This window comes from Cannabis sativa, chromosome 1 (genome assembly GCF_029168945.1).
Source record: "Cannabis sativa cultivar Pink pepper isolate KNU-18-1 chromosome 1, ASM2916894v1, whole genome shotgun sequence".
NCBI lineage: Eukaryota > Viridiplantae > Streptophyta > Magnoliopsida > Rosales > Cannabaceae > Cannabis > Cannabis sativa.
Window position 1 is genome coordinate 40955164 of NC_083601.1, and position 111394 is coordinate 41066557.

Here is a 111394-nt window from a genome sequence, read left to right on the forward strand (position 1 = left end):
AATGACATTGCTCAGAAGCTTTCCTGAAGGAGTTCGAAACTGTTACAGACTAAGCATACAAAAGGGTACCAAGTATTTGTTCAGGACAATATTTCTGTACGGAAATTATGATGGCCTAAACAAGACTGCTAAATTTGATATCCACATAGGGCCTAATTATTGGGACACTGTGAAGATCGAATCAGCTTCACAAGCTTTGATTAAGGAGATGATATATACTCCTCCACAGGACTATGTTCATGTATGTCTTGTCAACACTGGATCTGGGACACCCTTCATTCAAGCTATAGAGTTGAGGCCTTTGAAAAACACCACTTATATGATTCATGATTCTGGAGCTTTGGCATACTATGCTCGCTTGGATTTGGGTTCATCCACCAACAGTACATACAGGTGTGATATAATTACCCCATTTCTCTCTTTCTAAAGATATATATAAGACTTTGAATATTATTAATTGTATATATATATATTATATATTCATGTTTCCTCGATATATATTCTGGCTAATTATATAAACCCATGTGTTCTTTAAACAGTAACATACATTAAGGGAATATCATTGGTCTAATTAGATTTTTTATATATGAATCCATTGCTTTCTATACATACACTTGTAGATATATTAAAGAATTTCAATTTGTAATTTTATTTTCACATACTCATCAGCACCATTTTGACATTTCATAATTGAGTACCTATATATATAGGGAGAAATAATTAAATATGATAATCTGGTTAAAAGTTCGTAGAAAATAACTAGTTGATCAAGTGAGATGACATGTAACTTACCACCTAGGATTAGTTAATAATATTTCCTAAGAATTATTATATTAAATTATATACCACCCAATTACTTACTGATATGACAAAATCTTTTATTATTTCACCTTAAATAAATAAGAATGAATTGATAAAGTGTTAAAAAACACTACTAATATTCATCTTTTATTATTTCACCTTAATTGATGAGAATTGTTATTTGATATTTTAAGGCTCCAATAAAGTTTTACATTTTATTTATTAAATCAAAATTTACGGGATAAATGCGCCAATAATGCATCTTAGTGCTTAAGGTGCCTCCTAGTATTTTCCAATAATAATATACATACGGTACCTATACGTACGTACATACATTATTTATTTATTTTTGTTGATATATATGTAAATGTACGTGTTAATTAGGTATCCATTCGATGTGTTTGATCGCATCTGGGTTCCATTTAACGACCTTTCATGGAAACAAATGACGACATCGACATCGCTTAACGTTGACAACACCACTCATATTGACTATTTTCCACCGTCTGTCATAATGAACAACGCCGCCACACCTATAGACGAGGACGGTCCGATCGATTTCTATCTGGAATCGCTGGATGCAACTACCAGCTATTATCTCTATGCACACTTTGCGGAACTCCAAGAGCTCAAATCCAATGAGACCAGAGCATTTGACATCAATGTCAATGGTGATCTCTTGTATGGACCAGTTGTCCCTAATTACTTGTCCACAAAGACCGTCTACAGCACCAAACCCATAACTGGAAAACTCAACTATAGTTTTTCAATAACCAAACGTAAAAATTCAACTTTGCCACCCATTCTTAACGCTATTGAGTTCTATTCCTTGCTTGACTTTTCCCAATCAGAAACACACCAAGATGATGGTAATATTTATTAATTATATTTTTCTTTGCGTACTAGCTCTATTTTAATATATGTAGTCGATCTTCCCTATTTTATTTTTATTTTTAAAATATATGCTAGTAGTGATTATTATATATTTTGTGTATCTATAGTTCTTATATCATCAAATATTGATTATTTATAACTTTTATTATTAGTGGATGCAATCACTGGCATAAAGTCAACATATGATATGAAGAAAAACTGGAATGGAGATCCTTGTGTTCCCATAAAATACTTATGGGCTGGTCTAAATTGCACCAATGATATTGTTATTTCTCCTAGAATTATATCCTTGTAAGTCAATCTCAATCTGATTCTTTAATATATAGCGTACCTTAAATTTTAGAATTTGTATTTTTTTTTTTATATATGTACTACCCTGTAATAATTTGGTGGTTTATATTTTAATTATTTGCACAATAATCAGGGACTTGTCTTCGAGTGGATTAAGTGGCAATATAAGTCTATACTTCTCTGAACTCGCTATGCTAGAATCTCTGTAAGTATAAAATACGTACAGCTCTCAAGAAAAGTTCAAACTAATTGGTTACTTTATATTAATATGAAAATTTCATATATATATATTACTTATTTCAGGGACTTGTCAGACAACAATTTAACTGGGCCGGTGCCAGATTTTTTGTCTTCATTACCGAACTTGAGAGTGTTGTAAGTTATTATAATAAGAAAACACATACATTACTATAATATTTAATTTATTAATTAATTAATACTACATTGATTAGATTTTAATCTTGACTTTATTACAGGAACTTGGAAAGAAACCAACTCACAGGCTCAGTTCCAACTTCACTTCTTGAGAGATCAAAGAATGGTTTACTATCAGCTAAGTATGTTGCTTTTGAGTCTTTATGAAAGAACATATATATTATTATTCAATCTTAATTTTCAGAAGAAGCCCTTATTAACTTTATAATTTTTCACCAAACTCTACCAACGTGGATATAATAATATGATAGTTTCGGAGAAAATCAAGATTTATTATGTGACTCATCTACTCCATGCGTAACGAATAATAAGAAGAACAAGAAGAAGAACAGTATACTCATTCCAATAGTAGCATCAGTTGGTGGAGTGGTATTGTTGTTAATAATAGCCGCAATTATTTTCTACACCCTCAAGAATAGAAAGAAACAAAATAATAATGGTAACTTCTTTAGCGATCAATTTTAGTTATTATTACGATTGAGTTCCTTGAATTGATAGTTAAGTACGTAATTTATCATTAGGTTATGCCGTCGCAACAGGGATTGTGGCACCATCCAATTTGCAGACTGATTCATTATTAATTGACGAATCTAAAAAAAGACAGTTCACATATTCTGAGGTGATCAAAATGACAAACAACTTTGAAAAAATTCTTGGTAAAGGTGGATTTGGAACTGTATTTCATGGCTTGATAGATGATGGTACTCAAGTAGCTGTTAAGATGCTTTCTCATTCATCGGTTCAAGGATATCAACAATTTCAAGCAGAGGTATTATTCATTTTTTCTATATAATTTTTTTTTTTGAAGTTGTACTGCATATATATATATATTTGTACATGTATTAATAAGCTATAATTAATGTATATATACCACTTTGAAAGTACAGGTTAAACTTCTTATGAGAGTTCATCATAGAAACTTGACTAGCCTTGTTGGGTATTGCAACGAAGGTTCCAATATGGCTCTTATTTATGAGTATATGGCCAATGGAAGTTTAGATTCTCATCTTTCAGGTTAAGTGTACTGTATTAATTAGTTTCATTATGTTAGTATCACTTTTTATTTTTCTTTTAAGAAAATAAATTATTATTATTATCGTTAATAAAAAAGTGGGTAATATCTTGTTTGCAAAAATAAATAGAGAAACATGCAAATTTATTAATTAACAATAAACATATATACTTTTTGCATTTGCAGATGGTGTTAGCAATGTATTGAGTTGGGAAGGAAGACTTCAAATAGCAATTGATGCAGCACAAGGTTAGACAAATATTGATCGATCCATTGATCACTATATGTTAACATTTTTAGTTTTTATTAGCTATTTTAATAACCAAAGTGTGTGAACCTTTCAGGGTTGGAGTATTTACACAATGGTTGTAAACCACCTATAGTGCATAGAGATGTCAAGACTCCCAATATATTAATAAGTGAGAATTTTCATGCAAAAATGGCTGATTTTGGCTTGTCAAGAATTTTTCCCACCGATGATGGTACTCATGTGTCAACTGTTGTTGCTGGCACACCAGGTTACCTTGATCCGGAGTAAGTAAATATTTTTCTACAAAAACTCTTATTATGATATAATAATAAGGACAAATAGTTTTCTTTTCGATCTTAAACTTCCACGTACATACCTTTGAAAAGTTTTGCTCTTCCAACTTTTTTGTATGGCAAAAATCTCTTCCAAATTATCTAGCAAAAGTTATAATTAATATTGAAGAGTTTTTCATATTGTTCATTTTTTGTCATGCAAAATAGTTTCAACGAAAAAACTTTACAAGGAGAATAATTGAGGGCGAAATTTTTTGTCCTATAATTAATACGAGAGCAACTAATTGTTTTTATTATAAATACTTATGTTAATGTTCTTATTTATACATTTTTTTTTTGAAAAAGAACCTACGTACAGTCTCTCAAATATAGTTTTAAAATATGATTAATTTTCAGGTATTACGTTACAAATAGGCTGAACGAGAAAAGTGATGTTTATAGTTTTGGAGTTGTTCTATTAGAGATGATTACAAGTCGTCCTGTCATAAGTAGAACCCATGAGACCAGAACTCACCTAAAGGAATGGGTTAGTGTTATGGTGGCAAATGGAGATATTAATAATATAGTTGATCCAAGATTAAGGGGACATTTTGAAATAAACTCAGTGTGGAAAGCGGTTGAAATATCAATGGCATGTTTAGCACCTTCATCCAATAAAAGGCCAAACATGACTCAGGTTCTGAGTGAACTAAATGAGTGTTTGACAACAGAATTAGCTGGAAAGAACAATAGCCGTCAAACTGATTCCACAAGCTCAATAAATGAGGTGTACTCTATGAATGTGACTAGTCCTATGGCAAGGTAGAAGGTGTAACTAATTAAATTTATTTGCAAATATTATTCTCTCTAGCTATTGTATAACATTTTCATTTTTTATTCTCTCATGTGTCAGTTAAATAATAATATAATATGCATGCTGTAAGCATATATTTCAACATCTTTAATTTCTGTATTTTTTTTTAGTACAAAATATATATTTATATATCTTGGCTACGATTATTAAGGTTATAAGTAATAATTTCGTTTTGTAGCTTCAACAATAATCTTGAATTTTAATATTGTTAAAATTGTATAGCCACTTGTAACCAAGCATAACTATAATTAATGCATCAGTACTTATTTAGCCAAAATATTCATATATATATATATGCATAAGATTTCTGGAGTGTTCAACATATCAAAATATATTTGCTTTATTTTCTCTATCAATAAATTATAGCCTGTTTATCCTCCCAAAAATAAAAAATAAAATGTCATTTTAAGAATTTCATTAATGGAATATTGGCAAATAATAATGATAATATAAAAACTTTAATTTTTGTGAGTTTGGACTCCTTTGGGTTTGGGCATCGGCATTAGTGTGCAAAGAACTCAACTCTCTGATTTGGTCTTTGGTTTAATTTCCGCAAACAAACAATTGGAAGTTGTTAAGAGAATAGTTGACTTAATTAACACATATATAATACGCGTAAATATGAAATTTGTCCATAATTCTAGACAAAGATGTGCACTAGTTTTGAAAATTGAGTTGCAAAGATGTGCAATAGTTATTATTTTGCCAATAATAGCTTTTTAATCATCTACCTTAAAAAAAAAAAGAAAATATTTACCTGTCCCACGATCTTTTATTTTTTGGAGTAGTGCACACCGGTATTAATTAATGTTTAATATTGTTATAAGATGACTCTAAATAATTATTGAATTATTAAATTAAAATATATATTAAATATCTAATACTTAATTAATTACATTACTTAAAGTGGTAGTATGATAATTAGTGGTTTTTTTTTTTTTTGAAGAGAGGGATGCCCTTAGAGGGAAAGAAAGGAAACTAAATTGCAGGGGTCATCGCCAATCCAAATTGCTGCTTCATCTAACCCCACTGCCCACTTAGCGAAATGATGAGCCATGGCATTTGCTGAACGACTAATGTGAGAGACTCGAGCGTTGGGGAAAAGAGATAAAGCTTCCTTAATTTGACGAATGATGTCACCAAAAAGAGAGAGATCTTCCTTAGTACTTGTGAGCGCGTCAGTAATCGTCTTGCAATCTGTCTCCACCTGGTGAATAGGAAAGCATTCTTCGATACACCAATTAATCGATGTGAGGAGTGCTTTTGCTTCAAGGGTTGCCACATCACCTCCGCCGAGATGAGAATTGGCTACAGCTGCTACCACCTGACCTTCACTATTGCGAATTACTCCTCCGAAACCTGCTTTTGCGCTATTCTTCGGGATAGCTGCATCAGTGTTCAATTTGAGGCAACCGTTTGGAGGAGGCTCCCAGACAGAGACTGGGGGGGGCCTAGTCACTGGACCCAGAGACTGAGAAGCTTGGGAGGAGGTTTTGTACTCGCCGAAAGCCGCTAGCCGTAGGCCGGGAATTGCATGATTTTGATCCTGCGCTTGGTTCCTGAGAGCTCTATTCCTGTTATGCCAAATAAGCCAAGAAATACAGAGGAAAGAGTCTACTTCCTCTTTGGTCAGTTTAGTATATATCAAGTGTGCTATGTCATGAAAAGAAACAGTGAAAGGCAAAGAGTAAATGTAACTATGAAAAACTGTACCTTTCCAGACACTTCGAACCTTCCTGCAGAAAAACAGAGCATGGGAAACAGTTTCTTCTTGGTGACCACAGCGATCACACAAGGAATTAGGGAGGATTGTTCTAAGAGCTAGATTCTTTTTGGTTGGGAGGGTATTGGTGGACGCACGGTAGACAAAATGCTTGACCTTGGGTGGAACATGCAAAAGCCATAAGTTTTTCCACCAGGGAGATGGGGAGGAAGGGGAGGGGATATCAGGAGGCGAGGTCGAGGAAAAACTAAGATGATAACCTGACTTGACAGAATAGGTTCCAGACTTAGTGAGCTTCCAGATCAGGTCGTCATTCATGGGCGATAAGGGTAGAGGAATGGATAGGATTTCTTGGACAATATAAGACGGAAAACAGCTCTGAAGACTAGGAAGGTCCCAGGTCATATTGGGTGAAATAAAGGAGGACACTCGATCTGGGATTGGACCTATAGGGGTGACTCTGTTATGCCCAGGAATCCAGTTGTCAAGAGTAGTAGAGGTGTTCTGCCCATTGCCTATTTTGGAAATTAGACCCTTATGTAATAACTCTTTTCCCCAAAAAATGCTACGCCAAACAAAAGAGGGGGAGTGCCCGAGAGAGCAGGTCATAAAACTGGAGTTCGGGTGGTATCTTGCCGCGAGGATTTGGGCCACCATTGAGTTTGGGTGCTTGAGGATGCGCCAGGCTTGTTTAGCAAGCAGAGCCTGATTGAAGTGAACGAGGGAGCGAAAGCCGAGCCCACCATGCTTCTTAGACTTGCAGAGCTTAGGCCAGCTTTGCCAGTGAATTTTGGGTCGGTTGTTCTCATTGAACCCCCACCAGAAGTTAGCCATGATGGATTCAAGGGAACGACAAGTGGAGACAGGAAGGCGAAAGCAGGCCATTGTGTAGGTGGGGATTGCTTGAATTACAGACTTAAGAAGGATTTCCTTGCCTCCTTTTGAGAAAACTTTATGCTTCCAGTTGTTGAGGTGAGCCCAAACTTTGTCGTGGAGATAATGAAAGACTTGTTTTTTCGTTCGGCCAATATGTTGTGGGAGTCCCAAGTATTTCTCAAAAGATGATTTCACGGGAATATGCATGTAATCCGAAATTAAAGTCTGGTCCGTGAGGGTAACATTTGGGGAGAAATACAAGGAAGATTTATCAAAATTCACTTTTTGTCCCGTGGCCCGATCATACAAGCTTAGGACCTCCTTAATCGCGTTGCAGGATGTTATAGAGGCTCGACAAAAGAGAAAACTGTCATCAGCAAAAAGAAGGTGCGAGATTGGAGGAGCTCTGCGGGCAACTTTAAATCCAGATAAATCCCCAGTTCGTTCAAATTGCCTAATGATAGAAGATAAACCCTCAGCACAGAGCAAGAATAGATAGGGGGAGAGAGGGTCCCCTTGTCGAATACCACGGGTGGGAGTGATATGGCCAAAGACTTTACCGTTAACATTCATCTTGAAAGTGGCGGTCGTAATGCAATCAACGATAAGCCTAGAGAAACGCGGGGGAAAGTCCATTTTCTTTAAGATGGCACTAAGAAAGGCCCATTCGACCCTGTCAAAGGCTTTAGCCATATCAAGCTTAAGAGCCATCCAACCTTTTCTCCCTTGGGATTTGAGCTTGATGGTGTGAGCTACTTCCTGGGCAATAATGATATTGTCCGAGATGAGCCTACCAGGAAGGAAAGCACTCTGATTAGAAGAAATCAGCTTATTTAAGACTAGCTTAAGCCTATTTGCAATGGTCTTGGAGATAATTTTGTAAATGATAGTACAAAGGCTTATGGGTCTAAAATCCTTCACCGAAAGGGGCTGCTTCACTTTCGGAATAAGGGTGATGAGGGTAGTGTTGAGAGGGCTGATGTCACCATTCTCATTCAGGAAACTGAGAGCAGCTGAGATGACATCATTTTTCACGAGAGACCAATTGGCTTTGTAGAAATTAGAATTGAAGCCATCAATACCAGGAGCTTTGTCAGCCGGAAGCTGGAAGAAAGCTTTTTCAATTTCATCCACCGTAAAAATTTCATCAAGCAGAGATTTGTCATTATCAGTCAAGCGCGAGTCAATACCCTCAAGGGCCAGATGCATGTCGGAATTAGAAGGATTGGTGGATGTGAAGAGCGCTTGGAAAAAGGATTCAATTTCGTGATTGATGTCCTCTTCCTTGGAAAGGAGAGTGCCACTGGAATTATGAAGCTTAAGAATCCTATTTATTCGCCTTCTGTGGGATGCATGACGGTGAAAGAATTTTGTGTTTTTGTCCCCCTGGGCTAACCACTGGGTTCTCGATCTTTGTTTCCAATAGGTTTCCTCCTTGTAAAGAAGAGCATCCAAATGAGAGTGGAGACTTTTAATTTTGTTCACCGTATCGAGATCCCAATTCGAGCTATTCTTGGCTTGCTCCAGATCTTTTTCGAGGCTAGAAATGCGATTTTTGAAGTGGAAATTTTTCTTGTGATTCCAGTCGTTTAGATGGGCAGCGCAATTTGATTGAGTAGCAACCAAACGAGGAATGATCTCAAGATTATGGGTTGGGCACTTCCAAGCCAAAAGCGCAACATCATCCCATTTGGGCTCTGAAAGCCAGACATTTTCAAAAAGGAAACGTTTCTGACCGTGGTCCTGAGGAGGCTTGGATGTTCCTTCCGTGTTAAGTTCAAGAGCGCGATGGTCAGAACCAAAGAAACCTAAATGGGAAAGAAGAGCGTCCGGAAAAAGGTTAGTCCACACGGGGTTAACAACGCACCAATCTATTCGTTGTTGGATGTTTTTGGGGGCAGCAACATGATTGTTCCATGTGAGAAGGGGTCCCTTGGGGTCAATAGGGGCTAAATTGAAGGAATCAAGAAGGCGTCGAAAGTCCATGGAAGGACCTCGGTCAGGATTTCCGCCTTGCTTGTCATCCAAACTGAGGAACGCATTAAAGTCCCCAATTATAAGCCAAGGATCAGTAGGATTATTATCCCCGATCCTATTTAAAATTCGCCAAGTATGAGGCCTTTGGGCTACGAACGGGGAACCATAAAAACACGTAAGATGAAAAAACTTATTATCAACAGGAAACGAGACATAACAATCAAAATGACTGATGGATTGAGACAGCAAAGTTAAAGTTACATCATTGTTCCATAACAAAAGAAGGCCACCGCCTCTACCTATTCTAGGGACTTCCAAACCAGAGTCAAATTTTAATTTAATTCGAAGATTGTCAACAGCATTTTTAACTAGTCTTGACTCCATAACAAACAAAATGTCCGGTTTACAAGAAGAAACTAAACGGGAGAGGTTTCGGAATGCTCGTTCACTCCCAATACCGCGAGCATTCCAGCTGAGAAGCTTCATGGCTATACGTTTAACGTATTTTTTTTTTGACACAGTTTACTATCCATTAATTAATATTGACAGCTCATTCGTGAAGACTTGACTTGCATGAATATGAACTTTAGAATTAAAATAAAAACTAAGCTGTGTTAATTAAGCTTTTATTTATATATGTTAGGTTAATATTATTTGTAATGTAGTTATACTTAATTATATTTTTAATTTTTCTTTTAATTATTTATATTTTTAGTTATATAATTAATTCTTTTTATATTATTCAATAAATAATATTTTTTTATAAAAAAAAATATATAATTTAAGCACTATTCATAAAAAAAATATAATAATATTTAAAATTTGTTATTAATTATAATTTTAATTTAATTATAATAACTTTAATTTTATAATATTATTTTTTAAAATATCAATTTTTAAATATATATATATGAATTGGATAACAAAAAAAAATGATGAAAGATCACTTAGGTCCGTCAGAACGAAAATTACAAATGGAGAGAATAGCTGGATGTACTTAATTAATTCCAAGATTATTCCCTTCGGTTTTTATATATGATTGGTGGATAGTTTATAGTGATAGTCCAGAGAACGTGCTCAAGTCAATCTTTTTCTTTTTTGTTGATATAAACAGCCAAATTCTTTTAATATATATGTCCAACTTTTTTGTTTCTTTCTGTGGTGGGTCTAATTCTATATATTACTATATATATATGAGTCCTTTTTACGATATAATTCAGTTAATATTTAATTAGTATATAAGTTTGATATACATAATAATAATTAAAAAAAATTCGGCACTTAATTATCGATCAATTCCTTTGTTATATGTTGGTTTAATATATTAATACGTACAATATTATATTCTGGTAACTGAATTTAATAATTAATAAAATGCTGATTTTTGGATTAAAAATTATACATATTGATACTTTGTGTTGAAAAAATTATTACACATTAATTTCTACAAATCTCTAATAATGTTGAAGTTTCCAGTAGTAGTTTGATGTAAAACTATACATCAACTAATTGAGTTTATTTAATAAACGCCCAGGGCCAACTATTTCTTTGATATTTAACTAAAAAGAGAATTTAACCGGTTAATCAGCTAATTCTAGGAAGCAAGTACACACGTTGACCCAGACAGTTTTGTTTAGCCACTCCAAAGGTCCATAATCCTATATTTTATTCCATCACCACTTTGGTGTTTGCATTTATATGTCAAGCAAAATAAGCGTGGTACTTCAGTAGCATATTAGGTTAATGGAGATTATTTTCTATCATTACCTTCCATCTCTCTTTGCTTATTTGCTTCTCGTTTTTGCTCTTGTTCACGCGCAGGATGATCAATCAGGTATATATTAAGTTATAACTGCTTTGTATATATACGACAACATATACATCCAATTATCCAATTAAGTATGTAATCTCGTTATTTTGTTCTCTATAAGGCGTGCTTGATATCTATATATATATATATACACTTGTTTCTCAGGATTCATTAGCATTGATTGTGGATTACCCAAAAGGTTAAGCGGCTATTCTGAGCCAGATACAGGCATAAAATACATATCCGATGAGGCCTTCGTTTCAGCCGGTGTCAGTGCTAGTCTTCCGCCTGATTTCGTAACTCGATATCAAAAAGAGTTAGAACATGTGAGAGCCTTCCCTGAAGGAATCCGGAACTGTTACACCATAAACGTCACCAGTGGCACTAGATACTTGATTCGAGCAACATTTTATTATGGAAATTATGATGGCAAAAATTATCTGCCTGAATTTTTTATACACATTGGTGCTAATGTTTGGGACAGTATCACTTTTTTTATAGATATACCTCTTACTAAAGAGATCATACATGTTGCTTCAAATGAACATTTACGTGTTTGTCTTGCCAGTAATGGCACTGGGACACCATTTATTTCAGCATTGGAATTAAGGCCTTTGGCTAATAACACATATGTTACCCAATCTGGGTCGTTGGAACTCTTAACGCGCATGGATCTTGGTTCAATTACCAATGTAACATATAGGTTTGTCTTGTACTCTCCTCCATTATTTTATTTTCTGAGAATTGCGCCTAATTAGGATTACTTAGCGATATTCCATAAAAGTAATTATATTAAATTATGTGAAGACTCTCTTCGGACAGAGTTTTGATGAAGAAAGCTTTGAGAGAGAGAGAGAAATGAAAGAATTGATCAATCATAACAGATTGGCATTAGTATTTATTTATAGTGTGGAAACACAAGAAGGATACAACTGAAAGTTGTTATAGTATAGCAAAATATAAACCAATTTACAACGAATTTACTAACTATTGTCTAATGATTACACTGACTAGGATGGTAATTGTCTTGAGCTTCTTGTATTCCAACAAATTATAGAGAATTCTTAAAAGGTATTACGGGTGCTTAGCACTCTAGGTGTCATACTATTGTTGTTGGTGTAATTAAGTATCAAATTCTCCATAGGGAATAATGCAAATCAATCGTAGGGCGCCACCTATAGAAAGTGTTAGACACTGTATATGTCTAATAGCAATGTTTTAAATTATATGAGATAGAATAATTAATTGCACCAATAGCGATATGATTTATTTATTTTTAGTCCAAATAACTCTAATTATGATTATTGTTTTCAGGTATCCAGATGATATTAAGGATCGCAACTGGAGATATTATGATGTGAATAATTTTGGAGCAAACTGGACTACATTAAGCACAAGTCTCGCTGTCAACCCTAGCTTAAACTACAAGTTATCACCTGTGGTCATGAGTACTGCCATCACACCAACAAAACCCGATGAACCACTAATTTATGAGTGGTCAACTTACAGTAATAAAAAGGCCGTTTATTCATTTTTGCACTTTGCTGAAGTTGAGAAGCTCAAAGCTAACGAATATAGAGCTTTTGATATCTACATGAATGGAGAACACTACTTTGGGCCTTATGCCCCTAAATACCTTGTCATGGATACTTTATACGGTGATAAAGCTCTCCCTATACCTTCAAATATTTTTGGTAGTTACAATTTCACCTTGGTCAAAACTGCAAATTCAACTTTGCCACCGATCCTAAATGCTATTGAGTTGTACACTTCGATTGATTTTTCACAGTTAGAAACAAACGAAGAAGATGGTACGTACTTATAATATTTTAAGATACATATATGGATGCCTTTTATTTTATTTAATTATCTTATTTTTATGTTTGTGTTTGTTTGTTTGGTCATATGAATGATTGTTTTGACTACTTTATTATTGTTAATATGTGTGTGTATTAGTGGAAGCCATTACTATGATAAAGTCAACCTATGGAGTAAAGAAAAACTGGGGTGGTGATCCCTGTGGTCCCCAAAAATACGTGTGGACAGGTGTAAATTGTAGTTATGGTTCTGATCCTCCAAGAATCATATCTTTGTAAGCTTTACTAAATTAATATATACCTTAAATTAATATATTCCATTAATTTTATTAGCAGTTTCATTAATAATTGTAACTATCATATGTAATTTCAGGAATTTGTCATCTAGTTGGTTGAGTGGTGAGATAACCTCGAATATATCAAAGCTCACTATGTTGCAAACTTTGTAAGTAATAAATGAACTCACAATATATGAATTTTGTAAATAAATATTACCAACTCCAATTAAATTCGATTTTATCATATACACTAACGCAACTGCACATGCACGTGTGTATGTGCAGGGACTTATTCAACAACGACTTAGTTGGACCAGTGCCTGAATTTCTATCACAAATGCCTAACTTGAGGGTCTTGTAAGCTACTAACAACTCATGTTGATCATGACTTTTTGTTAATTAATTAATAAAAAGCTGTAGGAAAGTATTTTTATTTACAATTAGTTTTTTTTTTTAAACTATGTATATATTAATTTATTTATTTTTTCTTCAAGAAACTTGGCAAAGAACAAGTTTACAGGTCCCATTCCAGCAGGGCTTATAGCAAAATCAAAAAGTGGCTCCCTATCACTAAGGTAAATGTCTTGTAAAATTTATTATTATTATTATTATTTTTAATAAAGATGAGAAAATTATATATATATATATAATGTATATTTAATTAGTACTTTGGCATTGTTTGTAGATTAATTTTTAATTCAAGCAAAGATATATTCTTTTTTACAACTTAAAATAACTGACTAGGACTTCATATATAAATTTTGTAGCATCGATAGTACTGATAGTGCTGGTAACACTGACGATTGTACCTCATCTACATGCAAACGAAAGAATAGTAGCAATATTATAATTCCAGTTGTAGCATCCATTAGTGGGTTGGTCTTGTTGCTTTCAGTAGCAGCTGCTATTCTATTTTTCAAATGGAGAAGGATGCAAGGTAATAATAATTGTAATAACTTAAGTGAGAATTAATTTGCTTTCAAGAATTATATATTAAAAGCCAATACAATTGTTTTTTTTACTATTTAATATTGTCTCCATAATTATGACAGTGGCATCAGCAAAACCCCAAGCAACATCAGAGCCAGAGATCCAATTTGGTTTAATTGAGTCCAAAAAACGACAATTTACATACTCTGAGGTCCTGAATTTTACAAACAATTTTGAAAGAATTATTGGAAAAGGTGGATTTGGAACAGTTTATCATGGCTTCATTGATAACACTGAAGTTGCAATCAAAATGCTTTCTTCTTCATCTGTTCAGGGCTATCAACAGTTTCAAGCAGAGGTATATATGTATATCTCTTTTTTACATGCAATTAGCAAACTCTGTATTTGTTTTAAGCACTATCTAATGCATGATGAGCTTGAATTTGAATTTCAGGTTAACCTTTTGATGACAGTTCACCACAGAAACTTGACTAGTCTTACTGGGTATTGTATTGAAGGAACCAAAATGGCATTGATCTATGAGTACATGTCCAATGGAGATTTAGACTTGCTTCTTATAGGTTCAGTTTATTATTAACATGTCAAAACAAAAAAAAGAAATTTCTCATTTCCTAGTTTTATTGACAATTTGCATGCATGACACAAGTGACTTTATCTATGTGCAGACCAGAAAAATGAAAATGTATTGAGTTGGGAAACAAGACTTCAAATAGCAATTGATTCAGCACAAGGTCTGTAATGAAAATTTACACCTATTATTTTAAGTTTTTTCCCTTATTATCTGCTCAAAAACTCAGTACAATCTCTAACATTCATTAAAATTATAATGGATTGATATATGTAGGATTGGAATATCTCCATAGTGGTTGCAAGCCACCAATAGTTCACAGAGATATTAAGACCACAAATATCTTATTAACTAACAATTTCCAAGCAAAACTAGCTGATTTTGGCCTCTCCAAAAGCTTTCCTACGGATGGTGGTACTTATGTGTCTACTGCTATTGCCGGTACTCCAGGATACCTTGATCCTGAGTAAGTTTTTGCATTATTTATTTTTATACACTAGTCTTCATTAAAGTCGACCCACTTGTCAAAATAATGAAAAAACATTGATTTACTGAATTTTGCAGATACTCTATAACAAACCGGCTAACCGAAAAGAGTGATGTGTATAGTTTTGGAGTTGTTCTACTCCAAATAATCACAAGCCGAACTGCCATTCTATGTAGAGGCAATGAAAGGACTCACATAAGCACATGGGTTAGTTCGATGCTTGGTAATGGAGATGTTAGAAGTATTATTGATCCGCGGTTGGAACAAGATTTTGAAACTAATTCTGTATGGAAAGTTGTTGAAATAGCTTTAGCTTGTGTGTCCCCGAAATGCAGTCATAGGCCAAATATGAGCCAGGTAGTGGCTGAGCTAAAAGAGTGTTTGGCAGCAGAGTTTGCTCGAAAAAACCACAGTCGTATGACTGACTCCACTAATTCAACAGAAGTGTTCTCCAGTACTACCAGCCTTACCTCTGCATTTGGTCCCTTAGCAAGGTAGTAGTATATAATACTATATATTTTTGGCAAAACCATGTATTTGTATCTTACTATAAATAAGTTTCCTTATGATTTTTTTGTCGCATGAGTTGGATTAGTTAATGTGTTATTTATTTTTATGAAATGGAATTTATGTATTATTGTGTTTCATGAATTTATTTGTTCTCTATTAATAAATTGTCTCGCGCGCTTTGTTAAAAATAATCACGGGCCATCATTTCACAAGAATTTTTAATCAAATAGAGATGCTTTAATTTAGAGTAATTTGTGGCATAAATATTTAAGTTTAACTCTCATGATTGTAGATAAATATATAAGTTTAATTTTTGACAGTAATAATACTTAAATTATATATATTTTCAGAACTTTCATAACTACCTAACCGTTAAGTGTTAAATTATTATTCACATGTCGTTTTTTTAATTAGTATATTTTAATTAATTTTTAAATAAAAAACAAAAATATAATGAACTGAATCATAATTAAGGACTGTTTCATGACCATTGACTTGGTACTTTACGGTCAGATACCTATAGAAGTTTGAAAATATAACTTACGTATTATTATCGTAAAAAATTAAACTTAGATATTTATATATTTGCAACTGGGAGTAAAACTTAGATATTTATGCCACAGATTACTCTTTAATTTAACTGTTTGTGTTTTTTGTTAAGGTAAATAAAAATTTTCATTAATAGGTAAATCGAACATAATCCATTACACAAGAGAGAGAGAGAGAGAGAGACAGAGAGAGGGGGGGGGGGGTGGCTCCATTAGTGCTATGATGGAGAGACGACGATATGAAGCCAAAGAGAGGAGAGAGAGAGAGGTCAAAGAGAGAGAGGAGAGAAAGAGAGCAGACGGAAATAGGGAAGAAAGGGGGCTCGCATAGGTTTGTATTTGCTAAAACTTTTACTGGCCCAATTAATACCGCCAGTAAAACTTAAAAAGTAACCATAAAATGAAACGATAATTAAGTAAAACTTTTACCATCGCAATTCATAGCGCCGATAAAAAAATTCCCCCTAAAAATGCTTGCGCACCTTTTCAGAGCGTGGGAATTATTCCGCCAAAAACTTTGACAGTTTTGCCGGTGCAAAAGGTCGCCGATAAAAGGTGAAAACCCCTGCGAACAAACTTCCGCCTTTTGGCGGTTCTCATCAATACTTTCACTGTCTAGCTCATTAGGAACTTGCACCGGTAAAACAGACTATTACTGGTGATTGCCAGCAAAAATATTTCATAGTGCCAAATGAAATAGGCATAGATTTCGATATTGGACAAAAATACCTATATATAGTTTATGTAGCAAATAGGATTTTTTTTGGTTTAATGCGAATTATATGTATAATTTACCATAAAAGTGTAGGACTTTGCCATATAATTTAGATTCTATATGAATATAGATGCAATTAATAATCTGCTATCACATGAAATTTAATATAACTAAATTGTATTTTACTATAAGAAGTTGATACAATTGAAATTAAATACCCTATTTTTCTAATCATTGTCAATTGTCTTTTTATTTGTTTGTTATCGTAGCTATCAATTACAATCACCATTCAATTTTGGTAGCTAAATAGAATTAAAAAATCAATTAATTAGTAATTAACTATAATTCTTGTGAGATCGACTTCACTATTGTGAGCGATACATATTGTACGTGCATGTTAAGATTTTTTACAACAGTACGTAACCGTCAGTTGGAATCCCAACATTCCAAAATGATTTTTTAGAGCATGTCCAATGAAGATACTTTTAGAATGTTTGACAATATAGATATATTTTTGAAATCTTTTAATGGATACATATTACACTGAAAAACAAAATGTCATTGTATGACTTTCTTTATATCTTCTCTTTTTTATTTTTTATTATTATTATTTTGTTATAAAGTAAAAAAATTTAATTATTTAACATATATTAAATAGTAATATAATATTATTTTACTAAAATTTATATGTATTTATTATAAGAATATTTTAAAATAAAATGTGTCAAAAATGATATAAAAGAAAGACAAAATAATATATTTTATTTTTAGGTGATGAATACTTTTAAAAATAATATCATTTAAGACAGACGGAGGGAGAATTTATAAATTATAAGATGGGGGGCAAATTTGTAGAACAATTAACTTGGAGGGACTGATTATTGATGCTCTTACTGACTATTATTTCTTTAGCAGTGGCTATTTATGATTGTCATTAATATGTTTTAAATACTTGCAACTACAAATATTAAATATTATATTTATTATTTATCGGTTGCTACTTTGACTACATTAAAAATTGTCGAGTAACTATGGCCTTATCCAAACTTTCTATTCAAAAAGAAAAAGAAAAGAAAAGTAATGATATCCACCCATTAGACGTGTCCAATTGGAAAAAATCCTATCTCTTTTTATAGTGCGCGCACATCTCCAATCCAACTGGAAGCAAGTGGCGTGGCGGTATTGATGACCAACTGGGCATATGGCGTTATATATCAATTGTATAAGTACTGGTTAAGGCCCTTGTTTGCAATTGCAAAAGTTGAAATTTAATACCATCTCAATCATAAGGTCAGTCAACTTTAATTCTCACACCAAAACTCAGAAGAATTTTCCGCGCTTCCACTTTTTCCAATTCTTTTGCTTTTTTATATTTCGGTATTTTGATTTTAGAATGAAAAATATTTTTTTAGAAAAAAAAATATCTATTTTGCAATTTCAATCGAACCCCAACAAGAGTTTCGAAAAATATAGTTAAAAAAAAAAAAAGAGTTTCATAAAATATTCCTTATAGAAAATATAGAAATTTCTATTTTTGGAACTTATTATAATATAGAACTTTAATATAATATAGCTTTATACATTCTTAATAATAATTATAAATATATATTCAAAGTAAGAATTATTCTATTCTTTTTTACTGAGTTCATGATATATATAAATTAGTGATTTACAGACTAGTTAGTTGTACCTACTGTTTTTTATTTTTGGTTTTTTAATAATATACCTAAAATTAATTTTATTTATAAAAATACTTTTAAAAAAATTATTTGGACAAATACCGATGTGCCACGTTAGCATACATACCGAAATTCAAAATAATTACCGAAAATAAAAAAAAAAACTGGAAAAATCTTGTTTCAAAAAATTTTCGTTTTTTGAGAGTTTTTTAAAAAGTAATCATTTAGTTGCTTTTGATATCGATAAGATATCAATTAGTTACTTTTTCATTAAAATATTTATTTCAGAATTTTACACATACATAAATAATAAAATAACTATTTTAATATATGAGAAACATTTATTTTTCTATCTTTGAAAAAAGACTACTAATATCAAAAATAACTTGTTTGTTTCTTTATTATATTTTGTTAATAAAAAGCAATAAAATTTTAAACTTAATAATATTCAACATATTAAGTAATATCATAAATTATTGTAAATTTATTTATTATATTGTATTTAAAGTTACCATATATTATACTAATAAAATGCTATGTAGTAACATTTTTAAATAAAATGAAAAAAAATATTTTAGTAACCTATAAAATTGGCTACTTATTTAAGATATATTTATGTTATTTTTTAATAACTTTTCATTTAACTTTAACTATATTTAATAAATTAATAAATTGCAATCAAATATAAAAAGTTACCATGTGGCATATATATAAAAAGTCACCACTAAAGTTATTAGTATAATAATATATAGGTATTTATTATTTTGAAACATAATTTATTTATGGGTTAAGCAAACAAAAAAAAAATATTTTATAGTGTTTAAATTACTATTTTGTCCCTTTTAAAAAAAATTACTATTTCGTATTCATATAAATAATTTAAAAAATATATTGAAATTTATAACGTATAAGCTTAAAAGGAATATAAAAATTTATATAGTTTAATTAGAAAATTAATAATAAAAAATATATAAAAAAGTGAGATATATCTTTATATATTAAAAGTGTCTATCTAACGGCAATTTTTGGTTTAACGATTCTTTTTTTATTTAGCCTTACACGATTAACTTAACAGACGGTTAACGTTAAACGTTAACAAATAAATAAACCTAATAATTAAATCCAAAAAATTAAACAATCTTTTTTTTTTAAATTAAAAAAAATATCTTACCCACATATCTTTCTAACAAATCTTACCATTTTTGAAATTATTTTACACGGCTAAATTCAAATTTCAAAAAATAAACCCAAAAAATTAAATAATATTTACGATTAACTTACATATCTCTCTAACAAACTACAATTTTTTGAAATTTTTTTACACTGCTTCATTCAAATTTCAAAAAATAAACTCAATAATTAAACCAAAAAATTAAACAATCTTTATGATTAACCCATTCATCACCGATACAGGCAAACACAACAAAAGCCTCTCTCTCAATTTCACCTACTGAAACAGAATGCAATCATCAGTTGTTAATTCTCATTGCTTTTGGTAAAATTTACACCTTTAATACTTCTTTGTTACTTTTGTTGTGCTATTTTAAGTGAATGTGGCTTTATAATGAGCAGATGAAAATTTAATACTTCTTTGTTACTTTATAATCGAGACTTTGAGAATTGAGGGTTCCTTCTTTGTCTAATTTACACATGCTTTGCTTATTCTTAATTTTGTAATATTTGTTTTTCCAGGTCAAATATGTTCTTGCTGCTATTATTTTAAGAACTGGAACAAATGCAACATATATTATAACCTTATTATTATTGTTTCCAATATGTTTTTACTGGTCATAAAACTTTAATTTAAATTTATTATTCAAATCTCTCTAAATTAAATATTATTTATTTTTTATTCATTTATTTCCTTCCGAACTCATAATATAATACTTAATATAAAACATAGCATACGTGCATCGCACGTAACAATATACTAGTATATATATATATAATCTACATACAACACACCAAAATAAATACACTACAAAAAAAAAAAAATACCCTAAGTGCTAAATAAATAACTACATATGTATCATTATACATATGTGATGATATAAATCTCTAAAATAATATTCAACATATCAAAAAATAACATAAATTACTATAAATTCTTTTATTATCTTGTATTTTTTAGTAACTTATAAAGTTATCTGATAATATTAAATTTTGTTTAAGCTTCACTACCGTTTGCTTAAAGATTAAAGGCGACTAAAATAGTACCATATTAATTTTGGTTATGTTTTTCGGGAACAACAAATAAATATATACTTCTTACATATTAAATCGGTCCCTTTTAGAAATAGATTACAATAGTGTAATTTTTGAGACCAAAATTATTAGTATATTAAAAAAAAATACCTACACATAAAAAAAAAATATGAGAGAGAATTGTAAAAATAATAAATAAATTAAAAGTAATAATAAAAAATATTTTAATTTACTTGATGAAAGGTTTTTTTTTTTTTTTAAAAAAAAAAAAAATGTCTGTACGTACTAACAAAAATTAAGTAAGGAAAAAAAGTTGGAAACTAAGAAAAAAGGAATGTTGATTACATTAATGGCAATAAATAAAAGATTTGGACATCCACATAATTAATACTATTTATAACACTCCCCCTTGGATGTCCATAATAACTGCCTCATTAAAAACCTCGCCGAGAAAACCCAGTGGGACAAAACTCGATCAAGGAAAAAAGAGTGCAGTATGAAATTACTCCCCCTCATTTTGGCATTCGTGGAGATCCTTTAATCGACGCATTCCAATCTTGTGAACCATCTTCTCAAAAGTTGATGTTGGTAATGACTTCGTGAATAAGTCTGCAAGATTATCGCTTGATCGAATTTGTTGAACATCGATATCACCATTTTCTTGAAGATTGTGTGTAAAGAAGAATTTTGGTGAAATATGTTTAGTTCTGTCTCCTTTAATGTACCCTCCTTTAAGTTGAGCGATGCAAGCAGCATTATCTTCATAGAGAATTGTTGGTACTTCTTTATTAGATGTTAATCCACATGTTCCTCGAATATGTTGTGTCATTGATCTTAACCAAACACATTCTCGACTTGCCTCGTGAATTGCAAGTATCTCAGCATGATTTGAGGAAGTAGCCACCAGAGTTTGCTTTGTTGATCGCCAGGATATAGCAGTGTCACCGCAAGTGAACAAATAGCCAATTTGAGATCTGGCTTTATGTGGATCAGATAAATATCCTGCATCTGCGTAGCCAATAAGTTGTGACCCACAATTATTAGAATAGAATAATCCTTTATCAATAGTACCCTGGAGATAGCGGAGTATGTGCTTAATCCCTTTCCAATGTCTATATGTTGGAGCAGAACTAAATCTTGCTAATAAATTGACAGAGAAAGCTATATCAGGTCTTGTACAATTAGCAAGATACATCAATGCTCCTATTGCACTAAGATATGGTACTTCTGGACCAAGGAGCTCTTCATGTTCTTCTCTAGGTCGAAAAGGATCTTTTTCTACATCAAGTGACCTAACTACCATTGGGCTACTCAATGGGTGTGATTTATCCATATAAAACCGTCTCAAAATCTTTTCAGTATAAGTTGAGTGGTGAATGAAAATTCCACATTTTAAATGCTCAATTTGTAGACCAAGACAAAATTTTGTTTTTCCTAAATCTTTCATTTCGAACTCTTTCTTTAGATATTCCACAGCTTCTGAAAGTTTTTCAGGAGTTCCAATAATATTCAAATCATCAACATATACAGCAATGATAACAAACTCAGGACTTGAACTTTTTATAAAAACACATGGGCAAATAGGATCATTTTTATATCCTTCTTTTAATAAATATTCACTAAGTCGATTGTACCACATGCGTCCTGATTGTTTTAATCCATACAATGATCTTTGTAATTTAATTGAGCACATTTCTCGATTGCTTGAATTATATGCATCAGGCATCTTAAATCCTTCAGGGATCTTCATGTAAATATCACTATCTAGTGATCCATATAAATAAGCTGTGACTACATCCATTAATCGCATATCGAGTTTTTCACTCACAGCCAGGCTAACCAAATATCTTAATGTTATTGCATCCACCACAGGAGAATATGTCTCCTCATAATCAATACCTGGCCTTTGAGAAAAACCTTGAGCTACAAGTCTTGCTTTGTATCTCACAACTTCATTTTTCTCATTTCTTTTACGTAAACATACCCATTTGTATCCAACGGGTTTCACACCTTCAGGTGTTTGGACTATAGGTCCAAATACTTTGCGTTTAGCAAGTGAATTCAATTCTGCTTGAATTGCTTCTTTCCATTTTGGCCAATCTTTTCTATTTTGACATTCTTTGATAGATTTAGGTTCAAGATCCTCGTTTTCATTCATAATTTCTAGCGCTACATTATAAGCAAAAATATTGTCGACAATTACTTCGAGTCGGTTCCATTCTTTTCTTGTATTGACATAATTTATTGAGATCTCATTATTGCTAATATTTTCAGGTACCTGAATCTCTTCAAGAGATTTGTTTATGTCAACATCTTCCTCGAAATTTTCAGCCTCTTCATTAGGGCCATCTTGATTATTTGCTCCCTTTCTTTTTCGAGGATTTTTATCTTTGGAACCGACTGGTCTACCACGTTTCAAACGTGCTTTAGAATCATTAATTAATTGTCCTTTCTGGGACTTCAATTCGAATTGGAGCATTTTCAGCTGGAATATGTGATTTTGTAATTTTCTTTGGGTCAGTGAATGCATTTGGTAATTGATTTGCAATATTTTGCAAATGAATTATTCTTTGAACTTCAAGTTCACATTGATTTGTACGAGGATCAAATTGAGATAATGATTGTGCATTCCATATAATTTCTTTTTCCAGCTGTTTCTTTTCCCCTCCCCCTAAAGCTGGGAAACTTGTCTCATCAAAATGACAATCAGCAAAACGTCTTTGTAAATACATCTCCAGTTGTGGGTTCGAGATATTTAATGATAGATGGAGATTCATACCCAACATATATTCCCAGCCTCCTTTGAGGACCCATCTTTGTTCGTTGTGGTGGAGCAATCGGAACATATACTGTACAACCAAAGATTCTTAGATGGGAAATATTTGGCTCCTGACCAAAAGCCAATTGTAGTGGGGAGGATTTGTGATATGATGTTGGCCTAATGCGTACAAGTGCCGCAGCATGTAAAATAGCATGTCCCCAAGCTATAATTGGGAGTTTTGTTCTCATAAGTAATGGTCTTGCAATTAATTGGAGGCGCTTAATAAATGATTCTGCTAGACCATTTTGTGTATGTACATGAGCAACAGGATGTTCAACATTTATCCCTATTGACATACAATAATCATTAAAAGCTGTGATGTAAATTCACCGGCATTATCAAGGCGGATTGTCTTGATTGCATAGTACGGGAATTGTGCTCGTAATCGGATTATTTGAGCAAGCAATCTTGCAAATGCTACATTACGAGTAGATAATAAGCAAACATGTGACCATCTAGTTGATGCAGCTATCAATACCATAAAATATACGAATGGTCCACATGGTGGGCAAATAGGCCCACATATGTCGCCCTGAATTCGTTCAAGAAATCCAGGGGATTCAATTCCAACCTTTACCGGTGAGGGCTTAATGATTAACTTTCCTTGAGAACAAGCAGCACATGAGAACTCACTCGATAAAAGAATCTTTTGGTTCTTCAATGGATGACCATGTGAGTTCTCTATTATTCTACGCATCATAATTGAACCGGGATGGCCTAACCGGTCATGCCAAATAACAAATAAATTTTTCTGGTTTGTGAACCTCTCGTTCACAATAACATGAGTTTCTATTGTACTTATACGTGTAACGTACAAACCTGAAGACAAACCAGGTAATTTTTCTAATATGCATTTTTTTCTTGAAACAATAGATGTAATGCAAAGATATTCAAAATTATTTTCATCTATTGTCTCAATATGATATCCATTACGACGTATATCTTTGAAACTCAACAGATTCCTTTTTGATTTGGTGGATAATAAGGCATCATCTATAATAATTTTTGTTCCTCTAGGCATCAATATAATTGCTCTTCCGGAGCCTTCAATTAAATTTGCAGTGCCTGATATTGTATTAACATTTGCCTTCATTCTTGATAAATTTGAAAAATATTTATCACTTCTGAGTATTGTATGAGTGGTTGCGCTATCCACCAAACACATATCATCACCATTATTTGTAGAATCATGTATAGAATGACAAATGTCCATTACTTCATTAACAAAAAAAAACATAATAAGTTCAAAATATAAATGCTTAAATATTAAAAGTTCATAACATAAACATGCCAAATAAAATAAACACCTTAAAGTAAATAAATGATAATAAAAAAAACATAACAAAGAAAAGTGACTAATTGTGGACATTCCCATCTCCATTATCGATATTCATGTTGTTATTAATGAGATCTTCATTAAAAAAATCTGCAACATCTAAGTGCGTAATATCCAAAGGCTCTTTGAGAAAACCATCATCTTGATAGGCAAAATTTGCTTCTATTTTCTCCTTTCCTTTCACAGATGCTTGATAAAGATCAGCAAGGTGTTTTGCGAGTACGACGGGCGCGTGCCCGGTGTCCTTTTATTCCACATTCGGAACGTAAATTTTCAGAATTTCTATGATTATTATTTTGAGGACCTTTTCCCTTGTTCTCAGTAGTTGTGCTTTTCATTGGAGTATATGAATTTTTATTTTGACCATTACGATGCCAAACATTGCTTCGACCGCGATCGCGACCACGACCGCGACTTTGATTATGGTCACGACCACGTCTATTACTTCGATTATGATCACGACTACGACTATGATTATGATTGTCAGCAATTGTAGCATTCACTTCAGGGAATGGAGCGAGACCCGATTGGGCGAGATTCATGATTTTTCATCAAAAGTTCATTATTACGCTCGGCTACTAGAAGACATGAAATCAATTCGAATATTTTTTAAAATTTCGCTCTCTATATTCTTCTTTGCGGGAGCACTTTAGAGGCATGAAAAGTAGTATATGTTTTTTTCTAACATTTCATAGTCAGTAACTTTTTCTCCACACAACATTAATTTAGAAGTGATATTAAACATTGCGAGTTATAATCACTTGCGATTTAAAATCTTGCAACCTCAGGTGCAACCAATCATTCTTAGCCTTTGGCAATATGACAGTTTTTTGATGGTCATATCTTTCTTTCAAATTTTGCCAAAGCACAAGAGGATCTTTTACGGTTAAATATTCATATTTTAACCCCTCATGGAGATGATGGCGAAGGAAAATCATAGCCTTGGCCTTATTTTGTTTTGTTTCAGTATTTTGATCTTTGATGGTGTCTCCAAGACCCATAGCATCTAAATGGATTTCAGCATCAAGAATCCATGACAAATAGTTTTTTCCAGAAATATCAAGTGCCACAAAATCAAGTTTTGCAAGGTTTGCCATGGATAAAACTATATCAATATAAAGTGTAAATTATTAGACATATACATAAACTTTGAAAAAAAATACAACAAAATATAGTACAATATAGAATAAGATAATAAGATTAAACAATATAATATGATAAACAAATCAACACACATATATAATATATAAGCATCTATATAGATATATATAAGCATAGACATATATTGTATAAATATTAATTCATTAAAAAAAATGGCTAACTCGAATGTGTTTCAGTCAGATGAGTATATATATATACATATATATATTTAGTGTATCATGACTTTGAAGCAATTCGAGATCACATAACAAAAACATTGTCATACCTTGGTTAGAGGCTCGTGCTGATAACGTGTTATGAAATATTAGTATTATGTAATATTATAATTTAGAGAAAGAAAATAGAGAAGAGATGAGAATTTTCTGAGTGATTTATTCCAATAGGTGATCTCCTATTTATACACATACAAGAGTCAAATATTAAGAAACTAAGGGAAAGGGAAACTAAGAAAAAAGGAATGTTGATTACATTAATGGCAATAAATAAAAGATTTGGACATCCACATAATTAATACTATTTATAACAATTCTTATTTAAAAGGAGAATCTGCCTCTTTCAAACAAAACAAATGGGTGCATGTATTTAATGAAAAAAATTCTGTATTAATTTACTAGAGTGTATTTATGCAATTGTTTTCAAATACACGTATTCTTATGCAATTATTATTTTCTTTTTTTTTTGTGTCAATATGCAATTCATTCAACGATAAATTAATCCAAATCATAAAACTAATACACAATCAAACCCGATTGTAATATTTAGAAAAACAAATATTATAATTATTACCTCACTTAAACTATACCCCGCCATAAACGTATTCTTTATGCACTTTTTTTATCGAAGAGATTTTTTCTACTTTAAAAGTACTTAGAAATATTATTAGGGAATAATTCTATATAGAAATTCTTAGTGAAACTAGCCTTGCAACTTAAATGGTAACAAAAAAATCGTATATAATCTCCTATTGCAACTACTTTAAACACTGTAAATTTTAAAAAAATATTAAAAAAACAGTATATAGGATAATTCCCGTAAATATTTCAGTTAGCACTATAGTACTAGTCGTGTATATAAAAGGCTAAAATCAAGAATATAATATTCTAGACTAGCTAGTATCAGGAAAAGAGTATATATTACTTACTAATGCTCTTCCACAAGCAATTTCTTGTTGCAATACTGCAACATGCTTTGGTATTTTATCAAGTTCTGGTTCAAGCTCACGATCAACATGGTTAGATAATTATATATCTCACTTACTTAGTTTCCAATACCAGAAGTTCGATCTAAGTACTACAGCTTTTTCTTTTGGAAATAATTAATGATATACATACGTACGTTGCTATTTTTCAGGCTTCATCAGTGTAGATTGTGGGATAGCAGACGTGTCAAACTACGTAGATACACAAAATGGCTTCGTTTACCATTCAGACGCAGAGTTCACAGAAACGGGTGAAAACAGGGAAATATTAGCATCTTACAAAGCTCCAAACGTTGACAGACAGTTTTATAGTGTCCGAAGCTTCCCTCAAGGGAGAAGATGTTAGAGATATTATTACAATGGAAGAAAATCAAGACATTACAACACTATTGCAATATAATACAAGGATCAACAAAGAGATTAAATAAATGTTACAACAACATAATATACAACATATATACACTATATATATTATATATAAGAAATATAGAAGAAGATAAGAACACATGTAATATAAAATATGTATATATATAACAACAGAATAATATATATACACTCACTCACAACCTTGAGTGTAGATTAGTAGGGATCACCATGACTTGAACAAGGTATTACACCTTTGTCCAAAAGCTTATTTCCCCCTATCTCTAAGCACTAAGGGAACTCTCTAGGAAATAGCTTTGGGAATTATCAAGCCTTTAGGGTTTTCTAGCAAAGTGCTTTCTTGATAGAAAACTTGACATCTCTTACAAATGAGCACCAAAGACCTCCTTTTATAATGTATAGGTGATCACTTAGAATTCAAAATACACAACACTCATTTCTCTCATATAAATGAGTATTAATATAGTTTGTAACAACTATATTTCATACCATTTGAATCCTATCATCAAATTGTGTAACAACCCTTTTATTACACTAATAATGTGTGATCAACACATGAGTTACAAGTGACAACAAATTGTAACTCCTCTCCAAGTTACAACATGTAGGTTACAAAAGTGTAGGTTATAAAATCATAGGTTACACATTTATTTACCATACACTTAATATATTATTCACATATATTTATCACATTTTAATCTACTTTATTATTATATTATAAAATAATATAACAATCCCCCACTAGATTAAAATGTGTGACACACTTGTAACATTTATTTAATCAATCAAAATATTATATCAAAATATAACATTCCCCCACTTTGATTGAATAAATATACACTTTTAAAGAAGTCTTGCTTAGGTGCATTAGGTAAAATGTCTTTCGACTTGAATTTTACCTTAGTGTAGTTACCACAAAGTTTGATGAAATTTTGGTTGCCGTAGCATTGAACCACTATCCCTTTAATACAAACCGGTGATAACACACACACCCTCGCTAATGCTCACTTGAGACCGCATGTCTTGCTCTTGCACCGTTAATGGCCATGTGCAAAATTCCAATTCATGGACTCTCTAGAGAATACTCCCAATTCTCATAAGAGGCGGCACCACCTCTAGTCCATATAGGTGGAGTTTTAGTGTCTCACCACTCTTTAGACACTTCTTAAGCTTAAGTGAGTTTTCTTAAGCTTAAGCTCCATTAAAAAACATTTTGGTTTTAACCCTCAATTTTCACAACATGTACTCATCCATAGATGGGACAATTGAGTACCATATTCACTCTATTGACTTGTTAGTACCTATTGAACTTAAGACTAGATGTTTACTAGTGTTAAGATAGGTTACCATCAATGAGCAAAACACTAAGGGAGTTTAGGTCCCATCCCTCGAAAATTCATGCTTTAATCTTGTACGGAGATTAAGCGATTTGTTATAACCTCTCAATATTGATTCCATGTGAATCATGCATGCCAAAATATAGTGTTCACTTTGTGACCACTTTTCTCCTTAAGTACTTAAGCTTTGAAAATTCAATCATAAAAGATTAATTTTCACACAACTCAAATTCTCAATAATTTTGATACCAAACATATCAAAAATACACCAATTTAGACACCAAACATGTCTAAATTCTCATATTTTATTTTTAGACACCAAGTATGTCTAAACTTTCTCATATTAGAGTATACACCCCCACACTTTCACATTTGAATTATCAAGATAATATCTTGATTTTAAAATATAGAAGACCACTTTGTCTCTATAACTCTTTTAATTAATTTCCTTCTTGAAATTATTTTCACTAAATTTTGACACCAAAATATGTCAAAATTTTACATATGCACATAGCCAAATTTGATTTAGAATTTGAATTCAAAATCAAATAAATTAATCAATAATGTCTCAACACATTTTGATTAAATTTGTGGCTCACCCCCACATTTTTACCATAAAGTGTATATAAAATATCACTTTTGTTTATTTTCCTCTTCAAATGACTCTTTAAGGCCACTTTAAAAATACCATTTGACATTTTTAGTTTTCTCAACAAAATTAAAATATCAAACTCACATTACTACTCATAAAATAATGTGATTATTTTTACTCATAATTTTAAGGTTATCTCCTTATTGAGATTAGCCCAAAATTATACCAAAGTTAACAAAATTCTCATCAATTTTGTTCACAACTTTGATCATTTAAGATTCAAAATTGCTTCTCCAATTTTGTTATCTTTTCACTATTTTTGAATCCACATTGATTCACTTTATTTTGAGTCCAAAATTGCTCTTCCAATTTATAGCTCATTTCACAAGTTTGGATCCACTATGATCTTAATTGTTCTTGCTTATGATCACAATGCAAGTCCAATAAAAGTGTAACTCTCATAGTCCACTTTTCCTTATCTCATAATATGAGATGATTATCTCTTATAATCCAATAAAAGATGTAACTTCTCAAAATCCATCTTTTATTATCTCATAAAGTGAGATGTTCACCACCAAATTGAATAAGAATTCAAATCTATTCTTTATTCACAAAATAGATGATAATAATTTTCACATCAATAGTAATAAACACTATTATATTACTATCAACATTATTATCATACTATATAACTCATACATTAATATAATATGCATGTTACTAATCAACATCTTATATGTAACATACACATAATGTCAATATTAAATTCACAAATATATATGTTACATATCTCATATACATGTAACATATATACATATATATCATATACACATAATATATATATACATTAATTACACAATTATATATATATGTATTACATACCTCACATATATATAACATATATATATATACATTAATATGCATGATATATATTATATACACATATCTCATAATATAAATACATAAAAAATAAGTATTTCTACATATTTAATCTCACAATATATAGATATATATATTATGTCATATCTCATCATATATGTGATACACATAACTCATATACATGTTATATATTATATATCTAATATATATACACATACAAACATGTAATAAATTCAAATATCATATTATATATCACTATATATTATATGATATAAACTCATAATCACATATATGTCACATATATATAACTCATATATATATTATATATATTACTATCATATAAAATAGTAAATCACATAATATTCACCATCATGCTCACCCATGAACACTACTAAAAAACCCCGAATTCCCGTCGGTTTTACACTGTCGGCCAAAGAATTCCCGACAGTCCATAAAACTGTCGCCTATACGAGCGTCGCGAATACTGGGTAGAATAGACGACGGTTTTAAACTGTCAAGAAAATAGTATAGGCCACAGTTTAAAACCGTCACCTATAGTGAACACGATAGGCGGCGGTTTTAAATTGTGGCCTATAGTATAGGCTACAGTTTAAAACCGTAGCCTAAAGTATAAGCCACAGTTTAAAACTGTCGCCTATAGTGTTTTAGGCACAGGGTTAAACCGTAGCCTATACTATAGGCCACAGTTTAAAACCGTAGCCTATAGTATTTTAGGCACAATTTTAAACCGTCACCTATAGTAAAGTTTTCAATTTAATTATAAATTTTGTATTTTTCAACGGCAATTTTTACCAGTCATTTGGTTGCAAATAAAAAAGAAAAAAAAATCTACTTTTGTATTAGTATGAAGTATAAACATAAACTAAAAATGAACAAAAACTGAAATACATACAAACTACGTACTCAACTTACTTAATCATTAGTTATATGAAAGTATAACCGGTTTTAGTGTAAAGTATAAACAAAAACAAAAATTGATCATCGTAATACCCTTGTCGCAATGCCTGTGCTCGGACATATTCAATCCACTAATCACGCCAAAGATTCATCTCGTCATTTAAGTATGGATTAATTGTTCTTACCCTGCAAAAATAAAAAATAGAAAAAATTATATATTAATTAGTAAAAGATCTTCTACACTACACTACATTCTCTTTTGATAAAAAATTCCAAATTGTATTCTTCAATGTGCTCACCAAACCAACTTATCTCAAGGGGTCATTACTCATTACTGTTTAAAACAAATTATGTTAAGAAATCATCCATTCTACAATCATTATAGAAAAAAAGACAATTCTCAGTAAAAAAAAAAAAACAATTATCTTAAGAAAAATATTTAGACTTTTCTAATTTTCACAAGTAGAGTACAAGACTCACTCAAATCTGATCCATGCCAGGAAATGCTATCTAAATCAAGATCATCATCTTCCTCGTTACCAGTGAGAGCTTCAATGACATCAAGGACATTCCTTTGAAGCTTTACTTCTATGCCATTAGTGAGAACCTGCAAAGTTAAATATTATAGGGGACCCCAATGTCAATCTTTAAACAGTAAAAGTATAATATACATAAGTCAGGAAGTGGCCTGATCCAACCCAAAAGAAATTTGCTAGAATTAAAGTGGATAAAGTGAAAGTAATTCAGAAATATGTAGACAATACAAGAATTAGCTATGCAGAATTTTGTGCATTTAGGAATTTTGTGCTACATTAGTTATACATAATAATTTCTTTTTCTATTATTTCTTGAATCATCTGGGTGCTTTCACTTTCATATAACAAGAGTAAAATCATTCCCTTTTCTATTCTTTTTTTTCTCAATTTCTTTTTTTTTTTTAAGGATGGACAACCATCTTAAACTAACTTACATTGATTATGAGAATTACAAAGTTAAATACAAGTCTAGTATTGGGAACTCTATCCTTCAAAAAGAATAAAACACTATAGGAAAGAGAAGAATGCATGAAAAATGAACATTGTCAAGTTTGAAAAGTCTCTGTAAAACTATTTTTGCAGCCAAAGAAGCAACACATTACCATATTTAGTAATGAAAGCCAATCGACAATAAATGGTGAAAAGACAATCTTATAATTTTCAAGAACACATTTGATCCTGTATCACAAACCCAATTCAGTAAATCAAATTTCTTCAAAGAACCTAAGTAAAGTAAAAGAAAGAATCTGTAATAGAATACTCTATAAAATATAATAGAATTAGCCTTCTCACCATTGGACAATGATTGTTATATACACTTGATCCTGTCCAACTATAATTATCTTTCCATGATGAACATCCGCATATCCTCTGAACCCAAGTCCTTTGCAAATTGCATTATCTTCTTCTACAACTCTACCATCTGCCTCAAATGAAATTTCATGTATTATTTCAAAAAAGACATTAATTTGGCTATTTGTGATCAGCTTTAATAGGTATGTAACACAAAAATAAAGTATAAAATGATAATAATAATTCATATTTACTATTGTGCTATACAAGACCACATAACCAAAAACCATGTATAACATATGCAATCATGTACAGGAACAAAAAACATTAAGAAATATACCGATCTACGAAAATTAAAACCATTATTACAATTGCATAGCACATTAATATGTATTATATAAATATACATCTATAAATATATATATATGATACAAATTTAGTAATACTCACAAGGCACTCAGTTAAAATAAATACAAGTCTTAAAAGAATGCATGCCTCATTTAAGTAGACATCTTGCCCAATTCACACTAGCAGTTCAAGGAACTTTACCAAAATAGAGCATATTATATCACCAGTAAACTAATCTGAAACATATATTTATCCTCTAAACATAATGCTAGAAGCTTGTTAATTGTTAGTTTAGAGAAACTAAAACTAAGAATCAAATTATCACCACCACCACATGATCCAATTTTAACAAAAATGTTAAAATAAAAAAACCATCTTTGATCGTTAAAGCTGCAGAGAGAGAGAACGAGATCGACAGAGTGAGGCGCCACTACCGCCACCATAACTACTACCATCACACCACTATCACCACCATCATAACATCAAAGAGAAAATCATAGTAAGAATAAGAAAATTTCCACACCACAACATCACACGACAATCCCTATTTTTCCTAAGTCAAATAAAAATCCTTTAAAATTTTGAAAAATTAGGGCAAAATACAGAAAAATAAATATAAAATTTTGAAAAATTACCAACTATCCAAGTGGATCGAGAAGAAATAAGGGAGTGAGAATCGGGGGAGGGGTTCTGAGGTCGATGGTGGGACGACCCACACTGTCGGTGGTGACTAAAAACGGCAACGACAATAGCAGTGGCGGCCTGGGTTCAAGATCGGCGTTGAAGTGGGTTAGAGGAAAAACCAACAGCAATCGTGCCTGGGTTCGAAGAAGAGCAAGCCCGTTTAGGTTAAAAAAAAAAGAGAAAGAAGTTGAGAAGAAGAAAAATGAAAAAGAGAACTATTTGTTGGTGAGTAATGATGGTGGGAGGAGGAGTGGGTGCTATTAAGAAAATGAGAAAAGAAGAAAGTTGAGCGTGTCTGAATATCTTAATGAGAGTGAAGAGGGTTTTATTTTATTAGCCCCATTCCCGACGGTTTTAAGCCGTCGGGCAAAGTATGGGCCACAGTTTAAAATCGTGGCTAATATTTTGCCTGACGTTTTTAAACTGTCGGGAATAGTGCATTATTTTTTTTTAAAAAAAAATTCTCCACACTTATAAACTGTCGCCTAATTTATACGAGTGTTAAAAACTGTCGCCTATAGTATATTATAGGCGACGGTTTTCAACACTCAGATAACTTTTTTAGCGACGGTTCCAAAAAAAAACTGTTTTTGGGACCGTCGCGAATTTTACCTTTTCTAGTAGTGGAATGACTTTCACATAAAATCTCTTATCCTTGTATTCTCACAATCTTGATTTATCACCTCTTCCATTGAAAAGGTATAAGCTTTTGATTGTTAGAGATATTATTACAATGGAAGAAAATCAAGACATTACAACACTATTGCAATATAATACAAGGATCAACAAAGAGATTAAATAAATGTTACAACAACATAATATACAACATATATACACTATATATATTATATATAAGAAATATAGAAGAAGATAAGAACACATGTAATATAAAATATGTATATATATAACAACAGAATAATATATATACACTCACTCACAACCTTGAGTGTAGATTAGTAGGGATCACCATGACTTGAACAAGGTATTACACCTTTGTCCAAAAGCTTATTTCCCCCTATCTCTAAGCACTAAGGGAACTCTCTAGGAAATAGCTTTGGGAATTATCAAGCCTTTAGGGTTTTCTAGCAAAGTGCTTTCTTGATAGAAAACTTGACATCTCTTACAAATGAGCACCAAAGACCTCCTTTTATAATGTATAGGTGATCACTTAGAATTCAAAATACACAACACTCATTTCTCTCATATAAATGAGTATTAATATAGTTTGTAACAACTATATTTCATACCATTTGAATCCTATCATCAAATTGTGTAACAACCCTTTTATTACACTAATAATGTGTGATCAACACATGAGTTACAAGTGACAACAAATTGTAACTCCTCTCCAAGTTACAACATGTAGGTTACAAAAGTGTAGGTTATAAAATCATAGGTTACACATTTATTTACCATACACTTAATATATTATTCACATATATTTATCACATTTTAATCTACTTTATTATTATATTATAAAATAATATAACAGAAGAAACTGTTATACTCTGAATCCTACAAAAGAAGAAAGTACCAGATATTTGATCCGAGCAAGGTTCATGTATGGAAACTATGATAACCAAGGCGTAATCCCTGTTTTTGATTTGCATCTTGGAGTTGACCAATGGGGCACAGTCATTATTGATAACGATTCGACTATAACAACCATGGAAATCATACATATCCCTTCCCAAGATTATGTTCATGTTTGTCTTGTAAACATAGGCAAAGGAACTCCCTTCATATCGGTCTTGGAGTTAAGGCCTATTGATAGTCATATTTATCCAGGTGATGACACTATGAGATCGTCATCACTACTACTATATGATCATTTAGATTTTTCTTCAGAAACCAATCAAATAATGAGGTGACTCACTCCCCTGTCAGCTAGTCATATTTCCTTTTTGATTGGGTGGTTCATGGTTGGATAAAGTTTCATTCTTTTTCTGATCCAATTACATGTATAGGTACAAGGATGATGAATATGATCGCTTGTGGTCACCACAGTTTGCAGATGAATGGAGCCCAAATTTAAATATATCTACTAGCAATGAAGATTCCATTAAAAACGACGATTACCTACTACCATTCACTGTCATGAGCAATGCATATACCCAAAGTGAAGGTAACAATATTAATTTAATTTGGACCAACTTAACAAAATCCAGCAATTATTTATTCTACATGTACATCGCGGAGCTACAAAACCTCGGAGCCAACCAATCTAGAGAGTTCAATATTTACATCAATGGAGATTTTTGGTCCGGCCCAGTTTCTCCCGAGTATTTGAAAACTACCACACTGAACATCCCAAAAGCCAGTAAACCAGATGATCAAGGAAATCTTAATATATGGCTTAACAGTACGGACACTTCGACTCTACCGCCCCTTATAAATGCTTTGGACATTTATGTGCCCATTAAGCTCATAGGACAAGAGACAAATCAAAATGATGGTATTCATGACTTAACTTCCTCCTTTTCTCTTGTTTTATTTTTTCTCTCTTTCATTCTTTGATTGTCTCCTATTATATAAATATTTATATATCTACGCATAGTGAAAGCCATCAGGAGTGTGAAATCGGTGTACAAATTAGAAAAAATTAGTTGGCAGGGAGATCCTTGTGCCCCTGAAGCTTACATGTGGGAAGGTTTGAATTGCAGTTTCAGTGACAATGAACAGCCTAGAATCATTTCTTTGTACGTACCCACCTCTTTCAATTTATATTACATATATAACTGAATTGTTTTAATTTGGTGGATATGATATACTAATAATTTAGACATATTGCAATCTAGAAAATTGTCATCGAGTGGATTAAGTGGGACAGTTTCTCCTTCCATTGCAAGTCTGACAATGTTAAAGCATTTGTAAGTGGTTAAATGTCATCTTTCCAGATCCCATTTATTCAAGATCATAGAATTATTTACTTCATTATGTATTATACCAAGAGTAGACATGTTTAATTATTAAAAGTTCTTTGACAGAATAATTATTAAACTATTAACCATTCAATAATTTCAGGGATTTATCAAATAACAACTTAAGTGGGACAGTTCCGGAATTTTTAGCCCAACTTTCATTTCTAAAGGAACTGTGAGTTATTTTAGGTTTGAAAATTGGTGTCATTCATTCATATATATTTATATAACTAATTATTGCCTCATATTGCTCTGTATCGTACTTATTGCTCTGTTTTTATAAAGATACCTACAGGGAAACGAATTCACAGGTCCAATTCCGGATGCACTTTCTGTAAGATCCAACAATGGTTTAATATTAAGGTTAATTTGCTTCATTATTTCTTTGTTTACTGGTTAAAATTATCTCTTGCCTTTAATGATTTACCTCAATAAGATCCAAGAATATTGAGACATTTCCTTGAAACAGGGTTGATCCAACTAGGAATACTACTGAATGCAGTGATTTAGAATCATGTGGAAAAAAGACAAAGTTTGTTATTCCACTGGTTGCAGCACTCGCTGGATTAGTTTTCATCATCTCAACTGCAGTACTGGTCTTTTGGATAGTAAAAAGGAGAAGACTGCAGCAAAAGAAATTGGAAACAAAAGGTGAGAATTCTAGTTGTAGAAGACAGAATATTTTATGTATCTTTTACGCTAATTTTCTAATCAGGTCATATATGATTATATATCTGTAGAAGTTGATGACGTAAAGGACGAATTCAATGATGTGGATGGAACATTTACAAGCAAAAAACAGCAATTTACATTGTCTGAGATTGAAGGAATAACCAACAACTTTGAGAGGGTAATAGGTGAAGGTGGATTTGGAAAGGTTTATTATGGCTCCTTAAATGGGAATAGTGTAGCCGTTAAGATGCTTTCTAAACTATCCATTCAAGGGCATCGTCAATTTCACGCAGAGGCATGTCAAATATTACTCTTCACTATATATATAGAGAGAAATCTGATATTATTTAATTTAAACAGAGATTTCCTATATATCTGATATTTTTTTTTTACAGCTAAAACTACTTTTGAGAGTTCATCACAAAAACTTGACTACACTAGTTGGATATTGCAATGAGGGATCCAACATTGGACTCCTCTACGAGTACATGGCTATGGGAAACTTACGAACACATCTTTCAGGTTTGAAAGTTTAAATAAAGTTTGAATCATTTCATTGTTAGATAACTTAACAATTAACCCAAGATCTATTTGTATATAACATAGAACACAATAATAGTATATGATAATTGAGTATGTGTACCTGATTGATCCATAGCAATTATCTCTGATTGATCCACAGCAGTTACTCCGATTTGATAGTGCAATACTATCAACTAAGTCTTCCTCCCTAGATCTCTAAATCAGAAGCAGTTTATTTTCTCTGATTATCAAAAGGTATACAATTGTGATGAGACAATATGTATTTATAGAGTTAGGGAGGGGACTTAGCTACAAAACCCTAGTTGGTGGGCAGCTCATCAAAGGCTTCAGTCAACTAGAAAAGCCCACACTTCTGCTTCACCTAGACTTTACTCACAGATGCTAAGCCCATTAACAATTGATCACCAACAACATGGGCTAACACAGCAAAGAACTATCCAATCAACCCAAGTTTTAATAAAACCAATAAAATTTAATGTAAGCCCAAATAAAAGTCTAACATTCTCCCACTTGGGCTACATTGATTTTAATACATATATATTATATATCAAAATAATTTTGTTTGAAAACGACTCATGGGTTGAACAACAGGAAAACATTTGTGGCCACTTTAAAAACTGATAGTTCTCTGATAGCATCTCAACATACCGGTCCAATTTAACCTTTGATAATGAACTATGACAGTCATATTGTTTTTAGCTCAACAAAAGACATTCATAATCACAAATACCAAAGTATTAAATCGACATGGTCAATAAGTCTAGTAGTGTGGTAAGGAATTATGTTCAACATGTGATCAATTTAAAATAACATAATATCCTTATCAGTCCTCAATTTCACTGATACCGTGATGCTTAATAAATAAGCCAGTGAAATTAAACATACACCACTTAAAATAAGTAAGTGTCACTAAACTTGCTTAAATAATTAAGCCAACAACATATCATTGTCAATAAGCAAATAGATTTAAAAGACAATGATCACAACAATATGAACCACATGCTTTCAATTCAATCATTCTCGAGAATATAACAAAACATAATTGAAAACATATCCATTCAATAATAAAAGATATTGAAACATAAAATGTAGTTCATAACTTTATTCAAAAAATTATAAATAATAATTTCTAAAAACAAACAGAAAACAAAACTCCCACTAACCCAAAAGATCAAAAGATTCTAAAATGCCCATATTAACAACATGTTTATTAAACAGCACGGCACTTAACCCTTTGGTTAGAGGATCAGCTAACATCGACTCGGTCTTGCAATTTTCAATAACAATGTCTCCTTTCTTGACCAAGTCTCTGACAGTGAGATACTTTATTTCCATATGTTTAGAAGCACTACTAATCTTGTTATTCTTTGAAAAGAAAACGAGCGGCATCATTATCACAATAGATTAGCATAGGTGTGGAAATAGAATCAACCACTCGTATCTCCGAAATAAAATTCTTCAGCCACAAAGCTTGCAAAGATGCCCCATAACATGCAACAAACTCAGCATACATAGTAGATGACGTGATCAAAGTCTGTTTGACACTCTTCCAAGAAATAGCAACACCTGCCAAGGTGAAAATATAGCCAGAAGTTGACTTTAAATCATCTACACAACCACCAAAATCTGAATCTGAATAACCAACAACTCGAAGATTGTCAACTTTGCTTATACACGAAGCATAAAACTCTTCGTTCTTTGCAAATATCTCAAAACTTTCTTGACTGCAACCCAATGATCAAGGCCAGGATCAGATAAATATCTCCCAAGAACATTGACAACGAAAGCTATGTCAGGTCGAGTGCAAACCTGAGCATACATCAAACTCCCTACTACACTTGCATAAGGGATGTTCTTCATTGCTCCTCTTTCCAAGTCGTTCTTAGGACATTCCGCTTAGTGAACTTGTCCCCTTTCAGAATAGGAACTAAACCAGCTTTACACAAATCCATGTTGAACCTTTTGAGCACACGATTAATGTAAGCTTCTTGAGATAAGCCAAGAACTTTTCGATTCCTGTCACGATGGATCTCAATCCCCAAAACATAGGATGCCTCTCCAAGATCTTTCATATCAAAATTGGAAGACGAGAAAATTTTTGGTCTCATTTAGTAGTGACAAATCACTGGCAAGTAAAATATCATCTACATAAAGAACAAGAAAAATATAACGACTCCCATGATCTTCATATAAATACATCGATCAAACTTGTTCTCTACGAAACCAAACGATGTCACAACCTTGTCAAACTTCAAGTACCACTGGCGAGATGCCTATTTGAGACCATAAATGGATCGTTTCAACTTGCAAACCAAGTGTTCTTTTCCATTCTCCTTGTAGCCTTCAGGTTGAGACATATAGACTTCCTCATTCAATTCTCCATTCGAAAGCGAGTTTTAACATCCATTTGATGCAACTCTGAAATCAAAATGCGCAACTAAGGCCATAATAATTACGAATGAATCTTTAGTGGAAACGGTGAGAAAGTTTCGGTGTAATCAATACCTTCTCTTTGAGTAAAGCCTTTAGCCACTAAACGCGCTTTAAACCTTTCAATCAGTCCCTTTTTATCCCTTTTAGCCTTTAAAATCCACTTACAACCTATTGGTTTAAAACCATCGAGTAATAAAACTAGCTCCCATACACCATTTTTCTTCATGGAGTCGATCTCATCATCCGTAGCTGCTAACCATTTTGAAGATTGTGGACTATTAAGTGCTTCACTAGAAGTGACGGGATCCTGAAAATGATCAATATCATATTCTCCTTCTCCAAGATAAACAAAATTATCATGACACTTTGTTGACTTCTTTTGTCTACGAGATCTTCTTAGAGGAGGTATACGGAATAACTTCTCTTTGTTGATCATTGTTTTGAATAACATCTTCCACAACTGGAATTTCTTCAATAACAGGATTCTCATTAACAATAGGAGCTTCATCATTAATAGGCCCTTCATCAATAATAGGACCTTCATCATCTTCGATATCGGGAGCAATATATTCATCAACAATGGGAGCATTACCAAGCTGGAGTAGGATGGAGACTACTATTATCATCTGCTTGAAAATGACATAGGAATACAAATTCCTTTAGATGACTCCCCCATTTCAAGAGATCTTGAAGGAATTTTTTCAAAGCAACATCAAATTCCGAGAAATTTAGCGATGCGAGATTCAACAATTCGCGTACCACGAGTAGGACAGTAAAAGCGATAGCCTTTTGAGCGCATTGGATAACCAATGAAATAACAGCGATTTGTTCTCGGATCTAACTTTTTCAAATTAGGATCATAAATCTTTACTTCGATTGGACAACCCCATACACGAAGATGATTTAGACTAGGCTTCCGCCCGATCCATAACTCAAAAGGGGTCTTGGGAGCAGTTGCGGGAACACGATTTAAAATATAAGTTGCGGTCATAAGTGCTTCACCCCATAAAAACTCTCGAAGATTTGTTCTACTCATCATACTTCTAACCATATCCATGAGAGTGCGATTTCTCCTTTCGGCAACGCCATTTTGCTCGGAGTGAACCGGGCATAGTGTATTGAGCAACTATACCATTTTCTTGTAAGTACTCTGCAAAAAGCCCCATGTGTTGTCCAGATTCTGTATAACGACCATAATATTCTCCTCCACGATCAGAATGAACAACTTTGATGACTCTTCCTAATTGTTTCTCAACCTCATTTCGAAAAATTTTGAGTTTATCAAGGGCGTCAGATTTTTCTTTAATTAAATAGGTGAATCCATAACGAGAAAAATCATCGATAAAAGTGATAAAATACTTATTTACGCACAACGTGGTGGAATAAGGACCAACGATGTCTGTGTGGATAATTTCCAATAAAGATTGATTGCGATTTGCGGTCTTCTTTCTTGTTTTAGTCAATTTTCCACGAGTACAATCAACACAAGTATCCCCGATCGAAGCATCGAGAGGAGGAAGTATTTCGGATTTAATTAAACGATCAACCCTTTCTCTGGAAATATGACCCAATCTTTTGTGCCATAACAATAAGGATGTTTCCTTAATATGAGGTCTTTTACCCACAGAATTCACAACATTAAAAGAGGAGTCTAAAGGAGCCAATGACAACTTGTAAAGACCATCAGAATAAAAGCAATTTCCAATAATTCGAGAGTCAAGCATAATGTCAACATTATCATTTGCAAAATGAAAAGAATATCCTTGTTTAACCAAAAGCGGAAGCGAAACTAAATTCCTTTTAAAAGTAGGAACATAAAAAGTATTGTTCGAATAATCTTATCACGAGATTTGTAATTCAAGAATAAATGTTCCAACATAGATAACGTCAACTCCAACATCATTGCCAACTTTAAGCTTGGACTCCCTCTCACTTGGCTTCATGATATCCCTTAGCCCCTGTAAGGAAGCAGAAACATGAACAGTAGCACCAGCTGTCTAACCACCAAGAATCAATAGGAACATCAACTAGATTAGATTCAAAACAAACACATGCCAATGGATTACACGATTGTGCTTGCTTCTTTTCTAACCAAGTCTTAAATTTGTGACGATCCGTTCTCCGATGCCCCAATTTTTCACAAAAGTAACACTTCACATTAGAGTATTTGGACTTTCCATTGTTATTCTTGTTTATTCTTATGCTCCTTACCATTACCATTGTTTTGTAGCACCATCATTTTTATTCTTGAATTTTCCTTTTCCTTTGTTGGGCTTGAGGTGAGAAACATAGTTAGCGAGATTCATTCTTCTCCCTTTTAAGCTTGCTTTCTTCGGCTACACCTTTGAGAAATTAGATCGGCGATAGTCCATGTTTGATTGTAAGTGTTGTAGGCTGTCTTGATAAGGCTGAAAGAGGCAGGAAGAGCATGAAGAGCTCGATGAATAATGAAAGAGTCAGGAAGAGGAATATTATGATCTTTTAACTTGGACTGAACATTCACCAATTTCAGAATAAAATCTCGCACTCCTTTTAATTCATCATACTTAATGGTTGTCATTTCATCCATAAGATGTCCAGCTTCAGCGTTTTCACCAGTGTCGTATAATTTTTCTACGACATTGAAAAACTCTTTGGCATTTGTAGTGTACGGCAAACCACTCAATAGATGTTCGGGAATGGATCTTTTCATAGTAAGAAGGCGAGACGACTTGACTTTTCCCATTGTGCATGATGAGTTCTCTCGGCGGTATGCTTGAGTCGGTAAGATCGAGGTTTTTCTTCTCGTAGGCACAAGTCCATATCCATTATGCCTAAAGTAAATTCCACATCTCGTTTCCATGTCTTGTAGTTGGAAGCATTCAAAATATGGATGGAAGCATTATTGTTGTTCACGAAAAGGAGAGTGAAAAATTCAAAAATTAAAACTTGAATAAGCAATATGAGCAATGTATTAGAAAATATTGTAGAATCAACTGGTCATTATAAACTCCCCTTTGGGGTGAGAATATAACACACACATGATCTACCTTCATGAAGTTAACAACAAAGAAAAAATACATATCATTTAAGAATTTTATTACCTTTGGGCAAATAAATTTCTTAAAAATATGTATTAATTCAAACAAAAAATAATAATAAATTTATATATTTAAATTATTACCTTTGGGCAAATAATTAAAATATATACATTTAATATTAACTCACTTCATGGAATGTGAACTAATATATGTAAATACTACCTTTGGGCAAGTAATTACACATATAGTCAACCAAAAATATAATATTTTCTTCAACATGTGAAATTTGGTGATAAAACAATCATTGAAAATTAATAATTTTCAACCAAATTTCCAAAAGAGATATATAATTGCTTTTATTATATTGATAATAAAAAAAATAAAGTGTCCACCATAACACATTATTTTTATATCAAATAATCAAGTTTTATAACTTTAGAACAACAATTAATGGAAAAATGTGAAATAAAGAATATTGGTGGAGATTACATAGTCAAGATAAATTAAACAAGAGAGTGACTATGTCTTATGGAACGAGAAGAAACTCAAAAAATTTTCTATGATTGACAAATTTCGAAAAATCATCAAAAATTATTTTTAATAATTTTTTAACTGCATAATTATCATTAAAATAATAATAATTATTAAACGGAGTAAAAAAATTAATTAAAAATCATAGAAAAATCAGAAATTGAATTTTAAGCACGCTGGAAAAAAAGAACGTCGAAAACCGATGCCCCACGAGGCCGCACGCGCCCCCACGCGCCACCTGCGCGAGTGGGCGTCGCGGCTGGGCTGGGTCTTCTTCCTCCAGCCGGTTCTGAAACCGGGTCACGCGACCCGGTGCTCCACCAGTCGGGTCTGTGGTGTTTTCCGGCCAAAAACCGACGAAAAGATGGGGATTTTGGATGGGTTTTGATCGGGAATCAATTTCTAGTTGATTTACACTATTAATTTCGTGTATTAAAAAAATAAATGGGTAGATCTATGGCTAAAATCAATCCCAAAATTGAAGAACACAAAAGAAAAAAAAATTGTAATGCTAATCTTATATAAATCCGAAATTAATTATGTAGGAACATTCTTAAACAATTAAGAATGAGAAATCTATTATCAATTTTAGATCAAAAACAATAAAATCAAAATACACAAATATAATTTCACATTATAATCATATAAACCCTAAAACTTTAAATTTAAAATTCTCTTAATATACACAATGATTTTATGCATATAATATATCAATTGAAAGAGAATTTAACGATCAATAAAACCCCTAAAGTTTTAAGATTTATAAACAAAAAATTGCACATAAAATAATAACGAAATTGATATGAAATTATGGATAATTAACATATACAAATTAATTATACTAATTATAGGTTCTAAATCATATACAATAGGCAATCTGATACCACATGTTAGATAACTTAACAATTAACCCAAGATCTATTTGTATATAACATAGAACACAATAATAGTATATGATAATTGAGTATGTGTACCTGATTGATCCATAGCAATTATCTCTGATTGATCCACAGCAGTTACTCCGATTTGATAGTGCAATACTATCAACTAAGTCTTCCTCCCTAGATCTCTAAATCAGAAGCAGTTTATTTTCTCTGATTATCAAAAGGTATACAATTGTGATGAGACAATATGTATTTATAGAGTTAGGGAGGGGACTTAGCTACAAAACCCTAGTTGGGCTGGGCCTGCTCATCAAAGGCTTCAGTCAACTAGAAAAGCCCACACTTCTGCTTCACCTAGACTTTACTCACAGATGCTAAGCCCATTAACAATTGATCACCAACAACATGGGCTAACACAGCAAAGAACTATCCAATCAACCCAAGTTTTAATAAAACCAATAAAATTTAATGTAAGCCCAAATAAAAGTCTAACATTCATATCAAATTATATATAGGAAGTTCCTATTTATAGGTAATATTAAAAACATTTGGTTTGTGTATATATCAAAACAACCTAGAATAGAATAGATAGATGTCGATTTTCTTTATAACTTGCATGGTTAACAAATATGTTGTAGGTAGTAATAATCAAAACGTCTTGACTTGGGAAGAAAGACTTCGAATAGCAAGAGATGCAGCACAAGGTATTAGTACTATATAATAATTTTTCTTCTCAATTGTCCCTTTCCAAATATTTCAGGCCTTTAATTTGTCATATGCTTATTTTTTTTTTTTTCTGTACATACATATATGTTAATATATTAATAATGTACCAGGTTTGGAGTACCTACACAATGGGTGTAAACCACCAATAGTTCATCGAGACATTAAGTCGAGTAACATACTGTTGAACGAAAAGTTGGAAGCCAAATTAGGTGATTTTGGTCTATCCAAGATTTTTCCTCACGAAAGTGGAACTAGCACCACTCCTGGTATATCAACAAGTATTGCCGGCACTCCTGGTTATCTTGACCCTGAGTAAGTCCTTGTATTAATTATTTATGCTAGCTCTCAAATTCTGCATAAATTATTTATAAGTAGAAAACATAGTCGATTTTCTAATAATTGATTTGGATGTTCACTCTTCTTAGGTACTACATATCAAACTGGTTAAATGAAAAAAGCGATGTTTATAGCTTCGGAGTTGTTTTGTTGGAGTTAATCACAGGTCGACCTGTGTTAGATAAGAGCCGAGATCATAATAATGCTCACATAATTCATTGGGTTAGCTCAATGCTTAGTAATGGTGATATTAAAAGTATAATTGACCCAAAGTTGGAAGGACATAATTTTGATATGAACACCGTTTGGAAAGTTATTGAAATCGCAATGGCTTGTGTGTCAAGACCATCCACCAATAGGCCAACCATGAGTATTGTCGCTAGTGAATTGAAGGAATGTTTGACAAGGGATAATAAAACTCGAAAGGATGCCTACGTTGAGGGTACTGATTATTCAAAAGACTCATATGAAATGATTTCCGAGCATATATCTACTCCCATAGCTAGGTAATAATATGAACTATGAGGAAAAAAAAAAGGAGATGAGAAAGGCGATTCTATTTATATTTCCGCGTTGTTAATTTAGTATATGTTGTGTTTATGAGCTTTTTTTTTAAAAAAAAAAAAAAAAAAATTAAATTCACACTTGATTACATATAATCAACATGATTTATAGTATATCTTCTTAAAGAACTTTCTTGATCACTTAAAAGAAATGTAGAACATTCGTTCTAATCTTAAAGCACAGATATATTTTAGTGATCAAAGAAAAATAATTTAAATATATAAGTTAATAACAAGCCCATACAACCAACAAAATTTAATTAAGTTAATTATTCCTCACGATAAGTCGGTAGTTAATCATAAAATTTTTCATTTGATCATATGGGAATTTCTATTACATTCGACAAACATAACTTGTCATGATAACTTTCTTGTCCTCAATATTCAACATTGTTATACGACACCAGGTGTAAAGTTTCCGCTTCAAGCTTTTATTAGGCCCTTACACCCACGGAATGATGACTCTTATATACGAGTGTTTTCAGGGTGCTTTGTCCTCACTCGCATGCTTCCTGAAAAAATTTCCCAAGTCAAGCACGCTTAACTGTGGAGTTCTTTCGTAATGGGCTACTGAAAAAAAAATGCATCTTCACTACTACAAAAAGGGGTATTTTCGTCGTTTTATAAGTGACATATAAAGATTTTGCGTCGGTCTACAGAACCGACGTGTAATCCGTAGACGTAAATAGTGTTTTATTTGCGTCGTTTTTAAAAAGACGCAAAATACAATTTTCGTCATTTGAAAACCGACGCTAAAAAATTACTTTTCTATTTTATTTTAAGCGTCGGTTAAAAAGTGACGCTAAATGTGTCATGACATTTTAAAACTGTCACAAAAAACTTATTCCGTCGGTTTAAAAATGTCATATCTATTACGAAAAAACTTTTTTTTTTTTACTTATTGCGTCACTTATAAAATGAAGCACAAATATAAGTAAGGGAAAATTGCAAACTTTTCATGCAATTTTCCCCACCTGCATTATCAAATTTTAGAATAACTCTATATAATAGTAAATACATAATACAAAAAAAATTAAAATAACATTTTTAAAACTTATATTAAATTAGTAATCGATTCTATTAACTAATCACACAATACCAAAATTGTTAATAAAATCGATTCTAAAACTTAAATTCCATGTATATCGTAAACTAAATATAAACTAATAATATATGCGAAAGATAACAATAATCATAAAACTTGTTAGTCATGTATTATATCAAAAGTGTAGTAACCTTAAGTACTTAATCTATAATCAATGGCTTCACAAATTCGGCAAACTCATCCCGTACGGCATTGATCTCCTCGTTACTATAGGGAGCGTCTAACTTGAACTGTAAAATAAAAGATCAAAAAACATTAATCAACATATTAAAAGTATATATAATTAAAATACAAACTAAATAGAGAAGAGTAGTTATTCATGTTTACATGATTTTTCAAAAAACTTGCAGGATTAACAACCGTCATGAAACTCTGAATAATCTTCATAACATAATAACCACATTGTACTCCATCCGGCTGCTGTCGACACGTGTATTGGTTGATTTTTACTGGACCCTTGTTTCGTATATTTTTTTCGATCCTGTACATGTCCACAGCACTAAACAAAAAAGAAATTAATTAATGAATTGATTTGTAATAAAATACTAATCCTACTGAAATTTCTGCCGAAATTTCGACAGCATAACATCTATAATTCGGACGTTCCCAAAAATTTTAAACATGCAACTAATCTATTAAAACATCCACAATAATACAAACAAACAAAACTATAATTAACAGTACAAATATTACCACCCATCCGACCGCAGTCATGCAATTCCAGAACTTACTTCACTATGGATGAATATCTAGGATATTCAAACTCTTCTAGGATTTATAAAATATAAAAAAAAATAAAGTTTGAGTAGCTTACCAATTCCAAGCTAGCGTTCAAGCAATTTTTGCGAAAGATACTACCACAATTGAAAAGCTGCATTGTGAATAAAAGTAGTCCATGAGTTCCCATAAAGTAAATAAATATAGAAATAACTTGTACAAGACTCCTAATTGAATAAAAAAACTCCTATTTATTTTGGAAATGGAAAAGAACTCCTATTTATTATAGGTAAATAATATTTATTTTTAAAAAAAGTAAATGAATAACATTAGTTCTAATATAAAGGACAAGCTAGCTACTATAAATTGATATGACATGACCTGAAAATGGCAAGGACAAATGCATTAAGAAATTAGAGTCTTTTGTGGATATAAGATGATTCAAACTTGAGAATCTCATACCATAAAGATGATGATTGATGAATAAGGTGGTTAATAAGAAAAGAATGGTTTGAAGCTCCAAAATTAAAATATTGATCATAAACTGGATCAAGAAATACCTCCAAAATAGAGGACATCATTTTCATGACAGAAGAGCTTCATATCCAATTTGCAACTTGGATTTCTATTCCCAATCCCAATTAATTATGATAATGCTTAAAGGGACCTTTTATATATATATATATATATATATATATATATATATATAAAAATACTACAAAATTCAATGAAGGTAAACTAAGTGGTTGATTCAATCAAAGACTCTTATGGAATATCAGTTATAACTTCCCATAACATATATATTTATACATATATACATATATAAATATGATGGTCGTAATAAGTAGTCCATAACTTCCCATTTCATGTGGGAATTTAATGGAATACAATACTAGCTAGCTTCCTATAACAAGCTCCCTCTTTGAGTTGAGTGAATCAAAAGAAAACAAATTTAGTGTTTTTTATATATATATAATTTATTTATATTTTTTGACTAACTCATCAACAATGGAATATGTAGTCAAAACCAAGGCAGTTTTGACAATCAACAGCTTTGAGAAGGGTGGAGATGGCGGTGGCCCCTCAGAATGCGACAACAATTACCACTCGGACGACAACTCGGTGGTGGCATTGTCCTTTGGTTGGTTCAACAATATGCAGAGATGTCTTCGAACATAACCATATATGGTAATGGGAGAAGTGTGAGTGCAATGGTTGTGGATGAGTGTGATTCAACGGCGGGGTGTGATGCGATCATGATTATCGGCCTCCTTGTCCTAATAACATTGTTGATGCTTCTAAAGCTTGTTTGGAAGGCATTAGGAGTCTCCAAAGGTATTTGGGGCGGGTTGGATATTCTTGGTCTCGAAGCTTGATTTCCCTTTATCTCCATACATATTATGTTATATCTTGTAAATTTGCCTTTGCATTGTGATTGAGATTGTTGCATTTTTATTATGGTTCTGTTTTATTTTCTTGTAATATACTCCTTTTCATTGGCAGTAAGTAGTTGTTCCTTCATGTTGTTTAATGAAAAGATACATATTGTGAAAAGCTTCTCTAGATCAGTCATTAATTTAACACTTAGTCGAAACACATTAACTTTGAGTCGATTCACTAGGAACAATGACCCCACAGGCGAATACGAACCCACCTAGACTTAGAATTAATAGTTGCGAGCCAAATAAATCCTTTGTCCACAATACATAATTATCTGATAAGTAAAGAACCTAGTAGTAAAATTGTGGTCCAAGATGGCAGAAATCGGAAGAGACCACAAAATGACAGCCCATTTCAAGAAAGAAAAAGAAAATGTTGCCTTCAAGCTAAATGCTGCCTTAGATTCAGCAAAAGAAAAAAAAAAGGCTAGATGAATTTATAAACAAACACTGATGGATTTGAAAGATAGAATTCTGTTTGCATTTGTTTCATTCACATAGCTTAAAGGTTTCATATAATAGATTATGTAGTTCTAGAAAAGTAGACATACGTAAAACTAACGAGATGGAGTCTAATCTTTATACAATTATCCCTCAATGGAACATAATTAACTTTCCACAAATTATTGAATTTGATTAGTGGTAACATGAGTATACAAGTTTCCCTAAAATAAAGATAGACATCCAATTGAGAAAACTGGAATTGAAAGCTACAGAGAACTAACCAAAAGTAGTCATAGTTTGTTGTTCTTCTAGCTACTGAAAGTTTTAACAAGTTTGGGTGTGGTCAATATGATCCTATCTGGAGGACACAACTATTGGCCTTAGGCTTGGTCAGTCTACATCTGCTGCTAGAAAATTAGTTAAACCAAAAAATTATCTAACTACCATTGAAAAATTCATTGACAAATATAAATTAGAGGCAAAATTAGATTTATTTTTTAAATGACAAATTTAAATGTACGCATAGTAATGTAATTGTTTGCACCTCAAATCAGAGCTTTAATAATAATGCACAAATTTAAATTAGATTTATTGTTCACATATCTGATCTACATGTTCTGTTTGCACCTCAAATCAGAGCTTTAATAATAATGTAATTGTTTTGGTGTTGCAGGAACAAGATGGTAGGGTTGAAGGAGATTTTGACGCTTATTCCCTCGGTACATCAATATAATAAGGCTATAAAAATACAGTTAGTTGTTGAGGAGCTTTTTCTTCTCCTTAGCAATATAATGATTTACTTCCTTGTAAATTTACGGCATTTTGAGTGCGAATCCATGTCTACTACTCTCTTGTTTGCCTTATTTACAGACATATCTACCAAACTCTCATCACATATAGTATAATACATTCAATAATTTAAAAGTGATAGTCAAAATTATTAACAAGATAAAAACCCTAATTTTGGATTAAACGGAGAATCAGGCTAATAGAAGCTAAATCTCCAATCTAAATTTCTAACATTCGAATCGAAAACCCCCATTTCGAAAAAATTAACATACCAACTGTTAATGAGAAATTATCCATTCATGATGAAAATAGAGCATGTATACCAACTGTTATAACACAAGAGAGAACGCAAGAGAGAAAGAGAGGGAAAGAGAGAGACTTACAGAGGTGGACGAGACCTTCGGGCGGGGACGAGAGGGTATGTGTTCGAGACCTTCAGAGCTGAGGACGAGAGGGTAATTGTTCGAGACCTTCAGAGCTAGCTGAGGACGAGAGAGACTTACGGAGGTGGGAGACCTTCAGAGCTGAGAAATCGCATCCCTGTTGGGAGACCTTCAAACCTTTAGAGAAAGAGAGGGAAAGAGAGGCGCCACTGTTCGAAAATAAAAATGAAAGAGAGGGAAAAAAGTTGGGATCGAGACTGGCCTGTTCTTCATTTGGGGGTAAGTGAACAAATAGGAGGATTTGCGTCGTTTTCTCACACTCGCAAAATCTTTACCGTCGGTTTTAAAACGCCACATAAAGCATTCGTGAGGCTTTTAAAACGACGCTAATAATGAACGATTTTTTTTTAATTTTTTGACTTTTACCGTCGGTTGGGTAATTAGTGAGGGATTATAACCGACGCAAATTATTTATTTTTTGTGACATTTTACAAATGACGAATATATTGAATATGGTACTATTCACGTCGGTCAACGCGATGAACAGTCGCGTTGACCGACGTGAATAGTGAATTTTGTAGTAGTGCTTATTGATATAGGTAGTACCAATCAATCCATTTAAGCCATCTTCAACTGTGTAGTCCCATATACCTACACCGTCTTAGAATAATCCACTTGACCTTCTCCTGGCAGTGTGAGATTTGTACAGCTTACCCGATATTTTCCCTTACACGGGACTACTGACTGTCACACCAATGATGACTTTTTGCGCTTGGTTATTGATATATTATAAAAATTATTATATTAAAAAATATATATATAGGACCATCTGTTAGAAAATTAATTTAGAATACAATAATAATAAATAATAATTAAGTATGCGTACCTGATTGATCTAACTATTGTAATTTGATAGTGCAATACTATCAATCAAGTCTTCCTCCTCGGGTCTATAAATCAAAATAAGTTTTATTTATCTGATTATCAAAAGTATACAATTGTGATGAGACAATATGTATTTATAGAGTTAGGGACGAGACTTAGCTACAAAACCCTAGTTGGACTAGGCCTGCTCACATCAAAGACTTCAATTAACTAGAAAAGGCCTACAATTTTGCTTCAATTAGACTTTAAACGCATAGATGCTAAGTTCATCAACTATTGATCACTAACAATATGGGCTAACATAACAAACAACTATCTAATCAACCCATGTTTTAATAAAACTAATAAAAGTTAATGTAAGCCCAAATAAAAGTCTAACATTTTCATACTTGAGCTACATTAATTTTAAAATATATATAATATATATCAAAATAATTTTGTTTGAAAAAAACTCGTGGGTTGAACAATAATATGAAAATATTTGTGGCCACTTTTAAAATAATAATTATTTGATAACATTTCAACATACTAATCTAATGTAACCTTTGATATTGAACTATGACAATTATATTGTTTTTAAACCAACAAAAGGGGTTGATGCTGGTGAGTGGGTACCTTGAAGGTAAGGATAAGTTGCAAACGAAAAGAGGGTAGGTTATAGGTTTAACCAGAGCTTGTAAGTAGAATCCCATTGTAGAGATTCAAGATTCTAAAGAATTGACCTTTAGTGTTTTAGATGGTTACAGAACAGTGACAGTTATTACAGTATGCTTAAATCAGAGGAGAATGTATTTGGCCTTCCGTCTGCACCAAAGAACAAAAAGATGGGAGGAGGTGGTTGGGATGGCTAGGGTTTAATAACTAATATTACGTGGACCACTAAAAAATTACCACGTGTACACTGTGGCATGTCGTTGCACTTAACATAGCCTTTTGAATGGAAGTGATAAATAGCTAACAGAAAACAAGTTTGGGTAGTTTTGCTACTAAAAAATCGATTTAGGTAGTTAACTTTAAGAAAAAAAATATAAAGTATATATAAGTAGTTTTGCTGTTAATATATTTTAAATTTAACTATTTAGTGACTACATAATTATAAAGATATTATTGTTCATTTATTTTAATGAATGATCCTAATTTAATTACTAATATTTTCTATATTATAATTATAGGAGTTATTATTGAAATTCTATATATCTATTTTGTAATATAAATTAAAGTTGGATACTTTATAAACCTTGTTTTCTTACAAAGGTTTAAGAGTCACATTTGACTAGTTAAATTATGAATATTACATATGGTCCGGTTAGTAACACCTTTTAGAAAGATAATATTAATTAATGTTTGAAGAAGACTTAAAATAAATAATATTAATTAATATATATTTATATAGCTAAAATTAATGAAATATTATATATATATTTAAAATATTTTATTGAACTAATTAAAATTATCGCTTTTAATAAGATAGAAAAATGTATAATAAATTTAATTTGTCCTTAATATATATAAGTTTTGTTTAATTAACTTTAATTGAGCTAGGTTGAATGTATGTACTTTGATAATACTTTGGCTTTCAATAATTAGATTAACTTAATATCTTAATTCAATAGTTATTGTAACTAGAGACGAACTCAGTAATATTAATGTGGGATACTGTTTTTTAAAAAATTAAATATAAATTTTTTAATATGATAATTATGAATTAAAATAGTAAAAAAATTCTCACAAAATTAAATAAATTTAGAAATAATAATTATAATATAAATACAAATGTTATTTATGATAAATAAGCCCACAAAATAAAAAATTGTTAATATCCATCAGTGAGTATAACTATAAAATGACCACGGGACCATTTCATAAGGGGACAAAATTCACTCATCACTATATATATAATGTACACAGTAGACGTGGGCATTATATATAACATAGTATTTATTAAAAAATTTGCAAATTGAAGTAATATATAGTGTTTATCTAAAAGTTCTAAGGTCTAATTTTCTTTTTTTATTATTATATTGCCATAATTGATGAGCTAATTAAAAAAAGAAAAAAAAACATTTAGTATATTAAGTTTGTCCATCTACCAATACTTAGATACAAAACTTGATGCATTGGTCACCTGTTTGAACCAGTTAATTATTAGTATAACCATATCCATATCATTTAAAAACACCAATCGAAGTAGCTATCCAAGTTGCTGAATTTACATATACATAAAATGGAAGAAATGTTCTTCATAATGTACAAGAGTAGTACATATGGTACGTACGGAAGACTTCATCAAAACTAATCAGCAAGATTAGAATAATAATTAATAATTACTAATTGTCTACTACTCAGATAGCAGCATAATAGTTAAATAATATCTTGGCAAACCATAAAATGTGGAAGTTGTAAATGGTTCGAGTAATTAAGAAGTTGGTCGGCCGCTGCCACTAGCTATAGATTTATATAAATGTATTTATTTATATAATTAATCTTAATCATATCATCATCATGAATTTATCAGGCCACTTTGATTTAGTAAGTATGAGATCCAATTGGGTGTATTTATATATAATTTCAAACATTAATTATATATATTAATAAATATGCATGTTTGATAAGTACATATATATTTATTATGATATATTAGACTCCGAATATCAAGTATAAAAGCAGTGCTTAATCCATGATCGGCGTGCCTTGTTTTTTGTGAGAGCTAATTAAGACATTATGATGTTCTCTAAACATTTTCTTGTTGCAATATTGCAAGTTGCATTGGTCACTCTATCAATTATTGTTCAAGCTCAGGATCATAAAGGTTTAACCTTATTTTTCCTTCCTTTCCTTTCTTCAAATATATGCTAAGCATTTTAGAATACTTAATTAGTCTAAATTATCTACACATTCATAGAAAAAATTATACTAAATTTTTACTATAGAAATTTCTGTTCTTCAAAAATATATGTAGATTCGTATATTAATATATATATCACTAAAAAAAATTTATTTTTAGTCACAACAAAATTTATAACTAAAGCTAAAAAATTGTGACTAATTATAAATAACTATTCCTATGTTGTGATTAAAAATTCCGCGGCTAAGATATTAGTAACAAAAATCATAATTTGTTATAATAAAAAATATTTTTAATCAAAATATATTGTGATTAAAACTATATTAGTAATAACTTGTATCTAAATACTATAATTAGTCAACGAAGATTTTATCCATCTTTATACCTATGATCCATACCTAGGATCCTTTTTATTTCTAACCAATGTGGGATATTTTTTTGCACACCCAACAACTCTCCCATCAAACAAAGAACTGCCTTACCTCACCTTAAATAATTCTCCATCGGTCAGCTCTTTACTAAATATTCTCTCTAATGTGTTGGGGTGCACGCCTTACATGGAGTACCACCCCTACCTCGAGAGTTCTTGCTCTTTCTCAGAATCGAGGTTCATCTCCTTTGTTTGACAACATCTATCTCGATATCGATAAAATATTGTTTGCTTTGGATCTAAACTCTTACACTTTTATTTTTAGGCACCTTCCAAACACTACTACAAATATTAGAATTCGCGACTGTCCTAAAAACGATTTTTTTGGGGGACTGTCGCTAAAAAATTAACTATTTAAATCTGTCGGGAAAAATTTAGTATTCGCGGCAGTTTAAAATCATAGCAAACAAAATAGATGATGTTTTTTTTTTTAATAAAATGCGAATTTTCAGGATAGCTTTATACCCGACGGTTTCAACCGTCGAATATAAGGGCTATTAAAAAATCGTCACCTAGTACTTCTCGCCACATTTTTCACGTGCCCACCTACTTCTTTTCTATTTTTCACATGCCCACCTATTTCTTCTCTATTTCCTACACCCTAAAACGAAAATCTTAACTCTCCAAAACCCCACCCACGCCTCCGCACTATCGCCCTCCTCTCTCGCCGTCTTCCTCTCTCTCTCTCTCTCTCTCTCTCTCTCTCTCTCTCTCTCTCTCTCTCTCTCTCTCTCTCTCTCTCTCTCTCTCTCTCTCTCTCTCTCTCTCTCTCTCTCTCTCCCCCTTTCTTCTCGTCTTTCTCGTCCATCGATCTCCACCCACCTCTCCTCCCGTCGGTCTCCCTTTCCTCTCCATCGCATATGTCGGACCAACCACCACCTCCCGTCGGTGTCCCTCTCATCTCCGTCTCATACGTCGGACTACCACCACCTCCTGTCAGTCTCCCTCTCTCTCTTTCTCTCTCTCCGAGCTCGGTATAAATACATTTATTTATTTATATACTTTTTTATTTATTATATATCTTTATTTTATTATTGTATAAATTTAATGTATTTTAAAGTTAGTTGTTATTGTAATAAAATTAATTAGTTGTTTTATTTTATTTTAAACCCTGCCCTATACTATAGGCGACGAGTCCATATTAGTGACAGTTTTTATTGTCGCCTATTTTGCCCATTTTGTGACGGTTGTGTAGGCGACGGTTATAGAAACCGACGGGAATACTTTAAACGACTGTTTAAAAACACCGGGAAAAATTATTTTTTGTAGTAGTGAAAAATGTCTCATAGATATTGTTCATCTTTATAAAGCAGTGATCTTTTTCATTTCTAGCCAAATATAAAACTTTCGTTGCACTGACACTGCTTCTCTAAATAACCGTACGTATTACCTGTTAAAAAATCATACAACCATACAATTTGCTTGAAGCTTTAAACTTGATTTTCGATAACAAATGGAGCGTGTTGAGCATCTAAAGTTTTGAATTTTTCACTGCTTTTATCGTAAAACTCCAAATTCCATGATAATTCATCATATTCATCTCATTTAAGATATTTCTTCTCATTATCGATTCACAAAATAAAATAATCAATTATAACATACCTCTAAAATGTTACGTATATATTCTACTCATTCTCCATCACACTCTACTTCCATACATTCATATTATCATTTATTCTCTGCAAAGCAAAACTAACACAAAAAATTAATATCGCAACTGATATACCATCATTAAACTATTAAATATTTGCATATTCATATTATTATCAGTTTCTGTAAGTTAATATCTTAATTTTCAGGTTTCATTAGTATAGATTGTGGGATATCAGATTCAAGCTACACAGATGAAAAAACAAGTATCTCTTACTCTTCAGACGCAAAGTTCATCGAAAGTGGGGAAAACAATGAGATATCACCAGCTTACAAAGTGACAATCCACGATCAACAACTCTGGAATCTAAGGTATTTTCCTGAAGAAAAAAGAAACTGTTACACCTTGAAACCTGAACTAGGCAAAGGTAACAAGTATTTGATCCGAGCAAGGTTCTTGTATGGAAACTATGATGACAAAAACCAAATCCCAAAATTTGATTTACACATCGGAGTTAATCTGTGGGAAACAGTGAAAATTGAAGATGCAAGTAGTACATTGAATTTGGAAATGATACACGTTTCTCTTTCAGATCACATATATGTTTGTCTAGTAAACACAGGCGACGGAACTCCATTCATATCAGCCTTAGAACTAAGGCCTATAAATAATGAAGTTAATTATATTCCTGAAATTGGTTCATCACTCCTACTCCATGGTCGTTATGCTTTCTCTTCATTCCCTGCAGGCCAAATCAGGAGGTTCAATTATTTATACTTTATTATCTATTAATTAAATATGTTTAGTCTAATTTATTTTAGATATAATATAAATATATAATATGCAGATTCAAAGATGATGTGTATGATCGTTTATGGAGACAACTTGGTTGGGAACCATATATATTAAAGGTCCCTCTACAGATGAAAGCTCTATAAAAAAGAACAAATTCGGATTACCCTTCTCAGTAATGAACACTGCACATGTGGTTGATAAAGATTCTCGTTCTTTGGGTATCACTTGGGAAAGCTTAGAGGGCGGCAAATACAAATTCTACTTTCACTATACGGAACTAGAAAATCTCCAACCAAATCAATCTAGACAGTTCAACACCTTCCTCAATGGAAAACTATTGGATTCACTTTTCTCTCCCCTTTACTTATCCGATTTCACTATATACAGCTATGCCGAGGAAATTCAACCAGGAAAACAGAAAATTTCTCTTTACAGCACCCCCAATTCAACTTCACCACCCCTTATAAATGCCCTCGAGATTTATAGGGTACATAATCTATTGGGACAAGAAACAAATCAAAATGATGGTATGATCATATATATATATATGTATATTTTTGTTATAATTTTTTTTTTCTTAAAGAAAATAATACAATAATTCATTATTAGTGGAAGCCATCTCCGAGGTGAAAGCGGTGTACGAATTGAAAAATATTGAGTGGCAGGGAGATCCTTGTGGCCCGGAGGATTACATGTGGGACTGTCTGAGCTGTAATTACAGTGCTAATCATTCCTCTAGAATTGTTTCCTTGTATGTCTTTTATTAAATTTTATATGATAAAATATTATGTATGTACCAATATATTAACATATATATATATATGACTCATGACATTTTGCTTCTCTGATATGCAACTACCAGGAATTTATCGTCAAGGGGGTTAAAAGGAGAAATTGCACCATCTATTGCCGAACTCACTTCGTTACAGCAATTGTAAGTACATAAAAATTTTGCCTGTGTAAATGTTTACTTAATACTGTGTTTAGTTAATTACTATACAAATTTTTCAGGCACACTTATTATATATACGAAGATAAATTAAAATATTATTATGAATAAAAACATATTTTAAGTAGCAACAAATTGTAAATTTTTGGGTCTATATATATTATGTACACACTCTCTCTTATTAATTAGTATCACAAATATTCTTCGTACGATGACATGATAAAATTCTTTGTAAAAAAACAGTACTTTTATGGTTGTCTATAATATAATAATAACAATACTCAATATAATTTACTCATAATTTTTTAGTTACAACATAAATTTTTTTATGATTAAATCAATGTAATTTTTAATCACAATAAAAAATTACTTGTGATTACAATATAACATTTTGATACAATATTGTCACTATTTTATTTTTACTCAGAACAAGTATTGTGACTAAAAATACATTTAGTTATAACAAATTATAATTTTTGTGACAAATACGATCAATCTTATAAGTCACAACATAAAAATAATAATTTATAATTAATTACAATTTTTTTTTATTCAAAAATATTTGATTGTCAAGTAAAAGTAAAATTTTGTGTGATGACTCTTAAAAATAACTACCATAAAAATAAATTAAGAAATGTACTTATTATCATTTAATTTCAGGGATTTATCCAACAACAACCTCAGTGGAGTCGTTCCTGAAGTTTTAGCACAGCTGTTATCCCTAAGAGTTTTGTAAGCTAAAAGTTTGGAGACTATACATATGATATGATATTGGTCAAAAATTATCAAATCATTATTTGAACTATCTTTGGTTGTTTTTACTTCCAGGAACTTGAGTGGAAATAATTTCACAGGTCCTATTCCAGATGCACTTCTTGAAAGAAGAAAGAACGGGTTATTATTAAGGTCGTATTATTCTTATTCTTTATCCTTTAATAATATCCTTTTTTTTCTGCTGGAGATTAAAAGTATAATCACAAATATAAATATAGAATTTATATAAGCTTTGAAGGATATGAGAATAATCTTTTAATTAATGTATGGCATTAATTAATGAAATTAAATATATATAATTTTGTTTGCACAGCATTGATACAAATAATTGGAATAGTACTAATGCATGCCCATCAAACTCATGCGGAAAGAATAATAAAAGCTTTGTGGTACCACTGGCTGCATCACTAAGTGGGTTGCTTTTCGTCTGCTTTACTATTGTGGTTATTATTTGGAGACTTAAAAGGAAACCTCATAATAAAGCTCCTATCAATTTAGAAGGTTAATTTTTAATTATATATATATATATTCTGGTTATATTATTTATTTTAGTACGTACGTACTTTCAGAGTTTCAATTACTAGTTCATGTTTTGCAATGTGTATATTTGGATTGTGGATTTCTTGCAGAGAATAAAAATTGAGAAGAAAAAATTAAATTCATTTTTGTTGTATATATATATGTTCAAGTAAATTCTTGTTAGGGCGATATTATTTACAGGTGAAAACGTAAAGTCGGAGGATAATAATGAAGATGATCATGAATCGTATAAAAATAATAAAATGGAACGATACACATACTCTGAGATTGGAAAAGTAACCAACAACTTTCAGAAGGTAATAGGCGAGGGTGGATTTGGAAAGGTTTACCATGGTTACTTAAATGGCGTTGAAGTAGCTGTGAAGATGCTTTCTTCTTCATCCCTTCAAGGACATAGACAGTTTCACGCTGAGGTTTTCTTTTTTCTTCTTTCTAATAAAAAAGCATATATATATATATATATTTATCTTTTAATAATACATAATCTAATTCATAGTACAATATGTATATTACAGCTAAAACTACTTTTGAGAGTTCATCATAAAAACTTGACTACTCTAGTTGGGTACTGCAATGATGGATCCAATGTTGGACTCATTTACGAGTACATGGCAATGGGAAACTTACGATCACATCTTTCTGGTTTGTTATATTATATATTGTTTAAGTATATATAATTATGATCATGAATAGATAATAATTATTATATATTGTTACATATTTAGGTAACAGAAGTAGTGGCATTATAATCTTGAGTTGGGAACAAAGACTTTTAATAGCAATAGACGCTGCACAAGGTTCGTAAACATATATATACGTTTTCCAAATATATGGTTAATTTGACGTATATATGTTCTTATTACCTATATTGTAACTAATTAAGTTTTCTCTTAAATAAATCTCCCATACATATTATTTATTTCCTGTCCGCTTTACTGAAGAATTATTATTATGCTAGTTACTAATAAACATTAAACACTTGATTAGGACTGGAGTACCTGCATAATGGATGTAAGCCTCCAATAATTCATCGTGATGTTAAATCAACAAACATCTTGTTGAATGAGAAGTTTCAGGCTAAGTTAGGTGATTTTGGCCTTTCCAAAGTTTTCGGAAACAATCATACATCTACATTTGCTGTTAATACCACAACCACTCCTGTTGGTATGTCAGCAAGTATTGCTGGCACCCTCGGCTATCTTGATCCAGAGTAAGTAAATATCATTTTGATCAATATAATTATAGATTGTTTCAAAATGTTTAATATTTATATAAAAATGCTTATAATATTTTTTTATTACTTTCAATATAGATATTATATATCAAATTGGTTGAACGAGAAAAGCGATGTTTATAGTTTCGGAATTGTTTTATTGGAGATAATTACAGCTCGACCTGTGGTAGCAACAACAAAACAAAATAAACATATTATTGAGTGGGTTAGTTCAATGATTGCTAAAGGAGATATTAAAAGTATTATTGATCCAAGGTTGAAACAAGGTACTGTTGATATTAATACTGTGTGGAAATTGATTGAAATATCAATGGCTTGTGTCTCAAAAACTTCCAACAATAGACCAACTATGAGCCGTGTAGTAACTGATTTGAAGGAGTGTTTGACTACAAATATAACTCGAAACAACAGCAGCAATGTTCAGACTACTCCTGAATATTTAACTGATTCACATGAAAAGTATATGGCTTCAGTAGAATTTTCTCCAACAGCTAGGTAATAAACGATGAAGAAGATGATATAGTAATTTAGGCTGCGTCAAGATAAAAGGAAAAACTTGTGTGCGTGTGTATATATGTATGTTTTCTTTCTGAGGTTTTCTGTTTCCTGTACTTGTTATCTGAATACATTTTGTACTCTTAATCGTACAATTTTTCAGGTAAAATTGTGCTGTTTTTTTCTACATATGGGAGGGAGATTTGAATCTGGAATCTACTTTTGTAAAGAGAAGTGTCAAAGTACTAGTAAGATATTAGTATAACTAGATCTAGATATTATTAGGGTGTTAGGATTGAAGTTTTCTGGGAATAGAAATTTGAAAACAAGCCTATCTTAGTATGATTTCAATTGTAGGCTTATGATTAAGTCTTTTTTTTTTTTGAAAGAACCACAAGTTTATTAACACAAAGAAGGATAGATGATAACTATATTGGGAATTCCCTCCCCTTAAAAAATTGATAGAAAATCTAGCTTGCGAGTCTATTACTTTAATCAACTACGTATACTTGCTTACTAAAAAATTCATAACATATTAGAAGGTGAAGAGAAAACACCGTCTCATGGATCTCCTTACCAAAGGGAATTTCCATTAAATGATCATTATCCTCAATCCCAATTTTTTTAGAGAATAAATCATCAAAATCAAAGGGAATCTATGGCTGGCTAGAAGAAAATAACTCAAAAAAAATTATTTATTATACTTGAGATATGTCTTTTGTCTTCTCATCTAAATCACTTACCATCTTTCAAAACCCAAATTTAGTTCCTTCTTCTATGAATAATAGTAGACGGATGGAAAAAACTCGAGCTCTTGTCACCCAAACACAGCCAGAGCTACCTTCACTGCGAACGATGCTTTTGCGTCCATTGCTTGTCTTTTCTGTATTTGACGTGGCTGTATTGCCTTCTACAGTTTTCTTTTTGAATCGAAAACTTTTATCCATGAGACCATACTTCCCACAATTGTAACATTTTCTACCAAATTTATTATTATTCTTTGATTGGCCTCCTTTTTTGTCTTTCTTTCCATTTGTTTGGTAGCTTCCATGATGACTATTTTTGTCATCATATTTTTTAGAATTTCTACTAGCAATTTGGTCGTGGTTGACCTATCTTATCATTGCTAATTATAGAGTGTCACTATTAGAAAAATGAGTTTCAGTGACACACGTTGAGTAACTTTAAAACTGTTTAGTGACCCTTCATTGCGCGTCACTAATGAAGGTGACTTCAAAGCCAGTTTTTAATGACACTCAGCGCGTGTCACTAAACCCTTTTACAATCACTTATTGCGTGTTACTGTAAGCATTTAGAGTCAAGTTTTGTCCGACTGAAAAAGTAAGAGCAACACCCAAAAAGCGTCACTATATCATTTTTTTCTTTTATTTTTTTATAAATTTTTTATTATTATTTTATAGATTTTTTTTTAGATAATTATTTTATAGATATAATGACCTAAATTTGATTTTTTTTTTTTAAAAAAATAATATTCAATTTTTTTTAATTCAAATAACTTTATAAGAAATAAATTAAGATCCATAAACAAAATAATCTTTTTTCATTAATGGCTCTAACAAAAAAAAATACATGAACGTTATATCTCAAATTCTGTAAACACACAAATATACACATTGAAATTTCTTTCTACAACAACAACAATATCAAGCAAAACCTAGTAAAGAAATAAAAAGATATACACAACTCTTCAGCCAAACCCAATTCTTCCACCGCTGCTTAGAACGCCAAAACCATCTACGGCCTATGTTACTTGCAGAGAAAATAGAAAGAATGAATTAGAGAGAATAATATACAAGTAAAAGAGATCAAGAAAACAATAAAAAAAATAGAAAAAGCATTTTTCAAACTCAGCCATCACAAACTTTAGAGCCCTTAACCTTGAAATCTAAATATGACCAATCCTTATAGAGTCTTGTATTTTATTAAGATGGAGAAAATTTATGTTTTCTTGTACATTAACCTTTAACAAATCAAAAAATATATATATGTTAAAATATACTCAAAACACCTAAAAAATCAAAGAACAAAATAAATCTCAAATTTATACCTGGGCATTTGGCATATCAAAGAACAAAATAAATCTCAAATCTCAAAACACCATGGAGATCTCACCGAAGTTAGCATTTGGCATGGACAGCAAAACTTCGAACTGAGAGGAGAGATTTTGGGGCTTTGAGGAGAGAGAGAGAGAGAGAGAGAGAGAGAGAGAGAGAGAGAGAGAGAGAGATGGTGATGCTGGTCGCCGGAGAAGAGGAGCAGTAGCTACGTCGGAGGAAAAAAAAGAGAGAGGCGTGTCGCTGGTCACCGGGGTAGAGGAGCAACAGCTCCAATCGAGAGAAAGAAAAAGAGAGGAGGGAAAGAGGCGAGAATAAGAGAGAACTTATCTAAAAAACGTTTAGGGTTTTTTTAATATTCAAGCGAGAAAGAGAGAGAAAGGCGGTACTGCCTTTATTATTATCTTTTTTTTGAATAAGCCTCCTTTTATTTAATTTTGTATTTCACTGCTCTTTTTTCAAGAAAGAAACAGTCTTTCCTTTTAATACTTCTTTTTTTTCTTATGTATTTTTATTTTTTTTATTTACTTATTAATTATAGCTGTAATTTTATTTTTTTTTTTAAAAAAATAAGATTATGATATAGTGACACGCCAAGTGTGTCGGGACACATTTACTCAGTCATGCCTAGCGCGTCACTGTAGGACAACATTTAACTCTTCAGTGACCCGCACTTTTTGTGCGTGTCACTATATACTAAAACTCCAAATTATAGTAGTGTGTTTCTTCATCACTCTTTTTTGAGACTCTAAATGAATGCTTAGCTAATGCTTCTTGGTTAACTAGCAAGTTTTTCAATTCAACAAGAGAAGGTTGGCTTGGCAAAGCCTTGTATTGCAACAATTAAAATTCTAAATTTTTGCTTCAATCCATGAATATTAATTCTTCTAATTCTAGCATCTGACATGCCAGAAACAGAGTGTAATGCAGAGATTTCATGACAAAGAGATTTTACCTTGGTGAAGTACGTATTGGTTGACTTTCATGTCCCTCTGTCTGATTGAGAGAAGCTCATTCTTCATAAGCTTAATCTCGTATCACTCTTCTTAGTGAACAGTGATGCAAAAGTACCCCACACTTCCTTCGGTGTCTTGCTGGCCGCTTGATGTGCTCTAGCATTTCATCTTCAACTGTGGTCTGAATCGCAAATATGACTTTGCTCGCTTTAATCTTCCATTTCTTCAAAGCATGTTGCATCCTCTGGTTGTGTGATTTTATTGCCACCAACGATATCTCACAAGTCTTGGCCTTGGAGATATGCCTCCATGTACATCGACTACGTGTTGTAATTTTGATTGTTAAATTTTTTAATTTCGTTGACCATTTGAAAGTCACACATCGTGCAAGCTTTGTAGTATTAAACTACACACAATTGTTGCGATATTTAGCACACGCAAGTGTACGTATTGTTATAAGTAGTAAACTCACCAGGAGTGAGGTCGATCCCACAGGGAGTGTAGTTAAGTACGTTAAAATTAAACTTTTACTTCTATTTGGTTAAACAAAAATAAAGAAAAAAATTAAAAATAAGAAACTAGTAAGAAACAATTATTCAAGAGAATTGAAAGTTAATAAAAACTAGGGCTTCGACTTCAATTGTTTCTATTGAATATGACCTAATATGATTATTTTCCTAATGTTAATTTCTATGCAATAGCAGGTTTACTAAGGTAATTTATAGTCTTCTCAGATATATAAATCTTAATTACATGTAAACTTTCTACTCTCGTGATAAATTTAACATGCAATAGGCATTAAGCATAAAAACCCTATAAGCTATCTAAACCATATAGGTACTCTCGTGCTATATCGAAATTCAGTTCTATTTTACTATAGCATATTTGACACTCACTTCTCAGATCTCGCATCAAAATCATAGACAGATAATTGGTGATCAAACAATTAAAAGTAATTAAGCACAAATAAAATAGAATACAATTAGGGGGAAAATAACTCATATTAAAACCATAAACAATGTCAAACAATATCCATCTAACCCTAATAAAGTGTTTAGTTACTCATGTTCATTAGAGCACAATCACTCATATTAACTTTAAGAAAAAAGATGAAAATAGAGAAGAGAAGAAAAGAAGAATGCTGAAAACCCTGAGCAGTATGTCTCCAGTATTGCAGTTGATCTCTCTACTCTGTATCTGAACTCTCACTTTTTTTCTCTCTGAAATTGCTTGCTGAAATCAACTCTATTCTTCCCTTTATATAGGCATTGAAGGCCTAAAAATATGGAAAAAAACGCAATATTTAAATTCCCATTCGGATTTAAATTTTTGGGAAACGAGATATTTTTTTTTCTGCTGCGTTGACTGATAGTATTTTGGCCATAACTCTCTCAATATTGCTCGGAATTAGACGATTCAAGATGTTCTGGAAAGATAAAAGAGAGATCTAGAACTTTTATGTTTTGACTTTTTCCAAAATCTGAACAGAACATCGTCGAATTAAGGCTTGAAGTTTCGGCTTCCACAATTTTCTCTATTTTAAATATCATGATATTTTTTATCTTTTTCCCATCTTTTTCTCTGATATTTTTCTAATCTTCTTCTATTTTAAATCTGTAAAAATAAAAGATAACAAGCGTAAAAATGCTCCAAACACGATTAAAACTTAATTAAAAATATACTAAACTTAATCTAAAATTAATACTAAAAATAACTTAACAACAATCACTTTAATTAGAAAATCAACAAAGGATTCTTTCAGAATAAACCTGATCCAGCTCCGATACTACTTGTTAAACACCGCAATATGTGAAAACGTAATTATTTTTATAATTGCAAAAGTAAGTAATTATACCAAAATTTGATACAATATACTTGACCACAATATAGATTATGTACACTTTTATTTTACTAACACTTAATGTTCACACTTAAATATTTATACACACTCTTTGGAGTACTTAGACTCTACACACTTTACTATACGAGACACTTAGGGACTGTTTGGCTTCATAACTTAAAAACTGTTTTCAGTTTTTAAAAACAGAAAACAGTTTTTAAAAATTAATAAGGGTTGTTTAGCAAATTTTTTTAAAAACTGAGTTTTAAAAAATTAAAAAACAGAAAATATTAAAATATTATTTTCAATTTTCGAAAATAATTTTTTTTTGTCTAACATATTATATTTTATATTTTTTCTCACATGCTCAGATCTTAGACCCGGACCTGAACAGGTTCATATTATGGTATAGTGTTAAAATATTGATTTTTTTAATAAGAAAAAAAATTAAAATAGTTTTAAAAAACTAGTGCCAAACACCATTAAATTTTTAAAATGATAAAAATTTGTTTTCTATTCTCACTTTAAAAACACAATTTTTAAAACTGAAAACTAAAAACACAACCAAACAAGTTGTTTGTTTTGAAACACTCGCTTGAACACACGCACTTATGCACACACCATTTGGAATCTAAGGTCCTATATATATAGAACACTTAGGGGTGTACATCAAACCGCTCAAAATGCTCAAACCGCCCGCACCGCAAAAAAAATGCGGTTTGAAATTCTTCGCGGTGCGGTTTGCGGTTTTGAATTATTAAACCGCGATTCAAACCGCACCGCACCGCATCTTTTAAAATTTTAATTTTTATATTTATTTTATTAAGCCCATACATATGAGCCCAACCCAAGCCTATAAATCTTAGGGCAAAATCCATAACTCTTCACAAACCCTCTCTTCTTAGCAACAAACTCAAGCCCATACATGTGTATTAAAATTTGGAGTTGGAAGTTTGTGTTTGTTTTATTTTTAATCTATTGATGTAAGTATGTTAGTTGTACATTTATATTGTTGTTGGAACTTAATTAGTTTCAAATTTGTTATTTTGATTTAGGTGTGTTGTTGAAACTTTAAAAAGATTATTGACTTATTGTTGTTGTTATAACTTTTATTAGTCTCAAGTTTGTTGTATTTTCTTAAGTGTTTTGGAATAATTATATTAATGATAGTTTAATTATTTTATGATGATTTCAAAAAAAAAAAAATTGTGATAGTTCAAACCGCATAAACCGCAAAAACCGCACCGCACCGCATCATTTTTTGCGGTGCGGTTTTTTAGTATCGCGGTGCGGGTGCGGTTTGGAAAATTGGAAAAACCGCATGTGCGGGTTGGTTTGAAAAAATAGTGAAAAACCGCACCACCCGCACCGCGAACACCACCAATGTTGGTTTAGTCAACAAACTTTTACTTTGCCAGAAAACTCTAACTATTACTTCTTATGGGCTTGGCCCAAAAACTAAATATATCTACTGAGTACTGACCATTGTTTCTAAAAAAAAATTAAAAACTATTTCTTAGTCATTTTCTTAAAGTTTTACTACATTTATCTAGATTTTTTTTTAGAATTAATTAACAAATATGTAACTACAAATTTTTAATAGTTTAAGTGATGATTTCTAACATTTAGAGCTTTCTCATAATGATCGATTGACATAATAATAAGTTATAAATTAATGACAGTTATTTAAATTGAAAATAAGGAGAATCACCTAATATAATATTTTCTAATCATTTTTTTTATTATTATATTTACGGATTGGGTGTGTGGATTGCAATATAAATTTAGGTTACGATTTAAGTTGTTATGTTAGTAGCTTTGTGTATTTTCGTATTAAAAAAAAAACAAACAAACTTGCTTTAAAATGTAAAAATTAAAAAAAAAAATCTAAAAAAATAATTACATTCATCAGTATAAGTAAAATAACATATATGATCGATCATGAGCCAGAGGCAGCAGGAGAATATACATTGTGTGCATGTCTTTCTAAATTAATACTTATCGTATTAGTTTCCTAGATTATATTTAATTAGGTCAAACTAATAAATACATCTTAAAATACATAATGACTTGAAATATATGGTTGTTAAACCCCGATGGGCCACATGTTGGATATACATAAAATAATTTAATAATAATCAAATAGGCCACTAATTTTATTAACTAATAAATATTTCATTTGACTTAAGAAAAAAAAAAAGAAAGAAAGGAAATTAGTAATAGTACTTCATCTCTCATCCCGTCAAATATAACATTCATAATATGTTTGCTATAATAAATTAAATGGAAGTAAGGAGCATATCAATTATACACATATAAGATCTAAGTGTAAGAAATTAAGGGTTTAAATGAGGGTCATCATGATCATGTATAAGAATTTCCTTCTTGCTTCATTTCAATGTGCTTTTATCCTGATCATCTCACTGCTCCTGGTACAGGCTCAGTCTCAATCAGGTTTGATAAAGAATTAAAGCCTTAAAATTATTATCTTATGACTTAAAGCTAGCTAATATATATAACTACTGCACAATATATTGTATATTATTCATCAATTAATTATTTTGATTTCAGGCTTCATTAGCATTGATTGTGGGTTATCAGAGACCTCAGGCTACGTAGATGGAACAACAGATCTGACTTACGTTTCGGACACAAATTTCACAGAAGCCGGTGAAAACCACGAAGTAACAGCCACGCACAAATTTCTAAGTGATGAAAGGCAGCTTTGGAACGTGAGAAGCTTCCCTGAAGGAGCCAGAAATTGTTATACCCTCAAACCTGTTAATGGCAAAGGCGAACGCTACTTGATCAGAGCAAGGTTCATGTATGGAAACTACGACAACAAAAATAGAATCCCAGAATTTGATTTGTATATTGGGGTTGACTTTTGGAATAAAGTAGTGCTAAAGGATACAACGACTGTTAAAAATGAAGAAATTATACATATCCCAGTAGTATCAGATTACATTCATGTTTGTCTAGTAAACACAGGTAAGGGAATTCCATTCATATCAGCATTAGAGCTAAGGCCTCTCATAGCAGCCGATCATGCCGATATTTATAAAGCACCAGAAGGCTCATCATTGCAACTCCATGGTCGCTATGACTTTTCATCATCACCAACTGATGATGAAGAAACATATAGGTCTCTTATTAATCTCTCCTATTATATATATAGTGTGTGGATAATATATTATTTGTGTTCTTAAATTTAGTTGGTTGTTCATATAAATTTGTATTTAAATATATATAGGTACAAAGACGACCCTTACGATCGGTTGTGGCAGCCCCTTGGGACAAGTAAATGGAATCCATTCATAAACACTTCTCTTACTGACGTAAACTCTATAACAAAGAACATTTACGAACTACCTTTCACCATCATGAACACTGCATACACTGCCCCAAACAATACTAACATGTTTATACAATGGAGTGACCTTAACATCACCACAGAATATTACTTCTTCATGCACTTTGCGGAACTGAAAATGCTCCAACCAAATGAAACGAGAGACTTTAAAATATACATTAACGACGCTCTTTTTATGGAAGAATTGGTTCCCAAGTACTTGAGCGAAACTACCGGATATCCTCTTACAGGCAAGACACCTAACAGTGAAGGAGTGATTAAATTATGGTTCAATAGAACTAAAGATTCAACTCTACCGCCGCTCATAAATGCCGTAGAGGTTTACATGTTAATGCCTCTCTCTCACAAAGAAACAGATCAAACAGATGGTACATATATAATTTCTCTCTCTCTGTATATATATATAATTAATCTTAGACATAATGATTTTTTCTCCTCCTCTCTTACTTTTATATGTAGTTTTTTAATTTATATGTAATATCAATTCCAGCGGAAGCGATTTTGAATATCAAATCAGCATATGAAGTGAAGAAAAACTGGCAAGGAGATCCTTGTACCCCTGAAAAGTTCACGTGGGATGGTGTCAAATGCAATAGCAAAGATGATCAGCCTAGAATTATTTATTTGTAAGTTCATTATGGGAGTGACTGAAATTTATCAAAACAAATAAAAAATGTCTTTTGTTTAATAATCTCCCAATAATCTATCAAGATATATATGCTAGGGCTAACACTTTACTTGAACATACAATGATCAGGAATTTATCGTCAAGTGGAGTAAAAGGAGAAATAGTTTCTTCTATTGCCGATCTGAAAATGCTACAACATTTGTAATAGCTACTTCATCTCAATCACCACTCTTCTTTATCAAATTCTAATAAAAATGATTAGAATCAAATCAGAAAATATATTCCGCTATATATATAATTACCGCTAACATCATATGTATTTTGATGTAGAGATTTGTCATATAATAACCTGACTGGGGCTGTGCCTGAGTTTTTAGGGGAACTTTCATCCCTGGTAGTTTTGTAAGTTTGGCGTTCCCAACCAGATCATTTTCTAATAACTATATATTTAAATTTTTATTTAATAAATTAAAGTGATGAAAATTAAAGTACTCCTACTAATTCTCATATTGTCCCATATACAAACACAGAAACCTGAAGGGAAACAACCTCACAGGTCCACTGCCTGCTGTACTATCTCAAAGATCGAAGAGTGGCCTATTACTATTAAGGTGCGCAGCTAGCTTTTCTACGAGCAATTCTATTATCAGTTTATAATTAATTAGTTAACAGTTTCTTTTATAGTATTTATTAAATTAAAATAAGTATAACCTCATATTAAATTGTATAAATAGTAATATTATATTTTGTAAGAGTGCTAGATGTTGAGAATTATGAGATTCCATCTCAAAATTAAAGTAGCCCATATTTTTATATATGGTTCAATTCTCTACTATTTATTCTATTTGGGACAATGTCTACAACACTAAATACTATAATAGTCCTTGCAGCATTTCTCTTTCAGAATACCAAAACAAATTAGGGAATAGATATACATGATGTTTGATTTTAGATAGGGTATAATCAGGACCGGCCCTGAAATTTAGTGGGTCATAGAAAAAAAAATATTTTTAGGCTCTCATTTAGAAAAAAAATATAGTATTTTTTAAAATTGATAAAAAAAAAATGTGTAATTTTAAAAGTGAATAAATTTTGTTTAGGCTCCTGAGCTAGGTGGACCCTAGGCACAGCCCTAACCAGCCTATTCAGGGCCGGCCGAATATAACCAAAAGAATTTTAACCATTAAAATTCACTGTAAATATGTTTTTTGTCAACATAGCATTGATGACACCAACACGAACGCTACAACTTCATTGAAGCCAAACAGAAAGAATAAAAAGTTTGTTATCCCAGTGGTTGCTTCATTCGGTGGATTAATTTTCATCTTATTAATTGTGGCGGCTGTAATCTGGACCCTTAAAAGAAGATCAAGACAACCCTTGGGGACACCCATTAACAATTTTGCAGGTTATATTATTTTTACATTAATTTTAATTTCTTATTCCCTTATTAGCATTTGCATTATAAATACTACCCAGCTTGCTACGTACACGTGCATATTCTTATATTCTTATTATTGGTTTTTTAATAAAATGCGAGGAGATATATAAATAAAATACAGTTAAACCTCCTGATTTTTACGCAAAAAGTTTTCTGTGATAGAAGTATCAACCAGTAACATTATTTAGCATTCTTATTAGGCATGGATCATTACCAATTAAAAATACATAATTAAATGATTTGTGAACCAGGCGGCTAACTAGTTAGCTCGTTCTTCTGGTTCATGTCCTGATCGTATTTCCAGTAGGAGGTCTGTCCCTGCTGGTTTGGAAGCTATTTTATTAACTAATTTGCTTTAATAAAAATTGCAATTTTTATTTCAAAAAAAAAAAAATACATAATTAAAAAAAACAAACGTATCTATGCACAACAGAGTTTTTTCTATGTGTTGTAATTTTCCCCTCAACAGTCAAGCCAATAAAAAAAATCCACTCAAAATATCACCATAAATATTCATCAAAATATTTCACTATTATATGAACATTATATGTTGATAATTAATTGATAGTTATGTCTAATTTGTTGTCTCAAACACAATATTACATCATGGATTTTATAAATTAAAATTATATGAGATTTTCGTTATTATAGGTGGCAGTGTAACAACTCAGAGTGTCATCACATCATCTGATTTCACAACAGATTCATTAATTGATGAGTCTAAAAAACGACGGTTCACATATTCTGAGGTGATAAAAATGACTGATAATTTTGAAAGAATTCTTGGTAGAGGTGGATTTGGGACTGTATTTCACGGTTTTATAGATGATGGTACTCAAGTAGCTGTCAAGATGCTTTCTCATTCATCAGATCGAGGCTATCAGCAATTTCAAGCAGAGGTATACATATGTTTACCATATTATTAGTCGATACATTTTAATATTAAACCTCATACAATATGGAAAATGACTTAACAATACTCTTTCCATATAAACTTTTTATTGAAGAAAAAAAAAAGCCTAACATTATATGTACTACTTCATCTACATACTATTATCTAATGTTAATATATATTGTACTTGGGGCCGATCTATATTTCATTCATTTTGGAGTTATATACAACATTATTAATGGTCATTTAATAATGAAATTACAATCTAAAACTAAATATATATATATATAACTTTAAAATTGATTACTGCAGGTTAAACTTCTTATGAGAGTTCATCATAGAAACTTAACTACTCTTGTTGGATATTGCAACGAAGGATCCAATAGAGCTGTTATTTATGAGTACATGGCCAATGGGAGTTTAGATTCTCATCTTTCAGGTTAAGTAGCAATGTTAGTTTCATACATAAATTAATAGAAAAATTCAATCTATTTTCTTTTTAGAAACCAAGTTTTATAATTATCAATGGAAGACCCATTATAATAACATAAACAAAATTGTTTACATATGTGTGTACAGAAAGAGTTGGCAATGGAAATGTTTTAAGTTGGAAAGAAAGACTTCAAATAGCAATTGATGCAGCACAAGGTTAGAAAATTATTAATTTATATCATAGATGTGCAATGATTTGGTATCTTATTTTTTTATTAAAATATAAATTTGGTACAATATGTTTTTATATATATTTATTTCTACCTTGTATATTTTGTCCCAAATTTGATTAATTTGATCAAATTGGGTTCAATTATATATGTTATAAATTTAAATTTATTTATTTATTATTTACATATAATTGAGAGCAGTTTGATAAAATTAATAAAATTTTATTGATTAAATTTATGTTTAATTAGGATACCAGCAAATATGCATAAATTTTAAATATAAGTACCAAATGAACATTATTGAAAATTTAGGTTACGTTTTGGAAGTTTAATTTTGTTAGAATTATAAGATGTATGGGGTTCTATCTCAAAATTAATTGACAATGAAAGAAGTAGTCTATATAAATCTAATATCGATCCATCCTCAAGATGGTGGCTATTTTTTACTCACTAATCTTGCGCGTGTCGATCACAAGTGGCACTTTGGCTCGCATCGGCTCTTTTTGGCTCACTATCCTCAGATCAAAGTGGCTCTTCTGGCTCTTCTTTTTGGACCAATTTTTGGATTTTAGATGGGATACTCGTTAGAGTTTAGTTTGACTCTCATACTATGTTAGAATTGTAAGATACACGGGATCTATCTCAAATATAATAGAGAATGAGAGTAGCAGTTCATAGATCTTATATATTCTATTATTTTTCACACATTAAAAATGTAAAACTCTTTAACAAATTTCAATGATAAAATAAATATATAAGAAAAATATAGTAAAAAATAGAAAATAAATAAAATAAAAATATTTTTATATTTGGTATGAAATGAAAAACTGTATGGAAAAATGTTTGATGATTTAACAAAATTTTCCAAATCAATTACCATTAAAAATTTGATTTTTTTTATTCTCCACACTTTTTTTTTTCAATACAATTTCCTTACATTTTTGTGTCCTCATAGACCTCACCCATTGTTCAACTTTCAAACATAGCTAATTTCAAGTTTCAAACTTAATTTTTTATAAAAACACAAGATATTAAATTTATATTCCCCTTTCTTATTAACAAAGTAAGAATACTGATCAAATGCAGGATTGGAGTATTTGCACAATGGTTGCAAACCGCCCATAGTACACAGAGATGTCAAGACCTCTAATATATTAATAAGTGAGAATTTTCAAGCTAAAATGGCCGATTTCGGTCTATCAAAAATTTTTCCAACTGATGATGGTACTCATGTATCAACTGTTGTTGCTGGCACACCAGGTTACCTTGATCCAGAGTATGTATATGTTCATATAAATAAAACTAATCAAATAGAAATGTTTAAGGAGTGTAATGGCTAGTTATAATAATATTACAAAGTCTCTCTAAAATCTAGTTTGATGGCTTATCTTCAGGTACTACATTACAAACAGACTAAATGAAAAAAGTGACGTTTATAGTTTCGGAGCTGTTCTGCTAGAAATTATTACAAGTCTACCTATTATAAGCAGAGCCCAGGGGAACCAAACTCACCTAAAGGAATGGGTTAGTGTAATGGTAGCAAATGGAGATATTAATAATATAGTTGATCCAAGATTAAGGGGATATTTTGAAATAAACTCTGTGTGGAAAGCAGTTGAGATATCTATGGCTTGTTTAGCACATTCATCCAATCAAAGGCCAAACATGAATCAGGTTGTGAGTGACTTAAATGAGTGTTTGGCTACCGAATTGGCTGGAAAGAACAATAGCCACCAAAATAATTCCACGGAATCAATGAATGAAATGTACTCTATGAATGTGGTTACACCATTGCCAAGGTAAAATGTAAAATATACTACCTTACTTGATTTTATTTCCGCAATGTCTTCCTCCATTGCCAAGGTTCCAACCTTTATTTTAGTCTCCAATTATTGTGAAGTGTTATATAATTGAATATGATACTGTAACCATATTTCAATTTATTTTTATTAAAATCTGTAATTTATACCAATATATATTGGCTACCATTACTTTGTTTGTTTGTATTGAACAACAACAACGCTTGCCTAATATTATTTTTTCGTAAAATTACATATAATAAATGTTACTTTGCACATCTATTTGCCTTATATTTGGTAACATTATTATTGTTGATTCCGATTATTAGTCATAATTCTTTTCAATTGACACAAACATATTGTGGTGAGATAGTGATTTAGCAAAGAGCTTTGCGTAATTAATGTTGCAATTCAAATGGAAACACATGATCCAATGGGTATATGAGTGTGATGTGGGTGTAAGTAATTTAGAGAAATGCTAAAGGGCACTACTAGTGCCTAGCACCCCCCTACGTGTCAATATCGCTATTGGTGCAATTAAGTATCGGGTCCCATATAGTTTAATATAATAATTTTTATAGAGTATCGCTAGCCAATTGCAAGTCGACACATTTAGAAGGTGCTAGGCATCACTGGTGCCCAATAGCAATGCTCAGTAATTTAGTATGGCGGTTGGGAAGAAAGGGGATTAAATTATTGGCTAAATATTATTTCGGATGTTTTTTAAAAATTACTAATTGGACCATCTATTTTGTTAAATGACGAAATGAATCCTTTATTTTTTAAAATGGTAAAAATAGGACTGTAATCTCAATTTTCAACAATTTTACTTTTTAATATAAAAAACTTTAAAACAATTTCTAACACGAACAGATACAGAGAATGTAACTAGTTTTATCATAACATCTCTAGATTAGATTATTATTAAGTTTTATTTTGATAAAAAAAAATTAATTTAGATCCTATTTATATAATTTTCAAAAATATGGGATCTATTTTATAATTTAACAAAATAGAGAGTTCAATTAATAATTTTTGCAAAATATGATGTCCAAAATATATAGTATTTAACTTTTTTAAATAAATAAAAAAACGGGAAATTTAATTTTCTATACTTACATATACCTAATATTTTATTCCTAAACTAATACATATCACCATTAAAAATAGGGGAGTTATATTTGCACCCAATAAAATTATAAATACACCCCATTATTAAAAAAAAAATATAAACTTAAATAATTTTTAAAAATTACTCTTAATACTTTTTTAAAATTTTTTCCTCACATTATTTTATGTTAATTTTAATACTTATTTTGATTTCATTTTCATAATTTTTTCTAACTCATGTATATATTTTTTTATTTTTTTCTAAGAAAATTTCATATAATTTTTTATTTTAATTTTTTTGTCATAATTTTTAAAATATAATTTAATTTTATTTGATAGGTATATTTTTTAAGAATATAAATTGAAAGAAAAAAGTTAAAAATACTTAGTACCATTAAAGATATAAAATTTATATAAAATAAAAATTATTAAAATGGGGTGTACTTAGAAATTTTTGGGGTGTAAATAAAATTTCCCTTGAAAATATATGACCACTTTATCTAAAACCCAAAAATACCCCTCTCAAATTTTCCATACTTTTTTTAGTGCAAAAACATAAAAAAAAAAAAAAAAAAAAACTCGTAGTCCGATGGTCACCTGATGCTACTTTTGTATGTACAAAAACATAAAAAAAAATTGGTAGCAGATGGTGGTCTGATGGGTCCGATGGGTGGTCCGATGGGTCAGATGGGTTGTCCAATGGGTGGTCCGATGGGTGGTCCAATGGGTGGCCCGATAGGTGGTCCGATGGGTGGTCCGATGGTGTAAATGAGGGTGATGTGAATGGGGGTATTTTAGGGATATCATAAAAGTTGTCATATCCTACAAATATTAGTTATTATTTGTTTAGAAATTTTTTTTTAACCAAATGTAAGCATAAAAAATCAAATTTCCCTAAAAAAACCTAGTATGTGGATACCTTCATTACACAATCACCATAGACTCTGACGACAACTAGGGTTATTTTACAATAAATAAAAATAGAGGATGATAATATTTATGGGAGATTTATGTAAAGGAATTGTGAAGTATTTATTAGCTATTCACTGGATTTTCATTTTCTAAGGCCATTACACTAAAAGCAAGTCCAACCGCACGCCATTTGTAACATTAATTTTGGGTTTATCTACAGTGTTCCACCATATTTAGGTGGGCACTGTAGACAACACTAATTTTTCTTTTTTACTTTTTAATAATTATATAATATTTAAAAAAAAATTAAATAATTATAAATAAATATTAATCAAAACTTTTATAAATGTTTTGTTTGTATTTTTATATTTTTAAGTGTGCTAAAAAATATTAGGGTATTTGCAATGCAGGTAGTGCGGTTTTTGACCATTTTTTTAAACCAATCTACACATGCGGTTTTTCCAATTTCTCAAACTGCACCCGCACCGTGAAACTAAAAAATCGCAGAAATTGCACCGCAAAAAATGGTGCGATGCGGTACAATTATTGCGGTTTGGACTATTACCAATAATTTAACTACCACAAATACAACAAAGCTTGAGCAACACTTGTCAAAAATACCATAAGGCTTGAAAATAAATATAAAAAAAAATTAAATTTCAATAATTGTAAATTAAAAAATATAATATTTACTAATATAATTTATTGGATTTAACAAATATTTAGTATTAAAATATTCTTATTATATTAATAAAATAATAGAATAATAAAGAATATAATATTTGGTGTAATTTTTAGTGTTGTGGTTGGAATTAAAAAAAAAAAATTGGTGTTGAAATAGTAGAATTTTGGTGTTAATTTAACACTAAATTTGGGTTTCTCCATTGGAGATGCCCTAAGAAATCCCTTTTCAAATTTAAGAGGGGAGTGGCTGCTACTACTAAGGTTTGTTTATTATTTAAGATTAAAATGTATTTTTTTAATGAAAATAATAAATGTACTCTTATTCTTTCTTTGAAAAAATACAATAAAAAAATATATTATTTCATATAACTAAAGTGTTTTTTTTAAAAAAAAAAAAAATTGGGTTATGATATATTGACGCGCAAGATGTGTCGCTACATATTTACCCAATCACACCTAACACGTCATTATAGGTCAATATTATTATTTTTTTAAAAAAAAAAATAATAGAAATTCTGGGAGTAATTCTTTAGTAACCCACCATGTTTTAAGTGACGCACATTGGAGGATACTAATATTGAATTTTTAGAGTTCTTTTGTGTGTGTCACTAAAACTTAACCCTAAACCATGATATGCATATTTGTACAGATCACTAAAAAATGTCATTAAAACCCAATTTTATCGTAGTGTGGCATTGACGGTTAGTCGAGTTGTGGATGACCGTGAGACAAAGAAAGTGAAGCATAAATGACTTGAATTGTTGTCAATTTAAAAGAAAATCCTTCAATTGTCTAAAGAAAAGTATTGTGTAAAGGCATGCAATTCAATACGGCATACCTAACAAATCTTATATATAGTATATATATTAATAGACATGTTAGGATCGATCGATCACATACTAACTTTGAACTATTCGTTAATCATTAGTTGAAACATTAATTGGAAGTACTACAATATAATTTGTAAAGTAATTATTTAAGGACAGCATGCTGAATATATATATTGTGCATCTTTCTAAAATATTTTGTTGGCAAAATATATCCTATTAGTTAAATTAATATATATTTTCTTTTCACTACAAAAAAAAAAATGAAAATACATGATGATAATGATTGGTTGTTTAGCATGATAATATATACAAAATGATCAAATAGGCCATTAATTTCGACTCGCTAGAATCATCATGAGTTGCACAGCATTAATTATTTCGACTAATAATTATGAGTTGCACAACATTTCGTTTGACTATACAAATATAGAAAGAAAGCCAGGACGGATATTAATAATAAGTTCTCTATATAAGTGGAAGGAATATGCAGCTAATTAATAAATAAAAATTAAACATAAAAGTCAAATAGATTTCTTTATTTTATTTATTTATTTTTTTTTTTTTGAGATATAGTCAAATAGATTTCTTAGTATTTAGTACTTATTAATTTTATATAATTAAGGCATCACGGTCGGGGAGGAAGGATGTAAATATAAGAGAATTAACTTTTTAATCTTAAAATAACTTAAAATAATTTTTAAAGAATACGGATAAACATGCTATAAAAAGTGCAATAATACCCAATAAGAATGCTCTAAATATCATTATATAAGAGGAAGTTTTGAAAAGGATCATTGATTGATCATGATGTTGTCTAAGAATCTCCTCCTTGCTGCACTTCAAGGTGCTTTTGTTCTGATCACTGTACTTCTCATACAGGCTAGGGCTCAGGCTCAATCGGGTTTCATAAACAACCATATAATCTTCTGACTTTTGTTAAATAATTATAACTAATATGCAGCTTAATTATGGCTCACTTTTATTTCAGGGTTCATTAGCATTGACTGTGGAATATCAGAGAACTCAAGCTATACAGATGAAACAACAGGTCTAGCTTACATTTCTGACACAAACTTCACCGAAGCTGGCGAAAACCACGAAATAACACCAACTCACAAATTACAAACCGATGAAAAACAGTTCTGGAATCTGAGAAGCTTCCCTCAAGGAAAAAGAAACTGTTATACCCTTAAACCTGTTCATGGCAAAGGTCAACGGTACTTGATCCGAGCAAGGTTCATGTATGGAAATTATGATAACGAAAATACAATCCCAAAATTCGATTTGTATATTGGAGTTGACTTTTGGAGCACTATATTGCTAAAATATACGTGGAGTGTTCATAATGAAGAAATCATACATGTTGCGTTGTCGGATTACGTTCGTGTTTGCCTAGTCAATACAGGTTTTGGGGTTCCATTCATTTCAGCCTTGGAATTAAGGCCTTTAAACAACGAAACATATGTAAGTGAAATCGGAACATCGTTAAATCTTTATGGACGCTTTGATTTTGCTTCAGCTACCGATCGAACCACCAGGTACGTAAAATAATTAATTATATTAATTAGCCAAATATGGCTATAAGGTTAATTAATATGCTTTGCATTGTAAAATTAGATTAGGGATCATTGCTATTAGGTGTATCAGTAGTATTTATTATTTTTTAGAGGTGCAGCTTTATGATTGGTTTGTGATACTCCTAAAAATTATTTTATTAAATTATGTGAGATCCGATACTTAGTTGGACCAATAGTAATATTAACACGTAAATGGTAGACACCACTGATACCCTTTAACATTTCTCACTTTTTAAAACAATAGCATTGTGTCATTTAATTGTGTAATTAATCAAGCTAGTGGGCATTCGTTATTAATTAATCTTTTATTCTTAATCAATAATATAGGTACATAGATGATGTTTATGATCGATTTTGGTCACCAGTCCAAACAGAGGTGTGGAAGCCATTAAATGTTTCTCTCAGGGATGAGAATAACGCTATGTCCATGAACTTATATGAACCACCGTCGGCTGTGATGAGCACTGCATATACAAGAAATAACAGTTATAGTTACATGGGAATGAATTGGATAGATTTAAATACTTCTTCCAGATATTTCTTCTTTATGCACTTTGCAGAACTAAAGAAGCTCAGAACAAACCAAACAAGAGAATTCGATATCTTCATCAATGGAAAGTTGTGGTTCGGACCACTAGCTCCACTCTACTTGAGGCAAACCACAATCTACAGTTCTACCACGGGCATCAGCCCTGACACTGAAGGAAATATTCAGATTTTCATTAACAAAACCGCAAATTCAACTCTACCACCACTTATAAATGCCATGGAGATTTATGTTCTCAACGAGCTATCACTAAAAGAAACAGATCAAACAGATGGTAATCTATTTATTGACAACCGAAATATAATGTACAATTTTATCTCTATTATTACAATTAATCACTTCACTTTTAACGTTATTGTTAATTTCTTTTTTTCTGTTGTGCATGTACAAATATCATCAGTTGATGCTATCTTGAACATTAAGAGAGTGTATGGAGTGAAGAAGAATTGGCAAGGAGATCCTTGTGCTCCTGTGACTTACGTGTGGGATGGTCTTAATTGTACCTATGCAAATAGTTCCCATAGAATTACGTCACTGTATGTCTCTGTTTGACTTTGAGGATTTTCTTCTTTTACACACATATATACATATATACATTTTTTAGGCTAGCTCTGTATCTTATATCTTTATTTGTTTCAAATAAAATCGATCAGGGATTTGTCTTCAAGTGGATTAGTGGGGGAAATTTCTCCTTACATTGCCAATTTGAGGATGTTACAAAGCTTGTAAGTATCATCATATCATATGACAATGTTTTTTGGAGATTTCTTTTTTTTACTACAGACCCCTTTCTTAACTCTTTGCTTTTTGTAATAAATTTTGGATAATTTATTTTCAATGGAGTTATAGGTAGAGATGCTATATATAGTGAGCTTACTTTTTTTATTTTTATTTTTGACAAAATTAACTATTATATATGATCAATCTACTCATTACAGGGATCTATCAAACAACAGCCTTACTGGGATGGTACCTGAATATATTGGTCAACTTTCATTCTTAAGGGTTTTGTAAGTTAAATAGATATTTGTAATTGATTAATTAAATATCTTAGTGACAGAATTATTGAATTATATATATATATAAATATATATATGTTTGTATGCACTCTGTCACTTTTCAGAAACTTGAAAGGAAACAACCTCAAGGGTCCGCTTCCAGCTTTGCTTCTTGAAAGAGCTAATAATGGCAGTCTATCATTAAGGTTTGACTTTGATAACACTTTGACTTTATATGTTAAAACTTTTATATATGATATAGTCATGCTCATTTTAATAAAATTATGTATTCATTTCTTGTATATATAAAAAGGGCTTCTTTATTTCCTTCAAATAATAACCGTAACAACTAAGGTTAAGTACTTATTTTGATGCAGTGCTGAAGCCAATGTGATGGTGAATAAAAATTCAACTTCACCCACGAATGAAACTTCATCATCATCTTCACTTGGTTACTGGTGCAAAAACAACAAGTTTGTTGTTCCCTTGTTTTCAACAATTGGTCTACTATATTTTGTATTATAGCCCATTAATTGGTATACTAGTACTGCTTGGTATATTGTGTGTCTGATTTTGGTCATGATGCACCCACCATCAATACCCTTGTTTTCCTTATCAACTCAAAAGACCCAACAAAGACAGTAGTGTCATGCGTCGTCAAGAAACACTAGTTATCTGGTCTTCCTTTTACCCAATAAATTTTATGATTATATATAATTAAAAATATTTGTGACAAAAATAATACTATTTAAAAAAGAAAAATATTCGCACACTATTCTTTAATTTTAGGATTAATTTATATAAGCTAGCTATTTTACATATATTTTTCTTATAATTTTTATAAGTTAAAATATATTTTATTAATTTTTTTTAATTATTTGGGTAGTGCAACAACAACATTATATCACCATCGGTATTTTTGCAAAAAAAAAAAAAATACTAAACATTATATTTAATTAACTTTGGGTATTTTTTTTTTAAAAAAAAAAATATTTTAAATGTTGCACCCTAAACATTGAGCAACTTTGACGCAAATGTCTCTTATAACTAAATGAGAAATATGAAGTATATAATTTGTGATTTAATTTGCCTTCTCTTATTTGGTGCTTCACAAACTGATCCTTTTCAAGCAGACATGATTAAGGTACTATTTCTTACTTACACATTTCATTTTAGTGTTAGATGCATTTTTGTCAAATTGATGCTAGCTGGTTGATAATTAGAAGTTATAATTTGTTAATTATAATTGTTGATCTGATTTGTTTAATCTCTTTTTTCTCCAGATAAACTTGGTAAGGAGAATATATAGGTGTGCCATTAGGATAAAAAAAACGCATGCAAGTCTCATGTAGCATGGCAATTGGATTTCTCTTTCACTGTTTCTTAACTGATGTTATCAACGGATTATCATACAGGAGTGATTGATAAAAAAATGAAAAAAAAAAAAAAAAAAAACATTAAGAGGGAGTAGCGACAAGAAATAGTTGCTATGGATCTTAATAGCTGGAAATGTACATAAATAGTTCAAACAGAAAAAATTAACATTTTAGTTCTTTTCAGTTTGTGCATATTGGTATGTTTATATACCAAGAAGTTGGGGAGATTAGCACTAACTTCTTAAAAGTTTGTCTAAATTCATATGTTCAATTCTTCTTTTTATTTTCTTCTTGAGAAACATTGAGTTTCTCAAATTATTGTGTGCAAACTTATAATTTCTATCTCATCACCATGTGGCGACAAAAAGCTAGAAATTTTAAAGCAAATAGATGGAACCATCTTTCGTGTCTGGGTAGCTGTTAAATTAACTGGAACATGGATGCTCATCTCATCTTATTAAGTCTTTATAACATTGACAGTTCCTTTTTAACTATTTTAGGTATGCACGAGAATTCTCTTTGTTTATTAATGATTATCTGAAAATTATATTTAAAATCTGTGAAGAGTTTGTTATATTTCATCAGTTAAACTTCTTGATTGGAGAAAAGTCTGTCAGAGGGCCATTATGTTCTATTTTTCTTTTACAAAAAGTAAATTTATTTAATATGTGTAGATATGTTTAGCTTACTTGATTGGGGTAAGACTATTGACTATTAAGAAATACTTATATTTTGTGCTTTAATTAAGATCATGTGTGGAGGATTCCTCTACAATCATTTTACAATGCTTCATCTTGTTTTGTTTCTTTTTTGTGTGTTCAGAATTTTCGGACAACTCTGATGAGACGCTGGAGATTATGGTCAAAATAGAGTAGTATTAATTTTAACATATGCTTGAGATTTTCTATTATTCTAGATTTTAGAATATAGTTACCATTATATATCTTTTATTCTCATCAGAGAGTATAGTTCTTTAAACATTTCTAGGTTGCAAGTTCAAAACACAGTCATTATTTTTTTGGGTATTACTCAAAGATTTAAATTTATAAATGACATAAAAATATTTAATGTTTTTTTTTTTTTGAAAATAAAGCGTATATATATTAGAAGGAAACAAATAGTCAGACCTCACGGTCATTACAAAAAATATTACTCGGAATAGTAGAGACTTCTACCATATCAGAAACATTGTTGGCAAACGCCCACTTGGCCACATTATGGGCCGCAAAATTACAGTTTCTAGAAATGTACAAAAAACTACAACAAGTAAAAGAAGTGGAGAGATGTTTGCATTGTCTTGCGAAGTTCTCAAGCTGCCAAAAGGATTCAACACCCTTTAGGTTCTTGATCACCATCTTAGAATCACTCTCCACCATAACAAATGGGTGATGCATTGTGGGCGCCGTCTTCAAAGCTAATATACAAGCCGCCGCTTCCCCGATAAGAGAGTCAGTGAAGGGAGCTTGTTAGTCACCACCCACAAAATCGATTCCGTATGATCTCTGGCAATTGCCACCACACACATGGATTCCACCCCGACTTTGACATCGCAGTTGATCTTGACCCAATCCTCAGGCGGGGGGGACCAATTCAGAGTATCAGCAACCTGTCGAGACTTGAGTAAACTGGATCCATAATCAGCATAACAATAATTTATAGAATCAATATAATGTTTCAAGCTACCCATATTGTTATTATGAACCTTGTCGTTTCGAGCCCTCCAAATCGTGTCCACCACGATAGAAGCATAAAGGAATAAACCATCTGTATCCACTCCTCTGGTCCTAAGGTTCCAAAGAAAACTAACCCAGTCCCACATACGTACCCCAGATTCCACAACAGGCATCACTCCCCAAGGGGAAGATCTCCAAAGGTGAGACGCCAGATCGCAATAGAGAAATAAATGCTCCATAGTTTCATCACTATTACCACAAAAGGGGCAGGAGGTTTCATCAATAACCATTCTCTTAGAAAGGATAGCCCTAACAGGTAGCGCATTCGAGAGGATACTCCACCAAAGGACTTTGTGACGCTCCAGAATTTTTGAACTCCACAGCTTGTTCCAAAGGTTCGGAGCTACATTACACAACGGAGCCCGTCTCATAGCTTGGATAAGATAGGCTGATTTGGTAGAGAATCGACCATTAGAGTTCTAAGTCCAGATCCATCTATCCCTACCCTGACCACTCGGTATACCGCCCCTCAAGATACTATTAACTGTATCCTTGTGAAAGAGATCATTGAGCTTCCGGATGTCCCAATTCCCGTCAGGTAAAAGCAGATCCGACACTAATTCAGGTGTTCCCTGGTAGTTGTGCTTGGGCTTAGGGTAAAAATCCCTGCCATGTATAACCCATGGGTCATTCCAAATTCTTGTATCGCTCCTATTAGCTATCAGTTTGCAAGCCCCTTCCTTTAGAATCTCTTTTGTACGCACCACATTCCTCCAAAACTAGGAGTCAGAACTCTTAACATCACAATCAAAGAATTGTCTACCCCTCAGGTATTTCGCTCTAAGCACCTTACAGCATAAAGACTGGTTTTCATTGAGAAGATCCCAACCCCACTTGGCTAAAAGGGCTTGGTTCATTTCCAAAGATTTTCGAAATCCAAGACCGCCCTGAGACTTGGGTAGACACAGGTGGTCCCAAGCCCTAAGACAGATTCCTCTATTACCTTGTTCACAACCCCACCAAAAGTCTTTTACCATCCCGTCAATTCTTGAAGCCAATTTTTTTGAGAGTTTCGTCGTTTGCATGGTATAAACAGGCAATGCAAGGCCAACAGATTTGATCAACGTGGCACGACCTGCCTTAGAAAGTGATTTTAATTTCCACCCATGCAACTTCTTAATCAAATTATCCAGGATGAAGTTGAAATCGGCATCCTTCTGACGAGATCTAAACAAGGGGAGTCCCAGATAATTTATGTTTCCCATCCCACAATTAAGCCCCAGAGCCTGTTTAATACTCCTTTTCATCCCAATACTTGTATTACCAGAGAAGAAAATAGATGTTTTGAGCTTGTTAATACTTTGGCCCGACCAATCACAGAATTTCTCTAAGCACTGCCACATCCCCTTAGCTTCAATCAAATTGGCCCTGCCCATCAGAATTAGATCATCGGCAAAGAAAAGGTGGGACAAAGAAGGGCCATCTCTGCTCAACTTGATACCTTTTATAGTTCCACAGTTTAGGGCATTAATTCTCAAGGATACGTGAAAGAATTTCCGCCGCCCAGATAAAAATGTGAGGGGAGAAGGGATCTCCTTGCCGAATGCCACACTCTATGGTAAACCCACTAATCTTCCTACTATTGAGCAGAAGGTTGAAAGATGTCGTTGTTAGGCATTGTCGGACCCAATGGCGAAACTTCTCAGGAGCCCTGAAGCTACACAGGACATGATCAATAAAAGACCAGCTTAACTTATCATACGCTTTAACTAAGTCAATTTTGATAGCAAAAAAACCCTCCTTCCCTTTCTTTTTCTTGAAAGAATGGATAATCTCTTGGATTAAGACATTATTATCCTGAATGCTCCTGCCCGGGACAAAAGAAGCTTGGGTAGGAAAAATCAGTCTTGGGAGGATATCACTCTAACTCTGTTAGCAATAACTTTGGAGATCACCTTATAGATGACATGACACAGGGCAATCGGTCTAAACTGAGACACTTTCTTTGGGTTAGGGACTTTAGGAATGACTGTCACATTAGTAGTGTTGAAGCCCCTATGCAAATTTCCAGTGAGGAAGAAGTCTGTCACAGCATCACAGAAATCCTTCCCTACCGAGTTCCAATAATGTTTGAAGAAGAGAACAGACATTCCATCCGACCCCGAAGCCTTCAAACTACCCATCGAGAACAGTGTTTGTCTTATTTCTTCATGACAAGGGATAACCTCCAGCCCTGCATGTTCCGAGGGGGAGAGGTGGTCCGAAATCAGGTGGTCTAAGCTTTCCAAAGGCCCCTGGGGCGGATTTTTAAAGATATTCCCCAGAAAATCAGTGAATGCTTTTCCAATTGCATCTCGATCAGTTAACCACACCCCATCCGTACTCAGGATGCTATCGACTGAGTTCCTTCTATTCCAAATTGTAGCCGAGAGGAAGAAGAACTTGGAACATTTATCACCATCTTTGATCCACGAAACACGGGATCTTTGCTGCCAGTAAATTGACTTCCTTCTTAGGGCCTCATTAAGATTGTTCTTTATCTCCACCTCCTGAGCCCAAGATCTAGTACCCGCAGGCATACTTTGGATAACTTGTAACTGGTCTTGTAGCTTGGAAATGCACGTATCCAACTTGTCGTATTGCTCTCGGTTCCAATTGAGCAGAGCAAGGCGCGATGCACCCACTCTCTTATAAACTCTAGCCAGGGCCCAATCATGAGAAACAGATCCCCACGCATGTTCCACAATTAAGGAGCTAGGGGGTCCCTGGTCCACCAGGCATCGAAACGAAAAGGACGTCTGCTCCTGGATTCCTGAAAAGCAGACTTAATAAAGAGAGGCCTATGATCAGAATTGCAGGTGGCCAGAGATTGAACTACCACCCTAGGAAAAAGTCTTAGCCAATCATCATTGCCAAGAGCTTTATCCAAGGCTGACTTGATGTGCTTGTTGCCATCTCTATGGTTGTCCCAGGTCATGCAATCCCCTTTAATTGGTAAGTCAACCAGAGCGTGATCATTGATGAGGTTTGAGATAAAGGGGATAAACTGGTCCTTTTCGCGGGATCCTACTCTCTCCGAGTCACTCAACACAAAATTCACATCCCCAATGATCAGCCAAGGTCCTCCGATCTTACGACCAAGCTCTATCAAGTTAGACCAAAAGCGCCTTTTTTCATGAAAATAAGGGGGCCCGTACACACAAGAAAGTAACCAAGGATTCCTTGGAGGGTCCGAATAAACGAGACCGGAAATCTGATTTTTCGAGATCATAATAGTTTCAAACATAAACCCCTCTTTCCAAGCTAAAATAATACCCCCCGCAAGCCCCACAGTCAGAAATACAATATTATGATAAAAATGGAGGTATTTTAGAGTACGTACCAAACTTGTAGCTTCCACTTTTAATTCGGTAATGAAGATGAAATCAGGATCGCATGACCGAATCAGGGCTTTTAATTCTAGAACTGTGGAGGTCTGCCCTAACCCTCTACAGTTCCAAGCCACACCTCTCATGGCTCCTGTGGAGGAGGAACATCGTCCTCCTCCACAGGGGTCAAATTCACCTCATTAGCACCGACCGCCGAGCCCACATCATTAATTTGAAACAAGTTCGTAGGCGGAATTGAGAGATCCGCCAAACGGGCCTTGGCCTTCCAAGCCGTCAATCTAGAGGACTGTCCCAAAGGAACTGGCATGTCAACTTGCAGAGATACATTTGCGGAAGTCTTAGAACCCACTTTCACTAGAGAGGTCTGTCCATTAACATCACACGACCCACTTTCACTATATGCAAAACACGGCCCACTCCCACCATCAATGAAAATATTACTGTTAGGGCCCACACCAAGAGCACTCACGGGCTCTACAAGTGTCTTCTTATTAAAATTAAATATCTCAAGCCTTCCAATATGCATGGTCTCATTGGTGGGCCCAACAACAGTCAATCCCTCATATATGTACTCACTGCCCATCTTCTCTTTAAGCACTCCAGAATTTTTAATCACTTTAGTCACGGGCCCATTATCCACAATTATCCCATCTTCTGAATTAATGAAAGTCGGCCCACCATCAGTATTCAACTTATCGAGTTGAGCACGTGAACCTTCATTCTAAAAGGTAGTAATTGGTGGGAGATCAAGCAACGGCCCACCTTCTACTAACTTCCCCTTATCATTATCCAGCAACCCAATCTCCACAGGCCCAATTCCACATTTTGAACCACTGCCTGGCCCATTAACTTCATTAGATAATAAATTTGAATTCGTCCCACTACCCGAGAAGTCAAAACTTGGAAATGCATCGCTAAAAGCCAACGAGTTTGTCAACTTATCCTGAGTTGTAGCCTCCAAAATAGGAAAAATTGCAGGAGCCTTTTCTCCATTATTCAAAACCACTTCAGCTCCATTACCATTACCAGTAAACCTCCTATCACGATCAACTGGCACCTTGGGCTTCCAAACCATGGACATCTCAAGCCCATGCCCCAACGGCCCTCGAGAAGCCACCGATTTCGTACGTCTCGAGCCATGAACAACAGAAAGAGATGGGTGATGAACAGTTTTGCCCACCCCATTATCGTCCGACGCCGCAGAACAAGCGGAGAACCTCAACAAAGGGGCAACGGTGGCACCAACCACAGGTCTGACACTAGCACAGGTGAATACATTGTAAAACTTAGAGTCGGTGGCACCAACCAATGGAAACAGAATTCCTTTGCCATTAGCCACCGTGACAAGAGACAACACAGAACACCCTCGCCATTAGTGGCCTAGACGACCGCAGATATAGCAAAAAATACCAATTTCCCCAAAAATGAAACGAAGCCATCTTTTGACACCAGAGGCCAAATCAAAAGAACAATCAGATACCAATGGTATATCAATATTGATATCCACCAACATCTTGAAGAAGATGTTCCAGTGCATTGATTTGTCCTCCTCCAACTCAACTTTAATCCCATTACCATTCATACCACAACTAAAACAATTGCCTTTATTAGGTGCAATAGACATAATACCTACCACCAAAGCTATGCAGACAGTAAAAGACAATCCCCACACCTACCCAGAACCAAGGAAAGACTCACACATCGACAAACAGAGAACCAGAAAACAATAAAGGAAAAAACTCTCACAAAACAAATACAAAACCACCAATCCATCCACACAAAGGAGACTCGAAAAACTCAGAAACCCCAGGAATAAAGCACCCAAGGAAAGGCAAGAACAAGCAGAGAGAACACCGGACAAGACACACAGAAAACGACCCAAGGAGAAAGATCAGATGACAACAAGAACGACGAGACAAGAAGAGGTTGGTCGATGCCCATTCTCTCCGACGAAGAAGATCTTACTCTGCTTAACGTGCTTCTGATGACCATTCTCATCTGCTCAACAAAGAATATCCCACGGTTTCTCTTCTCAGTCCCGGTGGAATTCTTTTCAGGCACCGACGGTCCAATCCGACCTCACCATGAGATTCGCCGACTAGGGACAACTATTATGACGTGTATACCGAAATTTATATTTAATGTTAACAAAACTGTAATTTTTCTCTAGTTTCGCAAGTACAGACTTTGTTATTGTCTTAAACATGAGACATATATATAAGACCCAAACTCTAGATCATTGGGTCTAGACAGAAATATGTATAACTTTCAAATTTTGTTTTAATAAATTCAAAACGGAATCTGTAGTGTACTGACGAAACTGAAAGAAAATTACAGTTTTACAGATTTTAAGTACTTATGCCGCTAAAAATAAAGATGAGTTATATAATTACATAACAGATAATTTTTTGTAAAAAAATATATATTTTTACGTTTAAATATTTTTTTTTACGTAAAACTTTTTTTTATAGAAACAATAAGAAAACTACCTAAAAGTAACAAAAAAATAACATAAATACAATGTCAAAACAACAACAACAAAAAATAACATACGTACAGATAACAAAAAAATTAACAACAAATTTACAAGAGTACAACATAAAAAGAGCGTATTTTCTATAAATAAAATCATAAAAATCGTACAAATCTTTAAAATTATGTATAACCGTGTTTTTATAATTTTTTTTGTTATTTTAGTGTATTTGTGAAATAATCTCAATAAATATTGTGTCAAGGCCACTTACAAATATAAAACTTTAAGTATTTATATCACTATTTATTGTTATATTTCTTTTTAGAAATATTACTATTATTTTCTCCTTTAATATTCTTTACACTTTAGGTAGTGGTTTTTTCTCTTTTTCAAATTTTCAAAAACTTATAAGTAATTTTCTTTTAATTTAGAAATAAATTATAATATTATTGTTTTACATATTTTGTGCTTAACACTTCCCTTCAAATTTTAAATTGTATTACACTTAATATTAACCTATCATATATATAAAAAAATAAGGCGCCTTAATGACCAACAGCAAATTAACAAATAAAAAAGATAAAATAAAATTTAAGAAAGGAATTAGTGTTATGATGACTTTTGAATGGGTATTTTTTGTTTTTTTATTTAAAAAGATAAAATAAAATTTAAGAAAGGAATTAGTGTTATATTTGAATCCATGTGTAGCCGTGTAGGGTTTTTTTTTCTTTTTCTTTATTAATTAGTGATTACATAGTTGAAGTTGAGAACTAATATCCAAGTTAATATATAAATAAAATAATGAAATTAGTTACATAGCTAGCTAGTGACAATGAAAAACAAATATATAGTTTAAGTACGTACAATAATGATATCATATAGCTAGTCGAATTAGACATATATTATCACATGGGAAGAGTTGTACTTTGAACTATATTCAGTCACATCTCTGAAACTTAAATTGCAAGGAATATAATTAGTCAAAGTACTAACCGAATGAGCTAGGACAGCGCGCTGGAGAATATATCATGTGCATGTCTTTCTAAAATAGTTTGCTACCAATTAAATTTATATATATTTATATATATATATATATCTTATAGTTATTTCATGTATGGATATATCATATTTAATGAAGGTCAAATTAAAAATATGTTTATTAAAATACATGACGACTTTTTGTTATACGAACAAAATACATAATGATCACTTGATAGGTCGTTAACTCTAATTGCCCCCGCATGTTGGATATAAATATTTGTATATATAGTACAAAATGAGCAAATGGCCATTGATTTCGGCTAAATATATGAATTGCACATTAATTAATTTCGACTAATTATGAGTTGCATGCACACCATTTAGTTTGACTTATGACAAAAAAGCAAAAAAAATTCGTTTGACTCTTAATTATGTACTTATAGGTTCGTTTGGAACGCCGTATTAGGTCGTATTGTATTGTATTGTATTATATTGAATTGGATTATATATCATATTTTTATATAATACTATGTTAAACTTTAATTTATACTAAAATATTATATATTTAGGTCTCCATCAAATTTAATACCACATATAGTTTTACATAAAAATATTGCATAAAATATAATTTAATATAATACAATACAATACGACCTAATAGGGCGTTCCAAACGAGCCCATAGAGACATGTCTTATACCGTGTACATGTTAACTTATATACTATATATATTGCTACTATGTGAATTTATTATTTGATTAATGCAACAGGCCTATAGGCCAGGAAGACGGAGGAGGAGGCATGACCATCATTTATATTTATTTATATGCATATAAGATATTCTTAACTTATAATTAATCATCTAACGATGAAGTTTAGAAAAGAGCCATTCAACATGTCCAAAAATTTCCTCCTTACTATGTTTCAATGTGCTATTGTTCTGATCACCCTACTTTTAGTGCAGGCACAGTCACAAGCTCAAACAGGTTTGATAAACAACTATCTCTTGTGGCTTATTTTTTTATTTCTTTTTCTATAATATGATCAAGCTAGCCTCGATATATACATTATATTGTGGATCGAATCCCACTTTTGTGACTATTTTTGTTAAATTACCACCAATACTTAATTAATCATATATGTTATTATTTTAGGATCATTAATTACAAATGCATGTATTATATTAGAGCATTATTAATTGGTATTTTAAGGTTTTTAAACATCACGCGTACGTCTAATTAAAATGTGCGAAACTATTATTCAAAAAAAAAAAAAATGTGTGAAACTATATATTGAAATACACTCGTAATAGTATGGCGACTAGGTTCTTAGCATTATCTACTCATTATATTATATATTACATCAATTGATTAGATATATGGATATGGATCACTTTTTCAGGGTTCATTAGCATTGACTGTGGATTATCAGAGACCTCAAGCTACACAGATGAAACAACAGGTCTAGCTTACATTTCCGACACAAACTTCACGGATGCTGGTGAAAACTACGAAATAACACCTACTCACAAATTAATAACCGATGAAAAGCAGCTTTGGAATGTGAGAAGCTTCCCTGAAGGAACCAGAAACTGTTATACTCTCAAACCTATGAATGGGAGTGGTGAACTGTACTTGATCCGAGCAAGGTTCATGTACGGAAACTACGATAACAAAAACAGTATCCCATCCTTCGATTTGTATATTGGGGGTGACCTTTGGAGTAGTGTATTGCTAAAGTATTCGTGGAGTATTCAAAATGAAGAGATCATGCATACTCCATTGTCAGATCACATTCATGTTTGTCTAGTCAATACAGGTTTCGGTGTTCCATTCATTTCAGCCTTGGAGTTAAGGCCTTTACACAACGAAACATATGTAAGTGAATTACCAGCAACATCATTACTTCTCCATGAACGCCTTGATTTTGCTTCGGCTACCAATCGAACCACCAGGTAATTAATTAACCACTCTGGTGTAAAAAAAAAAAACAATTATATTTAGCAGTCAAACTTCTTATTAAGTATTTGATCAATTATAATAGGGTAAATACCATTTTAGACCCTGTGTTTTGCAAAAGTTACAGATTGGACCCTGTGTTTTGTTAAATGACAAAATAGACCTTGTATTTTCTAAAATAGTAAAAATAGGACCCTGAGCTTAATTTTTGACAACTTTTTTTTAATACAACCAACTTGAAGACAATGCTTAATATGAACATATACAAAAAATATAAACAGTTTTGTCATAGCACTTTTAGATCGGATTATAATTAAACTTTATTTTGACAAAAAAATCAATTCAAGGTCCTATTTGTACTATTTTAGAAAATACAGGGTCCATTTTGTCATTTAACAAAACACAAGGTCTAATTGGTAACTTTTGTAAAACAGAAGGTCCAAAATAGTATTTACCCATTGTAATACTATAAAAGTATAAGTGGTATTAGTTTTTAACATATATAAATACATATATATATATATATAATATTTTGGACTTTCTATTTTGACTAATTATTAGTTTGGATCTATATTTTTAAAAATATTATTTTTGATCCTATATTTTATATACAATTATACCCAAATGTCAAAATATTTTTAATTACAGTAGAACCTCTATTCAAGAATACTCTATTCAAGAATAACCTCTAATTTGTTATAAAAAAATGAAGTCCCAATTTGGGCCCGTTATAAATAAGAATAACCTCTATATTGTAATTAGTTATACATTTTTTAAGTCCCGTATTAATAAAATATACCTCTATATAAGAATAATTAGATCTTAAATAAATATATACAATATTTTATAAATTTACTTATGTAAAATTAATAATTTTATTTCAAATTATAGTACATGTATAAATATTATATGTACTCGAAAATAATTTTAATTTAATATAGTATTAAGAATTGTTTATTGGTATTTTTGTTACATTGATATTTTTTGATATTTTGATTTTTTTTTCAAGTGTAACTCTATTTAGTTATAACCTCTCAATTAGAATATTATTTTCTTGGTCCCAAGTGTATTCTTGAATAGAGGTTCTACTGTATATGACAGAAACTTTATTATTTACATAAAATATTACTATTTTGGATCCTACAATTCTTCCAATTAAACAACCCTATTGAATGTTGTATATCAATTAATGACCATGTACCAATACCATGTATAATCGTTATATTAATAATGCGTTGATCCATATATAATATATGTATATATAGGTACAAAGATGATGTTTATGATCGGTTGTGGTCACCACTCAAAACAGAGGTGTGGAAGCCAATAAATGTCTCTCTCACGGATGAAAACGCTATATCCACCAATATATTTGAGCCACCATCGGCTGTGATGAGCACTGCATATACACGAAATAATAGTATCAGCTACATGGGATTAAACTGGAAAAATTTAAATACTTCTTCCAGATATTTATTCTTTATGCACTTTGCAGAACTAAAGAAGCTCAAAAATAACCAAACAAGAGAGTTTGATATCTTCATCAATGGAAACTTGTGGTTCGAATCTCTAGCTCCACTCTACTTGAAGCAAAACACAATCTACAGTTCTAAAGGCAAGTTCCCCGACATTGAAGGAAATATTCAGATTTGGTTTAACAAAACCTCAAATTCAACTCTACCACCCCTTGTAAATGCCCTCGAGATTTATGTTTTGAAGGAGATGTTGCAACAAGAAACAGAGCGAACAGATGGTATAAATTTGTTCACATGTACAATTTTTTTATTTCTATTATTATACTTATATATCTCTTATAATTAACCTTTTCTTTTTTTTTTCTTCTGTTGTGTATAAATTAATAATAATAATATCAGTTGATGCTATATTGAATATTAAGACCGTGTATGAAGTGAAGAAGAATTGGCAAGGAGATCCTTGTGTTCCTGTGACTTACGTCTGGGATGGTCTTAATTGTACCTATAATGATACATACAGTAGTTCATACAAAATTACATCCTTGTATGTCCTTATAACTGTCTTAAGAAAAAAAAAATCTATATATTTATACTTATTGTTTAAACTTAGTAACCTATATGTATCTTAATCTTATATTTTACTTTGTTTCACTTGAAAACAGGGATTTGTCTTCAAGTGGATTAGTGGGGGAGATTTCTCCTTACATTGCCAATTTAACCATGTTACAAAACTTGTAAGTGTATCTCATTATTACTACTTGTGATATATATACCCTAAAACAGTTTTATGTTTTTATGATTTATTTTGTAATAATAGTTGGAGAATTATTTTACAGTACTGTACAATATAAAACAACTTTTATTACTACTTTTCTTTGACAAACCATTGTATATATCTTCAGGGATCTATCAAACAACAGCTTAACTGGGACGGTCCCTGAATTTTTGGCTCAACTCTCATTCTTAAGAGTCTTGTAAGTAAACTTAACAGACTTTGTAATTGTTTGTTTAATTTTATAAGTTAAAGAAAATTATATAGAATCATAATATGCATGCTCTCTTTCACTTCGCAGAAACTTAAAAGGAAACAATTTCACGGGTCCGCTTCCACCTTCACTTCTTGAAAGAATCAATAACGGTCTATCATTAAGGTTTGACTCTTATAAAAATATACATTGTCGATTTGTCATATACATAAAAGAACAATAACTATTCTCTTTTTAAAACAAACTTTTTGTTTTCATATTTAAAGAGAGGGAAAACTAACATAATTAAAGTTAAAGCATAAATTTTTACTATAATAACTCCCTAAAGAAATTATTATGCTATATGTGAACTAACTAAGTAACTAATTAAGGTTGATTCCTGTGTTTACACATGCAGTGTTGATGCCAATTTGAATAATAATTCATCATCACCCACGAATGAAACATCATCATCATCTTCACTATGTTACTGGTGCAGAAAGAACAAGTTTGCGGCTCCCTTATTTTCAACAATTGGTCTTCTATATTTTGTACTATAGCCAAATAGTATTGCTCACCATCTATCTCTTGTACTGTTTTTCCATCATTTTTTTTTCAGAATAATAATAATAATTATTTGCTTATGTGGTAAATTAAATAATAAGAATAGGCAAAAAAAAAAAAAACAGAGAGAACAGAGCATAAGGCTGGCCATGAGAAAGTGGAAGCCATTATAGTAAAATTGCGGGTCAGTGTCACCACCAATAGAAATATATTATTTTTTACTTTGTTTTTTTTTTGGGATGAAATTTCTTTACTTCACATTACTATTTAGATAATGATACTTTTCAAAGTGCATATAAATAATGTTACTTTTCTTAAGAAGAAAAAAAAACTTAATATTTTTATAAGTAGAGGGCCGGCCGAAGACAATTATTAGCTGACCAAAATTTTAGGAATTATTTCATAAATACACACAAACAATGAAAAAAGTTATAAAAATAAGATCATGTTTGGTATTGTTTTCAGTATTTTTGTTTTCAAAAAATAGTTTTTAAAGTTTTTAAAACACAAGTCATGTTTGTTTAGTATTTTTTTAAAAATAATATTGATCAAAAGTGAATTAATTTTCAAAAAACAAGGCCAAACAAGCCAAATTATTTTTAAAAAATAATTTTCTGTTTTTAAAAACAAAAAACAGTTTTTTAATTATGATGTCAAACATGAACTAAGATTTTATGAAATTTAAATATTTTTACGATTTATTTTATTTTATTTATAGAAAATATGGTCTTTTTATGTTGTACTCTTGGTAATTTGTTGTTGTTAATTTTTTATTATCTATATTATTTTTTATTATTATTTTGTATATTATAAAAAATCGTAAAAATATAAAAATAAAATTTTAAACATAAAAATATAATTTTTTTACAAAAAATAATAGTAACTTATGTAATAAGGCACTATTTTTTTTTTTTTTTGTTGTTGTTTTTGTGCATGTAGAATTCTCTTTTATTATTATTATTTGAAAAGTAAATAATAAAATTCTCTTTAGAAAAAGAATAATCGTATCAAAATTGAGTTACACCAGTCAATGACAACGACGAACCTTTAATTCTTATTTTATTAACACTCCTTCAAGAAAACCAGGATTTAATTACTATTTTAGATTTGTTCATAGAAAAAGAAAAATAGTAGTTGATTATTTCCTCCAAAAAGGAAAATATAGTAGGTGATTGTTGATTGATTGTTACACTTTTTAACTTATTCATATTCAATTGGTACATATTACATGCCAGAATATGACATTTTAATATATAAAATAGGTATATAAAATAGCCTCGTAATTAAACATCAGTGTTATCTAGCAATATTTTTAAAAGATATTTTTTTAAAATTATCTGAGATATTAATATGACACTTGTCTTTTAGCAATTCTCATTTGAAGTTCGTTAACACGTACCCAAACGAGAAGGCCGATTTTAGTTTTCACCTATTTTAGTAACAAAATGAGAAAATTTAATGATCATTTGATTTTTTGAGATAAACAGTGAATGATTTAGATCTTTAGCATGGGATGAAACTATTGTTTAAAATGTTGAGTCTAACAAGTTACACCGAACGAACAGTATAGTTGGTGGAGTATTGTAACGATGTGCACTAATTTTATAATACAAACTGCCCATACAAAACAATATTAAAACTACTAACAAGAGTGTAAAACAAAATGATAATAATACTAACCACATCAAAAACTGAAAATTAGATCAAGCATTAGTTATTTTATCAAAATAGTATATACTTCATAAAACAAGAGATTTATTAGGAAAAAAAATAAACAATAACTAAACTCTGTTGATGACCACTTAATCATGAGCATAGTGATTAAGATTTCTATCAATAATGTAGAAATTGTAAGGTGCATGATTTGGAAATTTCGGGAAAGAAAATACTAGATAAAGTGAAACCTGTTTGTGTACCTCCTCAAACAAACTTTCAAAACAAAATAAATTAAAAAAGTTCATTGTTGTTAAAAGAATGTGTAAATTACGTTAGTAAGTTCATATATGTAACATCACAGGAAATGGTCATGGATGTACGGTTGACTTTTAAGATCAGACCAAGTCATCTCCAAAAAAAACAGAGGAATGTACGTAATTGACTTGTGTTGATCAAACATTTACCATTTCTCATTTAGGTAGGTGTGTTATCATCATTTCATTCAGATTTAAGAGCCAATCATTCTGGAAAAGAGAAAAAAAAAGAATAATCTGTTTTGGGATCGAGCACTCAAAAATGGCTAATCTCTTCTTTTTCTTGACAATATTGAAAGCTGCTATAGTTCTCACAATTGTTACAGCTGACCAATCAGGTTTTTTTTAATACTGTTTTATTCAATTTTATTACTAGTGTTACAATCAATTAACATGTTCTATGATCCCTTCTATTCTGTAGATTTCATAAGCATAGATTGTGGTGCTACAGAAGACTATATTGATCAAATAACAGGAATTAAGTACTCTACAGATGTTAATTACATAGACACTGGAGAAATAACAAACATTTCTCCTCCTTTCAATACCGAAAACCTCGAACAACAATTGAATAATCTCAGATTTTTTCCACAAGGACAAAGAAATTGTTACACCCTTAAACCTCGAGGGGGCAAAAACCGAACATATCTGATCCGAGCAAAGTTTATGTACGGAAACTACGATGGATTGAGTCAAAACCCGGAGTTTGACTTATACCTCGGAGTGAACAAGTGGAGAACAGTGAAAGTGGAAAATCCAACCAAAACTATAGAATATGAAATCATACATGTTTCACAGTCAGATTATATATCTGTTTGTTTGGTTAAAACAGGAGAAGGGACACCTTTCATATCAGCATTAGAGCTGAGACTTATGAACGAAAATACTTATGTTAGTCAAACTGGGACCTTGGATCTTTTTGCAAGGGTAGATTGTGGTGCATCGTCTGATATTAATCAAGTCAGGTATGATCTCCTTCTCTCTCTCTCTCTCTCTCTCTCTCTCTCTCTCTCTCTCTCTCTCTCTCTCTCTCTCTCTCTCATCATTATAGTCATTTTCCCTGTCAAAAAAGAAAAATGTAAAGGGTTAATGTACTTTTGTTTCATTTAGGTTTAGAGATGATGTTATGGATCGAATATGGAAGCCTTTGAACTTTCAAGACTGGAATATTATAACCAATACATCATCATCACCTGAATTTAAACAAAATTTTTATGAGCCACCAGCTGTTGTTATGGGAACTGCAGTCGCACCAAAGAATGAAACTGATGTAATTGGCATCTCTTGGAGTACTGTTGACCAAAACCCTGAAGATTTTTATATTTATCTACATTTTGCTGAGCTCCAAAAGTATAGCAAGAATGAAACTAGAGAACTCAACATATACTTAAATGGTACATTGTTTTATGGGCCATTGGTTCCAAATTACTTGAGTTTAAGTACAATATACAGTGTAAATCCCACAAGGGGGTCAAGTTTACAGATTATAGTAAACAGAACAGAAAACTCAACTCTTCCACCCTTACTTAATGCCATTGAGATTTACACACAAAAAATACTTGAAAATACAGAAACACTCCAAAATGATGGTAAATGCACTAACTTATAACAAGAATTCTCATTTTGTATTCTCTTGTTTTCTTCACTAACATTCTTTTACTTATTCCTACTGTTGAAAACTTTAGTTGATGCCATTATGAATGTTAAATCAAATTATAATCTGAAGAAAAATTGGCAAGGAGATCCATGTGAACCAAGAAATTACATGTGGGAGGGTCTGAATTGCAGCTTCACTAATTTTGATTCACCAAGAATTATATCTTTGTAAGTTGTTGCTTCAAATCATTAACAACACAAATTTCAGGCCATATAAGCCCATTTTCTTAGAGTTTCTCTATTGATTGTCCCAGGAACTTGTCTTCAAATGGATTGACTGGACAGATAGATTCAAATATATTGAACCTGACCTTGTTAGAGGAGTTGTAAGTATCTCACTTATGAAAAAAAAAAGCTAACACATGTACACTCAACTATACATTTATCTTTTCTCAATTCAGGGATTTGTCAAACAATAATTTAAGTGGGCCAGTGCCTGATTTTCTGTCTCAGATGCCAACTCTGAGAGTTTTGTAAGTTATATTGTTTAGAAGCTACATTTTCACTTGCTTGATTTATATTTATACAGTAGCTAACTATTACTATTTCCTTGCTTTAACAGAAATCTAGAACAAAACAACTTCTCTGGAACACTCCCAAAAGGACTCCAAGAAAAGCTAAAGAACAATTCAATGCTATTGAGGTCAGTTATTGTTCTCATGGTCCATGTGTTCGGATGAATACAAAAAATATCAAAACTAACATCAAAATTTTCCTATGTTGTGAATGCAAAGAACGGATGGAAATTCATTTCTTTGTCTATCATCAGTTCCATGCCAGAAGAAGGATAAGGACAACAACAAGATTCTTGTCCCGGTATTAGCATCAGTTGGTGGATTTTTTGGCCTCTTGTCAGCTGTAGTACTTATCTTCTGGTTCCTTAAAAAGAGGAAACAAGGTTGATAATCCTTTCCTAATAAACATGTATTGATTTTCATTGAAATGTAATGAATTAAGTTGTTTATGTGTCTTCTTTGACATCCTTTATCAGATAAAACAGTATTGAATGTCAATGTTGAGTCAGAATCTAAAAAACTTGGTGAAGCATTTGAGCTTAAGAAACATCAGTTTACCTACTCAGAAGTCCTAAGTATGACCACCAACTTTGCGCGCATACTCGGAAAAGGAGGATTTGGAACAGTTTACCATGGTTACTTTAAAGGCAGCCAAGTTGCTGTTAAGATGCTCTCTCGTTCATCGGCACAAGGCTTCACACAGTTCAGGACAGAGGTAACTCACTACTCAATCACATCATTTGCATGATCTTGTTGATAATTGAAAATATAGATAAAAGTTCAGCATAATGATAAGCAACTGTTTTTTTCACAGGCCAAACTTCTTACAAAAGTTTATCATAGAAACTTGACAGCTCTAGTTGGTTATTGTGATGAAGGACCTAATATGGGGCTTGTCTATGAATACATGCCTAATGGGGACTTAGCATGGCATTTATCTGGTATTTCATCATACTAACCATCCCAGAACGATGTTTTCATTGTTATGGAATCTTACATACTCTTCATTACCATGGATGCAGATAAAAATGAAGATCCATTGAGTTGGGAAGAGAGACTTGAAATAGCATTGGCTGCAGCCCAAGGTATTGAATAAGCTCACACAATCTTTAGCATTGTAATTTTGGAGCTTTTATACTTCTCATTCTTAATGAATTTTTCATTGAATGCTCAGGGTTGGAATATTTGCACTGTGGCTGTAAGCCACCCATTATACACAGAGATGTGAAGACAACAAACATTTTATTGGATGAAAAATTACAAGCCAAACTCTCTGATTTTGGACTGTCCAGAAGTTTTGCACTTGAAGATGACACTCATGTATCAACCCTTGTTGTTGGCACACCAGGTTATGTTGACCCTGAGTACCTCATCTCGAACAGGTTGACTGAGAAGAGTGATGTTTTTAGCTTTGGGGTTGCTCTGTTGGAAATTATCACAGGTCGACAAGCAATCTTTAAGAGCAATGGAAAAGAGCATATTATTGAATGGACTAAGTTTTGTCTCTCCAAAGGGGACATCAAGTACATTATGGATCCAAGATTAGAGCAAGACTTCAACAAGAACTCAGCTTGGAAAACCGCAGAAGTGGCTATGGCCTGTGTATCTCCCACTTCCACAAGACGACCAAATATGTCTCAGATAGTGGCAGAACTAAAACAATGCTTGGCAATGCAGGTAGCTAGAACTAACAACAACATTAACGCCATTGAGTCAATAGAGCTCATGGAAAATATGCATGTAGATATAGACTCTGGTCCACTTCCAAGGTAGTAGAGTAATTAAATGAAATGAAGGAGAGCTTATCATTTTGGATAATATACTTAATATTGCCGATCATTCATTTTTACTATATGCAAATGCAACACTTTTAGCTGTTTCTACTCTGGTTATATAATCTCGCCACCTTAAATGAATGATCATTTGCACAAAAACAAAATAAATATATGGTCAAGGAGTGCATTATAAGTAGGGGTGTTCAATAAAATTTACAAACCGCTCAACCCGAATAAACCGCCCAAACCAAACCGAATAAACCGACAAAAAATACAACCCGAAATAATATAATGAAAATCCAACCCGCCCAATGAATATATTGGGTGGTTTACAAATTATTCTAAACCGCCCAATTAACCCGAATAAACCGAATTAAACCGATTTATATATTTTTTAATAAAAGTGTATATCTTATATTATATAAATTACATTTATTAGTTAAATTATTTTGTATTTAAAGTTTGGACATTTTAATTTTTAACTTAAAACTTAGATTTTATAGTTAATAATTTTTAATGTATTTGGATATTGAAGTTAAAGTTTAAAATCTACACTATATTATCACTTTTTTTATTATTTTATTCAATTATTTTATGTTTACTCAATTATATTTATCTTATATTAAAGTTCTTAAAATTAATTTAAACTATAGCATTATTTAACTTGAAATATAAATAATATATTTTTATTTTTTTAACTTTTTTGTTACTTGAATTCTAGAAACGAACAATAATAATTATAAAAAAAAATGAAGAACGGTTTGGACGGGTTAACCCGACCAAACCGACAAAATCATTGGGCGGGTTGAACTTTTTCTAAATTTTCATTGGGCGGGTTACGATTAAATTTTGCAACCCGATATTTATATTGGGTTAATAAAAATATGCTATAACCCGACTAAACCGACCGACGTACACCCCTAATTATAAGTGGACAAGTCATAAGTGATACAAGATGACTTTTGAAGTTCAATGCCATCTTAGCTCAACCAGATGGATGATTTCATTTCCATTTGAAATGAATGACAAGTTGCTATAATACAGTAAAGGAAGTTAGTTAAGTTGGTTAAGGGGTTAGTTTTGTTTGTTAGAGTTTGTTACACTCTTTGTACAGCTGTACCTTTCGGTTACAGTTCTGGCTAGCTCACTAGAGCATTGTATATAAGCTATACTGCTGTGTTGATTTATTTTCAATAAGAAAATTCTTTCTGTCTTTCTCTTTCAATCTTTCTCTATCTTTGTCTTTCTTTCACTCTTCTCAACAATGGTGCAACACAACACAAGCTCCAATATGGTATCAGAGCCTAATCCGCTATTACTGGTGAATATGGCTAGCACAGGTGTTGGAAACACCACCTCCACCTTCGCGGCGGCTTCACCAAACCATCGTCCTCTTACAGCAAGAAATTGCACCCAGATAGATCAATCTCCCATATACTTCAATCACACTATTTTAATCAAGCTTAATGATCATTCAAGATGTTGGAAGAAATTCGAGAAAATTGACTACAAAAGTTCATTCAAGATGTAGCTCCACCACCTCAATTTTTTTTAGATGAAGATCAAGTTGCTCAAGTCTTTAATTTAGACTATCTGAATTGAGAGGCACAAGATCAGTTACTGGTCTCCTAGCTTCTATCCTCCATGAACAAGAGCTCGCTCACACGCATAGTAAGTTGTTACACAACGCGTCAATTCTGGAATGCATTGGAGAAACATTTTACTCCTCGAAGTCTCTTTTAAGATTTTGGAGTTTTGCACCAAACTTCAAAATCTCAGGAAAGGCTATTTGTCTCTCAATGAATATCTACTCAAAGTGAAGCAACATATTGATCTACTTGCCTTTGTTGGGAAAGTTATATTTACTTATATGTATATTTCAAAACTTATATGTATATTTCAAAACTTTATAAGTTATATTTATAAAATTTTTGAACAATATTTTATAAATAATTATATAAAAAAAATTATTAAAATTATTGAAATTTAAATATTTATTTATAAATACTCAAATTTTTATATTACTCTTTATAAAATATATAATCTTAATTTGTCATTTTTTTTTTTTTTTGAACATGATCTTAATTTGTCATGTCTTAATAATATTAATTATATAATTATAATATTTAATATTATATTTAAGTTTTATTATTATTTTAATTTATTTATAATTGATAAATTCATATATCTTATTATTATTAATAATAATTAATTATAAGAGTTTTTAACATATCGTATCCTGCTTTTCAAATTTATCGTGTGTTGTGCTTTTCGAGTTAGTTTATACGTGCTTATGTGTGGTGTCTTTCATGCTCACTATAAAAAACAGCTACATTTAGTGATAATTTTTTAGTTGTGACTAAAACATAGTATTTAGACACAAATTGTCACTAATTTAGTTTTAGTCACAACAAGTATTGTGACTAAAAACACATTTAGTCACAACAAGTATTGTGACTAAAAACACATTTAGTCACAACAATTTGTAATTTTTGTGACTAATACTTTTAGCCACTGACTTTTTTAGTCACAACATAAAAATAGTGATTTGTAATTAGTCACAACTATTTTACTTTTAGTTATAAATTTTATTGTGACTAAAAGTAAGATTTTTTTTGTAGTGGTTATTCATGTCGTGTCGTATCTTTTATGCTTTTCGTGTCGTACGTATCGTGCTTAAGGATATATTTTTCTTGCTGTGTCGTGTCAATATATAGTATCGTGTCGTGTCTAAACTTTATTTTTTCGTGCTTAGTTGTACTCGTATTTTACGAAGGGTTTATTTTATAAATATGGCTTTTTTGTAAGTGGTTTAGAAATATATGGAGAAATAAAGAAATTTTATAAAAACTGGAAAAATGAATAAAAAATTTAAAATATGGAAATAACTAATTAGTATATATAATCTCTCTCAACTAATAATTTGGAAAGTTGAGAACCTCCATTTTTTAGAACCCCCATTTTTTCTAGTGTTTTGCTTAAGCCAAGATTTTTTTTTTCTTTTTTTTTTTTTTTTTTTTAGCAACAATCAAATTATTTTTTATTGAGTAATAGTCTAATTTTTTGTTTGACACCCAATAACAAATTTCTAAAGTTTTTTTTTATAACTTTTAATATTCTACACAAATATTTATGAAGTTTTGTCATTGATCTTAACTTTTTTTTTTAAAAAAAAAAAAATTTGGATTTTAAGTTTGCTAGTGCCACACATAATGAAATAACATATATATATTTAGCTATTTACCCTAATTAATATGAAGAAAAAAAAAGAATGTTAATTTTCAATATATAAAGATTAAAAAAAAAAAAAGTAACCTAATAGTCATATAAGTGATAATTTTTAACACGATATAATTAATTTGGAACCTTAAAAAAAGCAATAACAAAAAAAAAACGTAGTAAAAAAAAAATTATCCTGATACTTTTTGGACACTATAGAAATAACTATAAAAGTAACCTGGAACAATTAATAAAGATAATGATAAAAGGAACCTACTTATTTTAACATTATTAAAGTAACCTAAATAATTACATGCATAACAAATAGTAACCTAATACTTTTAAATGCCATAAAAATTAACATATGCTAGAGACAACATCACAAAGTAACCCGATATATTTTTAATACCACTACCATTACACATGTAGTCTATTGGCAATATCAAAAAGTAACATAATATTTTTTTTAATTCCACTACCATTACACATGCAACTTATTGGCAACATCAAAAAGTAACTCGATGATTCTAAAGTAACCTGGTACCTAAAATATTAAATTTAGTTGTGTGCTACATTTTGACTGATTTTAATGCAAACATAATATTTTTTTTCCTTTTTGTCTTTTATTATATTTTTGAAAGTAACTCGGTACTTGAAATATTAAATTTTCTTGTTATTCTATATATTTTTTTATACATGTAAACTATTAATAACATCAAAAAGTAACCTGATATTTTCTAAAGTAACTTGGTACCTGGAATATTGAATTTTGTTAGTAACATAATTTTTTATATTTTGTCTTTTATTTTGCTTTCTAGAGTAATTTGATACCTAAAATATGAAATTTTGTTGATGTGCTACATTTTTTACACATATGTAACCTATTCGCAACATCAAAAAGTAACCCAATATTTTTTAAAATAATTCGATACCTGAAATATTAAATTTGGTTGATGTGTTATATTTCTTACACATGTAACCTATTGACAAATCAAAAGTAACCTGATGTTTGCTAAAGTAACCTGGAACCTGAAATATTAAATTAGGTTTAGTGTGTTATATTTTGACTAGTTTTAATGCAAAAGTAACATGTTTTTTTGTTTTTGTCTTTTTGTCTTTTATCCTGCTTTCTGAAGTAACTTGGTACTTGAGAATTTAAATAAAATATCATTACATTCCTTTATAAAATATAATATCAAAATGTTAATTTATATTCAAATAAATAAAAAAAATTACTTTGTAATAATTAAATTAAAAATAAAATAAACCTTCTACATATATTAATAAATAGATTTTTTAAAGAAAAAATAAAATAGAAATTTAAGTTAAGAAAGAATGATTATGTAGAGTTAAAATAAATAAAATAATTATAATATAAAAATAATATAAATGTATATATATTAATGATTTGCTTTCAAAAATTAGGGCTGAACATTTTGAGCGGGTTTGACCCGAACCCGAGCAACCCACCCGAACCCGAACTGGTGAACCCGCAAAAAAATTTTTTAAAAAAAGTTTCGGGCGGGTTGGGTTCAACCCGGTACCCTTCGGGTGGGTTGGCGGGTTGAGATTTTAGGGGTACCGGGTTTCGGGTTGAACCCGCGAACCCGCCCGCCAACCCAATTTTTAAATATATTATATATATGTTTTTTTTGTTACTATTTTTATATATATAATATGGACTTTAGATTTTTATGGACTATGGATATTGGATAGGGATGTATTTTGAAATAATTTAGTTTTCACTTTTATCATGATTCATGAACATGAATATGAAGTTTGATTTGAATCTTTGATAAATAGGTTGTTTGTTTGTTGGTTGGATTGATTAATGCTTTTTTTCTTCAATAATAGATACTATGAACAAATTGTTATATTATATATGCTTAATTTAAAAAATAAAAAAAATAATTATTTGAATAAAAAATTAATTTTTTTAAAGAGTTGACCGAGTTGACTGAGTTGACCGGGTCAACCCGCTAAACCCGACCAACCGAAACCCGCCAACCCGTGACCCGCCAACCCGCCAACCCGTGCCCTATTCGGGTCCGGGTTCGGTTTCAATTTTTTGAACCCGAAACCCGTGAACCCGAAACCCGCCAACCCGAAACCCGGTAAACCCGCCCGATGTTCAGCCCTATCAAAAATATTAGAAATCTCTAAACATAAGTTAATAAAATGAAAATGTGGCTTTATTTAATAAAAACTTAAAAATATGAAAATATTTTTCCATACAACTAACTTAAATTGTAGAAAAGTCATAAATTAAGTAAATCTCTAATTTTTTCATATCTATGAAATTTAAGGAAAAAATACCATATTCTACGTAATTTCCTCTTTTACGAACTCATATCGATTTCGTGTCGTAGCAAAAAGTGCAGCCCGTAGTTAGTACGAATCGCAAGTTAGCGAGAGTGACTTTGACTGAATCAAATCAAGTGGTTTTTGTGAAGCGCAGTGTGTAACGCCAAATTGGGCCAGACCTTCTCCATTATTTGCCCATTATATGAAACTTGGGCCTATTGTCTACTTTAGTTATGTGAAATGATGCTTACTTTTTTTTTTTTTTTTGAAAAAAAAATGATGCTTACTTATTATATATAATATTTGTTTTCTTTTCTTCTCTTTATTTAAGATTTTGGTATTTTTAAGATTTTGAATGTATTTTATTTTTAAAGATTACAAATTATTTTGTGTAGTAAAATTTACTTAATTTATTGCAATAATATTTGTTTATATAAATAAATTCACTTAGATCTCTTATGTAAATAAATTTATTATTGGAGTAGTAGATTATTCTATTTAGTTCTTTTTTTAACATAGCATTGTAATGTAAGTTTATATTTATAAATATATCCAATCATATATTGGATGTTAGATTTTACCATCCAATCCGATCCAATTAATTTCGTCATCCAATCGATCCAACATCCATTGGATGTTGGATTGGATCGGTTCTATCCATTGGATGTATTTCATATATATTTATTTATTTATTTTGGATTTATCCAATATTTTAAACCTAATATTTTTTGGATCGGATTGGATCAATCCAATAGGTTTGTTAGAGAGATATGTGGGTAAAATGATTTTTTTCATTTAAAAAAAGATTATTAATATTTAAAAGATTGTTTAATTTTTTGGTTTAATTATTGGGTTTATTTGTTAACGGGAGATCAAACCTAATCGTTAAATTTAACAGAATATTCTGTTAAACCAAGAATTGCCGTTAGATAGGCACTTTTAATATATAAAGATATTTGTTTTCTTTTCTTCTCTTTTCTTGTTTTTTTTTTTATTTCTTTTTTATTTTTGAGAAATGCTGGTTATATATTATTTTGTGTAGTAAAATTTACTTAATTTATTGCATAATATTTGTTTATATAAATAAATTCACTTAGATCTCTTATGTATAATATATATATATATATATATATATTACAGATATGTACACTAGTGTCCAACTTTTAGAATTAGTATATATATCAACTTGATATATATTTTAGGCTCAACGTTGGTTTAGTAATATATATGAACATCGAAGTAAGTAACAGAAAAGACAAATGATAATTGTATATTGCACATTATTACGCATGTTTTTGTGTCAAAAATAAATAAATTAAGATATCATGATATTAACATTATAGATATGAAAACGAAGGTGTCTGTGGGAAGCAATAGCAACAACCGTATTTACGTTAAAGTCAAATTAATATATCTCCCACTTGTGAAAGCCAACAAAATAAGTTTAAAAAGCTTATCTACAGCTCACGCAAATTGGTTATTTTGGCTATCTCTCTCTTTCTCTCTCTACAAAGTTGTCACTTTGAATGATGAGAAAAAACAATTATAGCCAATCCATAAATCAGGCCGGTTCTTTATACAAACTGAATATGTCTAAATTTAGCAAAAACAAGACTAACCAGAACTAGAACAACCTCTTTTTCCGTATAATACAAAAAGGTATATACTATTTTAGCTCTTTACTATTAAATTATACAGCATACAGTACTGTTTTAAACACATTAATTTTGATCAAAATTATTGTTAGGAAAGTAATATATAATATCACTCTTTATTCAATAAAATAATTTAGTTAAATAAAAATTTTATGACTAAAAATTATTTTGCATTGTAATATGTTTATGAGGAAATGTATTTTACGTAAATTATTTAATTAAGAAGTAATCATTAAAAAAAAACATATTGAGAAATCTATTTTATTTAATTTTATTTATTAACTTTTTAAAACTATTTAAAAAAAATGTGAAATATATAGTATTTTTTTTATTAGTATAAATTCAATCCCTGCTAAAAAAAAAATTAATTTGATCACACAAAATATATAATTAATTTCACACATAAGGTATTTAAGAAATATATATATATATGTGAAAAAGTTGAATAGTAAATATATGTGGCGTTTAGTAACACTTTTTTAATCAGTTTTTTGTTTTTAAAATTAGAAAAGTGAAAATATTTTTCAAAAACATGTTCTATAAAACTGTTTTTGCTTTTCAATTTTTTAATTGAGAATCAAAATTTTAAAAACAAAAAAAAATTATTTTCAATATTTTTTTAAACAATTTTTTTTTTCTTAATCAATATTTTGGACTCCGATAAGACCTGGACTCAAATTTTCTCCCACGGCCCTTGTGCTGAACTCGACTTCTGACCCGGAATTGAATTCAACTCCGGGCCTAGACCTGACTTAAATAAAATCAAAAAAATGAAATTTACAGAACACACTTTTCTTTTCTGTTTTTAAAATTGAAAAACAAAAGTGGTTACAGAACACATTTTTGCTTTTCAAAAACAAAAATTTTACTTTTCATATTTTGTGATTAAAAAATTAGAAAACAAAATTTTAACCCATTTTAGCACCACTACTTTTTCTAATTTCCTACTAGACAATGACTAATTAATAAGACCGGCAAATCTGAACATCTTCCCGGCATATATATCTTCATCTATTTTAAAAATATATATAGAGAATAATTTCTGACTAAAAATAATAATAATAGTGGAATCATTAGCTCTATGATTATGATATATAACAAATAAGTTAGGATTGTGTGAT

General features: G+C 31.4%; 9 protein-coding genes and 2 long non-coding RNA genes across 12 annotated transcripts in view; 8 read left to right on the forward strand and 3 right to left on the reverse strand.

The window, feature by feature from the left end:
• LOC115704936 (LRR receptor-like serine/threonine-protein kinase IOS1) overlaps positions 1 to 4920 on the forward strand; it is a 5477-nt gene extending 557 nt beyond the window's left edge. Inside the window, exons 2-13 of the mRNA XM_030632155.2 lie at positions 1 to 393; positions 1186 to 1670; positions 1848 to 1986; positions 2120 to 2191; positions 2290 to 2361; positions 2463 to 2543; positions 2673 to 2860; positions 2943 to 3190; positions 3309 to 3435; positions 3620 to 3682; positions 3778 to 3967; positions 4373 to 4920. The exon at positions 1 to 393 is cut by the window's left edge and continues 148 nt beyond it. Coding sequence (XP_030488015.2) covers positions 1 to 393; positions 1186 to 1670; positions 1848 to 1986; positions 2120 to 2191; positions 2290 to 2361; positions 2463 to 2543; positions 2673 to 2860; positions 2943 to 3190; positions 3309 to 3435; positions 3620 to 3682; positions 3778 to 3967; positions 4373 to 4781 — 2467 coding nt within the window. The 3' untranslated portion in view covers positions 4782 to 4920. The remainder of the gene's footprint in view (positions 394 to 1185; positions 1671 to 1847; positions 1987 to 2119; positions 2192 to 2289; positions 2362 to 2462; positions 2544 to 2672; positions 2861 to 2942; positions 3191 to 3308; positions 3436 to 3619; positions 3683 to 3777; positions 3968 to 4372) is intronic.
• A 6228-nt stretch (positions 4921 to 11148) lies between these two features.
• LOC115704592 (probable LRR receptor-like protein kinase At1g51890) lies at positions 11149 to 15967 on the forward strand. Its single transcript, XM_030631793.2, has 13 exons — positions 11149 to 11239; positions 11381 to 11918; positions 12530 to 13026; positions 13172 to 13307; positions 13406 to 13477; positions 13596 to 13667; positions 13805 to 13885; positions 14078 to 14247; positions 14363 to 14598; positions 14695 to 14821; positions 14927 to 14992; positions 15106 to 15295; positions 15394 to 15967. Exons 1-13 carry the CDS (start codon positions 11149 to 11151, stop codon positions 15812 to 15814), a joined length of 2697 nt encoding a protein of 898 aa, XP_030487653.2. The 3' UTR covers positions 15815 to 15967.
• A 2259-nt stretch (positions 15968 to 18226) lies between these two features.
• Positions 18227 to 46701, forward strand: LOC115707582 (putative leucine-rich repeat receptor-like serine/threonine-protein kinase At2g19230). 2 transcript variants are annotated; one of them, XM_061108364.1, is made up of 14 exons: positions 18227 to 18379; positions 27642 to 27823; positions 35450 to 35826; positions 35927 to 36414; positions 36517 to 36658; positions 36758 to 36829; positions 36984 to 37055; positions 37166 to 37243; positions 37350 to 37531; positions 37621 to 37847; positions 37948 to 38074; positions 45602 to 45667; positions 45800 to 46001; positions 46115 to 46701. In XM_061108364.1, the coding sequence occupies exons 3-14, from the start codon at positions 35519 to 35521 to the stop codon at positions 46533 to 46535; spliced, it is 2385 nt and encodes a 794-aa protein (XP_060964347.1). In that variant the 5' UTR covers positions 18227 to 18379; positions 27642 to 27823; positions 35450 to 35518; the 3' UTR covers positions 46536 to 46701. The 2 variants fall into 2 exon arrangements, with proteins under 2 accessions (XP_060964347.1, XP_030491454.2); XM_030635594.2 differs by lacking the exon at positions 18227 to 18379 and adding an exon at positions 27365 to 27522.
• Positions 31520 to 34272, reverse strand: LOC133033537 (uncharacterized). Its single transcript, XR_009685653.1, has 4 exons — positions 33911 to 34272; positions 32928 to 33057; positions 32080 to 32206; positions 31520 to 31785 (listed from the first exon to the last, which is right to left on the reverse strand). It is a non-coding gene; the product is annotated as an uncharacterized LOC133033537 (long non-coding RNA).
• A 909-nt stretch (positions 46702 to 47610) lies between the features above and the next one.
• Positions 47611 to 48549, reverse strand: LOC133029280 (uncharacterized). Its single transcript, XR_009683433.1, has 3 exons — positions 48508 to 48549; positions 48021 to 48192; positions 47611 to 47923 (listed from the first exon to the last, which is right to left on the reverse strand). It is a non-coding gene; the product is annotated as an uncharacterized LOC133029280 (long non-coding RNA).
• A 9291-nt stretch (positions 48550 to 57840) lies between these two features.
• On the forward strand, positions 57841 to 62472 carry LOC115704593 (probable leucine-rich repeat receptor-like protein kinase At2g28990). Its single transcript, XM_061115615.1, has 12 exons — positions 57841 to 57977; positions 58064 to 58538; positions 58621 to 58762; positions 58874 to 58945; positions 59621 to 59692; positions 59789 to 59866; positions 60048 to 60235; positions 60455 to 60687; positions 60790 to 60916; positions 61000 to 61071; positions 61262 to 61484; positions 61587 to 62472. Exons 2-12 carry the CDS (start codon positions 58091 to 58093, stop codon positions 62005 to 62007), a joined length of 2076 nt encoding a protein of 691 aa, XP_060971598.1. The 5' UTR covers positions 57841 to 57977; positions 58064 to 58090; the 3' UTR covers positions 62008 to 62472.
• A 6687-nt stretch (positions 62473 to 69159) lies between these two features.
• Positions 69160 to 76031, forward strand: LOC115704595 (probable LRR receptor-like serine/threonine-protein kinase At1g05700). Its single transcript, XM_061115609.1, has 13 exons — positions 69160 to 69328; positions 69446 to 70019; positions 70128 to 70615; positions 70738 to 70873; positions 71005 to 71076; positions 71206 to 71277; positions 71406 to 71486; positions 72096 to 72283; positions 72968 to 73215; positions 73521 to 73647; positions 73788 to 73856; positions 74957 to 75146; positions 75265 to 76031. Exons 1-13 carry the CDS (start codon positions 69223 to 69225, stop codon positions 75671 to 75673), a joined length of 2760 nt encoding a protein of 919 aa, XP_060971592.1. The 5' UTR covers positions 69160 to 69222; the 3' UTR covers positions 75674 to 76031.
• A 3912-nt stretch (positions 76032 to 79943) lies between these two features.
• LOC115707584 (probable LRR receptor-like serine/threonine-protein kinase At1g05700) lies at positions 79944 to 83103 on the forward strand. The gene is made up of 8 exons (XM_030635597.2): positions 79944 to 80106; positions 80194 to 80743; positions 81110 to 81603; positions 81730 to 81865; positions 81983 to 82054; positions 82268 to 82339; positions 82453 to 82533; positions 82705 to 83103. Exons 1-8 carry the CDS (start codon positions 80010 to 80012, stop codon positions 82850 to 82852), a joined length of 1650 nt encoding a protein of 549 aa, XP_030491457.2. The 5' UTR covers positions 79944 to 80009; the 3' UTR covers positions 82853 to 83103.
• A 2014-nt stretch (positions 83104 to 85117) lies between these two features.
• On the reverse strand, positions 85118 to 85807 carry LOC115704596 (uncharacterized). Its single transcript, XM_061109857.1, has one exon. It carries the CDS (start codon positions 85805 to 85807, stop codon positions 85118 to 85120), a length of 690 nt encoding a protein of 229 aa, XP_060965840.1.
• Positions 85808 to 92924: 7117 nt separating this feature from the next.
• LOC133029062 (probable LRR receptor-like serine/threonine-protein kinase At1g05700) lies at positions 92925 to 97301 on the forward strand. Its single transcript, XM_061108366.1, has 8 exons — positions 92925 to 93203; positions 93619 to 94171; positions 95441 to 95928; positions 96050 to 96194; positions 96313 to 96384; positions 96553 to 96624; positions 96724 to 96801; positions 97034 to 97301. Exons 1-8 carry the CDS (start codon positions 93086 to 93088, stop codon positions 97173 to 97175), a joined length of 1668 nt encoding a protein of 555 aa, XP_060964349.1. The 5' UTR covers positions 92925 to 93085; the 3' UTR covers positions 97176 to 97301.
• A 1708-nt stretch (positions 97302 to 99009) lies between these two features.
• LOC115704597 (putative leucine-rich repeat receptor-like serine/threonine-protein kinase At2g19230) lies at positions 99010 to 103199 on the forward strand. The gene is made up of 12 exons (XM_061108365.1): positions 99010 to 99487; positions 99571 to 100114; positions 100260 to 100738; positions 100835 to 100973; positions 101060 to 101131; positions 101207 to 101278; positions 101368 to 101448; positions 101540 to 101703; positions 101797 to 102035; positions 102135 to 102261; positions 102343 to 102405; positions 102495 to 103199. Exons 1-12 carry the CDS (start codon positions 99412 to 99414, stop codon positions 103091 to 103093), a joined length of 2655 nt encoding a protein of 884 aa, XP_060964348.1. The 5' UTR covers positions 99010 to 99411; the 3' UTR covers positions 103094 to 103199.
• The last annotated feature ends 8195 nt before the right edge of the window (positions 103200 to 111394 follow it).

Bases quoted from the DNA above. Each gene is read 5' to 3' on its own strand.
- LOC115704595 (XM_061115609.1), top strand. From the start codon at position 69,223: ATGAGGGTCATCATGATCATGTATAAGAATTTCCTTCTTGCTTCATTT. The intron at 70,616-70,737 runs GTACATATATAA...TATCAATTCCAG, and splicing joins AGAAACAGATCAAACAGATG to CGGAAGCGATTTTGAATATC. The intron at 73,648-73,787 runs GTTAAGTAGCAA...ATGTGTGTACAG, and splicing joins TTTAGATTCTCATCTTTCAG to AAAGAGTTGGCAATGGAAAT.
- LOC115707584 (XM_030635597.2), top strand. From the start codon at position 80,010: ATGATGTTGTCTAAGAATCTCCTCCTTGCTGCACTTCAAGGTGCTTTT. The intron at 80,107-80,193 runs GTTTCATAAACA...CTTTTATTTCAG, and splicing joins TAGGGCTCAGGCTCAATCGG to GGTTCATTAGCATTGACTGT. The intron at 81,866-81,982 runs GTATGTCTCTGT...AAAATCGATCAG, and splicing joins TCCCATAGAATTACGTCACT to GGATTTGTCTTCAAGTGGAT.
- LOC115704597 (XM_061108365.1), top strand. From the start codon at position 99,412: ATGGCTAATCTCTTCTTTTTCTTGACAATATTGAAAGCTGCTATAGTT. The intron at 100,739-100,834 runs GTAAATGCACTA...TGAAAACTTTAG, and splicing joins AGAAACACTCCAAAATGATG to TTGATGCCATTATGAATGTT. The intron at 101,132-101,206 runs GTAAGTATCTCA...TTCTCAATTCAG, and splicing joins CTGACCTTGTTAGAGGAGTT to GGATTTGTCAAACAATAATT.
- LOC115704592 (XM_030631793.2), top strand. From the start codon at position 11,149: ATGGAGATTATTTTCTATCATTACCTTCCATCTCTCTTTGCTTATTTG. The intron at 13,478-13,595 runs GTAAGTAATAAA...GTGTATGTGCAG, and splicing joins CTCACTATGTTGCAAACTTT to GGACTTATTCAACAACGACT. The intron at 14,822-14,926 runs GTTCAGTTTATT...ATCTATGTGCAG, and splicing joins TTTAGACTTGCTTCTTATAG to ACCAGAAAAATGAAAATGTA.
- LOC115707582 (XM_030635594.2), top strand. From the start codon at position 27,435: ATGCTCTTCCACAAGCAATTTCTTGTTGCAATACTGCAACATGCTTTG. The intron at 37,532-37,620 runs GTGAGAATTCTA...ATATATCTGTAG, and splicing joins AAAGAAATTGGAAACAAAAG to AAGTTGATGACGTAAAGGAC. The intron at 38,075-45,601 runs GTTTGAAAGTTT...AATATGTTGTAG, and splicing joins CTTACGAACACATCTTTCAG to GTAGTAATAATCAAAACGTC.
- LOC115704596 (XM_061109857.1), bottom strand. From the start codon at position 85,807: ATGAGACGGGCTCCGTTGTGTAATGTAGCTCCGAACCTTTGGAACAAG.
- LOC133029062 (XM_061108366.1), top strand. From the start codon at position 93,086: ATGAAGTTTAGAAAAGAGCCATTCAACATGTCCAAAAATTTCCTCCTT. The intron at 94,172-95,440 runs GTAATTAATTAA...ATGTATATATAG, and splicing joins GCTACCAATCGAACCACCAG to GTACAAAGATGATGTTTATG. The intron at 95,929-96,049 runs GTATAAATTTGT...TAATAATATCAG, and splicing joins AGAAACAGAGCGAACAGATG to TTGATGCTATATTGAATATT.
- LOC115704593 (XM_061115615.1), top strand. From the start codon at position 58,091: ATGGAGACAACTTGGTTGGGAACCATATATATTAAAGGTCCCTCTACA. The intron at 60,236-60,454 runs GTTAATTTTTAA...TATTATTTACAG, and splicing joins AGCTCCTATCAATTTAGAAG to GTGAAAACGTAAAGTCGGAG. The intron at 60,917-60,999 runs GTTTGTTATATT...TTACATATTTAG, and splicing joins CTTACGATCACATCTTTCTG to GTAACAGAAGTAGTGGCATT.